General features: G+C 38.9%; 5 protein-coding genes across 8 annotated transcripts; 3 read left to right on the top strand and 2 right to left on the bottom strand.

Annotated features, from left to right (window-relative positions):
* Nucleotides 1-24,402: 24,402 nt before the first annotated feature.
* Nucleotides 24,403-62,146, top strand: fryb (furry homolog b (Drosophila)). 4 transcript variants are annotated; one of them, XM_055226353.1, is made up of 64 exons: nucleotides 24,409-24,587; nucleotides 25,186-25,239; nucleotides 25,317-25,456; nucleotides 25,718-25,808; nucleotides 26,124-26,203; nucleotides 26,427-26,507; nucleotides 28,231-28,399; nucleotides 29,219-29,311; nucleotides 29,628-29,726; nucleotides 31,553-31,654; nucleotides 32,094-32,197; nucleotides 32,292-32,400; nucleotides 33,059-33,145; nucleotides 33,566-33,870; nucleotides 34,257-34,364; nucleotides 34,490-34,616; nucleotides 34,940-35,053; nucleotides 35,172-35,336; nucleotides 36,338-36,424; nucleotides 37,059-37,318; nucleotides 38,340-38,529; nucleotides 39,102-39,226; nucleotides 40,044-40,101; nucleotides 40,234-40,325; nucleotides 40,565-40,737; nucleotides 41,161-41,321; nucleotides 41,397-41,507; nucleotides 41,847-42,001; nucleotides 42,105-42,204; nucleotides 42,525-42,696; nucleotides 43,474-43,724; nucleotides 44,083-44,229; nucleotides 44,305-44,473; nucleotides 44,555-44,645; nucleotides 45,003-45,076; nucleotides 45,709-45,859; nucleotides 46,391-46,494; nucleotides 47,087-47,178; nucleotides 47,258-47,351; nucleotides 47,776-47,995; nucleotides 48,630-48,751; nucleotides 48,996-49,183; nucleotides 49,271-49,365; nucleotides 49,445-49,643; nucleotides 49,974-50,192; nucleotides 50,418-50,616; nucleotides 50,694-50,791; nucleotides 51,285-51,455; nucleotides 51,537-51,677; nucleotides 52,431-52,616; nucleotides 53,533-53,697; nucleotides 54,275-54,349; nucleotides 54,443-54,613; nucleotides 55,696-55,890; nucleotides 56,117-56,254; nucleotides 56,586-56,797; nucleotides 57,188-57,392; nucleotides 57,751-57,900; nucleotides 57,987-58,085; nucleotides 58,188-58,271; nucleotides 58,715-58,732; nucleotides 58,912-59,022; nucleotides 59,548-59,774; nucleotides 60,155-62,146. In XM_055226353.1, the coding sequence occupies exons 1-64, from the start codon at nucleotides 24,468-24,470 to the stop codon at nucleotides 60,411-60,413; spliced, it is 8,952 nt and encodes a 2,983-aa protein (XP_055082328.1). In that variant the 5' UTR covers nucleotides 24,409-24,467; the 3' UTR covers nucleotides 60,414-62,146. The 4 variants fall into 4 exon arrangements, with proteins under 4 accessions (XP_055082330.1, XP_055082328.1, XP_055082327.1 ...); XM_055226355.1 differs by lacking the exon at nucleotides 58,715-58,732 and having other exon boundaries at nucleotides 24,403-24,587; nucleotides 49,445-49,649; nucleotides 54,443-54,622; XM_055226352.1 differs by lacking the exon at nucleotides 58,715-58,732 and having other exon boundaries at nucleotides 48,600-48,751; nucleotides 49,445-49,649; nucleotides 54,443-54,622.
* A 499-nt stretch (nucleotides 62,147-62,645) lies between these two features.
* Nucleotides 62,646-64,127, bottom strand: zar1l (zygote arrest 1-like). Its single transcript, XM_033978655.2, has 4 exons — nucleotides 63,561-64,127; nucleotides 63,264-63,356; nucleotides 63,110-63,184; nucleotides 62,646-63,049 (listed from the first exon to the last, which is right to left on the bottom strand). The coding sequence occupies exons 1-4, from the start codon at nucleotides 64,080-64,082 to the stop codon at nucleotides 62,906-62,908; spliced, it is 834 nt and encodes a 277-aa protein (XP_033834546.1). The 5' UTR covers nucleotides 64,083-64,127; the 3' UTR covers nucleotides 62,646-62,905.
* An 83-nt stretch (nucleotides 64,128-64,210) lies between these two features.
* pds5b (PDS5 cohesin associated factor B) lies at nucleotides 64,211-92,650 on the top strand. Its single transcript, XM_033977963.2, has 35 exons — nucleotides 64,211-64,711; nucleotides 70,688-70,814; nucleotides 71,298-71,501; nucleotides 71,738-71,824; nucleotides 72,846-72,943; nucleotides 73,959-74,085; nucleotides 74,928-75,008; nucleotides 75,687-75,827; nucleotides 77,742-77,857; nucleotides 78,551-78,645; nucleotides 78,919-79,064; nucleotides 79,811-79,962; nucleotides 80,698-80,811; nucleotides 81,087-81,168; nucleotides 81,275-81,323; nucleotides 81,410-81,549; nucleotides 82,053-82,168; nucleotides 82,279-82,384; nucleotides 83,374-83,534; nucleotides 83,840-83,963; nucleotides 84,037-84,195; nucleotides 84,268-84,336; nucleotides 84,599-84,735; nucleotides 84,813-84,936; nucleotides 85,151-85,355; nucleotides 85,421-85,535; nucleotides 85,634-85,766; nucleotides 85,841-85,960; nucleotides 86,072-86,134; nucleotides 86,206-86,348; nucleotides 86,434-86,494; nucleotides 90,282-90,676; nucleotides 91,074-91,154; nucleotides 91,646-91,733; nucleotides 91,961-92,650. The coding sequence occupies exons 2-35, from the start codon at nucleotides 70,707-70,709 to the stop codon at nucleotides 91,991-91,993; spliced, it is 4,173 nt and encodes a 1,390-aa protein (XP_033833854.1). The 5' UTR covers nucleotides 64,211-64,711; nucleotides 70,688-70,706; the 3' UTR covers nucleotides 91,994-92,650.
* A 1,589-nt stretch (nucleotides 92,651-94,239) lies between these two features.
* kl (klotho) lies at nucleotides 94,240-103,147 on the top strand. Its single transcript, XM_033978416.2, has 13 exons — nucleotides 94,240-94,975; nucleotides 95,440-95,870; nucleotides 96,419-96,498; nucleotides 96,660-96,822; nucleotides 96,912-97,017; nucleotides 97,727-97,876; nucleotides 98,333-98,568; nucleotides 98,936-99,131; nucleotides 99,447-99,625; nucleotides 100,615-100,722; nucleotides 100,808-100,913; nucleotides 100,996-101,122; nucleotides 102,749-103,147. The coding sequence occupies exons 1-13, from the start codon at nucleotides 94,256-94,258 to the stop codon at nucleotides 103,081-103,083; spliced, it is 2,937 nt and encodes a 978-aa protein (XP_033834307.1). The 5' UTR covers nucleotides 94,240-94,255; the 3' UTR covers nucleotides 103,084-103,147.
* A 136-nt stretch (nucleotides 103,148-103,283) lies between these two features.
* rfc3 (replication factor C (activator 1) 3) lies at nucleotides 103,284-105,576 on the bottom strand. The gene is made up of 9 exons (XM_033978979.2): nucleotides 105,375-105,576; nucleotides 105,141-105,278; nucleotides 104,997-105,064; nucleotides 104,829-104,926; nucleotides 104,553-104,734; nucleotides 104,344-104,480; nucleotides 104,158-104,256; nucleotides 103,694-103,763; nucleotides 103,284-103,617 (listed from the first exon to the last, which is right to left on the bottom strand). Exons 1-9 carry the CDS (start codon nucleotides 105,459-105,461, stop codon nucleotides 103,426-103,428), a joined length of 1,071 nt encoding a protein of 356 aa, XP_033834870.1. The 5' UTR covers nucleotides 105,462-105,576; the 3' UTR covers nucleotides 103,284-103,425.
* Nucleotides 105,577-120,374: the final 14,798 nt, after the last annotated feature.

Raw genomic sequence — 120,374 nt, 5'->3', positions numbered from 1 at the left:
CTAGTGGTCAGAGAGGGCCATTCTACTCTTAAGTACAAGTCACAGTGATGGGTCATAGATCTACAGTTGGTAATAAACCTCAGGGAAGCATGATACATTGTGTCCAACATTAGAAGACATGAAGAAGAAGCATTCACATACAGAATGTCACCATAATCCAGCAGAGATAAAAAGGTTGCAGTGACAAGACGCCTTTTTACTGCAAAAGAAAAACACTGTTTATTACGGAAGTAAAAACCAAGTTTAAGTCTCAGTTTCTTTGCAAGTTTTTCTATGTGTGGTTTAAAGGTGAGGGAGTCATCAATCCAGACACCAAGGTATTTATATTCATGAACCACCTCTATGACATTTCCTTCAAGGGTGGACACCACTGGAATAGGCTCAGGAACCTTCTTAGAGTTTGAAAACAACATTAGCTTAGTCTTGTCAGCATTAAGAACTAGTTTTAGCTGAATAAGTGAGTGTTGAAGAGCAACAAAAGCTTTCTGTAGGGATTCAATGGCCTGAGCAAGCGATGATCCATAACAGTAAATAACTGTGTCATCAGCATAAAAATGCAAATTTGTGTCAGAGACATTTTGACCCAAATCATTGATGTACAAAATAAACAGAAGGGGACCCAAAACTGAGCCCTGTGGCACCCCCTTGTGGACAGTAACAAACTTAGAACAAACACCTTCATGTTTAATGCATTGGGTTCTGTCATTCAGGTAATTTGAGAACCACGCTACTGCATGCTCCAAGGCTGAATAGTCTGTTTTTTAAGACAGGATGATCAACAGTGTCTTTATTGACCTCTCAAAAGCTTTTGAGAGGTCAATAAAGAGTGATGCACAGTACTGTTTCTTATCCAGTGCCACAATAATATCATTTATTACTTTCATAGTAGCAGTGTTAGTACTGTGTTTTTTTCTGAAGCCTGACTGAAATTTGGAAACTATATTAGAGTATAAGAGTATATAGAGTACAAAAACTCTTTCAACTGGTCACAAACTAGAGATTCCAGAATTTTGGATAAAACACACAGATTTGATACTGGCCTATAATTAGTCAGCACCAATGGATCACCTCCTTTTGATAAAGGCAGAACAAAAGCTGATTTCCAAACTGATGGAATTTCTTTGGTTTTGATTGAGAGATTAAAAAGAATTGAGAGTGGTTCTGCAATAAAATCTGCTGCCAGCTTCAAAAAATAAGGTTCCATCAAGTCATGGCAAACGGAGGTCAGAGGTAGATTTAGACTGGAATTTCAATTGTCTTGTACATTTAAATACTTTATCCTTAACTATTTTTGTTACTGTTTATGTCTATGACCTATAATATATATGACTGGAAGAAAAATAAGCTTGCCTTATTTGAAAACGCACAAATAGAGTGAGTTCACACTTATAGCGGTTTGGTCCTAATTTGAGCCCAGCTTAGCTCTGATTTAGACTCGGTTTGATCCTTTTCTAATGGCCATTGAGCAAACTATACTTAATGCCCAACACTGATGTGTGCAGCTAGTCATTTGCAGTTATATGTTCTCTCTGTACAAATTTTTTCTCCATCACACTTTGAGGTACATGCTGTTCTCTGTCTGGGAACACAAATATTTGACCATTTCCACACATACCACACATAAGGTTGTATCATATCATTGTCATAGTGAAGCTCTGGAACTGTTTTTAGCCTTTGTGGTGGTGATGACACAAGATGGTCTGTGCTGAGTTTGTGGTTTTTGAGGAGAAAAAAAAAAATAAAAAAAATCCTGAAATACATTTTCAAGCGAAAATGAGCACTTCCTGTTTCGCTTTAGCAATGCAGGGTCAAACAACCAGAGTGTGAATATTAGTTAAGAAAGATCTTTAGGACTAATGTATTTTAACATGGTGCACATATGCTTCAAATCATAAATTAAATATGTTTTGGTAAATACTATAGTTTGAGTATGTAGGCCCCATGTAATTTAATAAAATAAAAATCTATAATGTTAAATATATAATCTATAATGCATTTAGGCTGTTTTAAAGGTGCACTGCATTTTTTCTGCCAAACTACCTGCCTATCTTCATGGGGATATTATAGCTTTGCCTGAATGCTCCACTGTGTGATATTAAACACCTAGCATCTAACATTTATTCAGCTTGATTATTGTTGAAAAATATCTTGGAAAACATGCATCCTTTCTGGGCGTGGGGTGACCTCAGATGTGACCTGTAATTTGTGAAATTTTACTAGAAATTTGAAAAAGTACATTTTTGATAGTCAAATGTGTTAGTCTAGTTAATTTCTAGTTAATTTGCATTTTTCTGTTTCATTGTAAAAACCTGCACATAAGGTTTTTTGTTTTTTTTAATGTATTGGTATGGACTGTATAAACATTATGTATTGCACATGGGGACATTTATTGTATTTTACTGCTGTTAATGATCAACTGTTAGTCTTATAATGTAATTGTAATGAAATGTGTGTTTTAATGTGCATTCACCTGCCCCGGGACTGCACAGGGAAAGCAGCAGTAGCTAAATCAGGTACAAATAATCGTTTCTTCTGTAAGATTAATGTATTTGTACATGGTCCTGACAAATAAAGAATAAATAAATAAAGAAAGAAAGACTTTATGCATAATAGGGTATTATGCAGATAAAGTAGACAACTTATCCTTCTTTCGTCAACAAAAGGATCTCTTAGTTTTCCACCGTTCATTGTCGTGTTTATGTGAGCAGCTGTCCACATAAACAGCTCCCCGGCTCATGTACCGTCTCCAGGCCGCTCTCTCGTCACCTCTCCGGGCCACACACACCTGCAGCGCCCGCTCAGCATCCTCTTCAGCAGGTGTCTTTGCTCCGCTCCAAGGTGCTCCCTTAGCGACACGATGATTGACAGTTTTACTGACCAATGGGAGCGTCCGTCTGCCTCCGTTTCCACGAGCTCGGCCTGTGATTGGTCTCCAGGGGCGGGGCCTGTAATCCGGAGCCGCCGGAGCGCTGTCAGCCGCCACGACTCCCAAAGAACAGCGACGAGACGAGCGGATGAAAACAAGACATTTAACACCACATACTCAGACTTCACCTGAGGAAATGGCATTGTAATCATCCAGATCGACGTCAAAGAGGTATGGTGCGTTTGGATTGTCATTACCCGTCGCCCCTTGGGTGTTTTTTGTGCGGCGGTGATACAAAGGCAGCGCGCGGGGTCTTGGTACAACGTGATCGGCTACAGAGCTAACCCCCAGCGCCAAGGGCTGGAGCACTGCTGCGCGGAATATACACGAGAAAACATGGCTCACTCGGATCAAATTCTACGTTTCCTTGGATGCATTAAACAAACCTATGTTGTACTGTTTTCTGGATGCATTTTAGAGCTGGTCTAGCTGTTCATTTGTGCTAACAGCGGCGCGTATTGTTAAAAATCCTGTCTTGGTGGTGGCGTTTGGATGTTCAATGGGCTGCTGCTCTAAGATCCCTCCTTACAAAACAATAAGGAACATTTCACTTGACACAAAACGATTAAAAAAGTAGCTAAGGCATATCAGATTAGTGGCATAATTGTAGACTAATTGGATAACAACAAACCTGGCCTGATCCTATTCTGATTTATTTTTTGTTAAATAGAAAACTCAAGTTAACCCTTGCATATTATGAATGTATCAATCACAGAATAATCATGATAGTAATAGTGATAACAGGGTGTATATGAGAACAGTCTCCGGTCCAAAGAAGCAGCAGTACAGTAGATTGGCTGTGTGACTCAACTATGATGAATATTTTGTGAGGTTGCCTGAGTTGGAGCATGTATCATTTATAACCATGTACAGTTCATCACCACAGTTGGCAGCTTGCCTTTACAGCTACACTAGATTCTGGAGCTTCTAGTAATAATACAAAATTCAGGCTTACATAGGCTGACTTGTGAACACAGTGAACATAACAATTCATAAACATAACATGTTAAAGCTTTGTTAAAATAAAACTTGTATCTATATGACTATTTGTTTAGATGCACCATGAACTGTAGTACATCGAGAAATGATTGTAATATGATAATTGGCCATATAAATCAATACAATATAACTTATTATTTATTGTCTGAATTGCAGTTCCAGACATATACATACATTGTCTTTATAAAAGCTATAACGTTGATTAAACATCTTCCATACCTTTCACTGATAGACCCAACAGCCCCCTCCTTGCCCCTACCGCCGCCTCTCCCCTATTACCCATTCATACAGCCCTCCTTACTCTCCAGCTGTTTACTCTGACCACTCTGTAACCGTGACCCACTTAACTCCTTTGTTCCTGATTTGGAAACACATACTTCTGACATATGTGTCATTGCACTGAGGCACAATTCATTTATAATATACTAAACCCTCTGTTTATTAGCTGGGTCAGCTATTTATTTTGGTTTGAACAAAAACTGTGATAAAAATGACATGCTCAATATCAAAATGCCTCTTCCTCTTTCATTTCAAGTGCTTGTTCTTTTCATTTTAAGTGTGCACCACTCTCTCTATATGCAAATTATTGCTTCAGTAAATGTGATTAAAATGATGATTTTTGAATTTTCTTCCAGAACTGAGGGCCCCTCATTTATTGATGTACTGTGAGGTTGTGAGTCAGCGTGCATCTTAAAAGCAAACCCCAGTAGTCTGTTCTGTGACATTTCAGCAATTCCTTGAGAGTTAAGTGTTTTGGTTGTGTTTGTATTGTTTTTAATGAGTGGCCTCTCATTTTTTTTTCTTTGTTGACATTTGCTTTATAAAATTTGTCTTTCATTACTTTTAGTCTTCAGAGTCCCATTTGACCTGAATTTTTGGACTGAACTTGAGACGGCCACAAAACACATCTTACCGCTGAGGTCGTGTTTCCATAGTGACAACCAGGTACCTAACTCCTCTGTCAGTTACATAAGATACTGTTTCGTTCTACCACCACTGTATAATCTAATCACATTTAGTCTACCTTGCATTGCACACGTATCTCTGTGGACGGTGCATTGGTACACTTTGATTTCATTTGGTACATATAGAAGCATTGGAAGGTGCTAAAGTTAGACATCTGATCTTGTACAACTCAAGAGTCTATCCTTAAATGTGTTTGGACAAGAGACATTTCTTTGACACAAGGTGGCACATTGTTGACAGTCACATATGTGATATTTTAACAGCATTATTACGTGCTTGGCTAACATTGCAGTATTTCTCAAAAGGTCTAAAATTACTCTGAAATAGTGTGTTCAACTGCTGTATGGACTATGGACACAGGTCTGGTCAATGAAAAGATTGAAAGAAGCGTGGCGTGGCATGTTGATTTAGAATGCTCTTTTTGCTGACGTCTTATTGTGGGCAGTGCATATGAAAGCCCTGAGATCTGTATATTTTACTGTTTGCGTGGCAGGCAATGTGTGAGTGAATAGAGAGGCCTGGGGCTGTGTTAGCACTGTCACACCATAATGCATTTATTATGTAACTTATTTTTAAGATATATATATGATTGCCAACTACATTTTATGTTTTATAATCAAGGTCCGTAGCATTTACACTTGTTTAATTTATAGAAGAATCCTGCGCATTACAGACCTTCCAAATTTAGATTTAGTTTTTGAATAATCTTGCATCCCTGATCTATATAGCTCTCTGAACTAATGTTGATATGTGGTACACTCTTTTCTTGTGATACGATTGTGCTATTTTTCCTTATGTATTTGCATGAGGCTTAAAAACAAGCTAGCTAAACCATTATAATAGGTGCATAATGTTTTGTGGTTGCTAAACAGTTCACAAAACATTCACAATGTACTGTCGTTGTTAAGAAATTGTATTCATGAAATAGCACTATGGTGCTCAAACTTTTAGGACCAATACTAAGACTTTGAAACTTAAGTAGTTACTAAGAGATGTGCTGAATATGTTTTCCTCTATGGCCTGAAGGGGGCGACATTGTAGAGCTTTAGTCCTATAGAAGATGACACAACCCAAGGACATCTGCAGTGCTCTGTCATCTCTAATGATCCCTCTTCACAAAACAGAAGCTCCTGCTTGGATGCAAAACTGAATATGCCAGTAAAAAGGTTAATTTAAAAAGTCACAGTCATAATTTAGATGTTTTATCATTCACCATCATGACCTGATGTACACACATGCATCATGACCTGATGTACACACATGCATCATGACCTGATGTACACACATGCATCATGACCTGATGTACACACATGCATCATGACCTGATATACACACATGCATCATGACCTGAAATACACACATGCATCATGACCTGATATACAAACATGCATCATGACCTGATATACATACATATACACCCATGCATCATGACCTGATGTACACACATGCAGCATGACCTGATATACACACATATACACACATGCATCATGACCTAATATACACACGATATACACATATGCATCATGACCTGATGTCCACACATGCATCATGACCTGATATACACACATATACACACATGCATCATGACCTGATACACACACATATACACACATGCATCCTGACCTGATATACATACATACACACACATGCATCATGACCTGATACACACACATATACACACATGCATCCTGACCTGATATACACACATGCATCATGTTTTGATATACACACATGCATTATAACCTGATATACACACATGCAGCATGACCTGATATACACACATGCATCATACACATGTGTCATGACCTGATATACACACATGCATCATACACATGTGTCATGACCTGATATACACACATGCATCATACACATGTGTCATGACCTGATATACACACATGCATCATACACATGTGTCATGACCTGCTATAGACATGTGCTTCATGACCTGATATACAAATGGTCAGATCATACAGGCTGCAATTATTCAGGGGATACAATTTCCTCTGCAAACAAAATATCTTGTTATATGTATTCAGAGTCAGCCCTGTAGTTTCAACCTCTGAAGTGTAATACATTGTATTGTTATATTTGCTTGACACTTCAGTTCTCTCTTTAATGTGAATGCATCCACACGTAAATGTACATTATTAATTATTGTTGAATCTTCAAAGCACCTTGTTGGAATATGACTTTACTGACAGACATCTTATCTTGAAAAAGCTACCACTGGGAAATGTGCACAAAGCCATTGATTGCATTGAAAGTGATTAATTGACATTTTGTTGCTGACCGTTTGAACCAGGATCACACCATACTCCATAATCTATGTGCAAACTAATGCTGACCCCTACGGCAGGTCACTGTGCAGAATTATCTTTACGCAACAAATAAAGTGACAAAGATGCACTGGTGAATGACCAGAAAACTATCATGGGGGTACTCCATCAAAGTCACTAAACACGTCTAGACACAGACTCCTGAAATCCTGAGCTGAAACTATCTCCGCATTAAGCCTGAAGTTGTTCCATGAAAGAAATAAACCTGGGTCTAAATTAAAATGTGCTTTGTATTAGCAATCTTGCCAGTTAGCCTGGTCCCAACCAGGTTTGTATCTGGGTGCTTGTTACTATGGCTACTCAGCGCCAACTCTGTTTAGCAACTTTGATGGAACAGACCTGAGGATTTGACATGCCTGGATTGCCCAAATAAGCCAGGCTTTCACTTAAGCTCGCTTCATGGAATACTCCCATGATCTTAGGATAGAGTAAGTTTGTATTGTCATTGGTAAGGTACAGCTCTAGCCCTGGCCAGGATGGACTGAGATCTGTTGGCCAAAAACACATGCATGGCTTTCACTGGCATTGACTCAGCACAAAAAGTACAATAGTTGAACTTGTAAAATAAACTAGGTCAAGTTGTTAGTGACAGTGTTGTATTTCGATATTGCTACATGATCTGTAGGTAGTGCCAGCCATGGCGTTAAAACTGCATAACATACAGCTACTTGTTGGTTTAATCCTTACACACCATTATAGAATATACAATCTATAGAGAAATTGTTCCTGAATTGCCCCCTTAAACCCCAAGATTTACAAACCAAATGTAAAATTATTTATCGTTAAATGGGGGCAGCTGTTAATTTTTTATGTGATGTTACATTGAACAGTACTGACTTAATCAGATGTGTGAAAAATTCTAATGGTTGAGTGAACTTATGATTTTGAGTTGTGGCCTTACCCCTTTTTGTCTGATCTCAGAAACTAGGCAGGGTTGGGTCTAGTGATGATTTGGACAGGAGACTTCAGGAATAATAGGTGCCAGAGTGGAGCAGGAGTGGCTCTAGTGCATACTATTGTTGTGTTCTTGGGCACACCACTTAACCCACTTTGTTTGGATGTGAGTAGCGACTGGTAGTTGTTGGAGGAGTGATCCTTGCTTCCATGAGCTAACCATCTCTGAGTTGGAATAGAGCACAAAAATTGTAATTGCACAAAAGTTTATAAGACTAATGCATTATTATTAGTTTGGCTAAAATATTCCTTATTATTAGTACTTTGCAGATAAACGGTTGGCCTACAAATGTGTGATAGAAACGGTTTGCTGTGAAGAATCCAAATGCTCTTATTTCATTTTGTAATAAGTATGTGGGGTGGAGATTTTTGATGATTTGATTATTTACCCCGGAACTAGAAGCTTGAGTCGAGGTCTGGTTGCTCATTGCAAGTTTGGACCAATGCCTTTATGGAGGTCTGTACTCAAAGTGCTTCTAGTTTAAGTGTATATGGGGCGCTTGTGTGGGAAGGAATGATGTTTATTTTTCTAGTGTCCTGGGGATCTTTCTGTAGCTGTCAAAATATAAAGAAAGAGGAAGAACAGCCCAGAAAGCAAATATTATTGTCACTAATGTGAACTTGTGACTGACACATTCAGACTCCATGTTGACTCAAGTTGTGTACAGTGACTTGGCTGAGCATTTGCCCACTAACCATTGAGTTGGTGGTTCGAACACAGCTCTTACCTATTGATACTGTCGTTGTTTCCTCAGGAAAGACAAACTTTTCCATGTGTAAAAGCCACTGTTACTAGTGTATGCTGATTTTACTTTGAATGTATAAAAAGAATAATTTAAATATACCTTAGTTCAATAGAGATTGGCAATTCCAGGTGTGAAATTGTCCAAATGATTCTAGTGAAGGTGTACGGAGTATTAAAAACACAGTGGAGCACTTCCTGTATTAGTACATAACATCACAAGGTGGAACAGAGTGTTTTCAGTTTACATTTATATTTACATTCAGATTACAGCATAGATCATAAAAAAGCTTAATATTAGCCTTTTAAATTAAGAATCATGTGAAGTTTGAACAGTGTTAAATGTGGGAAAGCAACTGCCCTTAAATGAATTTAATGGAAGAAAACAACAGGAAATGTTTATGTTCTTAAGTCAAAATATGAAGGCAACTTAAATGTGCTTAAGTGTGTGTTGGGTGTGTTTTCAACTACAAGACTCAAGTCAAGACAACTCCCCTTATCTAACACATAACAATAACATTATAGCAATTATCCCTGTGTGTGGGTTGAAAATTGCACACCGCTTTTCACAATTAGAATGAGTATTTCATTTCTTAGATAAAGTTTTTATTAAATGCACTATGAATTCAATCCCTATAAAAAACACTTTCACTGACACAGTGGCAGTTGTGTACGCGTTTAAGTTGACCCAGTGCTAGAAGTGACTAATCAGGCCAAAACAAACAGGAGGAAACTTGCGGAGCCCGTTTTCTGAGGTGCGTTTCTGAGGGTAACCTCCCCTGCTCCACACGGCCCTCAAAAAGCCGGGCTGTGATTGGGTAGGTGGAGGCGTCAGTTAATTGAAAGGACAAGCACCATGTTGTTTTGGGTTTGAAAGAGCGTGTGTGTGCGCGCTTGGCTTTTGTTGTCCCAGGGGGATGGCACGCCTCATAACTGCCTCCTCCCTGTGCCATGTTAACCCTTCTGCTTCCACCACAAATGAAGAGTAAAAATGTTCATGTGAGCTTTACCTAATAACGCACACTTATGGGATATACAGCAAATACACTAAATGTTGCATTGTTTAATGCAAAAACCTCACACCAAGATCTTTAGGGACCAGTCCTATTTCCTCAAGTGAATAATAGTCTGAATGCTGTTTGTAAATGTAACATATATATTTTTTATTTAAATGATGTATATTACGGACAATATCTGACCCAAACTGCACTGACAGAACCACAGGCTCACAAGACAAAACCCATTAATACAGATAAGTCCTAGTAAACTGCACATTTGCATATAAAATGCAGAAAACCAGTGATTCGTGCCAACATTTCCAGCTACCTCTCTCCATGCTTTTTACTGTCTGCTGTTATAAATCTTCTATAATCCCATGAAACTAAACAGTCGACTAATGAAACCAATGAAAATATTTTCAACTTAGACACAATCGAGTACAACCATCTAAAAACCTACAGCTTCCAGCTGTTTACTCTGTTGGTGTCCCCAGAAGGCCCTGACAGAGCTTGTTATCTGTGCTGAGCCCTCTCCTCCCAAACAGCGTCAGAGGAGCTGTTGTCATGACAATACAGGCATACACAGCACTCACCTGGAGGCAGCTTTCTCCTGAGACAAGCTCTGACACCGTACAGCACCAATGCATCAATGACAAAAACTAAACTGTACGAATTAACTGCATACATCTGAAGAAGGAATGCCTTAAATCAGTCAAGATTTTAGATTTGATCAACATTTGCATAAGAAAATGTTGCTTAGTTTTTAAATGCTTGACACAACTGTGTCAAATGCATTACTAATAGACATCTGATTACTTTTCTGAAGCTTCCTTTAACTGGTTTTTACATTGTTGGTAGCTATTTGCCAATCAAGTCCAACAGCTTTCTCCCGCTTATTCAGCACTTGTTTGACAGTGGCCTAGTTTTTTTTTTTTTTTTTTTTTTAATTGTGCTTGCTTGTGTTTGTCTTAGTTTCCCTTCTGTAAAAAGGGGTGTGTCCGCCCTCGGTAATCCAATACCATTAACACACTGAGGTTACTGTAACTGGCTAAACAGCCTCGACCAGTGTCTGCGAACTGCAATCTCACACCCACATGGCATATGGAGAAGATTGTGTCATACTTCAGACATACAGAGCTGAATGGGATGGAATTTTTTTTTTGGAAAGAGGTTAAAAAGACACAAGAGTGAATAGAGTCTTCAGGGATGTTAGAAAGAGGTAGAGAAAGTACCCTGGAGTGACAAAAAGAAGGAAGAGAAGAAGACGGGGAGGGTGAAGGCTTGGAGGAACCACCCAGAAGTTCCCAAACCACCCAATCAAGCCCCAGCTCTGCAACAGGATCCTCCCCAAGCACCACCTGAGAGCTCCCAGGCACAGCTGCGCCTCAGAGCCACCACAGTGGGACAAAAGACAGGTGGGAGACATCAGAGCACGGGATACTCTGCTCCAAGCCAAGACTTCTGGAGAGAAATATCCCCAAGGACCGAAGAATAAACTGACAAATTGCTATTTTTAAGCAGGAAATAGATATACACAGAAGATCAGCTGACTACAAGGACTTTGCATGGGAAGGTGTTTCTCTCAACATACAAGATGCTCTGTTGAACTGGAATAACAACTTCTTAATCTTGGAGTAAAGTTTGTTTTTCTTTTTGACTTTTGTGATACATGATGTAGAATGATGGCTGTGAGCAGATCTATACTTTGAGTTCTGAGAGTGGGTGAAGCTCCTGTTGACCAGCTGGAGGCATGTCTCTGGAAGATGGACGCAGCAGTGGGAGTTTTGAGGCTGAGAGCGCTACCTCGGACCAGCATCCAGACCAGAACCAAGTCCAGACCCAGGGAGAAGGACTGGATCAGGACTGTCCTAAGAACCCAAAAGAGGATGAGATTGTCCTTCAGCGCATCGCCTCAATGTCCTCCCTTGAGTCATTTGACCCCAGCGATTTCACTGGGAGGTTTACAAAGTTCCAACGTCACAAAAAGAGGGTTCGAATCACTGGAGGTATGACAGCATTGTGCACATTGTTATTTGAGATTCCCGTTCACTTACAACACAATAAAAATGCATTTTAGCTAGAGCAAGTTTTTTTTTTTTTTTCTGATGAAAGTAAACTAAAGAAAGAGTGTATGCATTATGTTATTGTCACTCTTACAAAAGTAAATGAAGGTTCATTATGAACATTTGATGAGTGCTGTAAAACTTTGGGTAGACGGATACTAATTAGAAAATAAACAATGAGTATTAGCTTAGTCACACCAAACATTATTCAAGGGGAACACATTTGAATATCTTACTACACAGAATTAGCCATTAATAACAAGTTATTGGATTTGTAGAATAATTAATAAAATACTCATAAGTAATATTTCTTTTTTTGTGGTTGAGGTAGTGCTTTTTATATGAGATATAAGAGCACACTGTCCTTGGGGTTTTTAAGACGCTGAATACTCCAACCAAAAAAGTGTGATGCAGTATTTTATGTAGCATTATCTAAAGACAACACAAACTATGAAGTGAACCATTTTACAGCCGTCACCTAATTTTCTGGTGGCTCTACCTCTCCTGAGATTTGGAAGTGGTCTTGGATTTCCTGGTACCTGTTTGGGTCGGGGCATGTTCACAGTGAAGGGGTTCGGCTCAATGACAAGTTTCTTTGTTGTGACTTTTCAGACGCTGTGAAAAGTGAGACTAGCTGTGTCTTTGAAAAAAGTGCACTAATCCTCCACCACACTATGAGAAAGAGACATGCCTTTGTAGATCTCAGGTCGTAAGCTCTAAAACCACTTGATCTTAGTTCACATTCATGATCTGGGAGTTTCAGGTCCACACAGTTTCAGAGCAGGGGGAGGTGTGAGAGACTCCATGTTTTCAGCTCATTACACTACAAAAGACATTAATGTTGTATGAACACTCTGTAAACAGTTACAAGGTCAGGTTGTTTTGCTAAATACATAACTTTGAACTTTGGCCTCCTATTGTTTATTTGTAACCTCAAGCTGCTGCTATTTCTTCATGTTCACCTCTGAGCCCTCTATTTTATGATTGCGATTTTAGGCCAATGCCTTGTCGGAGGTCTTTCCCTCTCAGTCATGTTTACAGAAATGTTTCATGGACTTAAAATACAAAGGCACATTGGAGTCTTTACAGACAGGGCAGTGGGCGCACAGTTATTGTGAGATAAAAGGGGAAACCTGAAAGTGAGCGTTACAGGCCCATCTGCTCAAACATGTCTACAATAGGTTTACTTCACCGACCACACTATAAATGAAAATACAACTAAATACCATAAAATCCTCTGTACCCTGTTGACTTGCACAAACTCAGATTGTGAAGCTGGAGGTAGGGGCATTCCTGGGCTGAGACAGTTCAGAGCCGTCGATGTCTGTTTGGTGAAGGCAGCTGTGTGGAGAGCACAGACAAGCCAGTGTGAAGAGTAAACGTCATGTGTGCTGTCTGCTCTCACAGTGCTGAGCCATGACTCCCACACAATATGTTTGCAACTTTGCGCTGGTGATACGTCTTGTACAGTAATATTTAGGGTCTTGATATTGGTCGTTGGCTTAATTGTGCCAAGAATAATTCCATTTAATATAGTATAAAAATGTGACATAATAATTCTCCGGTAAAATCGATCCAACGGTCGATCAACCAAAACTCAAATACACATCACTGAGTAGTTTTGTCTTTGAATTAAAATGGCCCAACACAAACATCGGGCGTTTTATACAGTAGCACTTACAAGAGGTTAACCTGATAGCATAAGTAGCTGTTTTATAAGACAGAAACACCTGAAATTAATAAGTAATTATAGATATGAAAGTACCTCTTATCTCAAAATATTTGTGTTTAATTATTTCAAAACTTGAACCAAATGCTGTCATAAAGTAATGCACACATACCGGTATATGAAAACCACTTCTTGTATAAGTAAAACATTTTGTGGATCACAAACCTGGAATAGCCTGATACCTTGCTATAATACGTTTTGGGATGACAGTGCGTTGGCTGTTCACCTTTGCTTCGTTTCATTGTCTGAAAAAGCTGTTGTAAAGCTATGTATACACTCATAGTTTCTGAATGCATATTACAGATATGCCAAAGGGATTGCAAAAGCTAACACATTAGATAGACCTTTCTCCTTTCACAGTTTCAAATAGGCTACAGCTTAATATTGAAGAATATAGCGGTCCTAGTACAAAACAAACAGCACAATACATGTATTTATTAATTATTAATTAATTATCATAAACATAAAAGGAACTAAATTAATAGTTTAAATATCTGACAATAAATAAGAATTGTACTACAAAAGGTCTTAAAATGATTCTCATAAACATGGCCTGTGCCATTGCCCCACTGTCTTCGCAGAAGTAAACTGAGTGTGTGTATCTGTGTGCACATGCTGCTGGTGCAGGAGGCACATTCTTGCAGCTGGCATGCCCAGGCCCCTGTGCAGTATGTCAGGAATCCCCACAGCACCCCTACATGTGTTTAATGCTCATGTTTTATTGCAAGATTAATGTGTGCCATTCTTTGGCAAATATCCCTTACACAACACATGTTACAGTGTGATTTTCTGTAGACAAGCCCAAACAGCTGCTCTCCCGCAGTCATGTGATTCAAAATAATCCTTTATGTCTATGTACTTTCACGTTTTAACAGACTTTCCCAAACTCGGGGAAAATATTTGTGCTGTATATTATGTTTATGTCATTGTAGTTTTGTGCTAGTCTCAGGCCTGCATTCATTGAGATGTTGAGTCAGCATCATCCCAACTTAGGAGGAGAAAAGCATAAATGGTGTTGTTTGTTTTTGTAATATCTTGAAAATCAGCTGCAGTTATGGAAAATAATTCATAGTCTTGCTTATTTAGGTTGTAATGTGTTGTCAAAGGTTAACCTACAGAGTGAGAAAATCTTACTATCATTTATTTAGCAACATTTCTTTGATAAGCCTATTTGATAAGCAAATTAGACACAGTTCAGTTCAATTTCAATTCAATTCATTTATTTTTGTAACGCCCAAAATCACAACAACAGTTGTCTCGAAGGGCGTTCATGTTTTGGTTGATGGGGGAAACCGGAGTACCCGGAGGAAACCCATCCAGACACGGGGAGAAACATGAAAAACTCCACACAGAAAGGCCTGGCGACCCGGGGATCCAACCAAACCCTCTTGCTGTGAGGCATGAGTGTTGCCACTCAGCCACCGTGCTGCCTACACACAAAAACAAAACAACAGGAAAAAAAGGACAATGCATTTTTTTATGTGGATATAATTTTTTGTATTTATTTTAAGCAACACTTTTAAATTACTATTTAAGTTTGAAAAAAGGAATGTCCTTGAGGCTAGAACAAATCTGCCATAAATAAAATCATATTAGCAAATAAAATGCATTAAAGTCATATCACTCCTGATGTGTCTCCGATATATCGTCTGCATATTTTCCTGTTTACAGCCTAATGCCAAATAGGGTCAACACAGCTCTCCCTGACATTTCACATAGAGCTGTGTAAAAGCAGACACACAGATGATGAATGGCTATCTTTAAAAAAAAGTCTGAGAAGGCTTATACGGTCCGGAAGTGTTCTCCAAATGGACTTGATGAATGAGTTTGATAAATGCATGCTTAAGTGGATGCAGTAGGATTTGGAGACAGGAATAGGCTGGCAGTGCTTCCTTGTTTTACGTCTGCTCCCTGGAGATGGGGCAGTAATTGTCTGTTAATTTAAACCAGGCCACAGTGTGCTGGGTGACTCTCCTCCAAGCACTGGTATTTTGTGTAATACTTTTATCTTATGCAATGTCCCCTCCCTGCTCCTGTTTCCCTCTGCTGTCATTGTTGGTGCACACACCCACTTCCGCCCTCTGTCCTGGGAATTACATATTGAACCTAATTATGCTCCCGCTGCACTTACTTAACCAGAGCCAGTGTGGCTGAAACTCAGAGTTTAGGCTAAACTTAGACTTAGTCAGCTGCAAATATGTCATTGTTTACACAGTTGGATGTTTTTTTTTCCCCCTTTTTTGAGTATTAAATGTAAATTATCATCAAATTTATAGAACAAACACTAAAATCTTTAATCCCTTCACCTTTCTTTAAAACATGCTGTGGATAAGCAACAGTACAACCATTAAAGGTGCACTTTTCAACCTGCTTGATTTCATGGAGATGTCACTGCTTTACCTGGAATGTTCCACCTTATGGCATTAAACATATCTACTTCTCTGGAAATAAGCAGATGGCGCCACCAGGCCAAGTTACAGGTTAGATTTTGGGTTCTAGGTAGATTTTTTGTGTGTGCCTATTTTAAATGTTTTAAATTATCATATGTTTTTAATGCCATAATGAGTCTTTAATTATTTAGTTGGTACTCTATACTCCTCAAGGTATAGGCAAATGTTGAATATTTAATGTTAAATTTACTTCCACATAAGTTGTTTAATAAAAACTAGTTTTTGTCTGTTTTTATTAGCTCCCAGTAGTCCCTGAGCATTAGTTCTTTAGTTTCAGAAAGTTACATTTTGTATGAATAATGTCTCAATGGTCAGTATTATTCAAACAGCAGCCTGTGACCTGTGAACCATGTGCCAAACTGTGCACTCTTAAGTCAGGTCATGATTATTTTTCCACTCCACAACATCCCAGGAATAGACTTGGAAAATCCAGAAAGAGCTGCAGCTGCTCTTATAAAATTATCAAAATATACTAAAAGCATAGTTTCTAAAAGCACACTATCCCCAGAATAAAACGCTTTTCTCATTGCTCAGGACAGACAGGAAGTAGTGTCAGCAAACATTATCCAGGAGGTGGTGGGTGTCTTTCATTTCATTCTGAAGTGGTGCATTTGTGGTCATTCATAAACTCCATTGAGAGCCTTTTTGGTGTATTACGTGCTTGGGCAGATGCGATTAGCCCGAGACCATCACTGGCCATTTGCCGCTGTGACCTCTCTGTTATTGCTGTGCTGAGCTTTCATTGGTTAAGTTGAAGCACAACATGCTAACATGCATTTAGCCTGAAACAAAACAATCATAAAAACATCAACCACACATATAGATTTTAATACATTAGAGTTGCGTATTTTTCTGCTGATGGCTCAGTTGGATCCCGGCATCTTTCCTGTTCATCCTGTTATTGTCCACCTTCCTGTGCAGCGCTGCTCTGTTTTCCTCCCCCCTCCCTCTCCTTCTTTCTCTCTCCTCTCTCCTCCCGTTTCTTTAAGCTGATTGGCTGTGTGCATCTACCAACATCTGTGTATCACTGTCCTGAGAGAGCAAAACACAGAGGGGATGGGTGCTAGCCTCGTGTTAGCTGCACACAGCCACAGCACAGTTCAGATTGTTTAGTTTTCCTCTTTTAACTCGAGCACACAAACAGGCACAGCTCAGTGTTAACGTTAGCATTAGCAGTTTCTCTGTGTCCCGTGTCCCGGTCTGCAGCACCTCATCCTGCTGTCCGGTCCTCCCTACGCTGTCTGTCACCGTGGCGACACAGCCTCCGCAGCCATGGCGACCAGCCAGCAGGATTCAGGCTTCTTTGACATCAGCATCAAGTCCCTGCTCAAGTCTTTAGGAGGCAGTGAGTACATGATGTGACAAATGTATTTCAGAGGGAGCTTTGCCCAACCAGGTGTTTGTCATTTATTTTTGCTTGGACTTTGATTTGTAGTTGCTTTGGATGTTGCACTTTTGTTTACTTTCTTCATTCCATGCTATACTCAAGTCAGATAGTGTTTTATTTTGGTTTAGAATTAAAATAACAGTAAATATGGTCTTTGTAGTCCTTAGCTTAGATGTTTGCTGTTTTTATCATAACTGTACATCAAGCTTGATAGACAATATTTATAAAATTGTATTATAAGATTTAAAGGCAGATGGATTAAAAAGTATAACCTTGTCCGCTCAAACACCAGCATCATCTGCAGTGTCAATATTGGGGGAAGATTATATAATGGAAGACAAGAGGTCGCGAGATGCGCTCAGGGTGAGTTCAGGGCAAATCCAACAACTCAGCACTTTTCTGTACTAATTATAAACCAAACTCACTAGTTTGCATTTAATTCTCACTGAACATATTCTCACATTGTCCTTAGTGAATTATTACATTGCACTTAACCAGTTTATGTGTTGTTGACAGAAATCACTAAATCAATAGCTCGGATCAATGTAGGCAGGATATGAAACATTCTCCTTGAAAAAGTGGGAGGCAGCTCGCTCATCGCAGCATCTCAGTAGCCCGCCAAACACTGGACATACTGTACTCTCTACCAGTCAGCAGCGGACTGTTGGCTTCTCTACTGCGCTAATGCTATAGCTCATTTAGACAGCCATGTGCTATACATTGCTTGTTTATAATCTTTATAGTTTAATAATAAGACAGCAGGGACACAACTATATCATTATCAAGAAGAATATGCTTTTAATTTGTTCTGTGTGTTGATGTTGAGGGAAAAATGAATTAGGCCTGCTATTTTGACCTAAATATTTCAAACACTGAGGCTCCATACATGGTATTATTAACAGGGAGGGTATACCATATGATACATATATGATTAAGAATATTATGCCTATATTTGGTAAGTTTTGTGCTAAAACATACACTTATTTTGCCCATTGCATAATTGGCATATTTCTATTAATTTGAGCCCAGCAATTAATCAGATAATTATTATTTAAATTTGTTGTTATGGTAGGATTGTAAAGAATTATTGATCAGTGTATATGTTTTAGTCTTTTATAGCAAACTGATTCCTTTTTTAGAGCAGTAATCATGTTGACATAAGACCTGCTTGTGGCATGCTCTGGTGAAGGTTCCGGAGAGTAGGGGGGTCGGAGCATCAGAGTCAATTGTTCCGATTGTGCGCCGTGACCCTTTTACGCAGATGCACAGAACAGCAGTAGTGATAAAGGCACGTGTGTGTGTGTGTGGATATGTAGGTGAGGATGTGTGTGTGTGAGGAGGTTTGTGTTAGGAGGTTTGTGTGTGTGCGCGTTTGTGTGCTTGTGTGTATGAGGAGGATTTCTCATCGAGGTTCAGTCAGAGCTCATAGTCGCTGATGTGTTATGTGAAGCTCCAAGGTCATCGCTTTAATGGACGGCTTAGGAGCCCACAGCCTCGCTTCGTTCAGAACTGCATCATGTTCATAATCATCATAATAATTGTATCAAAATAGACTGCACTTTTATCAAATTAACACACTATAGTAATGAATTTTCTGAGATCTCAAGTATATTTTTTATAACTGGCTGGGACAATTACAGCCAGTGCTTTCATGAGATTCTTTGAAGATGTGCTGTTACTTGATATTTTCTGTAAAGCATTTTCAATATACTTAAGCAGCATTTTTGAGAAATCGCATCAACAAGACATTTTTTTTTTTTAACTGAATGCTCCTATAGGCTTTGTTGGACAGAACAATATACAGCATAAAATGGGGTTGGTGAATAGAGACAAGCATTCAGCAAATCCAACTGCGCTGATGCTGGTACAGAGCCTATCCGTGCTTTCAGCTTCCTTTTGTATGCATCATTTTATTCAAAATTGTTAATCACTATGAAAACTGTGCTAATTTTTCATAATTCTGAAAACCATGGATGGTAAAATTTGAATTGTTGCAATTATTGTAGCAGCAGCATTTCTTTGAGAATATAATATTGTATGTAAACAAATACTCTTTAGATCTCTATGCACTCCAGTCTCTAATGTAATATTAACAACTATATTTAATCTGTATACAAGCACACAGTTCTCACTTACTGACCTAGGCGCTTGATGTAAAATGCAACGCCACAGAAATGCATGAGCAGTGCCAAAGTGCATAAATCAGGCTCAGAAACAGTGAGTCAGCAGCAGCCTGGTCCAACTTGAGCAGGTCAAGCTCTGTTAGCGCTTGTTGGTGGCATTCACTCATTGTGTTTGTGTTAACTTCAGGGCTTTTTATTATTACATGCTGCTCCTCTATCAACGTAAACCTATTCTTCTGGGCTTTTGTAAAAGATGCAGTTTGTGATTCCTGACCTTTAATGTGAGCAAGACATTTAGGATGTTTAGGTGTGGTCTGGCGTCTTATCGTAGTGAACTGGTGATTCATGTGATCAGTATGTCAGTGTGTCAGACAATGCGATGCACCAAACTGGATCCGTGTCTGCTTGGAAACTTATGTACAGGAGTACTCTTATATACAGTAAACACGTAGGTAGGGTTACGCAATATTGACAAAAATAAATTATTCAGTATTTCTGGATTAACTTGATATCGATATTTCGCTGAAGTTGTGACAGTCCATCAAAAATGGTTAAAATGGGCCTGTAACGAGGTGGTTTACAGGTATTGCACAAACTGTGAATGGATACGAAAATGAATCACAAAAGTTCAGAAAGTTCAGGTTTTTTTCTCCTCACATTTTGCATACTTTTTGCAGCTTTTACATAGACAGTATATCCTCAGTTTCATAACTGTGTGAATATCCAAAACAGCAATTGTGATATTATGTATCTCCCATTTCTAACCAATGGACAAGCGATGATGAGGCCCTGGAAATATTGCAGAATGACACTCAATAATAATGCCTTACGCTTGTAATGCGCTTTACAGGCTTGTCAAAGCCTCTCAAAGCGCTACACTATAGTCATTATTCATTCACTTTCACACGTGGTGATGGTAAGCTACTATTGTAGCCACAGCTGCCCTAGGGCAGACTGACGGCTGAAGGCTAGCGATCTGCACCATCAGCCCCTGCGACCACCACTAATCATTCACGCACACACCACTTTCATACTAGGCAATGTGGGTGAAATGTCTTGCCTAAGGACACAACGACAGAACCAGGTCTGAGTGGGACCTGGTCCGACCTTCGGGTTGAGGGACCAAAGCTCTAACCACTGACCACTAACCACAATAAGGTTGATCAATGTTACTTACATTAAAATACTACTACTACTACTAATACTACTATTACTACTACTACTACTACTAATACTAATGCTAATACTAATGCTAATACTAATACTAATACTAATACTAATACTACTAATACTAATAATAATGATAATAATGATGATAACAGGTCTATAGCTTCATGCTAAATATTAAATTAAAAATTGCCGACTTTTCATACATATCGACATACATTCGACATATTTCATATTTTAAATCTCTAGGACTTGACAGACTACATTAAGAACTATTGATATCAAGCAGGCCTCTTCTGGGTTGTTCAATAAAAGTCCTATTTCTAGCATAATGATGATTCTATTGAAGATAGTAATAGCTTATCATTTCCCTGAACCAGACCATGTCAGATGTCAATGTACTCAATATTCAGTTATTGCCCCTTGCCCTACAGTCCCACGTTTGTCATCTGAGTACCTCAAAGGCAAAATAATCCTGTTAAAGGTTATGTAATGAATTTCGAGGTGGCTCCTATCGACCAGCGATGCCATTGTCTCTGCTGATTCATCAGTGCAAATGCTGAATCATGAAACCTGAACATGCGCCCTGATCAGTGCTCTGTAATGAAGGAGTATAGTTTTACACTGTATCATTTTCATCTTGAGTATTACTCAGAAATACATTCATTCCCATTACACTACTATTCACATGTCACAAGAGCTGAAGCAGATCATATACGTTTAGGCAGCTATATTTTGAGTACACTCACGTCGTACCATAGACATTACCTCGTTCTTTTGTTATGTTGTAGTTATGGGGGCGTACATAAGTTTCAATACTAGTGTGCAGACTATGGCAGTGATTATATTGATTTCTATGGCTTTAGGATTGAATATTGATTTTGCATTTGAAGACTACTTAAGTTAATTCACCAAATAGTCAAGAGAAATGGAAAGCTTTGAAATTACCTCTATGAAACTAAGGCTAAAAATGACAAAAAAGCATATTATTAAATTGTGTACATGTGTTTTTATCACTAGTTTAAAATATTTAATAAGTACTCCTAAAATATGAAACTGTCTCCCTCATGATAAATGTACACACACACATCTGCTGGTTCTTCCAGTTGTATCCGATTTTGGAGCAAATTTGGTAAGTTGCTAAAATGAATATAAAACCTGAATTAATTTGATAAACCACAGTTAATTAGTTAATGACTCACTTATTTTGACAGGAATACCATGCACTTGTGTCAAATAAAAGCCAGTTCTTTTCTCCAGGTATAGCATACAGTGCCTACTTACATTCGGACACTACAGTCCTGTGTGCAGGCTTTGCTGAGGCCTCATGTCTACCTGCCTCCCCCAAACAAAGGTACCTCTATGAATCCGCTGGTGTTATTTGCATATGTGTACACTTGAGGGTCAGGAGTAGGAGTGGTGGTGGGTATGTTAGGGACTGACCGACAGCGCGCTATATATAGTTTGCCCCCCCCACCCCGCTCGGCTCTCTCGGGGCAGTGTTGAAATTCCAGCCCCAACTCCTCTAGTCAGATCTCCACAAGCAGCAAGCAGACTTAACATTAATGACTACTGACAACGGCACACAATCAAGAAGAAGACACATCAACGAAACGCATATATCGTTTCTGCAACTTCCTACTGTCTGGTGTCTACTATTCTCAAGGTCACGCTATAAAGGAAAGTTTGAACCAGTCTAAGCTACAACCTGATAGTTGGGTTATGGTGTCATGTATCTCTTCAACATGGGGCCCTCTGCACTTTGCGACCAATCTTTTCTGGAACAAGACTTTGGAATAAGCTGCTTGACTTTTTAAACTTTCACTTTCAGGCCTTCAATGGCTGCCTCTGTGGATACAACATGACGTCTCGGCTAATTTGGATTCAATGTTGGATCTAGCTAAGGCTCTACAATGGGAGTACACACTTTTAGTTTTGGTTGAGCCTGTCTTTTAGCATTTATTTTGGGATTTGCCTGGCTAACTATCATGACGGATGTTGATGAAGATTTTATTTTGATACTCATTTGAGAATTCAACCAGCTCATTTAATATAATTTCACTGGCTTAAATTGTCTGGCTTAAATTGCACCATGGAGGTCCCAACAAAGTGGAGCAGAGCTAGCGTCATCAGCTTCATCAAAGGCCTTGGTAAGCATAGAGGGCAGTATATTGTTCACGTGCACTCATGCTTGCATCACGTTAGTGACTCAGTTACATACAAACAGGCCTTGAAAGGTGTCAGCAATTAGTCCTGTTTCCTCTCACCTCATCAGGGAAACAAGCAGAGAAGGGTCACATGATCAACAGAGGTCAACCAGCCCCTGTGCGCCTGATTGAGCTGTTTAGTAGATCTATGATTGACTGTTATTATTATACTGCAGGCAGTAAAATACTGTAACACGCAAATATTTTGTTATGTTGAATGGTTATTGAAAACATATACTAATATGACCCATAAACAGGGTAAAATTTTAAGCTTGATCTACAAATGAAAATGGTTGAAGATTCCAAGCCTTTTCCTTTGTGTCATAATAAAGACATTTGAATATTGTGACAACACTACTGCATAGAATATGTACCTTAAATCAAGACCCACTTGTTTCTGTTTTTTTTTTTTTTAATAATGCATTAGAATCTTCTATGGCCTCTACTACTAGACTATTACCACTGCTACTAGTTTTACCACTAGCACTGCCACTTCTTAAATTCTCTATTCCCTAGCAGCAAAAATGTGATAATAGTGTAACTGGCTAAAGCAGCAAACTCTGCTTGAGCAAACATATATTTTAGAACAATAAAAGTATCTGTGTGTATCTATTACCTCCCTATACAGTATTCATATAATCAATTCAGTGGAAATACAATGATGCTTTGAGTAATGTTCTTCTATTTTAGATTTATGTCAATATTGTGTGAAATGACTGACAGGAGCAGCCCCTCCCCCACTGTATATCTGTCAGTTTGTTTGTCTGTCTCACTAATGTAACCTTTTAGACTGTACAATATTGCTCCAGATGCCATTACGTCTTATGAGAGCTATCAGCACTCTTTATCAATATGATGTAAGCCCCAAAGAGAGATGATAAGGTGCTCTTGACCAGTTGGTGTTTGTGAATCTGGAAAATGTATTCAGTCAAATGTGCCACTCTCTTTATATAGCACTAAATTTAGTCATGGCTCCAGACACTTGGCTTCACTCCAGGGTTTATTTACTATACCACAAATGCATAAAAGTGTTACAGCTCTTTACAGAGAGAAAAATGGTCCTAATTAAATGCTTTGCATACATTTTAGGATGGTGCATGATTATTATATAGTTCAAATGTGCGCACTTTGTTTTAAAAAACAAAGTGCGCACATTTTGGGGAGCTTGGTTCTGCTCACTTGTCTGCTTTTTTCCTGGTAATCCGAAGGATTATACAGTACTTCAACAAAAATGCAGTGTCTTTTGCAATCATACTGTAGGTACACTAGGTGGATTAATATAAAGTGTAGTGTATAAATAGTTTAGTTTAAAATAATTAAATATGTTTTCTCTGTCTCTGTCCATAGCCTCTCCAAGTGGGTCTGAAGCCGCCTGTCCCCGCCCGTTAGTGGAACAGTGGAGAGAAAGGGTCCTGTCGTCATGGCGCCGGTAAATGTGGACCCGGAGAGTAAACCGGGCGAGTTCGTCCTCAAGAGTCTCTTTGCAAACTTCACCTTGCTGTCAGAGCGCAAGATCAGGATCATTATGGCTGAACCGCTGGTGAGCTTTCTTTTTGGTGGATTACTGTTCTGACTGGGTACAATTACATGACCAGAAAAAAACAGATAACTACAATAATCAGATCAGCGCAATAATTAGATCTGGCATTTGACGTTTGTTTACATGCCCAAGAGAAATGATAATCAATGCTTTGTGAGATGAATAATGAATAGATGTTTAGTCTAAGTGTTGTATTTGGAAGACAAAGTACAGTTCATTTGAGTCTCTAACAGTTTCCTTTTGTTTTTGTCTTCACATTTGTCTAACACAGTTAGAAAGAACTCACTTACTCACATCAGATCAGATCTGTTTACATGTCATTTCAATCATGTAAACATTGTCTCCAGATATTCTCAGATATTCTGTGTTGTAACTTTATTGTTTGTGACCATTTAACATTCATTAAGCATGCTTACTTATTTGATGCTCTTTATGTTGTGTTACATAAAATCATTTTGGAGAGCCATTGACTGTTAGGGGATACAAGTGGATCCCACAGCCAAACCAATTATAAACCTCTGTATCTTGTAACATTGAGTCCTTTGTTATAGTGCTATAGGGCTAACAAGTGTACCTATTTTGTATCATTATCTTTCAGGAGAAGCCATTAAACAAGTCTTTACAGAGAGGAGAGGACCCTCAATTTGATCAGGTCTGCACTTGACACTGTTATACCAGAGTTAGACCAGGGTTAATGTCCCATTCAATCTTAATCTGTGTTTTGTGCAGTTGATGAGCAGCATGAGCTCTTTAGCAGAGTACTGCCTGCCTTCCATCCTCAGGACCCTGTTTGACTGGTACAAGAGGCAGAACGGGCTGGAGGATGAGTCTCATGAGTACAGACCACGGGCCAACACCAAGTCCAAAAAGTAAGAGACAAACCGAGAAAGAAAAGTATAACAGTTTAATTGTATACTGTCAAGGCCAAGTGTAGGCCTTAAAAGCATTCAAATTTGGTTGTAAATTTAATGGTTTTATAAAATGCAGCATCATCTTTATTTAACACTTTGTTAGAATAGGTCAGAAATTTGGAGCTAAACATTGTATACTTTACCTGTGAATGTGAGAACATATTTTTTTGTTAACCATATATTTTAAGTGAGAGTTTTGATAATTATTGTCTGTTGCAGCGATGAGCAACAAAAGGACTATTTACTGGAGCGGAGAGATCTGGCAATAGACTTTATCTTCTCTCTTGTTCTAATAGAGGTTTTAAAGCAGGTGAGTTAATAACTTTGTAAAAACGTTACTATAATCTAATGTACCATTTCTTCAATACATTCTTTCTGTTTATCTTAACAATGGGGTTGATTTCACATTTCTGTTATTGCTCGTGCACTATGCAGAGAGCCAAGTTATGCTTTTTAATATGCTAATGTATTGGTCTGGCCTAAATATGAAATGTGATTATTATTGCAGCAGTGGGCGTTTGTGTATACCGCTCAATGCGGCAAAGCTTCTTCCATATCTACTCTATTGTCATCACATCTTTCATTTGATTTTAAAATAACCAATGACCTTGTGCTTTTATTCAAGATCCCCCTTCACCCATTGTTAGATGGACTAATTCAGGAAGTAATCAACCTGGCCTTTAAGCACTTCAAATATAAAGAAGGGTAAGCTCCACTAACTGTATATATATTTTTATTCTTCTTCAGTACCAAAAGACAAAGTTTAAATCTTTCAACTGGACAAATCATTGTTTTACTCCTACAACGATTTGTCCAGTTGACAGATTTAAACTTCATCTTTTGCTATGGATCAGACCTGGACGACTCAGGGATTACACATACATCTTCTTCAGTAGTAGTTTACACAACATCTTTGTGCTTATTTTAGGTATTTGGGACCCAACACTGGTAACATGCACATTGTGGCAGACCTCTATGCTGAAGTGGTTGGAGTTGTAGCCCAATCCAGGTAATTGAACCAGCTGTTCAACAAAATGGATTTTCTGTGTTCATGTGGTGTTTGGTTAGGAAAACAAGTTACTTATTGTACCCATTTTGTACTGATGGTTGATAGAAAACTGCATTTGAGGCCTATTTATTATTCATTGCTTTTTGACCATATTTATCTGGAAAATGTTCTGTAGCACCAGTGTTTCAGTGGTAAGTATGCTCTACCAAAACAAAGGTCAGCAGTTTGATCTGTTGCTGTGTCCTCGAGCAACCACACTTTAGTCAGTCTACCCTAGGACAACTATATAATGCATTTTTATTCTTCTTAAATACTCTCCTATAAACTATTGTTTATGTCTTTCCCTGCTACAGTTTACCTTATTTAAGCTTGCTTGTTGTAGCTTTTTTGTTACATAGTTGTGGAAATCCAGGCCACTTCTGCAGCTGTGAAAACTTGAATATGCAGTAGCTACCTGTCCTCCTTTTGACCCCATTCACACTAGTATTACACATGGCGTCCATATGTCTTCAGGACACTGAGGAGTGCCTGCCTGTGGGCCACAGCTGAGTCTATGTGTTAGAAATGTATGTGGTTAATGGCATGTTTAGTGATGGACCTCTAACTCTGGGTAATATAATGTGAGAAAAAGACTTTTCAGAAGATTATTATTATTAAAGAGGTGTGGGTTCACAGAGCAGAAAGTCAAAGAACAGTTTTTATAACAAGTCAGTAGTCCAAATCTAGACAATGCCTTTGAATTTGGCGAGATCTATTGATCCAATTTTGTTAAGTGAAACAGGTCATTTAATCTAAACCTAAGCCACCAAGATCTAGCGGTCAAATACAGGCATGTTATAGGTAATACTCATTTCTTCAATATGCTTTATTCTAAGAGGGATTACACCAGCTCATGCTTTATATTGTTTATATGCAAGCATTTATCAGTATTCAACAACATTATCGACAAATGCTTAAACTTTAGTTGTTTCAATCACCAAAAATTAAACTAATCAAATTACTTATTATTAAACAAATAGTGAGAAACATTATAGTGAAAATACCATACTAGTTAATGACCAACTTCAATTTGCAAACTTCCAAATTATTTTCTTGTTTTAAATTGCTTTAAAAAAAAAAAAAAAAAAGACCTTATCAATTTCAAATCTAGTGATTAAGAATCAAGTTGGAGTACATTTGTACTGATCCTAAGGCAAAATAAATTGAGACGGTTTCATTTATTGTCAATGAATTATCATATATTACTAATATTATTTTGTAATTATATGGCACAGACGCAGTAGCTTAAAAAGTGTTCCCATACTTTATTCTTGCCACTATTTTTCATACATGCAGCCTGTCTAGTGCCTACAGTGTTTATTCGCTTCGTATTGAAACACTCAGCACCAGACGTGATCTCGTGATGACTCCTCCACTCACTTATCAGCAGTGCCAGCCCATGTGAAGCACGCCAAGCACCATAGACACCAGTGCATTGGCCCCAGAACAAGCAGGCACATACACATTCCCAGTACATCACCCCTCCACATGCCTTTCTAAATATAGACTGGGCAGTCGAGTCGTGTTGGTAAAATCTGTCCACATGGAGGCTATCTGCTGTAGACACAAACGCCCAAATCTTAAACATTACTCACTGTTTTTTCCTTTTTTTAATTACGGAGCCCTTAAGACTTTGCTCTGAAAAATGTTACATCTAATAATATTTAATGGCTTGTTTTGGCAGGTTCCCAGCTGTGAGAAAGAAGTTTATTTCTGAGCTTAAAGAGCTAAAGCAAAAGGAGCAGAGTTCGTACGTGATACAGTCCACCATCAGTCTGATCATGGGGCTCAAGTTTTTCCGAATCAAAATGTACCCAGTGGAAGACTTCGAGGCATCCTTTCAATTTATGCAGGTAGAGTTACTGTACATTCCTTTATGGGACATTGAGAGCTCATATTTCAAAATGATCAAACCCACTGTGCAAATACACAAGTCAAACAATTAGGTAAATATTATGACAAAAAGCTCTGTATTTTGAGGTGGAGTTATGGATTTTTGGCCAATTTACCTTCTACAGTTGTTCAAGTAGAATTTGTTTCCAGCCCCCCTTACATTGTTAATAGTTATTTATATAACCAATTTACTAGAAGAAATGTGAACAACTTATTTATAGAAATATTATGTATAAAGCATCGGCTATTATAATTTGGGGAAAATATTCAAAATTCGCCCAAAATTGTGGCTCTTCATATCGCTAGAGCTTATCGACCATCTGGATTGTAAACAACTGGTATTTGCACCAACTATGGAAAATACCCATATTGATCCATATCCCCCATAGACTTTGTGTGTAAACCAGACGCCATGGTCTGAATGCAGCATAAGACTTCCAGTAATTGTGGCGTAATACAGTACTAATGTGTGAGTGATGAAAAATGTCTTTAGAGTATAGTTTTGCCCTTGTACCAATGTCCCTTCCTACTTATACAATACAATACTGTGTGGTAGCACTTAGCCACATCTCCTTTCACTACTGAGAAGTTCCAGTGAAGTAATCAGAGGTTAAGTGCTCTGTTTATTGGTTTTGTGATGATGATTGCGCTCCTGTTTCCCATTTCTACTCCTGATAATGATTCAGGGCTTTACATCAGTAGCGTTTAGGAAGTATATATGCCAAAACAGCCTTCTGTTAGAGCCACTGATCAGCTCTGGGATCTGCTTCTTTCCTCAGGAATGTGCACAGTATTTCTTGGACGTGAAGGACAAAGACATCAAACACTCGTTATCGGGACTGTTTGTGGAGATACTTGTCCCTGTAGCTGCTGTAAGTGTATAAAACATTTTACTGGATTCCAATTAATATACCAGTGGTTGGATACAGTGTATATTGTGTCATCAGCATTGAGAGAATAATGTCACTATAGAAAATTTAAAAATACCAATGAAATGGTGGACTTCTTGAAAACAATGCAATAACTCCATATTATACTGTAGTATTATAAGTCGTATTATATTGGTTGTAGTTGTAGTTGTAAACTGACTAAGGATGCATCATGGAGGCCAGCTGCATTAAAAAAATAACAACACACAAATGAGATCAACTATTGCTGTGACTCACCCTTATCTGTTTTTGTTTCCAGACTGTGAAGAACGAGGTGAATGTACCATGTCTGAGGAACTTTGTGGAGAGTCTCTATGACATCACACTGGACCTATCCTCCCGAAAGAAACACTCACTGGTCAGTTCACATCCCTGTACTCTGCGTCAGTAGCCACCGCCATTCATCCTGCTGCCCCCATTAACAGCCATATGTTAAGGCTCCGCTGGACATGATAGGCTCTAAACACTGACAGATGGGTAATATTTTACAGCAGCAGGGCGTTACAGAGTGGAATCAGAAAATTTGATACAATATGGAAATTAAAACAATGGTCACTCAAATAGATTGTAATGAAATGTTTAACTGAGGCAGTGCATACATTTGAATCTCATTAAATAGCAGTGATATGCTTTCACAAGACAGGATTATGTAATATTTAGTTGTATGCTTCAATAAACCACATAAAATACACTTGATGACTCTTTAATTGTTATGGAAGCTACCTAAATTCTGGTAGAAGGTTAACAAAGTTTAATCTTACAGAAAATTAAAAATAAATAATTGTACACTACTACCTTGCACATACCTCATTTAAGTATAATGTAACAGCATGTAATGACAATCTAATAAACATTTAATCTGTCCCCTTTAACTCTGACTCCTAATCCAAACTACCATCTGATTACAGGTTATTAATAGGTTGTTATGTAGTAATGTGTAGTGTTAAAAAAAAAAGTGTGATCAGATAATTAAATGGGACAATTTTACTTTAGTGAGACTGTTTGTGGCAGAGTAAACATCATTAAATTATGACTCATTTTACTGTATAAAAATAATTTTAGCTTGTGATTGCACAACTAGACAGCTGTAGTAGACATCTGTAGTTTTTATGTTACGATTTGTCTATTTAGAAACAGCAACATCATCTACTAGCTTCTTAATGCTAAAATCATTGCACAAGCCACCTATTAATAGCTCTAGTCATAAATCCCTATACCTAATGCCCCTAAACATTCCAGGCTTCTATACGTGTTCAAAGGTGTCTTTGTTGTGGGCAGTCACCTTGTGTCTTGAAATATGCCTGTCATGAACCTGGAAAATTCTCTGAATTCTTAAACAAGTTGAGAATGTTTGGCATCTCTAAAACGTGACCACACCTCCACTCACAGATTTGACACTTGCCTCAGATACAAACAACAACATGTGAGACTAGAAGGAGCTCAAGTAATGTTTGGTATGATTGCGATGAGTTGAATTTCCGTAATTGTTATTCCTCTGAGCCAGACAATGAAATGAAAGACATCAAGAGACGGGTATCAAGCTCTCACCTTGATAAGGTACAACAAACAAATGCGTTCTCCAGGTTTGACAAAGGTCTAATTCTAGGTTGTACCCACAGCCACATGGTCAGACAAAGCATGATCTCAATGCTGTGTGAATGTGCCACACTAGAGGCCATAGAAACAGTGAGCTGATGACATGTTAACTTCATAAACAAATGGGACACCCAAGTTCAAGTGTGGGAACCCTATTTGGCATCTTTAACAGACACCTTTGGACATACAGGCCTTTTGTAGAGGAAGTAGAAGTACAGTTCTCTTTTTGGTATATTAAGTAAGCTTCTTTGGTTTTTGTAATACACCAGATATGTTGCCTTTTATTTGTCAATACGTAGAAAATTAAATTAAAAGCGCTTATTGCAAGCAACAAATATGTTATGTTAGGCAGGATACTAGAACATTCAGGAATCTGGGTTCAATATTATGAATAAATCACCATGATTATATTTCCATTATGTGTCACATATCTCTAAAAGGTGATGTTTTGTTGCTGAGGTAAAATGACAGGGGGGCGAATCAGCTTAAAATCCAAAGATAATTACATTAGACATACAAACACATGCATATTGTAGCAGCATCTATCTTATAAATGTTTTGCTATGTGTCCCTCTGTGTCTTGTTCAGGCGCTGTACCCTCTGGTGACCTGTTTGCTGTGTGTCAGTCAGAAGAATTTCTTCCTCTGCCGCTGGCACATTTTCCTCAACAACTGCCTTTCAAACCTCAAAGTGAGTTTTCCTGAGAAAGTATGTTTGTATTAATGATTGTTTCATTAGTCTGTTTAGTATGCTCACATTTGCAACTGTTCAGATCATAAATAAACAAACCTGCTGACACTTTTACTATGACTGAACAATTTGGGGAAAATGTTGAATTGTGATTTGGATTAGATTTTGTATGTATTCTTTAAAATTTGATTGAGCACACAGTAACTGCATCCTCCTATTTTGGATTACGTAAATTGAAGTATCAGCAGAATACGGTGTGAACAGGAATGCAGTGCAAATTCAGATTGAGATTTAAGGTTGTGACAATGGACTATGAATTGCATGACAAGCAGCATTTATTTTTGGTTGAGAACATTCTCTGACCCATGTTGATGTCTGCGTGAGGGATAGAGCAGGCACACATTTAATACAGTTATTAAAAATATGTTTCATTTGACAGAATAAAGACCCAAAGATGGCACGTGTGGCTCTTGAATCACTCTACCGCCTCTTATGGGTTTACATGATACGTATTAAATGTGAGAGCAACACTGCAACACAAAGGTAAGAGGCATGATGACTTCACAAATGCATTGCATAAAAAATACATAACCTATATTTAATATTTTTTACATATATTATATATTTATTTTTTTAGTCGTCTGACGTCCATTACCTCCACGTTGTTTCCTAAAGGCAGCCGCAGTGTTGTTCCCCGAGACATGCCTCTAAATATTTTTGTCAAAATCATCCAGTTCATTGCACAGGTTTGTACTAAAATAAAATCATATGAAATCTTATAATATCTACTCAAATGGCTTGCTATTATTATGATTTCTAATTTACTGAAATTGCACAATATAGATAACGTAAAAATTATAACAATCCTCCATCATACATTATTTATGAGTATCATAAAATTTACAAGGATAATAAAAGTCATTATGTATGATATAAATAGTATAAAAGTACTACTTAATGAAGAAGAATTGATAACCACGGTCCAGGTCCCAACTCTAAATAGACCACAATCCATAGGGGCATACCTAGCAACCATAATCTTAACAAGGGCTAAAACTTGTATAAATTAAACAGTAGTTTATAATTTGACAAATATAAATAAATAATGACTTATTTTGTTAAAACAATGATTATTACCCGAAAAATACCTTCCATATGTATAAATTGCCACAGCGTTTTGGATGTCAGGTGATGACTTAGGTAGGGGTATTCTGTTTAACAGCTCACAGATACTTAATGTACTTTCCAACTTTTTGTTTGCTAAATTTCTTTTGAAATTTCTACTTAACTGATATGAAATTATGATAAATATTTAGCATAGCATCATAATTAGAAAAAAGATATGAATAAGTCAAATGCACTTTAAATAATTGATCAGTTCACTGATCCTGTTTTCCAAATCAGGAGAGGCTGGACTTTGCCATGAAGGAGATCATTTTTGACCTGCTGAGTGTTGGGAAACCAGCCAAAGCCTTCAGTCTGAACCCTGAGGTAAAAATAACATAGTATCAATAACACACACGCGCGCGCACATGCACATAGACACATATCAGACAGTTCAATGCCGCATCCTCTGAGACTACAAAGGGGAGCATTCCTCATTTTATTTGTATTTGTCTGTCAGTGAGTCATATGGAGAACAGTATACGCTTTGTTTCAACTTTGACATACATCACACAGGACCACTGTAGGTAGAGTATGGTAATTAGAGAGTCATGTATCTGGATTGCTTAATACTTAATCATTTTGAAGGCTAGCGTAACTTTTTACTTACATTATTCTCTAGTGTGAAATGTACTTGTACTATGTATCCTATTCTGAATGCAATACTGTTAATGTGTAATAGGCTGGCATAAAATAAGTTGAGTTATAGTATTTGATTAATCCATATGAGTATGTTGTGTATTCCAGCGCATGAACATTGGTCTGAGAGCGTTCCTGGTGATTGCAGACGCTCTGCAGCAGAAAGATGGAGAGCCCCCAATGCCGAACACCGGAGCCACGCTGCCATCAGGAAACTCTCTGAAGAAAAAGAAGACATATCTTAGTAAAACTCTGACAGAGGAAGAGGCCAAACTCATTGGGATGTCTTTGTACTACTCACAAGTCCGAAAAGCTCTGGACAACATCCTCAGACACCTGGACAAGGAGGTGGGCCGCTGCATGATGCTGACCAGTGCACAGATGCTCAACAAGGAACCAGAGGACATGATCACGTAAGGAACTTTTCAACTGAAAAAGACACTATGTAACTTGCTTTGGCATGTTTCAAAAGTATGGCATTAGATTTAGGGAGTTGAGACAGCCAGTAGTAATACATGCTTTTGATACTGGATTATGGTGTTTTTGAGCAGAAAAACTGTCTTATTGGAATTAATGCGAGATAGATAATTTTAAACCATACAGTGGAACATTCCAGGCAAATCAATAACGTTTGGGGACAAGCTGAAAACTCTCCATCATAAAAAGTTACCATAAAGTCAATTTAGAAAGCAATATCAACAGTCTTAAATAAAAGGGGAATGGAAATAGTTATAATACCAATCTTTGTAACTTGGTCCTTCTATTTTTGCATGTCTTCATTGTACCTTTCCTTTTACAGTGGTGAGAGGAAGCCTAAAATCGACCTGTTCAGGACATGTGTGGCAGCTATTCCCCGAATCCTCCCTGATGGGATGTCCAAACCCGAGCTCATTGACCTCCTTTCAAGGTAATATTGTTTAGTAAAATACTCCAATCTAATATTGAGATGTAAAATTGAAAAGTTAGTAATTGCCTAAAACTGCTGTATCTACAGTATGCAAGTATGTTAATCTATATTGTCTTTTTCTTTAGGCTCACAGTGCACATGGACGATGAGCTTCGTCTAATTTCCCAGAATTCGTTGCAGAGTTTGTTACTTGACTTTTCAGACTGGAGGGAGGATGTCCTGTTTGGTTACACACATTTCCTTCTGCGAGAGGTATCATCAAAATCTCCATAAATCTAATGTGCTGTACAGGCTGTAATATTTGATGACATAATTACTTTATTTGTTAGCAAAAGGATTTTAAGGGATGAAATGGGGTTCTCAAAATAAAGTCCATAGACCTGTCACGTAATATAACAAAGCCAGAACTTATTTCATTTTTCAATTCAATTTGTCTGGTCAGTACCTAGTCAAATTATGGGTAAAATGCACGTCAGGTTTATGTGTGAACAGGGCCAGGTGTGCATGTGTGAATGGGGTAATTAAGCAGATAACTTTTTGGGTGACCCCATATCTCCCTCCTTTTGCCTCTCCAGGTGCAGGATACACACCAGGGTCTACAGGATGCCTCAGTGAAGCTCCTCCTTCAGCTCCTCACTCAATGGAGACTGGCCCTACAACTACAGGGGAAGATGAGAGGCGGAGTAGAGGTCTGTATACAGTCACAATGCATCAACTTTCAATTTCTACTTCATCAGAATGCATTGGTTCATATGTATCACAGTTGTTATAACTTGATACATGCCACCTCTCTCCCTTCTCCTCCAGGCCAGCCCTCGGGTGCCTGACAGATATCCACATTGCTCAGTGCTTCATGCTGTGGAGGGCCTAGCTCTGCTACTTCTCTGCTCCTGTCAAATCAGCACAAGGAAACTGGCTGTGGGAGTTTTAAGAGAAATACGCTGCCTCTTTACTGCCCTGGGACACGCTGAGGTACCGTTATCCCTCTGTAAATATTAAATTCAAATTCAATGTATTTTATTTCCATTAAATTAAATTAGTTAACTAGTGTATGAAATCTATGCTCTAGCTTTAGGATAAAAATTGAGTAAGTAGTAGTATGTGGATGAAAGAAGTTGTACACAAATCATAACAGCTGCTTCACATTTACTCTATTAGTTTTCATTTAACCCTTAATTAAGTCCCATTAAAAGACATTTTCAAGGGAGGCCTGGCCAAAAGGCACAGACGAGATAATGTATCTTTAAAAATACTACATGAATAATCACGGTAAGAAAACATTTTGAGTTAGCAACAATATAATATATTTTTTATGTTTTAATCATTCAGAACAGTGTCAAATTAGCCATAGATGCCATAGATCAATTCAATTTTATTTTTCACAATGATCAGTATAAGGCACACACATACACACACATAGCATATACACATACCCAAGCGCTTCACTTACTGCATACAGAAGTATATACTGTACACATATTTCTGTTCACATACTGTATGTATGCAAGTACACAGAAGACACTGTGAAAAACATGGACACACTAAGAAGCTGTATAATCTTATGAAATGGGGTCTATCACCCTGTGCAAGACAGCTTTTTGATGGCTAGGCATAAAAAGAAATAGAAACAGACAGAAAAAATATATATGTTAATAAAAGCATATGAAAGAGAATGAAAATTATTATTATTATTATTATTATTATTATTATTATTATTATTATTATTATTATTATTATTATTATTATTATTATTATTATTATTATTATTGTTATTATTATGAATAAGATAGTATTGTATAGTAGTATAATAAAATGAACTCAACCAGCTAAGCATAAGTTGAAGCATACATGGGGGACAGAGACATCAGAGCTCATGGTGCAAATGTCCTCTGAGTGTAGTTGTTATTATAGATGCCACATACACATGGCACACTTTTATAAATAGCTGACAGTCTAAATGTGTCTGGCTCCAGGATGACGACAAGCCCATGATCGAGATCATGGACCAGCTGAGCCCAACCGTAATGGACAGCATAGTTCATGTGGCTGTGTCAGACTCAGTAAGTGTCAAGTTTAATGTTATACTGTATTTTTAATGGGTGTGGAGTGAATGAATAATGCAATGTATTATTCATCGAATTATTGTCGATAATAAAAAGAAAATCTTATATCTTATATATATATATATATATATATATATATATATATATATATATATATATATATATATTACACACACAATAAGATACTGCGCAATCTTTCAGTTATATATATTCCACACTTTGGAGTTTATTTTGCTCTCCATTCACCATCTATTTTCAGATTGTTTGTACAAATATTATCTTTTTTTTTTTGTTATTGGAATAATTATATTGTTGATTCTCACAATGACCCAGTAGATACTATTGTTATATCCTTGGGCAAGACACTTCACCCACCTTACCTTCTCCAGTTACAACCAATGATGTGACAGGAAGGTGATCTTGCATAAAACATGATAACCCTGTAAGCCAATATGTCAGTGTGTATATTGAGTCAATACAATCCTGGATATGTATTTCACTTTTTGAATAGAAATACTCAGGCATTCACTTAAATTACACTGTTTGGTATAATCTAAGTTGTAGTTAGACTGGGTTGCACTTATCTCTCCCCTGTACTGTGGACATTGACTGTCTGACTCTCCTGATGTAGTCCACGCTGCCCCTGAGTCATCATGTGGACCTTCAGTGGCTGGTGGAGTGGGGAGCACGCCTCGTCAGCAGCTCCTACGATGTGAAGAGTCCCAGTCATGTCTGGATCTTTGCACAGTGTGTGAAGGACCCATGGGTGCTCTGTCTGCACATATTCTTAAGACAGGAGCATCTACCTAAACACTGTCCCATCGCTCTGGGTTACGCCTGGCCTTATGCTTTCACAAGACTACAACTGCTACTGCCTCTCGTTGACCCCAAGTAAGAAAATATCTCTTTTTGTTATATGCACCTTAAATGCAATGATCAGTCACAAAAATAACAGACTATTAGAGGTGTGTTGCACTTTGTATTCCAACAATTACTCCATACCATAATAGTTAAACCATCTTGACCCACCATTGATAAATACTGACCACTGCAGACCAGGCACACCTCTCTAATTTTTTAAATCAATGTTACTCTTGACAACCAATTTGTTTTAGTCTTAGTCTTTTACTAAGATCTATAGTTTTTAAATTATGATGCTTATACTGTAGTACTTAATTAACATTTTGCAACATGTACAAAGACTTGTTCCTTATGAGTTTTGTTGAGTCTGGCCCTTTTTAACAGAAAGCAATACATAATTTTGTCTAATCAACCTCATAACATTATTTCTGTACGAAATGTTTATGTGATGTAATGAATGATGTACATACACTGCCTGGTCAAAAAAAAAGTTGCCACCTGGATTAAACTAAGCAAATAGGTATGAACCTATAGGTACGTGTGAGGTCTAGGTTCAGCAACAGTATGTGCTCAAAGAATGAGGTCAGCTGACTACCTGAATGTACTGACTGACCATGTTATTCCAATAGATTTTTCTTTCCCTGATGGCACAGGCATATTCCAATATAACAATGCCAGGATTCATTGGGCTCAAATTGTGAAGGAGTGGTTCAGGGATCATGAGCATGAGTCCAGACCTTAACCCCATTGAGAATCTTTGGGATGTGCTGGAGAAGGCTTTGCAGAACGGTCAGACTCTACCAATGCAATATCTTCGTGAAAAATGTATTCAACACTGGATGGAAATAAATTTTGTGACATTGCAGAAGCTTATCGAAACAATACCACAGCGAATGCGTGCCATAATCAAAGCTAAAGGCGGTCTAACGAAATATCAGTGTGTTGACCTTTTTTTTTGGGTGGTGACTTTTTTTTGGCCAGGCAGTGTACTTTTAGATAAGAAAACATATTTCAGACAATGCTTATAGTGTGTATACTTTATTTCCAACAGCAGCCCTGTAAATGCCAAAAAGACGAGCACCGCAGGCTCCAATGACAGCTATATTTCTCTGTGGAGAAACTACCTGATCATGTGCCTGGGTGTGGCCAAGCCTAGCATCATGTCTCCTGGTCACCTGCGGGCCTCCACACCTGAGATCACCGCCACCACCCCCGATGGCAGTGTTACCTACGACAACAAGGTCTGTGTGCCTCCTGCTCTGTGAAGTACGGAAAATTATATTGGATAGGAAATACACTAGGTTGCATTGTTCTTGTTGAGTGATTTATTGACAACTGGAATGTGGTGTAAAAAGATAATTGTTTTTTTTTAGATTTTTTTTTTTAACAATATGCATTTTAAATTAATTATAGATTTCTTTTAAACATAAAGTATTATCATTGGATTTGAAGTTGAATGACTTTTCCCAAGCAGTGATTATTAATAACTGTACTGCACTAAAATACATTTGACATTTGAAATCAAGTAAATCGCAAGTCTCAACTACTATTGTTGAATGGCACATCTGTTTTCGCAAATTAACTTATCAATTATGGTCCATGAATGCAGTATATTGTCAATTAATCTATTGTACATTTTTCAAAGAGAATGAACAAATGTTTGTGTTTTAGATGGTAAAGTCTAGCCATTCTCTCAGAAGGCCCATATTTTCAATAATTCAGTAAAGACAAAAATGTATTTGATGATGCAGCACAAATGGTCCATAGGTTCTATATACCCATTGTCACTATATAAATTGCTGTTTTGTCTCAGGTCATAGGCACTCCTTCTGTGGCCTGGCTTTTGAAGCAGCTCGTCCCTTTGATGCGAGCCGAGAGTTTGGAAATCACCGAGTCTTTGGTGCTTGGATTTGGGTGCACAAATGCCCTGGTATTTAGGTATGATCACTATACCATAGAGTCATTACAGACATCAGTTATCTGTTGGAATACATATATTGTTTAAATTGCTACCAGAGTTCAACTATAATCAGTTTGGAATTGAGATATATATTTACAGAAAGGATATATTGTTTTCATTGCATGAGATGAGCAGTTGAGAATAAAGTTAATACAATTACTTAATGACTGAATTCTTCTCATCATACTAATATGTATCAGTGCATGGAGACCCTAAGTGTGGTATCAATAGTCACCATTCATTAATACTCTGTCTGTTTAGTGAGACAATTTAAGCAAAATAAGGTAAAAGATAATTTATTTTGGACTACAATAGAGCTTTGACCAGGTGCTAGATTTTCACTATGTTTCTTACATAAGAACATCCAAAGGTACAGTCCAGTGTGCGTCTTCTCTTTCCCCATCTGTCGTTGCATTCTCGTCATAACTGAGATTAGCAGCATACCTTTGTGGTATTGTGAGAAGGAAAAAAAGCATGGCAGATCAAGAAAGTGAATTCTTGGAAGGACAAAGATGTATCACATTTTTCACAAAGACAGAGGCACCATTGTAAAAGAGGGCTATGTCCTTTTATCAAGAACCAGCTAATTTCAGCCTGAAATGCTTTCCAAGAAGGGTTCATTGTTATTAAAAGGATTAAGGTCATGAAATGTGACTTGCATTATTACATGTGTGACTTACAATGACTTTTAAATGCTTTAGTTAACAATGTATTTTCATTAGCTCCTCTTAACACCTATGCTTGATTCTTGATTTTAGTGGTTTACAAATTGATTTTTACTTTATCAATTTGTAGGGAGTTGGTTGAAGAACTCCATCCACTGATGAAGGAGGCACTTGAGCGAAGGCCTGAGGTAAAAACAAAGATGTATGGTTGAAATACTGAGCATCTGTGCAACATCTGTGCTTGAGATCGAATCTGTTTTTTTCTATTTACTGAGTGTTTTTAATTATACTGTTATTTGATTGTTATTTGACTGTTGCAGAACAAGAAGCGCAGAGAGAGGAGAGATCTTCTGAGGCTACAGCTGCTGAGAATCTTTGAGCTTTTGGCTAATGCGGGAGTTATTAGTGACAGGTACATATGAGATTTACTTTTTACCTAATCATGTCCTACAATCCTTTCCATAGCAATAATTTGTTACTTGACTAAACCCATTTACTGGTCAAATTTATTGGCCAAATGTATTCAAATGATGTTTAATCTGTGTTCAATTTTGTCTTGAATCCAAAATGCATCCATAAAGCGGATGATCACTGGTTATCTAAACATTTGTACATGTAATAACTTAATACATAAATCTTAATATTTTGCAGCACAAATGGGGCTTTGGAGCGTGACTCTTTGGCTCTGGGTGCCTTGTTCCTGGAGTATGTGGACCTGACACGGATGCTTTTGGAAGCAGAGAATGAGAAGGAGCTGGAGGTGCTCAAAGACATCAGGGCTCACTTCAGTGGGATGGTGGCCAACCTCATTCAGTGTGTCCCTGGTAAATAAATGGACATACTTACATATAATGTAATAACTAACTGCCCGGCTTGGTATAATGCTTCCAAAATGCTGTCAGATTTTCATTATGGCTGCTAACACATTTAGTCCTACTAGCCACTTTGGCCAGTTGAATTTTATATAGTCCTTATAACCTTGACTTGTTTTCCTATAATGTAAGAGCATAACATTTTTAGACAGTTTGATTTCCCTGTCCAAACACAGAATACAATTTAACATAACTAATATATAGTGAGAACATTTTATTTAAATGTATAAAAATAGTAGTAGTACTAAAATTTGAAAAAGATTTTTCATAATGGCAAAAAGTATAATCATTTAAAGCATGACTAGCAGTATAAATATTTGTTATTCTTCTATTACACAATTACAAAGCTTTGTTAAATGTACTTTTCATTTGCAGTGCACCACAGACGTTTCCTCTTCCCTCAACAGTCTCTAAGGCATCACCTGTTTATACTATTCAGTCAGTGGGCTGGACCCTTCAGTGTTATGTTTACACCTTTAGACCGATACAGTGACCGAAATCATCAAATCACACGCTATCAATACTGTGCCCTCAAGGTAAAAAACTGGAGCAAAACTAGGTAATATTTCCAATTTATATACAATATATCATTCTAAATGTTTCTTTTTCAGGCGATGTCAGCTGTTTTGTGTTGTGGACCAGTGTTTGACAATGTGGGTCTCTCTACTGATGGCTATCTGTACAAATGGCTCGACAACATCTTGGCCTGTCACGATCTACGGGTATGTCAACCTACAGCAATGGTTCATCTCATCCTATTTTATTTCTTTTTAGTTATGTCAGAAAACAGCTAAAAATGAAAAAAGCTATTCTAGAATTAAAAATTATGACACACCAGATACAATTCAGAAAAGTGATTCATATATATTCAGGGTAAAGACATTACCAAGAGTACATTTTTATTATATCATTAATACTGTGTTTTGGTTTAAGCAGTAGTAGAAGTAGTAATTGTTGTAGTACTATTAGTACTCAGATCATATTACATGTGATTTTATTTGCGGTATACTGACAGCCTTGGTACTGCTTTGAGACTAATCACAAATGTATTATTGCTGTAGGTGCATCGTCTCGGGTGTGAGGTGGTGATCCTTCTACTGGAGCTGAACCCAGATCAGAGTAATCTGTTTAACTGGGCTGTGGACCGCTGCTTCACTGGCTCCTATCAACTGGCTTCTGGTTGCTTCAAGGCCATTGCTACAGTCTGCGGCAACAGGTCAGGAACTCACCTTTATATATACATTATCCATATATGTGCTCTTAATGGTCAGATACAATGAAGCCAATTGCTAATAACTAACTAACTATTTGTGTTTTAGGAATTACCCATGTGACCTTGTTACTCTGCTCAATCTGGTGTTGTTCAAAGCTTCAGACACGAGCAGAGAAATATATGAAATCTCAATGCAGCTCATGCAGGTGCAGAATCACTTTCTTCAAAAACATGAGCATAAACAAGGCATTGTATCAAAAAGCATTAAGGGTTTTTAGTGGGTTTATCAAAAATAGTTCTTTGCAATCAAAGCCATCATATTTTATATTAAAAAAATGTATAGTCTAAAAATGTACCTTAATATATTTTAATGCCACAAACATACATCTAAGTAAACATTAGATGTATGTTTGTGGCATTAAAATATATTAAAGTGGCATTAAAACTGACTTGCTAGCTAGCTTGATAGCTGATGTTTGACCAAAAAATGAGGACTTTAGGTAACACTGTTTTGATTCTTGTTCAGGTGTTGGAGTCAAAGTTGTGTGCTTACTCCAAGAGGATGGTGGAACAGAAACCTGGGAATATTTTGTACGGCACCCACGGCCCTCTGCCTCCTTTGTACAGTGTCAATCTGTCTCAGCTCTCCATCCAACTGGCCAGCATGTACCCGGAGCTCACTCTGCCCCTATTCTCAGGCAAGCACCGCAATATCTTTGTAAATTAACCACATAAACTTGAACTCATAATTACTTATTTACCGTAATTTATTTTTTACATCGTTATACCCTTGTGTGAACACTTTCTGAAACGATCCTTTGTGTTTCTGTCCTGAGCCCACAGTCAACACAGTCACATATACATCCCTCCACCCACTCAAAAACACACACGTACTTTGAGTTATACAAACACATACTAAAAATGATGGACATTAGAGTACAGATAAGCCATGCTTCTGTTCTGACCAATAACTCAAGCGGGGGAGAGAGAGTCTAACAGTGAGCTTAGCAGAGGGTGTGACTGTTGACAAATTAAGATATACCACTGGCAGCTGTAATAGTATGTGACCTATGCATTACTGCTATGTAGACAATTATAGATTATGAAAACAAGTCTATAATGACTTGACGCTAACAGAGGGGCCAAGAGGGTAGAGGGTAGCTGTAAATGTCCTTTTGATGGACATTTACAGCTGTAGCAGCATCACATCTGGTTGTGGTATATGTTGTAATGTTTTTATCATATTTATATTTAAAAACAAATAATAAGTTATATAGACAAGAGAACTAATATTACATAATAGTAAGTAACCAAATGGCAAGACAAAGTATTAATGAAACATAAAAGTAAAACTAACTTAAAGAACACCTATTGTCCTAAAAATATGTTCCGTATAATGGTAGTCTGTAACATTTGTAAAACCTTGCATTAATGACATTAATGCATTAATGACTTGCATATCTCCTTTGCTGCAGAGGTGAGCCAGCGTTTCTCAACCACACATCCTAATGGCAGACAGATCATGCTGTCCTACCTGCTGCCCTGGCTCAGTAACATTGAGCTGGTGGACACTGGTCTCTTACCCCCGCCCTCCAGTCCCTGCACCCCTGATGATGAGTCCCGCGGACAGAACATGGGAGCCTCCCCCAGTCTGAGGGGCAACGGCTGGGGATCCCTGCAGGCAACATCTTTGGTGCTCAACAACCTTATGTTCATGACAGCTAAGGTACAGATTTACCATGTTATCTTATCTTAAATAGTATTTCATTGATGCCTCTACAGTATAACAAGTGCACATAACCAAATTAATAATTGTCACTGAAGTCAAATCTTATCTTTATATTATTTTATTCTGTGCATTTGCCAAATAAGTTGTTGTAAGCCCAGTGAAGGTCTTATTTTATTTATTTTGCCCCTGCTATTAGACAACAACTAGCTCCTCATAATCAGAGCAATGGCAGCAAAAAGTAAAGAACTTTGAACAGCAGAATGGAGTCAGTCTCTCTTTGCAGTCTATATGATGTTCTTGGTTTGAATATATGAATATATGTTAAATAAACTCAATGTAATTCTTTACATTTCAGTACGGAGACGAGGTCCCAGGTCCCGAAATTGAAAATGCCTGGAATGCGTTGGTCTCTAACGAAAGATGGAGCAACAACTTGAGAATAACATTACAGTTTCTCATCAGCCTGTGTGGAGTCAGCAGCGACACTACGCTATTGCCTTATGTAAGTTTTTCTGTACACATACCCAATAATGAATATGGCTCACTGAAATTCTGATGCAAATTTTCAATATTTTAGATAAAGAAGGTGGTGATTTACCTCTGTCGCAACAACACCATCCAAACAATGGAGGAGCTAATATTTGAACTTCAACAAACTGAGCCAGTCAACCCAGTGGTATTACATTGTGACAACCCTCCCTTTTATCGCTTCGCTGCTAGTAACAAAGCCTCTATGTCACAGACAGGTGAGACAGGCGTAATTACTTAAAAACCTTGAATTATTTTTTTGTAGAACATGACAGATAATAATTTATCCTTTGTCATAGGAACCACCTCAAGTAGTAACACAGTTGTGGCTGGTCCTGAAAATCTCCCAGACACAGATGAGACCAAACTAGCCAGAGAGAGTGATGACCGGTAAGAAATTTGAATTTGATCTGTTCCTTGATTATTGGTACACTCTAAAAAGCTACCAATCAAAAGATAGATAGATTATCAACATGATCTAAAGCATTACAAATTAGCAAGGTATAAACATATTTCAGATCAAAAGGCAGTTTACAATTGTGTAAGTACAATGCCTGGATAAAATGTTCTGTATCTGGATCTGGCATTAAACCTATGCAAGACCATCCTATCGGGACAACTCAATGGGAAATACTATGTTGTTCCCTAAAGGAAAACTAGAAATCTTTTTTTTTTTTTTTTTGTAGTTTTACTTAATTTTATTATTTCTCTTAAGTATTCAACTGAATTTTGCAATTTCTATCACAGCAGGGCAAGGGCACACAACAGACTGGAGTCCCGCTACAGTAACAGCTCAGGCGGCTCATATGAAGACGAAAAGAGTGAGTCCATTTTGTTTTTTCTCATGAGAAAATGTCCCAGACAGAGAAGCCCAGAGGGGTTCAGAGGTGCAGAGCAATGTACACAGCTCCAGGACATGGATTCTCACTGTCTGTCATACTTGAGACTTTTGTCACTGAACAGTAATGGATGTACAAATAGTTTGCGTTTGACAAATGACTTGGTTAAAGTTAAGTGGTCTATTATATAAGATAAACACTAATGTTTAAACAAAACCAGTAGTTTTAATTAAAATAACAAAACTTGTCTGCTGTTTATTGTAAAGTGTATTGTAAAATAAAAATTACCACTTTTTCATATCCAGTTACATTCCTCACAATGTTGACCGGTTTGAAAAACACTACTCTTGATGCACGTGAGGTAGACATGCGTGATGTATGTGTTATGAGACCAAGGTCAAAAGGATATTGTTAACACCATCCTTAAAGGGCAAATAACTCACAAAGTACCCAGTCATTGTTAAGTACTACTTCAACAATAGTAAATACCATCGAGAAGAGGCCCAGCTGTCACACACTGCTGCAGGTCCCCTCTGTTTTTATGTGTTAGTGAAATATTTATAATCTTAAGGAAAATATAGTAAATCACATGAATATGTGTTTTGTTTTCATAGCTGACCCTCTTCCCCCGTACGCTGGTTGGCTGCTGAGTGTTTTGGAAACCAACCGTCCACAGCCATTACCGATGCCGGTGAATGGGGGATGCTGGGCTCCTCTGGTTGACTACCTCCCAGAAACCATCACACCAAGAGGGCCTCTGCACAGGTACTGCCTATGCATCAGAACAAAGTTCTCTTCTGTCAGTTTAGCTGGAAATTCTGGGCATTATCTTATGCATTATCAGACAGGTATTTGCACACAACTGTCACACTTTCCACAGATGAAGTGATAAAAATCAAAACAACTATGTACAAAATGACTTTATGCAATATGTTTTGTACTTAACATCTGCAAATTCATTTGTAAAAATTTGAACATTTTGACTGGAGTCAGTTTGTGATGTAGGAGGTGTGAACAGGCTGTGCATTGCATAAGCACAAGAGTAAAAAAATAAAGCATGTTAGGTAATAAACTGCCAATGAAAGTAAATATTCCAACAGCAGAAAAAGACCTTAAAATATGGTATCCTGTCACCCTTAGTCAGTGTGGACAAAAAATTATTGAACCTAGAAATGTAATTGAATATAATTACCAATTAAATTAATTAAGTTCAAGCAATGGTCCATTAAACGAAGGATTGGTATCCGCCTTACGAACAAGCTGTTCTAACGATAAACTTTATTGTCCCTTTTTCAGGTGTAACATTGCAGTGATCTTCATGACTGAGATGGTGGTGGACCACAGTGTGAGGGAAGACTGGGCCCTGCACTTGCCTCTGTTACTTCATGCCTTGTTTTTGGGTATGTACCACATCAAAATATGTATATATCATAACCCGAACAAAATATTTTTCAATTCAATTCAATTCATTTATTTTTGTAACGCCCAAAATCACAACAACAGTTGTCTCGAAGGGCGTATTTTACCTCATTTGCAGTAATGATCGTATCCAAGCTACATGTAAACATTTACTAACTTTGAGGTGTGAAAGTATTTTCTGTGATGTCTACCAATCATTTAGCATGACGGGATAAATGCTTCTTTTTATGGAAAGACAATATCTCAGAGCCACAACTTTTTGAAATACCTCGTGTCACATTCATTTAACATCATTGTATATGAAATTATATAAAAACAAATGCCATACCATCTACCATACCTGACAATCTTCATTAGTGTTATTCTGATGATGTCTTTACCATGAAGTATTCAGTTGTTCTACAAATACTGCAGGAATAATTGATGGCCAAGTGCATGAAATCAAAAGCTAGCCCATTATTAAAAAATTGACACACATTACAGGGTATGTGGATGTGCTTTACCTTGCTAGTTTGTTAGAATGTAAAAATAAGCTAAATAAAAATTTACTAAATATGTGCATATATGTGGCAGGTCTGGACCACTACAGGCCTGAAGTGTATGAACACAGCAAACGACTCCTCCTCCATCTGCTCATTGCCCTCTCCTGTAACAACAACTTCCAGGTCAGTAGTTTTTTAGATATGTTTTGCTAATCTTTTGAGAGTAGCAACAGTTTAAATAGCATCTGTTCTGTATCCCCAGGTTATAGCTTCTGTATTGATGCTGACCAGAGAAATTAGCGACAACAAGACACTCACCATCAAGTCCAGCTACCACTCTGAGTACCAGCAATCAAGTAAGTCATGAAAGTAACAAAAACATGAATGACAAGTGTGATGGCCTTGTATTTAGAGTCATGGAAATTTTTTGCATGTCATAGATTTTAGTGATGCATTATATGAGATGGTTTCTGTTTTAAAAGCCTAAAATAGCTACTTGTCAATATGTGGCGTAGGGATTAGATCATAGCGCACACTCAGATCACTATGAGTCATACGTTCAAGTCCTGACATTGACAGTGTCTCGTCTCACTCTTTGCCTCATTTTCTCTACTGTCCTACCCATTAAAATCAACAGGAAAATATCTATAAACAATGTACTGATGTGCAGGCAACCGACAGGCTGCTATTAAATGCTACTGTTACGGCTATCATTTCTTATCCTACAACAGATTTGTCTTATGTAAGTTCTGCTGTATATTAAATACCCCATTGTTTTAGATACTCCAGACTTCCTGAGAGAGTGGCAAGCCTCTCCGGTGGCTGACTCTGGCCTCAGCTCCACCTCAAACTCATCGGTGGCCAGTCTGGGTGGAGGCAGCACCGCTGGCAGTGTGGGAAATCTGCCCATTGTCACTCCTGATGACCTGGAGGATCTCGAGGACACCCCCAGCGAAAATGATGAGAAGACACACAAGCTTATCGAATTTCTCTCCACAAGGTAAGTGCATCACAAAAACTGTTAATTATGTCTCACTGGCAATTGTTGGGTGATTTGCTATTTATTCATTGGATTAAAGCCACCACACCATAAAACGCTCTAACTGTTTTGACTTTAAGATCAGGCTAATGTTTAATAATATATACTTTTTAAGATTATAACCAGACATTTTTTTGAAAATACATTAACCAGCCTTTGTTTAGATGCAAGCATTTCATTGGCCAAGCTTTTTCAATAACGGAAATAGATACAATAGAGATGGGGATAAATGTCATCAAGTAACTGTGGGTTAAGCCGTAAGTCTATATATATATAAAAAAAAATTGCATTAGTGACTGTATTACTTTTTAGTATAATTTTACTATCTTATCATTTATCTCAAAATGCATTGCAGTATGAGAACAAATCCCTAGTCTACCCTCACTCAAGCCTCTGTTGTGTTTATTCATGCATTTAAAGTGATGCATATTAATGTTATGTCTTTGTAAAGCCGTAAGTTTGTGTTAACCCGTGTGTTTAGAGCGTTATATAGCATATGTGTGGTGGACCTTACATATTGCTGTTGTGTTAATGTGTCTGTGGTGACATGGTGGTGGGTATACAGTGCCTGGAGTACTGTGTTGTCCTTACTCAGAGCATTCGGGCCACTGTGGGCGCATGAGGACATCACACCTAAGAACCCAAACTGTAAGAGCTCCGAGCAGCTCTCCAATTTCCTCCGGCACGTCATCTCTGTCTTCAAGGAGTCTAAGTCAGGTGCGAGAGCTTAGTACTTCTTTTAAACCTACTCATTGCCTGCCCATCCATCATTACTAAATATGTTTTTATGCCAATTTGAGCAGACCAACAACTCTCCCTTGTATAATAGATAACCTTATGTCATGTCAAAACTCCCATTTTCCATTTGAAATATACATTTGCCAAAAGTGGATCACATTAAAGTAAGTGACGTAAAAACATGCTATGTCTATGTATAAAAGGTATCTTATTATTTCCACAGACTTCCACTTGGAGCAGCAGCTGAGTGACGTAGCCTTACAGACAGCTCTGTGCAGCTCCTCTCGTCACTACGCTGGACGCTCTTTCCAAATTTTCCGAGCTCTCAAACAGCCCATCAACAACCATGCAGTGTCTGACCTGGTGTCCCGCCTTGTTGAGGTGGTGGGGGAGCATGGGGATGAGGTGCAAGTAAGGGGAAAAAATCTATTTAATCTATTTAAGTCAAATCATGACTTAAATGAGATTTGAATGTAATTTATGTAAATATTCTCGCAGGGCTATGTGATGGAGGTGTTGCTGACTCTGGAAGCAGTGGTGGTGAATCTGGCAGAGTGTTTGAAGAACAGCGACCTAATGGCAGCACTAACCAGGTATTTAAATAAATATGAACAGTTTGTGTGAAAGGCAGTGTATAAAAAATAGATATTAATGACTTTATCTTCCTTGCAGGACGTCTTCTCCTGACTTCTTACTGAGTGACAAACTGATGAACAGAAAGAGCACAGGACAGCTGAACTTTCCAGGACCAGGATTCGCAGGTTTAGCGTCACAACGACACCAGCGCTCCTACTCTGTCCCCAAAAAGTTTGGAGAATACGGAAACCTCTCTAGTGACCCCCCTCGCAGTGCCACTTTAGACCGGATACAGGCAAGAGTAAATATTCAAGCATTTTATTCATTTTTAGACATGAACAGAGGGGTTGCAGTGGACAAACCAGATGCATTTTTTAACTTTAGATTTCACTTTACCTCACCATAGACTCACCATAGACCAAGGGATAATAATTGGTTACCCCTTAATAATTCTGCATTGCTAAAAATAAATAAAAATGAAAAAAAAAATTATTGGGAACTCATCTTGTAAAGTGGAGGAACAGAGCTGCATACAAGCAAAGACATAAGAAATAACCAAACAAACTTAGTCGCTAATAGCACTTCATTACAATCTTCAGCATAATATTTTCTTTTTAACATATAGGCTTGCAACAATGGCCTGGCTCGAGGAGGAAGGCCCCCAGGCTCCTGTTCATCATCGACCAATCGGATTGATCCGAGTGTTTTATCGGACCCCGCTCACGTCTCACACCCTTCGTCGATACTGGCCACGGTCTTCTGGGTCGCAGTGTCTCTTATGGAGTCAGACTTTGAATTTGAATATCAGATGTCGCTCCGGCTGGTTCATAAACTGCTCTCAAAGGTAATGGAAATACAAAATTATACCCCCTATCTGCCTCACGTGTGTGTCTGTGTGGGTGCATATATATATATATTTATTATTATTATTATTATTATTATTATTATTATTATTATCATAGCCTGACTAGTTAACAGAGGTGCACTATTTACAAGCAAAAATAAGCTTATACTGTTTATATACAATGTCCATGTCCATTTCTCATACAGTCGTAACTCTTCTTCACAGGTTCCCTTAGACCGAATAGAAAACCGTGAGCGTCTGGAGAAGCTGCAGGCTCAGTTGGGATGGAGTGGTTTCCCCGGGATACAGCAGCTCTTACTCAAGGGCTTTACGTCACAGGTGACCTCTGACCTCACCCTGCAGCTTTTCTGCCAGCTCACCCCTGTATCCAGAGTGGCCGTGGTCGACAGCTCTACGTCTATAGGTCTGCAGCCTACACATGCTAATTTTCAATTGTATCCAGGGCTCAAATTTACTTTCTTTCTTTTCTTTTTAATGTAGGTTTTCCTCTGAATGTGTTGTGTCTTCTGCCACACCTGGTCCAGCACTTTTCACATCCAACTCAGTTTTGTAAAGAGAGCGCTGAAAGGATTGCACAGGTGCAAAATAGTTCTTACATTTTCTTGTTCTAGGACACGTGTCAAACTCAAGGCACATGGGCCAAATGTGGCCCTCCACATAATTTTATGTGGCCCTCAACAGGGTAAATTAAAAGGTATGATGGACTTAAAATGTCATTTTTACCAGGAGATACACAGTTGCACAGCCATATTTTTACATCTAGGCAAATGCATATGCAATATTTGTAACTTGAATAAGTATTGAATACAGAAACATTTAATTAACAAGTTAAAAAAGTAGTTAGATTTATTTTACATCTGGCCCTTTGAGAGCAGCCATTTTGCCGATGTGGCCCTTGGTGAAAGTGTGTTTGACACGCCTGTTCTAGGATGTTAACCAAACATGTAGTTCAAGATATTACTTATACCAAAACTTTATGCCTGTGTCAGGTTAGGCAACAAAATATTGTTAGAATTTGGAATGTACCAAAAAACAGCACTCTACTATTTGCTTTTTTTCTCTTTCTTTTAGGTCTGTTTAGTAGAGAAGAACACTAAATTGTCCCATCTGGCTCATGTGATGACCTTGTACAAAACTCGCTCATACACACGGGATCCCTTCTCCTGGGTCAGTGTGGTTTGTCGCTACCTCCACGAAGCTTTTTCAGACATTACTTTGAACATGGTCACTTATATGGCTGAGGTGAGCATCCCCAAATATCCATAACTTATTTTATTACTAAGAAATTTGTTCTATTATTAAGTGTTTTTCCACAATTTTCAGTTGCTGGACAAAGGCTTACCCAGCATGCAGCAGTCTCTCTTACAAATAATTTATTGCCTCTTGAGTCACATGGATCTGACTGCAATACAAGTAAAACAGTTCAATGCAGATGTTATGAAGACTATTGAGAAGTTTGTACAGGTAATTATCTTCCACATGTTCATATAATAGCCATAGTATTAAAACGTGCCTTTCTTATAATTAACCTAGATTAACCAATCTTTCCAAATTCCTTAGAATTGGTTGCCGTGGTTCTATAATTTTTATTAATTAATTTATTTTAAATTATTTAGTTGTATTACTAAGCATATACTAATTACTTATGGCCGTTTTTACTCAGCACTACTTTGGTCAAGAAAAGAGTGTTCACTCTGAGAGCGGTACGCTTGGGCCAGTGTGAACCCAACAGTTGTATTCTGATTTGCATTAAACAAGTGGAGCCACTCCGAGACCATCTGTTTTAAACATTCTCGCAGAGGTGTCATTCGCACTCTGGAGCAGGGCAAGTGTGTTTTTTATCCGGCTTGGAATTGGATAAAAAAGCACGTGGGTCACAAATATTTGTATGACTGGGCCCTGCAGAGCTGCTATTCGTCACATTCGTCATGTAGTAACTTAATAGTAAAACAATACGCGCGTGCGTGTTCATGGCACTCTGTTACTTGAAGCACAATGTCATGGAGCTAAGTTTGGTGATCTGCTGATGGCCTCTCATGTGGCTCATGGTGAGTGTTTGGCATGAATGATGCACAGTGCATGTGAACAAGACCAACCTGAAAATCAAGTAAACCCAACTATAACAACTGGGGTCAGTCCACAGAGTCCAAAGAGTGCATTGTGTGTGAAAACAGCTCAAGACTCTTAGTAATGTTGTTCTGTTTTCTAACTCCACAGACAGTCCATTGGAAAGATGCCTTAAACATCTTGAAGCTGGTAGTATCCCGCTCTGCCAGTTTGGTCCATCCTGTTTACAGACACTCAGATGGTGACCTCTCAAACCTGGAGGTCAGCCGTGTGTGGGATGGTTCGGCTAAAGCTCTTCCAGGGAAAACACTGGACTTTACATTTGACATCTCTGAGGTAAGGAGCTTAAATATATTGCATAGGTACAAAGGCTGAGGGCAGGTGTGAAGAAATGGACCTAGAGAGAGGTAGTATTGTTTTGGTAGAACTTTAAGTGATGAGGTTCTCTGTGATCATTATTTGTATAGATATTAGGAAAGAGTGAATAGCATTCACAGACATTGTCTGTGTAGTAACATCAGGTGCAGGTGCGGACCAAGGGGTGCAGACTCGGGGCAGGTTTATTTACAGTTTGTGCAAAAGCAGTTGTCAATAGTTCATTTAACACACACAAAGAGCAGGTAGCGGGAGGCGAACTGGGGAAGCGTCGTGTAGAGCAGGAACGGGGAAAGCCAGGACCGGAACGGGAACGGGACCAGGGCAGATCGAGCAGGGGTAGTCCAAGAGCGGGAACGGAGACAGCCAGGACCGGAGCGAAGACTGGACCGGGAACGAGACCAGGGAAGCAAGCCGGAGACCAAAACAAGACAGGAGGCGAAGACAAGGGGTGTACTGTACCTGAGCTAGAGCGCAGAGTCAGTAGCAGGAACGAGCGAGAGCAGGAATCTTTGAAGTAGCAAAATCCAATGAGTGTCGAACAAGCAGGCACCAAAATACAAAAACTAAGCTGGAGCATTCACGTTTGACACGCGGACGATCTGGCACCGAGTGTCTTCTGCCGAGCTCTCATATACTCGGTGGCAGGTGGAGGTAATTGCGCTGATGCGCTCCAGGTCCGCGCGGGAGGAGTTAGGAACTCCGCCCAGCTCCATGTTCAAACAGGTAGGGGAGGGGGAGAGCACACAGGGAGACAGATAATGCAGGCATCATGACAGTCTGTCAAGATTTTTGTTTTCTTATTAAATCTATTGCACATTCATTTTAATACAGTATTGTTTTGAAATGTATTGTATAAATGAAATTTCCTTTGTAGACGCCAGTGATTGGCCGGCGGTTCGATGAGCTCCAGGGATCCGGGGGCAGAGAGGGGAAAGCCAGAGCAATGGCAGTGACTCGCAGCACCTCCTCCACCTCGTCCGGATCAAACTCCAACACCATCCTGGTCCCTGTCAGCTGGAGGCGCCCGCAATCCTCACAGGTAAAATCCCTTCACAGGACATCTTAATGGGGCTGTCACGAGTTAGCCTGAAAGGGAGTCAGTCCTGAGACAGAGGAGCAGGTGCTGAAACTATACTGTCATGTTACTGACTGTCTGATCTGCCACAGTCACTGTAATACAGGTGAAGGTGTCTTGGGCAAAAACTGTGGTTATCAAAGGGAGGAAAGGGATTAAAATTGGGTTATTTGAAGGCCTATAATCACGTTGAGGTATAAAGATAAGATTACCTTAATTTGTCCCACATAGATAACATGCAATCAAAATAATTCCTTACATGCTAGAGGTTTGTTTCCAAAATTATTTGTATTTTGTTTAATTTGTATAATTTGTAAGTATAAATTTGAGTTTGTTGTTTAATTGCTAATGAGGCTGCTTAATTTTAAAAGACAAATGGAATTCCTATGACAGAGATTGTTCAGCCAGTACAAGTGAAGCAATGTGTGAATGCGTTTTCACATATTTTAAATAGTTGTTGTCAAAGATAGATGGGCTCATGAGTGTCACATATGCTTGAATTACTGGCAATATATATCTTTTGATTGTCTCCATCTCCTAGAAACGAACCAGAGAGAAGCTGGTAAATGTCTTGTCACTCTGTGGACAGGAAGTTGGACTTACCAAGAACCCATCTGTAAGCTACCTGCCACATTTTATATAAATATTTTTGACAATTTTAACCAACAAATACAGCATTTACCCATTTTGCTTTTGCTTGTTTCTCCAGGTGATCTTCTCGTCGTGTGGAGATCTGGACATGATGGAGATGAGAGAGAGTGGGGTGTCCTCAGAGGAGGGGGGCACACGGGAAGACACTCTGGACGACACCGCGAGCGAGCAACAGTTCAGGGTCTTCAGAGACTTCGACTTCCTCGATGTGGAGCTGGAGGATGGAGAGGTGAGATATGTGTTCATGATGGTTTTTAGATTTGTGAAAAAAATCATGGGAAAAAGTAGTTTTGTTAATTTACTGGGTCCAAATTCAACAAGTACAGTGATTTCCAACTGGTGGGTTGTGACGTGGATCATGGGCAAGTTGTAAATAATGATTGATTGCCTTGTTGAACCCCTCCTACCATTTGGACATTGCTAATGCTAGTATATAAAGTAAATGGTATCATAACTATAGAACTATATCATTATATCATATGTTAGTCAAGTTATTATTCAAGCTGAATCTTATAGTATATTTACACTGTACAGTTGTTAAATTTTAGCTCTTAGATGACAATTATAATGTTTAAACTGCAGTTTGCCTGTCCCTGCCCTTTTGCCTCTGTAACCCTGTGTCTCTCTCTCTCCCCCTTGCTGCCTCAGGAGCTGCAGGTATGCCCCCTCACACTGAACACGCTCACTAGCCTCCATCAGCTCTGTGGTGTTGCTGGCTTCTTGTTCTTTTGTATAGTTATTTTAATTAAATTATTTATTCATTTATAGAAACTTGGATGTTTGTTACACTTTATTCGCTCTTACGGCTTGGCTTCAGAACTACAAAGATTTCTGACAATTTTGGTATTTGTCATAAATGCGAAGTATATTTTCAGGGTATAATGTTCATTTTCACAATAAAATAAATACTTTTCTAGCATATTTTCATTCCTTAAATAACATTTGTGCATCTTGTGCTTGTCAGTAAATACTTAGAAACCACTTATCATCTAAGCAGGGCATTCCCAAGGTCTTAAAGGTTTTAATAAACATTCAAATTTGTAAAAATCAAAGGTTCAACACTAATATACCCCAAACAGTATCAAGTCATCAAACTCATGTGACTTTTACCTTTTTTTCTTTTAATCAACACAAATTTGGGTTGGAATTTGGCAATTAATTATATCCACTGTAGCATGATTGATGATTTCTTCTCCTCTCAATAACCCTGGACGTGCCCTGACAGAGCAGTTTAACATAGACATATTTTATGTCCTTCTGTATAATATTTCCCATTGTCTGTCATTGTGCTTGTTTGTACCTTCTCCGCAGGGTGAGAATTTGGATAACTTTAACTGGGGTGTACGGCGGAGGTCTCTTGACAGCACTGAGCTCGGAGACCTGCTGGAGGAGAGTCAACATTCAGGCAGCACCCCCAGTTTAGGCCATGAAGACCCCCACGATACGGACGAATCCTCTGAAGAAGAGGAGTCCTCCACCAGCCAGAGCCTCTCTCACTCTCAACTCGTGAGTGCTTTAAGTGTTCGATCAATACCAGTTTGACACACGCAGCTCACACATCGGTTAGTGGAGGTCCTTATTTCAAGATAAATTGCTCTCGTCCAATCAATAATTTTTATCAGACAATTTTCATGAGTACAGTACAGTATACTGTTAAAAATAAAGAGGTTTTAGTGAATAATTATAGGGGTAAATCTATATTACTGATATTTGTTTTGGGTTTTTTTTGCAGACAAATCCATCTCCATCAGAAGAGACCAACCACACTGACTCTTTGTCCACATCCTACGATACATCTGCTGACCCCCAGTCCCTCAATGTCACCACACCTGGACAGGGAGGGCTGCATGACATCCACTCTGCACTGCATGTAAGAGATAATGGCTATGTACCAGCATTACTTATAATATATGTTGAGACAGTTGTCTAGTAGCACAAGACTTATTTAATGAAATAGTTCATTTTATTTATTATTTTAAGTAGTATTGGTTTTGTAGTATTGGCAAAATGTTTAGATTTGTTTAAAAAAAAAAAAGAAAAAAGTTCTTTACCCTTATTTTATTTTTCTTCCCTCTCTGAATGGAATCTTAGTTGCTGTTTTTTTTTTTTTTGGCTTGCATGAATAATTATTGCCCAGTTTTTCTTCCATACTGCAGATTTCTATTTGGTATTTTCGCCATTGACTTGATCCCTGCTTTTAGGGGAGAGGTTGTGATGATGAGGACACCCAGGCTCAGGACGATGAGCTGTCCCTCAGTGCCCATGAGGTTCCCCCAGGCTCAGACTGCGGAGAGAGCTTCACACTGGACCTGCCGGGTCAAGCCCAGGACCAGCTCCCCAGACTGGGACAGCGCTTCAATCGCGACTACTGCCAACCACCTCTGGACTTTCTAGACCCAAACTGTCTGCCCAGGTAAAGAACTGCCATTTGTTTTATTATTACTGTGATTTCATACCATATTTTTATCTATTTATGTCTAATCTGTTGCAAAGTACTAGACAGTTGATGTCATTTTTACTTTAACAATAATGGCAATCAGGTAATTGCTAAGAATTTAGGGATCCATATGACATACCTGACATAAATTGCGTATGTACAATATTTACATACAAGTTGGAGAAAGAAATAATGTTAGTATTAGATTTACATATTACATTATCATTTTCAAAACTTTTTCGTGGGGTAACATGACAATATTCAATCTGGTTCATGTATTTTATTATTGTAACCACACCTACTTAAGTACCAAAGCACCCCTATGTTATTTTCAATGTCCTGACTGTAGTTTGTCTCTCTGTGCAGTCTTCGTGATGATGTGGACGACCTGGAGGATCTGGGCTTCCCTCCTCCTCCGTCTCCATTCTTCTCTGCGATCCTGGCAGCATTCCAGCCCACCGTGTGTGACGACGCCGAGGAGGCCTGGCGCTGCCACATTAACCAGCTCGTCACAGACTCAGATGGGTCCTGTGCTGTCTACACTTTTCAAGTCTTCTCATCTCTCTTTAAGGTTAGACCAAGAAAAGAAACTGCTAAATCTCTAATGTATACAGGATAGTTATGGGAATGTTTTTAATTTTAAACTAAACTTTAAGTAAAAAATTTGTAAGAAGAACTAATTTAAAATACAATATTTCAGAGTACAATTTGTGCTATAAGAAGCAACATCATCTTATAAAATGCCAGTGGTAATGTTTAATTTCCTAAAGAAATGTTTGTAGCCCATACGTAATAGATGATTGCATTTGCACTGCACAGTAACTACTGTGAGAAATTATTTTCATTTACATGCTGCATAGGAAAAGCTGTAGAAAATGCTTTGATGCAAAAACGGTTTAAACTATTTCTAATTATTTTCTTGTTAACAGAACATCCAAGGGAAATTCTGCACCTTGACAACGGATGTAGCGACATATCTGGGCGAGGGGCTCAGAGGTATCGGGTCCAAGTTCCTCAGGTCATCCCAAATGCTCACCACCTGCTCCGACTGCCCCACCATCTACATTGATGCAGACACTGTAATTAAAGCTATGATATTCAAGAGCATACAATAAAATACTCAGCAATAATTAAAATGACGCTAATAGACAATTTTTATTTCTAGATAATGTCTTATGGTCTTCTTGAAAAGATAAAGTTTAGTGCACTGGAGCTACAGGAGTATTTGGATACATACAACACCAAAGAGGAATGTGCAGTTTCGGTAAAGCTATGCTTATATTCATAGCCATTATTATAAATATACAATTTAAAACAATGCCTCTCATATTTGTCAAAATATTTAATAATTGTGTTTCATTTTCAGTGGTTGAGGAACTGTAGGGACACATTTCCCAGGTGCCCTGGGGACAGTGTAGTCACCTGTCAGCCTGGAGACTCAGAGGAGAAGGTGTGGGCAAAAACATCCCAAAGTGAATAAAGGATTGGCTTTTTAATGAATGGTTGTATGAGGTACCTGGGTGTAAAGACTTTGAATAACTATAACTACTGGATTGGCAAAAAATTTCTTTCTTTTGGACATGCTTAAGACAATGTGAACTTACTATCAAATCAAATAGCTTGTACCAGTGAGTTCAGAACCATACAACCATCTTTAAAATCCAAAATGCTTATTGGTGCTGATTGTTCTCACTTTTTCTAACATTTTAGAGTTGCATGCTTTTGAAAGGGCACATTATCTTTAAAAAAATTCCTGGTAAAATCCTCCTGAATGTACATAACTGGGTTTACGCTCATTCCTTGGGTTGACTGAACTGACTGGTTGCATGTTTTTGATTGATGCTGTGTCTTCCTCTCACCTCACTCTGATGCCCTAACACGCTCTCGCTCTAGCAAATGGAGTCTCTTGCAGTAAGTCTCTTCTACTAGATTCTTTCAATAATAAACTACCTAAAATAAAACAAGTTCCAAACTTGTTTTAATACTTTTGCATGCAATGTGCTTTGTTAAATAATGTGATCTATTTATATGTTTGTAATATATTTTGTGTTGCCATATGTAAATAGAAAGACGATTTCCTTCTCTTTTAGCAACTGGAACTCTGTCAGAGACTGTACAAGCTGCACTTTCAGTTGTTGCTACTGTTTCAGTCGTACTGTTCACTCATCGGTCAAGTGCACGCCATCAGCACTGTGCCCGAGGTCAGTAAAATAATTCATTAAATAATAAAAAATATAATTAAATAACACTTTGAAATATTGTAGTTTCATTAAAAAAGGAAATGTTCAAAGAAGACATTCTGCTCATTTCTGATCAATATTGATCTAAAACGCTTTAAGAATTAAAATGGACTATTGACTTACTGTTTAAAACTGCAAAACTGAAAGGCCCTTCACCCTCAGCAACACCCTTTGAAATATTTCTGCAACCTCTGTGTATCACCATTAGTCTTTTATATATACAATTGCAAGTACAGAACTGTGAGTGGGGATAGGTGGTAGGTGAAAACTTTTTTTCAGAGAAATCTAACCTCAAATGTAAGATAATAAAAATATGGGATTAATCAAATATTCAGAAATCATTAAAAAAACGGAGAGTTATTATAACATGGTTAAATGTTCATACAAATCAATTTTGCATAATATGTCTCCTTTAAAGTGTGTGTTATGTCCAAAAACAAAATGTGATTAGTGTTTACACCAACCTCCCTCCTTTTTTTTTGGCAGCTGTTGAACATGTCTCGGGAGCTGACTGAGCTGAGGGGCAGCCTACAGGCGGCAGAGGCAGCTGTGGCCAGCGACCTGGAGCACAAACTCCTGTCTCACGCTCATAGTAGCTCCACCGCCATGGTCGTGCCCAACTTCCCCACATCTGAGGCCGCTGTGCAGGCCATCCTCGAGTGCCTTAAGAACCATGAGTTTACTAAAGCCGTCCGCTACATTCAAGAGTGCAGGTGGGTAACACAAGATTGACAAAAAGGGAGGAGAAATAATTATGTATGAAATGTCCTTTAATATATCAGATCAAACTAATAAAACTTAGGCACTCAATTATTTTATTTTTATTGAACGTTAGAATTATGAAGAATTTTTCAGTATAGCATTTTGGACATATTTTCCGTTTTTAAAAGGAACACAATATTTACTCATTGGAACAAAGTTAACAAATATTACAAATACAAAATATTGGATTCAATTATTATATTTCATACATTAACTAAATATACTGTATATTATTCTTTGATGCTTCTTTATTTAGTGATTATATAATTCTGGCAATTGAATATAATAATAAATCATTAAAGTTAAATGTAATTCATCCTTTGTTTTGCAGGAGGCAGTGGCCTAACGGTGTGTTTGGGGGCAGCTCAGAGAGTGAGGTGCAGACCCTCCTGAACGTGTATTTCCGACACCAGACCCTGGGACAGACGGGGACCATTGCTCTGGTCGGGTCTCGTCAGGACCTGAGCCTGATCTGCTCCAAACTCCTGGAGCTGAACGGAGAGATCCGTGACATGATCAGCCGCGCCCAGGGGTACCGTGTGGTCACAACCTACCTCCCCGACTCCAGCGCCTCAGCGACCAGCCTCTGACAGGACTTCAGGAGCCCCCCCTTCCCGCCAGATCCTCCCTTATACACCCTCTCATCCCATCCCAGGATGCTTCCATACATCTCTATCCATTCAGACCAGGCAGCAGTTCAGCTTGGTCATACAGGAGGATCCCCACATCTGAATACATGGCCCCTTCCCCTTCGTACTTGTCTCCTGTCCCGTCTTCAGGATACCAGACTGACACAATCCTCCCAAAGGGATCGATTTTAGACCCACACTCCTCACGTCCTTCTTCATCTGCATCTTCTGTTGCTTCTGACACTTTTCTGCTCGACTTTCCTGGACCTCCAAATTTATACACAAGTCCTCACCACTGCACCACCACCCAAGAACTTTATTTCACTTTACCTCGAGAAATGGGCAAAACCCGCCCAAACAAGAGGCATCAATTCAGAGGACACTCCTCTCACAGCTCGTTGCTTTTCAATTTAAACCCAGGTAGATATTTTGTATCTCCACAACCATCTTTACCAACTGTCGCTTCGGAACCAACCCTTATCACAAATTCGAATCACTATCCCCCTCTACAGGGATCACATCTACCGCACTTTCCTCACTCCCCATACAAGCACGCCTCTGCTATACATGAAACCGTATTAACTCAGTGTCCCACTCGATCATCATCTCTCCTTTCCCCTCCTCCCCCTTCTCCCCCCTGCCCCTCTGCACCTCTGGGGGACATAGCCGCATGGGGTTGTTGTTGCTCTTCCTTCGGTGATGTGCCCATACCCTTGTCCCGTTACCTGGAGAAAGTGGGCAATGCTGCATTGCCTCTACTAAAAGCAGGGGGGCTCCTGAAAACAAAACCTTCGGATGTACAGACATGAAAAAAAGATTTTAGACTTTTTAAACTTGAAACAGACCTTGTAACTTTTGCAGTACTGTTGCTATGGATATGAAAAAGGAATAATATATTAGCTTAAATTATCACATGAACATTGTACAGCTAATAACTGTAAACACTTAGCAACTGCACAAGAACGGCTTTTTTTTGTGATGTTGAACTTGCACCCACTGTTCCAAGAAGAATTAACTTTTACCAACGACAACAAGGATGGCAAGGAGACACAATTTATGGTAAAGAAACTACCTGTGGAGACAGGTCGATTTTTGAGATTGCACTAAATGGACTTTTGCTATATGAATTAATGTTAAAAGTGAATTTCATACTGATTTTGTTGGTAATATAAAAGAAAAAAGATGAAAGCAGGAAGTATCCCGTCTCACCTGCTACTGTTTGAATAGGACCTTGATTAGAGGAATTTGTGCAATGCATGACCCAGCTGAACACTTTCTACTGAATAAGATCTGCTCCCAGTATAACTCTGACTGAAAGACTGGTTTGAGAAAAGCTGTACGGACTATTGGAGTGATTTCTAAATGCTGTTTGTACTATATCATGTATTGGTAAACTGCTGTCTTCAACTACTGTAACAGATCATATTGTGTGCGGTCCTCTGTTGTAGCATTATCATTAGTGACACTGTACATTTCTCACTGTAACACATAGTTCATGTTTCCACTGTCATGTAGCATATATGTGTGTGGTGTGTAGATCCACATTAAGGGAAATGCTGACATTCAGCAGACATTGAGTTCAGAACAGTCTACTGAAGCCCCACACTGAACACTGCAGTCAGCTGTTTCTGTAACCACCATCTAGCAATTTAATGTCCTTTTGCTGTATTAGATATTATTTATATCCAAACAGGCACCATTTGCCCATTTGAGTTTTCTAACTGAAACTGCCATGCATGCATCTTCAGTGTACTGTATGGAGTGTTTGGACTATTTATTACAAGACGGTTTTATCTGAAAGATATTGTCTGTATGCTGGTACTGAAGGGAGCTGTAAGCTCCAGTGAGTTGTGTGTGGGAGAACGTGTTTGCATGCCAAAATCAGAAATTGCACATTTTAAAGCTTTTTAGATGAAGACTGTAGTTGATTTTTTTCACCTTGTAAATACTTTTACAGCCTTTGTGAAGTTCTTTTTGAGTTGATGCTCTGTACACGTCTGTGTCCAAGTAAAGACATATCAAGACTAAATGTGAATGCTGCTTGTATTCATAGTAGAAACTTCTGCCATTGTTTTGACAGTGATAGTCAGATTCCTCAATCATTACAAATGAAGGAAAACCTCAACATAATGATAAAAAAACAAAAAAAACTCAAACCCTAGTGTGCACTCTTGAAATTCAGCAACAATATTTGGGATGCAGAAGTTATTTTATTTTTTTTTAAATACAAAAATACTTTTAACAAGCTATTTTGGGGGGGAAAAGCTGCACAACAAAGTTGCATCCAATAAAAAACAGGCAGATTCAGATACTCGCTGGTTGGGGAATAGTTGAATAACTTTAGTCCATTAGTAGAGGCAACTTCCATATGCTATGAGTGCTGACAGGAGGGTGCATCCTCTGCCAGATTTAAAGTGCCTTTCAGTGTTCAGGGGTAGGAGTGTTCAATCAGTTCAGACGATGTATTTGAAGCTGTAGGTGGCATCGCAGGAGAGCCTCATGCCTTTACAACGACAGCACAGGTCCTGGCGATGAGGCCTCTTCATGTTGATGTGCCTCTGCTTTCTTTCACATATGCAGGAAGTCTGAGCACAGCCCTACAGATACACAAGGATATAGATCAAAAACAGTGCTGTGCAAGTCTGGTGTGAGTTTACCTTGCAGAGGATCGACTCCACTCTGTAGGGGTTGAACCCCACCTGGCACTTCCGGCAGAGTTGCTTGAAATACACCTAATGATGAAACCAATTAGTTTTTGCCAATTGAGGCAATCTGCTTTAAATTGTTCTGGCCTTCACAAGGGGACCTTACCTTACTGGTTCCAGAGATGCACCACACATAAGCACTCTCCCACCGGACATTGCACTTTTTACAGTGGAAAAAGCCATATTTCTGCTCCAGAAACTGAAAAAAGTATGGTTTTGTAAATAGATCCGGTTGAAATGGTACTCTTGCCAGTGTTCACATGGTGTTGGGGATCAGCAACAAGAAAACCTTAATTGGTCCCAATTCATGGCTTTCCTCTAACGGTCTTAGTTCTTACACATTGAACAAGTCAGAAGACAAGAGGCCATTGTTCCAATAGTCTCCTTGTTAGTACAGACGTACCTGCAAGCTGGGGCCTTTGGAGGCCAAGTGAAGCCTCATGTCCGGCTCGCTGTGGTCCTCGGTCACGCTGCCCTCGAGCTCAGTCGTGTCCAGCTCACGGTCTCCTCCCCCATTGAGCTGTTTGAGGAAGAGCCGGCGGTCAAACATCGGGGAGTAGATGGACATGGGCCGCAAAAAGCGCAGGTGAGGACTCCCGTCAGCAAGTAAAACATCAGGGCTCCTGAATGGCCTGGGGGACAGTGGGCCCTCTGTGTCCTCACAGAACAGGGTCTTGGGACCAAGCGAGCACTGGATGAGTTTGTGCACTTTAGCGTTCACCTGGACGCCACAGTCTTTGGTGTTGGCATTTTTGTGCTGTGGGTGGACGGGGGGACTGGCTTGGGACAGGAGAGCTTTGCAGAGTTCCAGGTAGTTGAGGCCATGAGGAGTAATGAGGCGGCCCTCTCTTTTGCCCCATGCACTGCTAGGGCTCGGGACTCCGCAGAAGCCGAAGGGCGGAAACGTAGATATGAACCCCTCCATCCTCCAGCCATGAAAGCACACTTAGACCACCCTGTGTTTATCAGGGCACCAGGCCACAGGGCTGCAGCTGATTGCGTGATTGAAAACAGGAGGGTCTCAAAACGCGGTGTTAGAACGCCCCCTACAGTACGACAGAGGCGGGGACATTTCAGCAACGACATTTTAAAGAGCTTTATAAAACATACGAACTGTGACCAGACAGTTTACCTCCTGCCTTAAAGGAATATATGGCAAACATATACACACACGCTAAAAACATACAGCCTAAGATTATGAAAATAGACAGCCAACTTACATTATTTCATTCAACAAACAGCCATTAGTCTGTTTTGTCTTTAGAACTGACATAGGCCTAAGATTGATTTGATTCAATCATTTTCCCGACTCTTCTCCCATGTGGCTGACTCTTCTCATCTCGTGTGTGACGGTGATTACAGGCCTGTTGTCCGGACAGAGGGACCCTGTAGGGGTCGCTGTTCCCCCGCAGATAGAGCCTGTAGGGGTCGCTGTTCCCTCACAGATGAACGCTGCTCCTGTGGGGTCTGGAGCCGCTCATATTGGCGCCATTTTGGAGCAGGAGGGGGAAGAGCTGCAGAAGAGACACGACTGATCACAGTTCACCGTTACAGGCAAGACAATGCATTTATAAACCTGTATTTTCTATTGAGCACAGTAAGGCTTGGCACAGAGGCAGGAGAGCAGGTGTAGTGTGGGATGTTTTGTTCATGTTCTCGGGGCTGAGTGGAGGAGCACAGCCCGCCGCCTCTGTCCCGCAGCCGTCAGGGCTCACAGCGCTGCTTCTCCCGGTACAGCGGCTAAAAGATGCTAGCTGTTTTTAAACCTGCATCTCAGGTTTTGACATCTATAAAATATTTGCTATTTATTCATCCACATGTGATTTTGAACGCGCCTCTGACGGGTCAAATCATTTGAGTGTGCTGCTGCTGTGTGTGTCCGCCCTCTGTCACTGATGGCTGCGGCTAGGCTACATGCTAGCGTTAGCTTCAGTTAGCATATATCTAGCACAATGCATTGAGGACTCGCTAGCTTGGAGGCTACCAGCGGCTAATTTGCGTAGCTTCGCTACTGCCAGCCCTATGTTGCCAACAACAGTACAGTAATAATGCTGTATGAAGTGTGGTCCTTCACATGCCGCTAGCTCAGCACGGACACAATTAAAGAAACGTTGACTGCCGATTGTTAATGATTGTTTATAAAATGTTGAGTAAAACTTGAATGTTGCTTTTGCTGGTGTTTGTGGACTCCATTATTCTGAAGTGGAGTCTAATGGACTGAGCCGCAGTGTTTTTTCTTTTGGCGGCGCGGTGCGAGGCTCAATGAATGATCATTTTAATGGATCATCGCTTTATCGATGGATTATTCAAACTACTTTTTATAAATCCTACTGGTTATCAAGATTAGATTGTACCGCTGCGTGTATAAATACATCATACAGCAAAAGATTGTTGATGATTGTTGATGACTGAAGAATAATGTAAAGATTGATGTTATGTAAGAAAAGTGACTTTCAGCCTCTGAGCTGATCTGCTTCGTGTTTGCTTGTAGTAATAGGCAAAGATTTAATACTTTTAGAATTGCTCCGTTATAACCGGTAGGTTAATCCATTTAGTAACTCATTTTAGTAAGTCAAGTACTCCTTTTAGTTTTTGTTAATGTTAAGTCATATGCAGAATCAAGGGGATTCTTGTATAAATGAACACTTTGTTCCTTCTGTGTTTTGTGAACAGTATATTATATGGAATGTTGGTTATCTCTGTGCTTATGTTCTTTTTACTGTAGGTTGTATGGCCTTCATGTACCTGGTTGGCTTTATCTTAAACACTTTTGAATGTTGTAGGTCTATAGGTTGTCGCTTTGGTTTCTGTTTGTGTTTACATGAGGTCAACCCAGCTGCTGCTCTCCTCTGTGTTTACTGGGGCTCTGCTGTCCCTATGTTCAATTAAGGAGGACAGACTGTGTCACTGTGTCAGAGTTCAGTGTTGAGCAAAGCTTATGAGACTGGATGAACATTATTCTTTCAATTTTTCACAAAAGAACAACAGTAGACTTAAAATACTTTATCTCAATATGCTTTTATGTCTGACTATGGCATAAATGAAGATCAAAACTTGTATTTGCTTAACTCCTCATGATTCATCTTGCAAGTTTTGGCAGTGTAACTACACATTTATTCATCTCTTGCATTTAGTATCTAATTCCTGTATATAATTAACCATTGTGTTGCGATCTCAGTAGTGCATTAGAAGGAAACATTTATTAATTTCAGATTTTGATGATTGTGTTTTCAAAAGCTAAGAGTCATTAAGTGAATTATAACTTTTACATACAAGATCTGTTATACATTTTGTGAGGCCACATTACTGCACATATTACATTAGAAAAGAGCAAGGAAACCTACATTTCTGTGTTAGACTTTATAATGATTCTTCTACTCCCTATATGACAGTTGAAACTTGTTGTTCTTGTGTGATCGTTTACTGCTGTCAAGTTGAATTATTCCCAGGTTGATGGTGCTCTACTGAGAAACCCTATGTCCTTAATCCTGATTGGTCAGTTGTTGCTTTTCTTACTATTAGTTTATGTTTTGTTTAGTGATCCAGCAAGAAAACGTGAATAAATGGAATTAATAAAATAAATAAATGGTAAATTATCACATTTATACAGCACTTTTCAAAGTGCTTTAATCCAACGAACCACTTACCTATTCACACACATTCATACAGTAGTGTACACAAACACTGGGGCCAAAGCATAGTAAGTGTCTTGCAAAAGGACACAACACTATGCACCTGTGTGACTGGCATTCAAACCAACCTGTGGGATTGATATTTTATTTTTAAACACATCTTCAGCACACCTATAATAGTGCACAATGTAAATGTGCACTATTTAAGCAACAGAGAGAGAGAGGAACAGGGAAAGGACCTGAGTAGGAGAGATTGTTTGGCAGCAGCTGTGCGATGTAAAACCAGGTCAGATTGGAGCTGTTGTTGGCGTCAGTCCTGGTTCCACTGATGTGTGGCTCCTGTCTGTTGTAAACCAATGAAACTACCACACTGAAAACCGTGAGTGAAAGCATTGCAATGTCTACCAACAAGTGTGTTCATAAATCTACTAACCTAAACTTTTGATAATTGGCAAATCCTCATTAGAAAAAACAACACTGACCGACACTAGAAGCTCTTGCTGATAACATGAAGAAAAAAAAATTATAACTTTTTATGCCCTTTGTTCTGTTCCATGTGTACTTGGGAGTGTTTAGTGTTTAGTGCTATTGGAGCCAGCTCTCAGCCAATTTGAGTCAATAAAGTGTGCTCTATAGAAAAACTGAACTCCGATGTGATGTCCGTCTTCCTTTGTCAACGTAAATTGGTTTAAAATCATGGAATAATTCAGGGTTAAAGTCCAAATGAGGGATGATACTCTCAGAAAATTCAGCACTAAAAAGCAAGCCAATTAAACACAAGCTTTGTGTATTATGATAGTGGCCACATTTTTGCAGTTTACAGGCTTTATTTGTATTAGGAATATCATTATTATTCAAAGTTGGCAACTCGTGGTAGTTTTACACAGAAAAGTAAACTACTCTACCAGTGATTGCCCTCTTTGAAACTTCAGTGAACAATGGAAAATGTACACAAAATTGGACTTACATAGGGTAAACAGAATGTCTATTGGGATGACTCTCTGTAATTGTTGACTTTACTGCTTATAAGACCTACCTCGTCATTGCTGAGCCCAGATGGTGCAGTGAAAATATTAAAATGAGCTTCACTCCAAACAACTTAATCTTGTCCTGAAACATCATCCACAAATGAAAGTGTCTTCTCCTGCATTTAGTGCCGCAACCTTTACTGATGAGATGGCTTTAGGTTTTTGAAAGCAATATATTGAGTACTCACACTCGAAATTATTATTCGTAATGTATTGCTTTCAAAAGAACAGTTCGTCATCATTAAGCTTGAATAAGATATGCACTGCCGCGTCTGATGCTGGTATAGGGACTGGATTTGGTACCGGCTCAGGATATTTAAGGTTAGGCCAATCAATTTTAGAGTTGGACTATTCACTGCTGGCTACTATGGATGGTGAATGTCTCATAATGTTTGCACAGTATACAATGCTGTTATACTTTTTCTTACAGAGATACTTGCTAGTATCGGTAATCTGCAGATCTGGTAGAAAGAATAGATCTTGATATCAGGACTGATATCTATCAAGTGCACTGGTGCATAATGCACATAGGAGGCAGAAAGTTGTTAAAGCAAACGCTAAAGGAGACAGCTATGTCCAAAACAGGAGTCAATATCTTAAAGGGAGTGTGACTTAATGTATCTTTTGAATGCAGTAATTCAATGCATGTGAACAGAAGCAGTCCAAGTCTTTAATTTGAGTATGTTTTATTGATTGTGCTCCTTGTGTTTTTAGCTTGTCTTCATGATCATCTCAGAAGCTTGTTTTGGTTAAACCATGATGAGCTCTTTGTTGTGACTTCCACTTCACACCAAAGAAACCTAACTCAAAGCCGGGCTGAGCTGAGGCTGAACCTACTGTTCAGATGGATGAACCCCCATAAACACTTTAGAAAAAGACTTGCCTCTATACACAACACCTGATCTGAACTAATGAACTATTACTACTACTACTACCATTCAAGAATTAGGGATGCAACAATTCTCAATAGCCAATATAATAAAAATAATCGCTGTACATTTGAAAGCCAGAGCACATTCAGCATCATCTGAGTGCAGTCATCTTTGCTGTGAGGCCATAATGAAACAGGATAAAAACAGGATATTTAAAAGACTGTTTGTAAATGTTCCAAACCTGTGAGGCTTTGAAAAGATCTGTCTGTTTTTATCTGTGCTTTAGTAATAGGTTTCGACATTTTCGGTTAAATTTATTTTCCATTTCTGATATTATTTCCAAAAAAACCAAGATCTGGTAAGAATATTATGGCTCGGTATTGCCAAGAAACTCGCGATACAATGCACACCCCAATATATGCATATCCTGTAAAAAGTCTTTAAAGTTTGCGGAATTCATTTTAACCCCTTACCATTCCGGGTTATTTTGGTGAAATTGCCTTTGTTCTGACCTCTCCAAATTTAAATGATAACCATTATTGAATCCTGAGTAGTATATACACAAGTTTGGGGTCTTTGTAAAGGTAACACCCTATAGTTTTACCCACAGGTGTCAGAATCACTGAAAGTATGTCTGATAAGCATTTATACACTTTGGAACACAGAACGAATAAGACCAACTTTGTGGACCAACTTTGTGGGAATATGTTGATGTTTGACAGAACCAGAACCCTTAAAGCTAAATAAAGTCCAAATCGACATTTCTGACTTCTCTGTAAAAATGGCTTTCCTGTCAGCACTGTGGTGATTGTAGTTGAAAGTACTTTGCATATTTAGAAAGATGAGTGCCGTAGATTGTTTGTGTGGGTGACGAAATATATGTACATTGCTATAAAGTTGTAAAGTAAAGGCGACGGCGCGCCGTCGGAACGTTGAGGGGTTTATTAAACAAAATGCATTGTAATTTCCATTGGCTTAAGCGAGTTATTCACAAAGCAATTGTGTTTTGATACTTAACTTGGTAACTCGCTTTAACTTAGGTTAAATGTTCTCCATTTGTTGGTATGTAGTTTAATGTAGGAAAGTACTGAAAATCAGATACTATCCGAAACCTAGGAACTAAACTGCATACTCATTTGGACAAGTAGTGATACTAAAGTCCCATAGGACAGAAAAAAGTCACAGGACAGAATAGCTTTCCTGAGTAGCTTTAGAATACCCTTGAGCTGTATCGGAACAAGTATAAGACCACATAGACTAGCACATGGACCACTATATAGAACCTACCAGGACAACTGTGTGATTACACAGATATAAGACAACAGGGTAATATAAAAGGAAGTGCTATTATTAAATGTTGAAAATGACATTGTCTAAAGAAGACTTTTTAATTACTGTGGTGTCAGAATTAGTATTGAGTATAGAGTATATTCCTTAGTGTTGAAATAGAGTTTTACATTTTTGCATCGTGACAACATTACTCTGTGATGAACTTCTTGACAATATCAGCAGTGATACAAAGTGCTGCTGAATAATTTTTTTTAAGCAGAGTCATAAAGAAAATGTCACAATTGCTATTTTAACTCTTATAGACACCAAGGCTGAGCAAATGGAGAAAAGCCAAGTCCTGATAATGAGTGTAATGAGCTGCTGCTCTGAATTCACAATTTGCTTATGAATAAATGAAACATTGTGGCGCACATCAGCTCTGCAAACTTTCATTCAGTATCCCCATATTTACTTGAATCTTTGATTTCAGGGAACCATGTCTGTCATGCCGTGTGTGTATGAATATGTTGGGATTGTAATGACAGTGGGTGTGTGTCTAAAATTAGCTTAGTTTAAGAAGGCTCTTGTTTACAAAGTTAAATTGGATGTAAATCACTGTGGTATGTTAACATATTGATAATGTCTCTGCTGTTGTGACTTCGATAAAATAGCAGTGTACTGTAAAATCTATTGAGTGAGAGTAAAGTGTGGTTGTGTGTGTTTCCTCAGGCAGTGAAGAGCTGAGAGGATGGCTCACTCTAAAGCTCGAGCCACAGACGGGAAGGTGACCTACCCTCCGGGGGTCAAGGAGATCTCTGACAAAATCTCCAAAGAAGAGATGGTCCGCCGACTCAAGGTGCGTAAAAATGTAAAGGAGAGAAAAATGCCAACTTTTTGTTTTTTACTGAAGCACACCAAAACCTTTTTAGTGTTTTTAAATGCAGTAATTTGTTGTGTTGGGTTAATTTCCCAGTGAGAGGCAAAAGTGTATTATGTAGTGATGCTGTTTTTAGTACTTTAAAAAAAAGCTTGAAGTCCAATTTGCTACTGGGCGATCTAAAGAAAAAAAAAGTGTACCCTACATAAGGCCTAAAGTCTCTGGGATAGGCATCATATTTATCACCCCCAAAGAAGAAGAAGAAAAAAGGACATTCATTTTGAAAGCTATATTTGTTTTTGATAACATTACTTTTTATGTGATTGATCAATATGAAGAAGCAACAATTGTGGATTATGTTTAATCACTCAGCTCTACCTGAAAGTGAGAAATGGCTGAATGTATAAATTCTCCATGAGTTCCCCTGTTCACCTGTAACTGCACCCCCTGTCTCGTCTGTAGATGGTGGTGAAGACCTTCATGGACATGGACCAGGACTCGGAGGAGGAGAAGGAGCTGTACCTGAACCTGGCTCTGCACTTGGCCTCAGACTTCTTTCTCAAACACCCTGACAAAGACGTGCGTCTGCTGGTGGCCTGCTGTTTGGCAGATATCTTCAGGATCTACGCCCCTGAGGCTCCGTACACCTCTCCTGATAAGCTCAAGGTAAACAACACTGTAATGAAGCTCAGAGGAGGGACCAGCAGATAAGACCTGCTGCAAAAACATTGTTGAATCGTTCCAGATCATTTAAACACTATTTTTGATGTACTATTTTTATGTGTGTCTGTGTTCAATACCCAGTTGTTCAAATGAATATCTAGCTTGAAAATAAGTTTAAGCAAGTATGAATACTGAAAAACATCCCATTAACAGGTCTGTAAATGGTCACTTTTTTCCAGGATATTTTCATGTTCATCACGAGACAGTTGAAGGGACTGGAGGACACAAAGAGTGCCCAGTTCAACAGATACTTCTATCTGCTTGAGGTGATGTCCATTGCAAGCAATATTTTTTTGATTTATTTACCAATTATCTGTGAAGGAATGTCAATGTGTACCAAAAGGCTTGAGTTATACATTATATAATGTACACGGTGAAGAAGATAAGATGATGGTTCCAACCTGACAGAATTAGGATTTCTAAGTATCTAATTTCAAAGTGATTTAATTTTTAAAATTCACTTTAATTGGTAGCTTAAGGATTTCTTGCATGTGAAACAAGCTCTGAAGCCTACTGCAGAAGCTCTATGAGAATCTGAGATTAAATATTTAGTGTTTCATCATATTTCACATTCATTGCCTAACTTAATATTTCCCAATTCGATGAATAAAATATGCTCATGATATGCAGTATTCATTGAAGGGCCTGACCAGTGAGGGCCATTTACTCATAAAATTAAGTTTTAAATTTCTCCCCTGCAACTCTCTCTACTCTTCTACCATTCATGTTAATCTATTTAAGATGGCAAGATTAAGATTACATTTTCTGTGTGAATCTGGACTTCAGTTATTGGTGGTATATGTTGGAGCCTAGGCCCTTGAACTTGCTATACTATGATAAGTCTGCACATTAAAAGCATGAATTTACCTTTATCCATCTTAATTAAAGGTGCATTATGTAACTTTTCTTGTTGGGGTTCTGGCACCTGCTTTTTGTCAAGTAAATCTTATATGCTTTGCCAGTAATGTTCCACAGTAGGGCATTAAAGCAGTCTATCTGGTGTTGATTACATAAAATATACCTTGAAAAACGGGCATCATTAATGTGAGCATGCTTTTTTCTCCACTTATGTGACCTTGCCTGTAACTTGGCATGGTGTCACCTACCATACCATAATGTCATACTGTGGAACATTCAAGGTAAATAAAGTGCATCTCTATTGTGACAAGAAAGTGGCAGACTCTCTACCTGAAAAGTTACTTAGTACACCTTTAAATATAGACCTGTATTACACACATACAGCCTGACAGCATAGTTTTCACTGAATCCTTCTTACTTCCTACACAGAACATCGCCTGGGTGAAGTCCTACAACATCTGTTTTGAGCTGGAGGACAGTAACGAGATCTTCACTCAGCTTTACCGAACACTCTTTCAGGTCATCAAGTGAGTCCACGTTTGAGTCCTACATGTGTCTCCAGTTCACAGCTGTTTCTTAGCCTTCCTCTTGGGCATATGGGTGTTTTACCGCAGTAATAACAAGAGCTGGTGCCTGGAGCTCAGTCCAGTTGTTTGTTTGATTGCCCCTCTCTTCTGTTTTTCCACAACCTTGAGGCCTGGATCCTGACTGCAGTGCAAATTTGGCTTTTTGCCCACAGAGAGCTAGTGAAAAATATTCTTTTTGTATGCAATATAAAGACCATTTAATAACTCTTTGCAACCAGGACAAAAATAAAATGTCACTATTTTGTGTTTGAATAAAAGACAAGATAATTAGAGCCAGGCTTTGTTGCGATTGGCCACCAGCCACAGAACAAATGTAGGTTAGAAGTTTTACCTCCTGCTGTCAAACAAGTGCACCCACGCCACATGTTCATGGACACTGTGGAGGCGGTGGGAACTGCTAGTAAACTACACTGTTTCTGTGCTGTGAAAACAATTATGGTTATACATTTTAAAATGTTTTAACAGCAATGTACTACATGCTGGTGATGCATGACATAGTGGTCATGTGTTGATACAGTTGGCCATATTAGACAACAGTAATTAATCATTATCTCATGATAACATGTGAAAAGTTTTTATTTGTCCCAAAAAAAAAAAAAAAATTCAACTGCTCCATCCAGGAACATACAAGTACTATGCCTATGGTAAACAAGTGTCAAAACAGTTTAATAGGTAAGGATAGTTTTTATTTTATTTTTATGGATAGAAGTGGGTTATTTTTGTTTTTATTTACTCTAAGTTTGTACTGCAACTTCATTGTTTCACCAACATTAATACTCCTTTAGTCTAAATATTTAACCCATTTTATTCACGTTTAGTCCTTTCACATTAACAATCCTCCCCTCCTCTCTTGCACCAAACAGATGTCATTGTGTTGTGTCATATGTTCTGTTAAAATCTACAACGAAGGTGTGATATTCAGTATAGAATCCTGACCTCAGCCTTGTCTCCATAGTAACGGACACAACCAGAAGGTGCACATGCACATGGTGGACCTGATGAGCTCCATCATCTGTGAAGGAGACACTGTGTCACAGGAGCTGCTCGACACTGTGCTTGTCAACCTGGTCCCAGCCCACAAGGTACATATGAGACCAATGTTGTATACAATTTTGGTTTTGCTACAGTAATATAGTACAGGACTATGTGGAAGTAGCACCAATAGCATTTTTACATAACAAGTTACATTTTGATTATTATGCTCTCTTCATTATTCTCATGTCCAAATAAACCAGAGACCAAAGACTCTTCCAAAACCATATCTTCAAAAAAGCCCTAAAACTCATCTCTTCGAAACGTCCTTTGAAATAACTTTATCTCCTGTCTATGTTTGTCTCCTTGTAAAGCATCTCGAAAAGCGCTATACAAGTGCTATCATTATTATTATTGTTGTTGTTGATTGATATATAATGTAGCAGTGAGATAAGCATTTGCCCAGTAGCCAGAGGGTCAGTAGTTCAAATTTTGCATGCTGTTGTTGTACCTTTGGGCAAGCCTACCACATTGCCAACTTCACTCACAAATTATATGCACATGGTTACAACATCATCATGATCTTTTGCCCTTTGCACAATTTCAAACTATGTATTTTTTATTGTATTAATTTATAATGTATATGTAAACTGGTTTCTGGCTGTACAAGTTAAGTGAAAGATGAAACACAACCTGAAGGCTGCACTGGCCACCAGCATTGTTTTGGTAATGGACTGTTTAGGATATTTTTTTTTTTTTGTCTGTAGACTATGGAAATGCCATTTTCTATACTTTCAATTCAGTGAGACCCCTGCATGCGAATGTGGGTATTGCAGTAAGAACAAAAAATGCACCAGTGTACCCAATGAATACATTTAACTGAGCACAAATTTGTTGTTACTTGGAAAACATATTTGATGATTTGCTGAATCAATTTTTCTCCTTTTCCTAGAATCTGAATAAACAAGCCTACGACCTTGCCAAGGCTCTGCTAAAGAGGACAGCCCAGGCGATCGAACCATACATCACAAATGTAAGCTCACGGTTTCTATCCAACACAATATGAGGGGATTTTGAATTGCATAATCTACACTTAAGCAGCTCATTAAGTCACAATTTCACTATCCCATAAGAAACTCTGAGTCTAAGCAAAATCATACTGAATTACAGAAAAGCATATATTCCAATTTTGTAGTGGAGTAATTCCCTTCACTACTGTCAACAAAAGTAAGTGGCTAGTGATATACATGCTAAAATTGTATTTTAATATACAAATGTATTTTACAATGTGGAAACTTACTGTATGCATGCCATTTTTACTATTTTTAGAAGTAGATTCTCTCTGTAAAATAACCTTGCATGACAGAATATGAATGTAGATTCTGTAACCATAGTTGAACATCTGTCTTGCTGGTACTAAAATAGGATAATTACATGAAATTTAGAGGTTCTACAGGCTAGTATAAGTTTATTCAAATATGTTTAATGTGTATGTTATACTGTTTCATGACAAGCAATAACATTTTAAATATTTAACTTGTAAAATTGAATTATATTGTGACCTAAATAATTGTGATGATTTTTTTGGATTAATCAATAATAACTTTATCATCAAGAGATCTGTCCTCTGCTCCGAGTGAACCCGAACTTGTATAATAAGATAAAGCTGAGCTTAACACTGTCTGCTCTGTCTCTCTCATCTCCTCTGCAGTTTTTTAACCAGGTGCTGATGCTGGGGAAGACATCCGTGAGCGATTTGTCTGAACACGTTTTCGACCTCATTTTGGAGTTATACAACATCGACAGTCATCTGCTGCTGTCAGTGCTGCCACAACTTGAGTTTAAACTCAAGGTATTACAAAAAGCTCATTATATGATTCCTGTTGCTGAATCGGATATTTGTGCAGCATTTTGTGAATCATTCTTACCATAAATAAATAGTGCATCCTGAAAGGCATTTAAATATATTTGGGAAAAAGTGTTTTAGGGTAGTAGTAGTTTTCTGATGGATGTTGGAAGTTGTTATCAAAGGTTATCATTTGGCCTGATTTTTTTTGTGTGTAAATTTTCGAAGTTTTTAATTGTAGGAATAATTTACTGCTGCAGATAAGGCCTATATAATAATGTCCCAAAAGCTGAGTCAAAAGTATGAGTATCCCAGTGTTGATTAATTTGTTAAACTTGACATCATGAATCAAACCAGCTAGTAGTGCAATCTAAATAATTTTCTCCTAAAAGGTCCACTTGCATATGGCAAATATTCCAAATTCTTGGAATAGATGGATCACGCTGAGTATGTACTGTTTGAATATACTATGCTTAGTCACCAAACCCTATTATGCACAAGTGTAGCATTAAACTCCACTGCCTGCCTCCACATTAGTCATAATAAACAACTTAATGACTGTTTGTTTTGCCTCATCTTATTGCACTTTACAAGACAAATGGCACTATTAAAATGTAACCTTATTATCTGTGGTGGCAGCAGAAATGACACAGGCTCTACTTTCCTTCTCACATTATCTGATTTTTTTTCACCACTTCAGATCAAAACACTCTAAGCATTTTTGTCAATAAAAACAGATAGACTACCACTGGAGGTGGGTTGATTCATATGAGAAAGATGGAGCAGTCAGCATAATGTTGCCTCTGCAGTATCTCTGATGGATAATACTCATTAACTGTTAGTCCAGTCTCATCAAAAATAATAGCTATGATAAAATCTCCCCTAGTGCTCCATGGCTCTGTTTTTCCTCTGGGCCATTTTTTACATTTTTTTTATTTTTTTTTATCTCAATTTCTCCTCCCCTTCAATGCTCAGGAGAGGACAAGCGAAGTGCAGAAATCTTTTATGCCTTGTTCATTGTATCCACTGCGTTGAACTGATTTTTCTATTAAGCTATTATGCACCAAGTTAAACCAGTGTGAAAGGGTCACTTCTTATCTGGGTTTGTTCCCAGCGGAGGAATACTTCACCACCACTTGAGAGCAATCCTCTCTAAATATGACTAGATATTAATATACAGTACACAGATTGCACCATTGTTGCCATAGGCCAGGTCTAAAATTGTTTTATAAAGCTTTCCATTGTAACACAAATACAGATGCTGCTGTTGGTACATTTACCAACATTTACTAAACGATAGACAATTCATTTAGAACTTAATTATTGGTTGTTTTGAATAGATGGGAAGATGATGGCATCAACTTAAAGTATAATTTTGAAATAAAAGGGTAGATGTTTCATATATTCTCCCAGCCTTTTTAGGGGTGCAAAAAGTTGCCTCTATTTTAGCTGACTTTCCTGTTTATGCACAATTGGTGGATGTATAGCACTAAAAAGCTTTTAACCTTGGTTCTAATAGTTGTTTTGATATGGTCTATAAAAGCATTTGTGAGTCACATTCTAGCAGACTCCTCCCTTCTATTACTCAAGTTTTAGGCAAAGCTATTATTCTGAAATGTCCAATGAGTGTTTTCTTTCCTCTGTTTTACCTAAGGCTGTATACTGACAGATGCTTTTTTAAATAATTTTATTTTCCCCTTTGGCTAGTAAAACAGCATTTATTAGTTTTCAAATACCATATTTGGTTAATAATGAATTTAATTACACCAAGAAAGAAACTCTGTTTTTATCAATACAGCATAGGTTAAGGTAAGTAAGTACAGCTGATATGTTGAAACAAAGCCCTGTTAATGACAAAATGCTTGAACATTACAGGGAAAGCTTATTGTGTTATCATAATAATTTTATTATTTTCTGCAGAGTAATGACAATGATGAGCGGCTGCAGGTGGTGAAGCTTTTGGCCAAAATGTTCGGAGCCAAAGACTCAGAGCTGGCGGCGCAGAACAAACCTCTATGGCAATGCTACCTGGGGAGGTGAGTCCTGCTGCTCAAAACATCAACCTATCAAAACAATATTTCACCGATCAGAGTGCTATGGAGCCATTACTTCCATTTATGTAATCTAACCTAAATGAATACAAATAAGTACACTTTCAAAATAACAGTATTTGTTTCTTTCTAAGTGTATTTCTTATTTATGGCTTTTAACAATTGGCACGTTTTTAGGTACCATAATATAGTAAAAGAAAAATTAAATTCTGTCAACTGTACAAAACTTTATAGATACAAGGCAGTGCCCACCAGCAATCTGACCAGTACTGAAGAAGCGGTTTGGATGAGCAGCCAAACATCTTCACAATAAAACTTTTGTCCAGTTGGAAGAATTTATTTTTTCTTTTGCCATAGCTCATACCTGGACGACTGAGGGATTACGCAGACTACCACAATAAATCAACAAAAGGAACAATATACTACTCACTGCGAGCAGATTCATTCATAAGATGATATAAAATTGTTTTTGGAACATTTTGGTGTCAGAAATTGGCCTTGGTTTTCATTCTGCCTCATTTGGCTGCTTCTAGCACAAAATGTCTCTTTGTGCACAATATTTGTGCCAAACTATGGCACATAGTTTCTGCTGAAGGAAAGGTGTTATTGTGATGTGTGACAATAGCCTCTAAACCTGTACATTTGAACAAGCAGCATTTTTTTTTTTTCTTTCTTAAGGTTTAATGATATCCATGTTCCCATTCGACTGGAGTGTGTAAAGTTCGCTAGTCACTGTCTAATGAACCACCCAGACCTGGCAAAAGACCTCACGGGTAAGACACCTCAACATAGGCCGGGAATGTCAGAGGTGGATAGAGCAACAAAAATGTAATGGTGACGTGTTGTGTGAACTCTAATAGTAGGATATTGATATGGGTAAAGATAAAAATATTACATATATATTTTACCATCAGGATGCTTGAAATACTTAAATTTACGTGTTGACTAAAATCACTAAATGTAAAAGATTGTGGGCAACTCATTATTCCTCATCTGGTTCATATGTGCTGCTCCTCACCACATCTAGTATCCTCTTTCTTTCCCAGAATTCCTCAAGGTCAGGTCACATGATCCAGAGGAGGCCATCCGCCATGATGTCATCGTCTCTATAGTAACCGCAGCCAAGAAGGACCTGTCTCTGGTCAATGATGCACTGCTCAACTTTGTTAAAGAGAGGACTCTGGACAAGCGGGTGAGTGCTTCTATCAGGCCCTTGAAAAATGAATTGATGTGTTTCATTTTAGGATAATAGAAAAAAATGTATAAATTGGCTTGTTTCACACCATAATCACTGTTAATTCATAGGTTTCAACTTCAGTGTATAAGTGTCATTTCAAGGACATTTCACCATTCCACTGAGCAAATATTTAGCTAATTGCTATGGCAATGTCACTTTGAAACCTATAGACTGAGATTCTCAGAGTGTTTTCTTCCCTGGCTGCCTCTTGCATGTTTAAAAATGTTTTCTTTGCCTGCATGCCCTTGCAGAGCCTTCAGAAGTGCCAGTTTTAAATGATGACTTAATAAAAGATTTTGCCTTATTTCCAGTTGTACACCTCTAAAGTTTGTATTTAGTGTTTTATAGTGTATGAATGTGAATGTTAATGGAGTTTTGTGCAAAGTGACTAAGATTGTAAGATTGTATGGTTGAAAATTGTATTTAAGGCCTGATCATTGTTTAATGTAAATTTTATTGTTGTTGTATTTTTGATCCCTGTGACCCTGACCCGTGGGACTACGGATGGAAATTAGCCGTATGGCTACAATCCAGCATGTTTACATTTGTGCTTTTGTCATGTATGTTCATTAACATGCACTGTCCCAATCAAATAAACAAAAAATAATAATAAAAATGTGCATAAATGGTTGAATACAGATCTTGATACTTGCAGTTTACAGGCGCTCACATCCTCTGTCTATGTCTCTGTCTCCACTCAGTGGCGTGTTCGTAAAGAGGCCATGATGGGGCTGGCGTCAGTCTACAGGAAGTACTCTCTGAATGGAGAGGGAGGGCGCGAGGCATCCAAGCAGATCTCTTGGATCAAAGACAAACTGCTGCACATCTACTACCAGAACAGCATCGACGACAGGTGTGCCCCTGTACAAATAACACTTCAGAATTAGTTTGTTTTGAATATTTTATCTGGCAGTTATGTATGATGCTATAAAGGTTTGTTTTTTTTGTTTTTTTAAAGGTTGTTACAAATAAATGTAAAACCCTTAGTTTTATTAAAATCTTATATTATATTTTTGTGTAACTGTTATTACCAAGCTCATTGTGCATACAAGAATAATCTACTACATTGTTGCGTATTGTCATGCTCTGAGTAAGTGACAGAGGAATAATTACCCTTTAAAAGCAGATAAAAACGATACTGCATGCATGCATCTTTTTTTAAATTTTTTTAAATTCCTGATTTAAAATATTGTGTGATATGATTTCTTTGCATATTTTCCACCTCTGTAATAAATTATCCTATAAAATAGAAATGTGTATGTGGGTTAAAGGCACCATGTTCTTGTCTGATGTGTCTTGTCTTGTCTGGGGCGCATTATCTTACATCTTCTCCCATTCACTGTTGTTTAGAATTCACCGTTTGACACACATCAGTCCAGGACATTTGGAACTGTCCTTCAGTGGATATAAATACTTAAAGTAATTTTATGACTAGAATCACAATTTCAATAAAATGAATTGGTTCTTTTAAATCCACCATGCCCACCAGTTTTTCAATTTTCTTTCCACTGTTTAATGAAGCTCATATTTATTATGATTTTATGACCAATTTCAATCATAAAACTGATGGTAAATCTTCTCCTTGTAGGTTATTGGTGGAGCGAGTCTTTGCTCAGTACATGGTTCCTCACAACCTGGAGACAACGGAGAGGATGAAGTGTCTCTATTACCTTTATGCCACTTTGGACACTAATGCAGTAAAGTACGTTTTAGCAGCTGAAATAAGGGTTTTACAGAACATAATGGCTTTCCAGAATTATTTATTGTTGAGTTATGTAGTATGCAAGCAGTAGTACTAATTTACATAACATTAACATGTACAGAGGAGGGATGGTGAATACCGGTATATAGGTAGAATGATAGTTAGGTTACCTTCAGCAAAATTTAAGAGATTCATGCATTCAGTGAAGGATATGAAATGTATTGAAATGTTAAAGAGGTTATCATTTTGTTGAATGAATGCTTCCATTTTTGCAGGGCTTTGAACGAGATGTGGAAATGCCAGAATATGCTAAGGCACCATGTAAAAGATCTGCTCGACCTGATCAAAAAGCCCAAGGTAAATGAATTTCACAAAAATCTGCACAAGTGATCATCTTTATGCGTTTAGAGTGTTCTTTTGTGTGTGTGTAAAATATGTAATTGCTGCATGTTAATCATCTCAGTCTGAAGCATCAAACAAGGCGGTATTTGCCAAAGTCATGGTCATCACAAGTAAGTTAAATACCCACCTGTATTGTAACATTAACATTAAAAACTTGGCACACCTATTAAATGTCTCTTGCAATTTGTGTCCATAGGGAACTTGCCAGACCCAGGTAAAGCCCAGGACTTTGTGAAGAAGTTGGCCCAAGTTTTGGATGATGATGAGAGGATCAGAGACCAGCTGGAGACCCTGGTCAGTCCATCCTGCTCTTGCAAACAGGCAGAAATATGTGTGGTGAGTAACGTACTGTCCTGTTATGAAATGAGTTCACACAAAAAATCATATTTAATTATGACTTACTATGTAACCTTTCTGGTGGAGGCTCTGCAGTATGCCATTAAACGTATCCATCTTTCATTTCACCTTGAAAATGATGCATGCTTACTGTGAGCAGGGCTGCCTCTCCATAGGTAGACAAGGTTAATGTAATCTAGAATATTCAAAGTCACCGGTGATTTGCTTTCCAAAGAAGTTACATAGTTTGCTTGAATATGTAAACATTTTATTACAGTATTCAAGAATATTAACTGTTTTTAACTTTTAAGTTTGAAAGCGTAGTATATTTATTTATAAAAAAAATGTAATGGTGAGTAAATTGACAGCATTTTGAATGGTGCCTAATCTACATTGGTTATGTAAATTGGCTCTTAATACATTATAAGATCATTCTATAAACTTGGATCATAGAGTGATTGAGTGATGCTCCTGTTCTGAATATATATTTTGGTAATTTTCAGAGAGACATCACCAAAAAGCTCGGCAGCCCCAAACAACCAAGCAACCCATTCTTGGAGATGGTCAAGTTCCTGTTGGAGCGAATCGCTCCAGTTCACATTGACACAGAATCCATCAGGTATTTAGCCACAAACTATTACACCATTAAAATTAGATTTTTGTTTTTTGTTTAAAAAAAAACCAACAACAACAAATTAATAACTAATTTGGGTCTTTTGTTCTATTCAGTGCTTTGATTAAACAGGTGAACAAGTCTATAGAAGGCACAGCAGATGATGAGGAGGAGGGTGTTCCTACTGAAGAGGCTATCAGAGCGGGACTAGAATTGCTCAAGGTGAAATGATGCCCTACTTGTATAAAGGAAAAATGCTTGACACTTGACAATTCATTCCTAAATTTCATCTTGGTTCATTAAGGGTACATTCGCACTTGCACACACACCACATGATTGAACCAGGTCTACATAACGTTTAAACTGACCTCAATCCAGGACCACACGAAGTGTGAACGCACCCTTATCTTAATTGTTCTGCTTCTGAACTCAACTTGGATTAGCACTTGTTTTCTTTAAGCATAAAAAGACATTTCTATCATTTTACAGCCTTTTGTACAGCTTTACAGACAAGGGCTGCAAAGCGTGCTATAAAAACACTTGTCTTCCATAATGGGCTTATGTTGGTGCTCCAGAGGCCTTTTATTGTAAATAACCATCTGTAGCTCTGTCAGCTGTGATTAAATACAGTGTGAAACTGAGAAGGCAAATGACACAAAGAACAACAGAATGTGATTGTGCATTTGAGCAGAATGCCTCCCTGTGGTTTTCCCCTTAGTTTGATTTGTACAGGTTTATAGAGAATGTAATGACATATTTGAAGCATAAACACGTCAAATGGCTTGTAGACTTGTATACAAGTTTACAACTGTGACCATTTCTCCCTTGACAATAATAAGGAAATGCATATAATTTATCATAATTGGGCTTAATACAAAAGATTAAACAACGTAAGTAAAAGGATAGAAAAATCAAATAAGTTGCAATCCATGAGTCTTATTTTAATGTGTTGATGTATTGGATTGTAATAACACAATTGTAACAAACACTTAATGAGGTGCACTTCAGACACAGCTTACTAAAGATAATACTTAACTACAATCTGCATAAACTACAATATAAACACAAATCAACTATGGGTGGTAAAACAAAAATCAGGTACATGATTAAACAAAAACACTGTACATAATAAAACTATAAATAAAAATTGGATGGACTTTTTTATCCTAAGTCCCTTTCATTAAACCAGCTTGTCTTGTTTCTTGAATCAGGTGCTGTCTTTCACTCACCCGGTTTCGTTCCACTCTGCGGAGACATTCGAGTCTCTTTTGGGATGTCTGAAAATGGACGATGAGAAAGTGGCTGAGGCTGCGCTGCAAATCTTCAAAAACACAGGCAGCAAGATGGAGGAAAGCTTCCCCCACATCAAATCGTAAGTTTGATATAAGTTATTTAGATAATTATCCTTTCACAAAATAATTTTGTAGTTTGTACTTTTTTTATTCCTCTTGTAATGGTTGTAAAAAGTAGCTTCTTAAAATGTTATTTAACCATATTTCAGTCTTAACCACTGATGCAAAAAGATAGAGGGAAAGACATAGACATAGAGAGATAAAAATACAAAACGCAGTGTGATTAAGATGGTAAATTAAAATCTGTTCAGTGTTCATTAAAATGTCTTCAATATTGTATTGCCCATTAAGCACACAATGATTACTTTCCCTTTGTGCCCCCTAGTGTTTTGTTGCCTGTACTGCAGTCCAAGGCAAAGAGAGGCCCCCCACGTCAGGCCAAATATGCCATCCACTGCATCAACGCTATGTTCACCAATAGAGACACACATTTTGCACAGATCTTTGAGGTAAGCAGAATACGACACAATAGTGTTTGCCGTATGCCATAAATGTAATATTAATATTTTAGTTCCTCTTCAGCCCCTACACAAAGGCTTGGATCCTGCTAATCTAGAGCAGCTTATAACACCGCTCACCACTCTGGGACACCTGGCACAGCTCGCTCCGGAGCAGTTTGCTGCACCACTCAAATCTTTAGTCGCAAATTTCATCGTGAAGGATCTGCTCATGAATGACAGGGTACATACATCCTCTCATTACAGATGTATAACATTAGAAAGAATTTGATAATATGAATTTTTTTCTTTGTAGATCCCAGGCAAAAAGACGACTAAACTCTGGGTACCTGATGATGAAGTGTCCCCTGAGACTCAAGCAAAGGTTAATTTAATGTATTATCCAAAAAGTCATGATTAGTCATCAGCAGCATTCCATTTGAAGAATATTATCAAACTTACTGCATATGTGTATATTATATTATATAAATATATTATATATTTTATTTACACGTGTGTGTGTGTGTATGTATGTGTGTGTATATATATATATATATATATATATATATATATATACACACACACACACATATTTTTATACTTTTTTTATTAACAGTGAGACTAAATATATTGTATTTTGCGTGCAGATCCAGGGCATAAAGCTAATGGTGCGGTGGTTACTGGGAGTGAAGAACAACCAGAGTAAATCTGGAAACTCCACTTTGAGGATGCTCACTGCCATTCTGCACAGCGACGGAGACCTGACCGAGCAGGGCAGGATGGGGTACGCAACTTGGCCTTTGAATACTTTTATGCAAGTGAGTCACTAATACTAACACTTCTGTTTTCATCATCCTGCAGTAAACCGGACATGTCCCGGCTGAGACTCGCCGCAGCCTGTGCTCTGCTAAAACTGGCCCAGGAGCCGTGTTACCATGAGATCATCACTCTGGAGCAGTACCAGCTCTGTGCACTTGTCATTAATGTAAGGATACTACAACTACTGTGGTACTATTTTATTTATTACTACTTCTTACTACTAATTACTAGTACCTTTTCTACTTCCATTATTCATTCTTTTCACTACTTACACTATTTCTAAGTTATTCTATTATTGCTACAATTTACCACTGCTGTTACTGTTACTACAAATTATTTTTCTGCTTAAGGATTTTTCCTCCCTTTTGGTCCACATTTAGGACGAGTGTTACCAGGTACGACAGTGTTTTGCCCAGAAGCTCCACCGGGGGCTCTGTCGCCTGCGCCTACCCCTTGAGTACATGGCCATTTTCGCCTTATGTGCCAAGGACCCTGTGAAGGAGAGAAGGGCCCACGCTCGCCAATGTCTGGTCAAAAATGTCAACATCCGCCGGGAGTATCTTAAACAACATGCTGCTATTAGTGGTAAGGAAAAAAGGCTCAAAATGACTGTAATTTCACTTGGATTCAAATCTTTTATTTGTTTATAGACAAGTTGTTTTCCCTGCTACCCGAATATGTTGTGCCCTATACCATCCACCTTTTGGCTCATGACCCAGATTATGTCAAAGTGTCAGACATTGAGCAGCTAAAAGAAATTAAAGAGTAAGTAATGTCAAAGAGCATTAAACATGTGTCACCCTATTGGTCAGAAGACAACACTGCTAACATGCTGATCTGTGAAATTTGTTTTTTTGGTTTAGGGCTCTGTGGTTTGTCCTTGAGATCATAATGGCTAAAAATGAGAACAACAGTCACGCCTTCATCAGGAAAATGGTAGAAAACATAAAACAGACGAAAGATGCACAGTCGCCTACAGATGCCAAAACCAATGAGGTACAGGAAATATAGATGTATTTATTAATTATTTACAATATATTGTAATAACCTTAGTTTATTCTGTGCTGTAGAAACTGTACACTGTGTGTGATGTAGCAATGAACATTGTTATGTCCAAGAGCACCACATACAGTCTGGAGTCCCCAAAAGATCCTGTGCTCCCCTCACGCTTCTTCACCAAACCAGACAAGGTTTGTATCTCTGAAGGAGAAAATTACAGTTTTGTTCATTACAGGAAAATCTATTCGTAGATGCTTCGTTGTTATGTTTAATAATAACAAGCGGTTGCTTTTGTTTTTCAGAATTTCAGCAACACAAAAAATTACCTTCCTCCAGAGATGAAGTCCTTTTTTACACCTGGAAAGGTAAATTGTAACAAAGGTTTTATAAGATTTTTTTTCCCATATAATCAAAAATACATTTTGTTGTCATCTAGCCCAAGTCAGCCAATGTTTTGGGAGCTGTGAACAAGCCTTTAGCGTCGGCTGGAAAACAGCTGAGTAAAGCGTCTCGAACAGACACCGGCAGTAACGATGATTCCTCGTCAAACCCAGCATCCCCGAACCGTGGCAAGGCCAGGTAAGAGATGTGACTGTTTGTGAGAAAGTCAGATATGCTGCATATTTTACAGTAACTAGACACACTGAAAACAATATCTTTACAGGCATGACAGCACGGAAAATGACCACAGTGAAAATGAAGATTACGGCCTTAACAGTGACAAGGTAATGATTTATTTGGCAGACCCATTTATGCCCAAGCTTCAACTTACTGGCTGATGTCTTGAGATGTTGGCATCATGAGGAAAGAACATTATGTATAAATACTGAACCATCTATTTTGTGAAGTGCAACAGTCCCTCTTGCAGCAAAACAGCCCCACAACATGTTGCTGCCACCCCCGACTTTCACAGTTGGGTTAACCCTAACCCGTTTAGTCTGATTTCATGGCAGACAGTTAGAAAAAAGCGTCTTGCGTCTTGTGTCTTTTTATGTAGTGTTCAAAACAGAAGTCCTCCTAGTAGGCACCCCATCCACACTCTCCAAATCTAACAGCTTCTCAATCAACATCAACAACTCAACTATCCATCTTTCCCCTCAGGTCAACAGTCTGGGTGTCATCCTCGACAGTACACTTTCCTTTCACTCACACATCAATAATGTCACCCGGTCTGCATATTTCCACTTACGCAATAGCTCTCGTCTTGGCCCTTCCCTTCCCTCCTCTAGTCCACAGCACTGTTCCCTCTAAGCTGCGCGCGTGCGCAATTGCGCACTGCTGACACGGTCTCCGCGCACAGAAAATCGAACCGGAGTTGAAAATAAAATAAACACACAACAATTCATTCTGCGCTATTTTCAGTGTGAGTCAGTGAGTGTGACCGGTGACGAGCTGCTCCAGCCAATTATGTTATTCACATACGTATTTGCGCAGTTTATCAACGTCATTGACAGGCGTCCTCATGCGCCGCTACCAGAGTTTTAGCCGATGTGGCCGACGTGGGCCGTGTCCCAATTCGCCCACCTGGCCTTAGAATCACCATTGGAAGGGCGATTCGAAGGGCAGTTACGTAATTTCCGGTGCGACAAGGGCTGTCCCATTTCAACCCACCCTACTGAATGCGGCCGAAAACCTGCCCTTCCCTTTGCACCGTTTCCTTGGAGATCGGACGTAACCGAAGCGTGCATCCGTGCACACTTCACGCACTTCTATATCCCATCATGCACCGCGGCTACGCAAAAAAGAGAAGAAAATGGAGTCCACTGCGCAATACACGTTCAAATGTTCGTACTGGTTTACCTCATCTACAACAGTGTGACATGAAACTTTTAAATCTGAATAAAGATAAGTACAGGCCGTGTGTTTGATGATTAAAAAGGAGGAGAGTTACATGGAATAAAGGAATGTGCAGTTATTGCTAGACAATAAGAGACATTATTATCATGAGAAATTATTATTGCAATAAGAATAATGTAAGAATGTTCGTTTCTATTGTAAGCGTCAAAAACCAAGAGACTGAAACGTAAAGTCAGAAGAGTTTAATGATCCACACAGGTAATGTGAACAATGAAGCAACGGACTCTTAGGAAAGGACAGAAGAGAGTCCTGAGATGTGCACAAAATCTTCATGTGTTAACGTGTCATTTACCTTCGTGTTAGTAAATCAAGACACTAGCTTGATGTAGCGCTGCACTGCTAGAAAATACCTTATAATAATCAAATGAAAAGAACTGGCACGACATAGAAGGGAAACAGTGCCCTCTACTGTTATTAAAGTGGTGTAGCCACTGGCCAAAATACCGAACCATTAAACTGCAATATCCCACTATATGTACAAATAATCAGTGTTCTCTGGTTTATAGACTATGAATGTAAAAATTATATTGTTACCTCTGTCTCTGTTATTACGTTTTCACAAGGTATATTTTGTTAAAGTTATGAAGTAGCTACAATTGAGTAAAAAAATCACCTCAAACGTTATATTTGCCTATTGATATTCAATCTAAACAGAAAGAAACGGCTGTGACGACGACATCTTGACTTTTCTTCTATTAAATAATAAATCATTAAAAATAACGCACGTAATGTGCGTATCGTACGCTCAAAGACAGCGGTGGAAGTGCGGTCCGTGGTGCAGACCTGTCCCATTTCAGCAAGATGGCGGCTACACTGAGGAGGGCAGATTCTCGACCGGAACCTTCAAACTACGCTTTGAAGAGTACTTCGAAGGGACCCTTCAAAGGGTGCATTTGGCGAATTGGGACACGGCCGTGGACTGAAAACTCGCTAATTATTCTAAGTGTTTAACCCCTTAACGTTCCGACGGCCCGCCCTCGGGTAAGATTCGCGCGTACGGACGCGTAATTTCGTAATTTCACGCACCGTTTTGCAGCAGTTTTTCATTTTAAACATGACGAAACGGACAAAACAGGAAGTACGCGACCGAGGACACTGTGGATGTTTGTACAAGTTAAACTAAGGACACAATGACAGAACTAAGGACACAATGACAGAAGTCGGTCCGAGCGGGACTCGATCCTCCAACCTCTGTCACAGAATGACTGTCACATGTACAGTGTATTTTTAGTTTCCAGTGTGTGTTTGTTTACATTTTGAAGTGTGTGTGTTTGTTCACTGTTTGTAGTGTGTGGTTTGTAAATATATATTTATTTTGACCCATACCACTTGTTTTGAATATATTCTATATACAAATACACATTATATATTGTCTTTTGATATGGTATGTAAATGTACAGTAATAGAGCAGCTGGGTGTGCAGATAGATTCCTCTCAGTGTGTATTGGTCATTGAATACTGTCACTAGTTTATGAGTTGTAAAAATCAAATGATCGTGTCATATACTGAACAAGAGTTACTGGACTGTCTCCCAGAGCACAGTAGGACAATCTCACTCAGTGCACAGCAAAAGCTTCACACAATGGCTTATACTCATAATACAAGTCAGAGCTTTACCATAAAAATGTTAACTGTAAACTCCAATGCTGAAAACACATGTATCTTAGTTTGGTTGGAAGCTCATGTTTTGACATAGTTAAAATAAAATATAATTCCAATAGCATTAACATACTACACAGGTCATGAGCAAGAGTTTTGCCATTTTCATTGTATAAGTGGCTAAAGCACTTAATTAAACGTCTTATAACAGAAATGTAAATGCGGTAATTTTATTTTTTTAATAAACCATTTAACTTGGATGGATGCGATGCAACATGACCACAGTGCGCACGTCTGATGTTGCTCACAGTGGTCCATGGGACCGCTCAGGGAGTTTGTGTTTGCGCTCAGACTCATGAAAAATTAGAGGGAACATTGGTCCACAGACTTGTAACTTCCCACATTGATTACTGTAACTCTCTTCTCTTTGGTCTCCCCAATAAATCCCTCCAGAAACTGCAGCTCCTTCAGAACTCTGCAGCCCGGGTCATAACACGGACCCCCACTATCCACCACATCACCCCCATCCTACAACAACTCCACTGGCTCCCCATAAAACAGAGAATTAACTTCAAAATATTAATTGCCACCTTCAAAGCAATACACAACCTAGCCCCTTCATACATATCTGACCTCCTCCACATTACTGCGCCTGCCCGCATTCTCCACTGCTTCTCCTCTCTCCAGCTCACTGTACCCTCTGCCTTTGGAACTCTCTCCCTCCTGATCTCCACAACTTAGACTCTCTTCCACTCTTCAAATCCAGACTCAAAACTCACCTGTTCAGACTGTCCTTTCTCTTGTCACACATCTTTAATCAATCAGTTTTTTGTTATGCTTTATTGTATTTGTATGTTTTTATCTCATTTTTATCTTGTTCAGTGTCCTTGGGTGTTTTCAAAGGCGCTTATAAATAAAATGCATCATTATTATTATTATTATTATTATTATTATTATTATTATTATTGTATGTAAACTTCTGGTTTCAACTGAAGTTAAAATTCTTGCAATGCTGTATTATCCACTGACCAACATCACTGTCCATTTTCTCCAAAGGACATGGAGAAGCCACGCGGCCGTAAACGTGGCATGACTTCCAGTGACGACACAGACGGCAAACCAAAACGTGGCCGAAAAAAAGCAGTAACCTCAACAACCGAGCCCGAAGACCTGTGGGATGATGACACCAGACCAGAGGACGAACAGAACAGCCCTCCCAAAAAACGCAGAGGACGGCCCCCCAAGTCCGCTTTGGCCAATCAGGACTCTCCGCCAAAAGGGAAGAGGGGTAGGAAGAAGGCAGCTCCTCCACCTGAGGAAGAGGAGGATGAAGAAGAGGAAGAGGAGAGAGACGAGGAGATGGAGGAAGAAGAAGAGGAGGAGGAGCGCAGCAGCGATGTAGAAGTGAAGAGCAGAGGGCGCACCACAAGAGGCCCCAGACGGTCACAGGGGTAAGGAAAATGTACTGTGATTTTTATTTTAGTTTTTTGTGTGATTTATGATGTTACAATTTCAGATGGAGACGGGTTTTCAGGATCAATGAGATTTTTTATTACAAAAAAAACATTGATCATTGGTGGTGGTTGATCCAGCATATTATGCTTGTGACCGGCCACCATAGCCCATTATAGCACTACTGCTAGTCCAAAGAAGTTTTATCTCATTATTGCATCCAAGTACCGGTAGATGGATGTTGAGCTTTGTTTTTGAGTCATGTGAATTGGCCAAGTAATTTCTACCATATTCCATCATTCTTTGATTGAATACTCACTGCATACAGCTACCATAATTAATGTCATTGTAAGGCGGGTATTTGCTGTATCTGATGTGCCTGTCTATGATTTACAGGTCAGATTCAGCAGAGTCCACTCCACAGAAGAGAAGAGGACGCCCACCAAAGGCAGCACAGCCAGCAGCAAAGAAGCCAGCGTAAGTTACAGTGCTTTTATGTATGTTTAATGCAGTTTAGAGGCATGCATTTTGAAGGGAAAAAAGGGCTTTTCTATCAACAATCAATAGTATTATCTGTTAGAGACAGATGATTTTATATTAGGGTTCCTAGCAAATAAAATTAGGTGATGTCTTTTTTTAATTTATTTGATGGTGTACAGTAATCAACATTACTGTAAATGTAGCAGAATTGATCAAAAGGCTATTTTTCATCCGTTGTCACTGGACAGATATTAAACTTTATAGATATTAGATATTCAATTTTTTTTGTTAATTGTTTACCTAAAACAACACGGTTAGACAGCATAATAGAGTAAGAGCAGGGCAATACATTAATACCTAGTTAACTACAGGGTACAGGAGCAGTACCGCACAGTTGCATAAGGTCAAACTTTTTTCTTTTTTTTTTTTATAAATTAACTGAAATATTGACTAACTATCCTGATTAAATGTGTGTGTCTTTGTGGCAGGCGTGGTCGAAAAGCAGCAGCTAAAGATGACTCTGAGGAAGAGGAAGAGGATGATGATGAAGAGCAGGAAGATGAGCCAACACCAAAGGTAGAATGTTACATTATGTTGCTCAATATTACGTACATCTGGATAACAACATACAACAAATAATCATAAAATACAGCATTTATTTAATTTAACCTCAGTTTTGTCCTTGTAGATTTCAGATACTAAGACAAAATCTCAGTGAGACAATCCTGGTTAAAATAAAGGTTTTACATTTATCTGACATGTATATGGCATAAGTAAAATCTGACAGTCACTTTTCCCTACAGGGTCGCAAGAAGGCAGTGGGCCGGAGAAGATGAATCTCCGTCAGCACCAGCACAGGAAGAGCTTCTTGAGGTCACTCTTGTAGGAAAAGACGATACGAACATTACAAACTTTTTAAACTTTTTCATACATTGACGCTCCAACTGTTACACAACTTCACACTCTAGCATTCGCCATCAGTATCATCCTGCGCTGTGGGTTGTTGCATTGTGTTGCATTGTGCTGCCATTCGCCACATTAAATAGAAAATCTTAATGGAAAAACAAAAAAAAGTCATTTGTAAATAGTCTCTTATGTCTGTTTCCTGTTCTGTTGTTGTTGTTCGTTGCTGACTGGGGAGATGCTGTCAAGCCTTATTTGCCTATTTTGATTCAAGTGCTCCATTTGAAAGCAATATGTCAAATTCCCCCTTCTGTGTTCTATTTTAAGAGATTAATCTTTTTGTGATGTTAATTGTGCATTTTACACTTAAAAAGCCCTTGCATTTGTTTACAGCTCTGTATATTAAAGCCTTTTTTACCATGTATGAAATGTCCAAATGTAGAGTTGAAAATCGTAGCGTGCCTGTCATTTTTTAGGTTAGCCTGACGTCATGCGCAGCTGTGGTTGTCGTAGTGTGTCACTGCTGTTAAACTTGGCTTCACATCCACCCAGTCAGGCCTCTGTTGTATCAATATAATTCTCTATAAAAACGTATGCGTTTCTCCTTATTTCCTTCAGGTGAGTTTGAACCGAGGGCCAGTACTGCCCCTTGTTAAGAGTGCAAAGACATTGAAATATAAACTAATTATAATAAGAGTTATAAAATTATTGGAGATATTCATACTTTTTAAAAGGAGTTATTGTAGTTATGGTTTAGTTCAGAGGGGTATTGCTGAAAAAAAATAATATTTTTTTTTGAGTAATTATGCACTGGCAATTAGCGTCTAATGTTTTTAACCTCCATAAAAGGGTATCAACATTCCTCCTCTGCTTGTGCCCATTATTGTAGTGTAGCAGTTCATTTTGAATGTGAAGTTTGAGTGCAGCTCAGTGGAAAAACGCCCACTCCACACGTTTAGGCACTGCTTATGAGCCATAACCGCTACAAACCACTGTTGTTTACATGCAGGTAGTGTTAATGAACTTTAACTTTTTTCAGTTTTAGTTGTATTGAGACTAGTATTTATGCAGTATTGAAGCAGTGTATATTCTGGATCCCAGGTAAACTCCACACAGAAATATCTGGCCATCAAACCAATGGCCTTGGAAATGTAGTCCAGTTTCCCCAGTACATCTTTAGATATTTATATATTCAAGAGAGGACCTGATGTTTCTAAGCAACAGGTCTCAGCCGGAGAACAGGAAGTGAAGATGACAGAACGTACAGAGCTGTTTGCATAAGTTTACCACCCTGAGAAGAGGTGACTACTGCCCACCTGTTGACAATGTGTATTTTTCTCCTGCAGTGATAAGATTATGTGACAGAAAACAATAGAGCAGTTAGTAAAATTGTATTATAGGAGCGTCCTGCACCTGAGGATTGTGCATAAGTAATGACACATACCGGTTAGTGAGTCAATGAGTTGATGACTTCAAAAATATATATCACAATTTCCATCTAGACATTTTATTATTTATTTTGTTAAATTAAATTTTAAATGGATTATCTTAAAATATTTTGTTCAACATAAAATAAATAAAAGTAAAAAGGTCATTTCTTTCGGGTATCCCAGGTTTACCCAACATTGTATGTGGCCCCCATATGTCTGTGCATGGGCTATGTTTGGGCAGTTTGTGTGAGTCCCAGTTGGGTTTGTGGGACACTGAGCGGAGCAGTGTAGTCCAGTGTGAGAAGGACCATGGGTGGAAAATGTATATGACCCCACTAGCCAGTTATATCAGATTTGGTTTGGGCCTCATTTAAGTGAAATTACACTATATTAAGATGTTAACTAACACAAAAGACTGCAAAGTTGGTTTTATTAATATTGCATGCTCGGGTTTGCATGTTCCAGGTTCCCAATTACCTCACAATTTAAAATAATGACTGAATGTAGTTGATGCCTTACTTTCCCCTCACAGTGTTTATAAATTGTGTTACTCCTCTGTGCTGTCCCTGTGGCACTGTCCCCTGGGAGCGATTGATCTGTGTCGGGACCTCAGCCTGGAGACCACGGTGCGTCAGGTGCTCTGTGTCTAATCATTAACCATCTGAGGAGGTCCTCAGCTGGCTCCCCTCACCAGTGGTCACAATATGGACAGACCGCTGGACAAACGGCTCCTCACTCAGACCTGAAACCTTAGAACACATCACAATGGGTGCACTTTGGCTTATGTGCGTAGTAGCCAGTGTTTGCACCAGGGTCAGTGCCAAACCCAGCTCTGGTCTGAAGACATGGGGTCGCTTTAGTAAGCTGCCGTACCCGGGGGACAAGGCCTTTCTTTACGACACCTTCCCTGAGGGGTTCGTGTGGGCAGTTGGCACGGCGGCGTACCAAGTGGAGGGCGCGTTTGAGAAGGACGGGAAGGGGCTCTCCATTTGGGACACTTTTACGCGCGGTGGTAACAGGCTGGCGACAGGCGACGTGGGCAGTGACAGTTACCACAACGTACAAGCAGACATCCGGGCTATACGACAGCTGGGGGTCACCCACTACCGTTTTTCACTTTCCTGGGCGCGCATATTCCCCAACGGGACACGGGGCAGCCACAACGAAATGGGCACCAACTATTACCGCACTCTGATAAAGAAATTAAAGGAGATCCGCGTGCAGCCCGTGGTGACGCTCTACCACTGGGATCTGCCTGAGCACTTGCAGCACACTCTGGGAGGATGGACCAACCCGCACATAGTGGAACTTTTTAAAGATTACGCAGATTTCTGTTTCCACACGTTTGGGGATGATGTGAGGTATTGGATCACTATTGACAACCCGTTTGTGGTGGCCCAGCACGGGTACGGGACCGGGGTGGTGGCTCCCGGGATCAAGAACGATCCGGACCTGCCGTTCAGAGTGGGGCACATCCTGCTGAAGGTGAGAACATATGCACTCCTAAATAATAATGATCAGTATTCCTAAATTAAGTTTTCCCAGAATCTAATTATCATACTAGACCTGGACAAACAAAATCTTGTTTTTACTTTTTATGGAACAGTCTGCATGGAGAAAGTCAATCACTATACTCTAAGGACCCTGATCAACTTGGGTGACAAATAGATTTGTTGGGTATTTGGTAGCCTACAGTTATTTAGCCTCATTCATTCAGTGTGTGGTATACAGGTATCAGCAGAACCTTTGATGGTGAGATGCTTCTTTATCTACATATCTGTATGTTATCTTTGTTATCTTTTTTTTAAATGTGGTGTCAATTTAATTTGTATTATTGTCTTTCTTTTTAGTCTGTGCTGGTTTAGAACACATAGCCCTTGAAGTTAGTGTGAAAAGCTTGATAATGACTCAAACTCCTTATCCTCATCTTCTCCTGCCTCTTGTCTCAGGCCCATGCTACTGTCTGGCACCTGTACCACAGTCACTACCGGCACCGTCAGAAGGGCCGTGTGTCCATGGCGTTGGCATCTCATTGGATCAAACCCAGCCGGACACGCCGAGAGAGCCTGAGGGAGTGCCAGTGCTCCCTGGACCATGTCCTGGGCTGGTTTGCTCGCCCTTTGTTCACAGACGGAGACTATCCCCCCTGTATGAAGGAGCGGCTGGGGTCCAAACTGCCCTCTTTCACACCTGAGGAGAGGGATTTCGTCAAAGGAACGGCTGACTTTTTTGCCCTTTCTCATGGAGCTGCATTGAGTTTCCAGCTCATCAACGACAGTCTCAAATTTGGACAGCAAGAAGATCTGGACCTAAGGATGCTGCTGTACTGGGTCAATGCAGAGTATGACAGGCCACCCATATTTGTGGTGCAGAGTGGTTGGTATGTTGGGTTGTATATCTTAGAACCAGAAACTTGTGGTTTGATCCCAGCTCCTTCCATTGCATACTGTCATTGACACATGGAACATGTGACAAATTATTTATTTCAACTCATCACTCACTTGCTTCTTGCTGCCCTGTAGAGTTTCACCCCATCTAAGGCCCATAGTTACTTTTGGAATAAGCTTCAATAACATTATATATAAGCAAATTAAAATAAGCATTTTAATTTAGTTTAAGTAGAAACAAAATTTTAAACATGGGGTGGGCATTATCTTGTTGATAGTCAAACAATATTTTCAATTGCGTTCAAGCCTAACACTAAATGTACATGGGAATGAACTGATTGTGTGTTGACCTTCTGTAGAATGATAAAATATAAACATTACATAAATAAACATTACAATGAGAATAAGTATGTAACTTAACCAACAGGATATTGTTAATCATTGCTGCTTTTTGATATTGTTATGCGAGTAGAAAGTGGTACCCGTTCATCTTTATGTGTTTGCGTTGATTTTGAAATGCCTCTGTCGCTTCTCTACACAGGTATGTTCTCGGCAACACCAAGACTGAAGACCCCAAACACATGTACTACCTCAAAAGGTTTATAGCCGAAGCACTGAAATGTTAGTAATACTTGTATGTACTGTATTTTATTTAGAAATATATCATTTCTATTCTTTTTTTTATATTTATGTTTTTGCTTGTTGTACATTTCCAAATAGGTTTTCATTAATTATTCATATCAGAATACTGATACATGTTTTTGTGCATCTTTCTATTGCAGCTATAGTCATTGATGGCGTGAATGTGATTGGATACACAGCGTGGTCCCTTATTGATGGTTTTGAGTGGTATCGGGAGTATGGGATCAGACGGGGGCTTTATTACGTTGACTTCAACACTCCTGACATGAAGAGAGAGCCAAAGACATCTGCTACTTTCTATAGGTTTTTAACTACTACAATTGTGAAATATTATTAAACTCCTTTATTTTATTTTTTTCCAACCTTTATTTATTTCTTTATTTTTCTTTTAGGACAGTCATCCTCAGAAATGGTTTTCCTGAACTTCCAGAGAACAGACCAGCTCAAGGAGTCTTCCCGTGTGACTTTGCCTGGGGAGTCTCTGCCAACTCCATCCAGGTATGTGGTGCTCAGAGCAATCAGTATGGGCAATCAGTGTGCCTCAGTGGTAGAGCTACAGCACATACGCACCTGTCTACCTTAGATTGAGTTGAAGTCTCTTTCAAATCTCTTAAATATTAGGAGAATACAGCTATAAAAACATTAATATACAGTTTTATTATGCTTTTGATGTGAAAACTGAAGCAAGTGTTTAACTGCTAAACAGTGAGATAAAAAATCAATACCACTTTATAATAACTACACCTTGTTTAGTTTTAATAAACCATGAACATAGACTTTTATTTATAATGAACTAATAGTTACTTAAGGGGTAGTGGTATTATTCAAGTAGTTAGTTCTTAATAATAATATAGCCATATTTTATACCTTACCACTTATTTAAACCTGGAGATATTCTATAGACCTGGTTTACATGTGATACTCGAGAAGCCAAATCTTTCCTTGCAAGTTAAAGAAAACAGCCCTTGTCATTACTGTATTTGTATGAGCTACCTTTACTAATGGTACAGTGTTTAGGTGAAAGTCCAGTTTTGCCTCAGTCCTCACCATTAAAGCTCTTTAATCATAAACTTGCTAACCTCATATTGTCTCCCACCCAAGACCAGCTCGTTCTATTGATTTGTCCCATTTGAACTATTCTGCATATTTACATGCTGTAGTGGAACTGAATAAGGCCTGGCCTGCTCCTCTCTCTCTGTAAGCGCAGGTGGAGACAGTGCCCAGTCAGTTTGCAGACCCAAGTGTTTATCTTTGGAATATCTCGAACAACGGAGAGCTCATCAAAATGGAGGGTCTCATTGCACCGCCTCTCAGAAGAGCTGTACACTGTGCTGACTATGCTACCATCAGACAACAGGTAAAACAATCCTGCTAACGTAAATATGGAAATAAATGTGTAATCTAGACCTCCTATGAAATGCATGTAATTCATTGCCAAAATTCTTCCTCCCCACAGGTAAATCCAGTTAATATACAGCCCAATTTCACAACAGTCCCAAAATTGAAACAGATAACACAACATTAAAAAACACAAAAATATAAAACTTCTCCTCTTAAGGAGATTAATAGGATAACAATTACCCTTACTATGTACAAAACTCTACCATTGTGTCCACATGCAAGACACCCATTGTTTTCTCTAGTCACTGCAATGGAGTTGGTTGAGTCAGGAAGAGCATACAGCATTAAACTTCACTGCAGCAGGAGTGCAAGTGATGACAATAAGTTAACAATGAAAAATACTACACGCTTGCTTCAATAAGTATTATGATAATGTAACCACAAAATGTACCCTCTTTAATCTGTATTTTAGGTGGAGGAGATTCGTCAGATCGGTGTGAACCACTTCCACTTCTCCCTGAACTGGTCGGCCCTGGTTCCTTCAGGGGATGTGTCCCATCCAAACGACACTCTGCTGGGGTACTACCGTTGCTTCACCCGCCAGCTGCTGCAGGCCAACGTCACCCCTGTGGTCACCCTGTGGCACCACACCAGGCAGAGAAGCAGCCTGCCTGCCCCGCTCAATAGTGCTAACAAGTGGCTCAACATGTCAGTGCATACAACACTAATCCATTTATTTCATTTTGTAGAAGTAGTAGGTCTTCGTACTGGACAACAAAACAAATTTACAGCTAAAACGAAATACATTTTTTGATTGATGAAAGATGTTAATTGGAGAATTGTGCATTACAGGAGATTTGTTATTTATGATCAGATTTGTTTGTGTATAATTTAAAATACAAGGGCGTGTTAATTACAAATGAACAATTAAAAGAGCAACTTGTAATTAATTCAGAAAATAAAAACAAAAATCCTTCGCTGTTGCTTGAGTCTGCACTGATGTAGTATGTAGATGCTATATTTCACTGAAAATCTCTATAAACTTTTCAGTGAACTGTACACATTTGGATTTTAGGAAGACCCCTGAGGCATTTGCGGACTATGCCAGGCTCTGTTACAGAGAGCTGGGGGCCCATGTAAAGATGTGGATCACTTTGAATGAGCCCAACGATGAGATGGTGAGCTACCAAGAGGGCCATCAGATGCTCCGAGCACATGCTTTGGCCTGGCGCGCCTATGACCGCGAGTTTAGACAACTGCAAAAAGGACAGGTGAGGAGCTTGACATTATTATACATAAAACCAATCAATATAGTGAGGTCTAATGTAGTGAGTGTATATTACAGTTTCAAATACTATATGATTATAGTTGAATTAAACCAGGCAGCCAATATAAAACTAGTATTTGGAGTCAAATGAACCAAAACCATCGAGAAATTAAACCCAACACAATTTCATTTACAGCTGTAATTGGACATTTATTGGACATTTATTACAAACTTCTTCTCATATGGCCAGTGTAGTATATGTTTACCAATATATTAGCATGTGATTCAAATAATTGTGCTTTTCATGTCTTATTCTCAGGTGTCTTTGGCTCTTCACATGGACTGGGTGGAGCCCGCCTTCCTGTTCAGTCGTGAGGATGTTGAACCGGCTAAAAGAGTGTTGGACTTCCGCGTGGGCTGGTTCACAGAGCCGATCTTTGGCAGCGGAGACTATCCTATGGGGATGAGGAGCTGGCTGCGTCAGCTCAATTCAGTCAGGTACAAACTCTAAATGTACTGTACAGTTACTGTTTAAACCACAGACAACAACACTGAGAAATATTTATATTGTGTGTCTCTCACATTAGAAACAGGGAATATAAAAATGCTTTATTGATGGTTCATTAACTATTTCATTCTTAGACCGTATGGTAGAGCTATGAAAGGTTTCTGGTGCGTCCGAGACTTTGCCTTATTTATTTATTATTTATTAGTTTATTTCACAGGGACCATGTGCATTAATAAGCATTATCCTAAATGGCTATTTTTCATCTGCTGGACAGATGTCAAAAGTCAAGTCAAAGCTTTAAGTCAATATTAGAATACACAGATATATACAGATGTACAGTAAAAGACATTGTAAAAACATTTTCAAAAACACTTAAAAGGTAGACATGGAATTACATCTTCATGATTCAGAGAGTATTAAAAGCACATTACTGAGAATGATGACAGGTTTGATTATTTAAAAGCCACTTCCTCAGGTGTATTTTAATGTAGTGTATTATTTACGTGTTGTATGTGACCATTTCACTGATGATCGCCTTGTGGTGAACCTTCCACTAGAACAGTTAGCTTTAACCTTTAAAACTGTCAGTACAGGTTAGCTATCCATACTATCCAGGGATACATCACAGATGTATTTGGATTACATATTACAAGATAAAACAATCCAACTACTTGTTTGTAATGGAATAAATACAGTTTATATTACTTACAGACAATAAAAAGAACAATCTGAGTCACTCTAACTACATTAAAAAGTCCTTTATTATAAAAATGGGACTTGCCTACATGTTTCAGCTGCAGGGCATACATGAATAAAAAGATGCCAGATGCTTTTAAATAGACAGGCAACCACATGACTGGTTGATCCTGTAAAGCACCTGACCTGGTCAACTGAAGCATTCTGATTTACAATATAACCGTTTATAGTATATTTGCAGAGAGTACATGTTAACAGTGTGTAATATTGTGCTTTTCCTAAGCCTTCCTGTGTTTAATGAAAGGGATAGACAGCTGGTCAACGGCACGTATGACTTCTTTGCTATCAGCCACTTCAGTACCAAACTTGTAACTCATGCCAAAGAAGACTCGTAAGATTTTATTTCTTATCAAAGTACTATCTGCTATTTAGTAATCATGATAGTTAAAATGCTTTTTTCTTAAATGCTGCTGTAGGTACACTTATTCTGCCATGCTAGAAGTCCAACATATGATAGACACCACTTGGATCATGTCCCCAAGGCCAGTGGTGCCATGGGGGCTCAGAAAAGCACTCAACTGGGTAAGAAACTTTTACTTACTATTTATTTATTAACTTTTATTACAATAAAATGATGCAAAATACTTGACATGCTGTTCTATAGGTAAAGGAGCACTACAGTCATGTCCCTGTGTATGTAATGGCCAATGGTGTCCAGGAAGACCCAGCTCATTTCAAAGACAGTTTGCGAGTCTACTACTTGTACAACTATATCAACGAAGCACTGAAAGGTAACAACACAATAATATATTAACCTTAAATTAATATTTGCCTTTTTGTCTTTTGGTCCCCAGTTTTGATAGTGTGATTTATATGAGGGGCTTAATGATTAGACAGGAATTCAGGTCAGGTAAATTATTTTTGAAAAATAGGCCCTTTTGATGTTTTTAGTTCATCAGGAGGTTTAGATAAAGTCCCTATTTCTGCTGTTTGTGTTTCTGGAACTCAGAACATCAGCATGCAAAACATTTTGATAATGTCACATCTAACACTCTCATCAAAAAGCACCAAGCCAATTATTGCTATCTGTTACGGATTTGAGCTTCAATTTTAATTTGATTAACTACCCATTTAAGACAAAGGTGAAGGAGAGACAGGTCCTCCTGGACAGAGAACTTGTCTGGAAACAAAAGTTTAATTTGGAAATTGAGTTCAATAATACAACTCAGGCCAAAGATCAGGCCCATCAGGAGATGCAGCAGGAGTGGCAGGAGGTACTCATAGAGAGAGGAAATATCTGGAAATGACAGTTGGACAACCTGCAGATTGAGTTTGATGAAGCAGATCAGGAGAGATGTGCAAACCAAACAAAACCACTGAAGCCAATGAGGAGATGAAACAGGAGTGGGAGGAACGTGGATGCTCCCTTGAGAGAAAAAAAGGTCTGGAATAGAAAGTTGGAAGACCTGCAAAAGGAGTTTGATGAGGCTCTCTGCGGGCTAGAGAGGAACATTTGTTAAAGACCAGTTCTTCTGAGTCCAGTGGAAAAAATAGCAGAGGCTCAGGTTGAGGTGGCCAAAACTGAAAACAAAACACCAGATGATATATAGAAGCTTCCCTGACCAGTGCGGACGAGCCATCACAACCAGATGTTAAACCTGAGAATCAAATGATCCAAAATATAATAGAGGCTGGAGCTGAGTTGCTTCAGACTGACTAGGACAATTTCTCACCAACCCGGCAGATGAGTTAGTCTAAGCCAATGAAGAGACCATTGAAACAAGAGCACAGGCAGAGGTGCCTCAAACTGATCCAGCATCACCGGATGATACAGAGGTTCCCCTGACCAGTGTGGTCGCGCCACTCCAGAACAGAAACCCAAGAATTAAAGGGGTCAAAAGAATCCTAAAATTAAAATTAGTTGTGGATTCTGAGAGTTCCTCCATCCCAGCAGAGGGAAGAGAGGAAAAATATAACCAGAAAAGTCTAAAGGAAAAGAGCAGAACTACAGACAACCAGAGCCCAAACCAAAACCTGAGAAGAAAAAGGCCATGATGTAAACCTTTATGTAAAAAAGCTAATCTATACACTTAAAACACGACAGATTGAACTGTATATTTGTACCATTTACAATTATCTAAGTACATATCTATAGCAATATAAAAATGTTTAATTCCACAGTTGCTACTCCAAAGCAGAGACACACACACACAGAAACACACATTTGCATGGGCCTGGTCATCTGAATCCTTAGAAACTTTGATCAACTGAAAGTCATCTTTTCTGATTATGATGTGCTGTTGACACATACATAGATGGTGCAAATTTTGGATTTCAGAAAATGTATATGCAAGTTTTTACTTACTTATACAAGTCCATACTATATGAAATGTCTTGATGTGTTTTTGTCTTGCCAGCATACACACTGGACGGTGTAAACTTGAAAGGTTACTTTGCCTATGCCCTGAGTGACCAAAGGGACCCTGGATTTGGATTATATGGCAACATACAGGAAGAGGTTATCATCAAAGCATCTCTGTCCAATTACCGAAACATTATCCAACACAACGGCTTCCCCATACAAGGAACGGATCCCCAGCAGTGCCCTGGGGTGCCTCAGTCCTGTGTGAGCTGCCAGGTCCTATCAAAGAGGCCAGTTTTAGGCTTCCTCACTCTGGTGGGGTCAGGGATGTTGATTACACTTGGTCTTATCATTTACTACACTGCTAAGAGACACAAAGAAACCTACTAACCTAAATATGATGCGTCGTGTTAACTAGTCCTGGTCAAAGCACTTATTAATGCAGCTATTTACTGTCTGCTTTTGTTGTATTATGATTTTGTTGAAATAATTAAGTAATAGTAATTTATTGTGGAAAAATTTTATATATATATATATATATATATATATATATATATATATATAAATAATAAGAACCTACAAACAAAAGTCCAAGCATGCATTTTTTTATTAAACGGGCATCTGCATATGTCTGAAATGAATTATGGAAGCTATCACAATCCCAAATTTGCTAGTGCTGTAGAGGTTTAAAGCCAACAGTCATCCTTTTTTGGCAAAGTACAACAAGTATTTTTAAAACATCATGGCATCCAGTCCATCCTCCATAAATTTCTTGTAGATGGCCATAAACTTGGCGACAAAAGCCTCCAGATGAAAGATGGCTTTGCTTCCCAGCTGCAGCCTGTGTTCGTAGTGCGCTGCCATATGAGCCACTTCAGTCTTCAAATGGCCATCACAGTTGCTGAGCAGTTCATTTACAAGACCCTGAGAGTGGAAAATTGTCAAATGAATATAGAATTGGGAACAAATACAATAAAAGGTGAATACAAAAAAAAAGTACCTTCATAATCATATCAGGTGGGATGCAGTGAGTCAAGAGCTCATATAATCTGGCACGCACCTCCAGCAATCTAAAAGAAGAGCAAGTAAAAGGCAGGAGAACAACTACAATTTTAATAGTTTTAGTGCTATAAATATTGGGGAGAGCAACCATTAACTCAATGTGTGTTTCACAAGTGCCCTCTTTAGAAATGGATAATATTTTCAAGTAGCAACAATAGATGTCAAGGATAAGATTGGGAGAAAATTATTTTTAAAATGCTTCAAACAGAGCAGATTAAAATCAAAATGGAACAAACTTATATTTAAATATATTACAAGTTTAGCACATTTCAGGTACATTGCCAAAACATCCATTGTCGCCATCAAGAGATTTATTGCTGTTAATATCACCCGCTACTGGTTCACTTTGCATTCTAACTTCTGTTACTGTAATCCACATACGGTCGTAATCATGCGTTTTACCTTTGAGGACTTTGCTGGCTCACAATTGCATTGGCAGTCTCCCTCAGATAAACCTCCCAGTCAGTCTCTGGAACATCCTGGTCTGCTGAGAATGGATACCTAAACACAGAATAATAAATGTCATAATGTAGACTGTCCAGCACATAAAGTACTATAACAGGTATGAATTAGCAGATCCATTCTTACTGTTGCACTCTACAGGCTTCACACATTAAAATAGCTTTGCGCAGATTACGACCAGACTTTTCAGATATTTGCTTTGCCAATTCAGGAGGAAGTAGAAGCCCCTCTTTTTTGCACACAGCAGCCAAAACACTACACACCTAGAAAACATGAAAACAGTGAATGACAAACAATAGTTTTAACTAACAATGTTAAAAAGATACGTTTCTCACCTCTTCTGTACTCGGAAGAGGCACTCTGACAGCCAGACATCGACTTCTGATTGGGCCGATGACTTTAGAGGTGGAATTACAGCAGAGGATAAGGCGGCAGGTGGACATGTACTTCTCCATGGTGCGACGCAAAGCATGCTGGGCATCTTTGGTGAGCCTGTCCACTTCAGTTAGTAGGACCACTAAGATTTGAATAGACAAACACATTTAGGCAAAGAAGCAATGGCATTATATACATAATTATATACATATTTACCCTTATGGAAAGACAAATACCTTTGAAGTCTCTCTGAGTGTTTGACTGGATTTGCTGGGACTGAGCTACTGTTTTTATCAGCTCCTGAATCACAACACGGTCCTGATTTCCTGCATCACTAAAGACAACACAACAAATAGCTTCATATCCATATGTATTTCTATAAGTTAATAAAAGTTGACATTTACCTGGGATTAACTTCCAAGTGATAATTGCTTGCTATCGTATTGATTTCAATTTTCTTCTTTGATGGAGCCTACACACACAAAAAGCACCATTAACAGTGAACATAAACAACAGTTCTGCTTCATAATGTGCTCATTTTGTCTCACCACAATACTTTGATGCTCGATTCGCAGTTTCTCCACTCCAGCTCCATACAGCTCCCTCAACAAACACATTATACGGGTTTTCTTTCCAGATCCCGAGGGGCCATACACTAACAAATGTGGGAAGTCGCCACATTGGACCTAAGAGTACACAAATATCACCTGTAGATCCATTATGTGTACACAGGTCTTTCATAAGCAGAAAGCTATGCTAAACGTGGTGCTAACAGTTCTTACCAGGTTTTTCAGCTGCGCAGCTTGCTCTCTGTGATAGTCCAGTTTGGCGAGGGAGTTGGGTCTGTATTTATCCACCCACAAACTCATTTTTTTTCTCTTAGATTAATCAACAAATGCACTTAATTGTGGATGTTGTTGACAGAAGCGCCTCAGCAGCTCTCCCGCGAAATCTCAAACAGGAAGCGCGCGCTGCTCCTCCTTCACGACCTACGGACACTCCACCAGGACAAAAGTGTCACCGCGCGATCGCTTTTTTACTTTTGGTGCTCAAATTTCACAAGCGGATGCTCTTCGTAAACGATGAGCTGACGGCACAAAAGGTCAAGGTCTTTTACCTATATTTCAAGATATATTATGTTAAGATGTAAGATGTGATCTGTTGTAGCTAAAGCTAGATCTGTTATATAATATGCTATTTCTTTGTATTAGTGTGTGTGCAGTTTTTACAGATGTTAAGGATTTTGCAAACTTTAGACTGGTTCATAACATCTGCACAAAAAGACTAGTAAAAGCATTTTACATTATACGCTGAGCCTGGACATAAGAATAAAAAAATAAATAAGTAAATATATATATATATATATATATATATATATATATATATATATATATATATATATATATATATATATATATATATATATATATATAAACACTAAATAATATTGCTCTCCTCATTTATTTCACTTGATTTGTCTTTTACTGAAACAATATTGAAATTTCTCAATTTCAATACTAAGGAATAGGCTCAATACTCTACATAAATACCACAATGATAATTAAGAATGGTCTTTTTAAAAACAACATACAGCACAAAATAATAGTACTTATAATGTTACTATGTGGTCTTATACTTGTTCTGATGAAGTTCAAGGTCATCCTAAAATTTTGATTCAGTACTTGCTCAAATGAGTATTTACTTTGAATCAATAGCAGTTATAGTATTTGTGTTTTGACACTTTTTACAGTTTACATTGTTCACCCTTATCCTCCTCTTTATCATTTCACCTGGAGCCTCACTGTGGTAACTGTATTTCTGTGACAGGAATGTTGAGTACGAGGAGCGTGTCTCTGCAGGTTGGCGTAGCTTGCATTGAACTGCAGGTCTGAGGTAAATTGATGTGCATCTGTCATCGCTGTAACATACTGTAGCATGGTGTAAAATGGCGGGGGGGGGGGGGTTGTTCTAGTAACCATAGAGTAACCATATAAAAAGTTATAGGACTAAATCAGGGTAAATCAAGCACAATGCAGGTCTACAAAAAAAAACTAATCCAGTGCAGATTTGAACTAGAACTTGGACCAAAGCAATAACTGAACTGAACCTAAACTTTGACCAACTGTAAACCATGTCAAAATCAGGACCAAATCAAGATTGAAACAGTATTTAAGTAGAACAAAATTAGTCCTACCACTGTTTGAAAGCAGCTGCTTAAAGGTTAATAATCCACTTTGCTTCTACATCCTTCAGTCAATAAAATATATTTAGTAGCAATTTGTGGTGATATTATCCCCATCACAAGAATTTTAAATCACACTGGTGTTTCCTAATGGCATGTACCCGAAGAAATAAAAAGTAGTTTAAACATACATATTTTTTTGCTTGTATATGACACTCCAGGAGCAGGCCTCAACAAGCAGGATCATCTCAAGGTTAAGGTGCAAATAGCAGGTCTTTGCTCTTGACCAATGACAACATGAAATTCAGTGTTTGCCAGCAAACTCTTGGAATTCCTCAGTCCTCTGAGAGCTGTTTAAAAGTCTTATTTATCTTAAGTCTCAGTCAGTTTTTGCAGTTGCTCAAAATAGCCTAATTTGAGAGATTTAGTGAAGTAAATGATTCAAGCATTACCTCATGTGTTTGATGGAATGCGCTTCCCAGGTGAAATTCTTTAGCTTCAGGCCAAATTATACAGCAATAATGTAAAAGAGTCAAGAGACGCATTTTTCAAATCCTAAGTCAAGTCTATACAGCTAAATGCACAAACCGTTTTTAAAGCCAGTTTTCACACTATTGCTTTGCACTTGTTGTCCATGTGCTTTGGTCATAAAACAACACACTGCACACGGTTATACAAACACCTGCCTGTGTCTCGCTGAGGTAATGTAGGAGGGCAGAGCATTCCTCTGCACTTCTCTCCTCCCCTCCTTACTTTGCGCGTTCATATCTCTTCAAGGTAAACTCGGTGGATTTGTGACACAAGCTGCACATCAATGAAATACTTCCCCTGGATCAAAGGACACAACCACCTCCAAGTGATGTGTTTTGGATGACAGCATGGGTATGTACCTGTAAACTATATTTTGTAGTATAGATATCTGCATAACACTATTTATAACTGATTATATTTTAATGTCTGTTATGTTGACAGTGGGTACATTGTAAAGCACATATTCTAAAAATATGATTTTAGCTCTGTAAAAGGATTGACTGAAATGTTTAAACTAATCCATTATGATGATAATGGTGAGTTATTTGATTTTTGACTGTGTCCATCCCTGATCCAGATATAAAGACCTAAAGAAAGAATTAATGTTTAAAAATACTATATAAAATTTACATATAAAACAAAATATCATTACATTTAAAGATTTCTGATGATCAGCCTTGGTTTGACTGGAGTTACAAAGCAATAAACATGTTAGGCAAGTGAAAAAATACTCACCAGGAAAAAAGTTTGTGTTTTAAATAAAATACATTTGTCAGACAAAATCCTTTGAGCTGCAGGGAGATGACAACTTCTTTGGTTGCAATAATTTCCTGCAGCTGAGACATTTTTTTCCATTGTCCTACTTGGACAATTACTTATACAGTTTCATTACTACTACTGCAGTTAACCTTTACACTTCAGTACAGTATGTATGTGTTAGCAGTTATTAAGCTTGGTAGCTTAGCTCAGACTTAAAATCCACTGCCTGTAGACATGAGGTAAGGACAAGGATTGTGTTTTTGTGATGAAATGGACCAATAAACTTGTCTAGGCACTGCTATCTCCATCTGTATTGACTGTACACTACCGCTCTGTTTATGGATACCAATATGAATCATCTCACATACCTCATAGAGATAATGGAATGTAGTTTTATGTGGTTTTCCCTTTTTAGATTTACATAATTTGAATACTTGGTGGATAGCTAATGAGATTTATTTAAAGAAATACCTTATGGTTCCCTTAGGGCAATTTCGTATTTGACCCATCCGTCAATGCCACTGGGGCAACCAGTCAGGGGCAGGGGACCCTTTTCCAGTATTTAACTCCAGTATTTAAATTGAGCTTGATATGAACTTCATAGCTGTAGGAATAATCTATTGTGCATGCTCAAACCAAATAAAAAAAAATATTTGTCACCACTTTGTAAATAATAATTTTCTTTTTCTTTTTACAGCTCAACTTTGAGAGACAACTTTTAAACATTCACATCTGGCTCTTGAATAAACATGATAAACTAATTGCTGTCCTATAGCAGCTTAACCCCCTCTGACAGATCATCAGGCTCAGTTAATAGGGCCTATAGAGCAAATTGCCATCAAAATCTTGTCAGATACAGACGACTAGTGATGCATGACAGCCCAGTGGCAGCTCTGCTTATCGAGCAGCGGTTTAACAAACCCGAGTACCCCGAGGCGGTCACTCTCCCTCCAGTAAAACTACAAGGTCAAGTTCTGGCTCTTACCCAAGCCTCTAATAACTGCAACATCATGTCTGAGCCTGTCCCTTTGCTAAAACGTGTCCCCGATTCACTGGACAACAATACTCACAGTGGGATAGAGCAGGACACAGAGAGCCCTTCTTCTTGGGAATTAAATAGCATGGACAAAATGCGAAATTTGGAGGATCCCTTTGTAACTAATGCAGAGCCATCACCAACTGAAGACAATGAAGACTCTCTATTAAAAGAGCGCTATGTAGCTACTAAGTTTAATTTTCCAATTTCACTTATAGACAGTGACAAATCCTCCCATAATGATCTTGATGTCAAAGATGAAGACGGCATAACGTCACCAGATTCAATGCCTGAGGACTACCCACATGATCTGCTAAGGATAGTAAAACACAAACCAAGCGCTATTGTGTTTTCTGATTTTGATCACAGCCCTGAAAATCAAGCCATCTTCCCCAATGAGAGCTCTAAAGTCAGTGGAGGATCATCTTCCTCGTCCACTACAGAAGGGAGTGAAGAGGAGGAGGATGATGATGATTTTCCTGAAGCTTCACAATATAAGGAATTCCTGGTCAGTCGTCGCCGTAGAAACTTGAGCAGGAACAGGAAGTGCTTGAGGAAGAGACAGGATGCCCAGCCTAGTAGCACTTGTGGTTGGCAAAAGACCACTACCACCGGCAGCAGCAACGCAAGCAGCAAGGGCCGAATTCAGTCTACAGGTGGAGACAAGGAAATACAGCAGGACAATGGCAAAGAGGTAAGAGAAACAAGACTGATATACATTGCTAGCTCAAAAGTCATTTATTTAAGTTGCTGTCAGTATGTATTCATTATAGTGTCTGTCTATTTGATTTGATGTAATATAAGCAGACTCCACCAGATGGCAGCATATGAATGTCATGGTAGAGTAGATCCACATTTTTATCTGCTGCAGTTTTTTATCTTCTACTCTTCTAAATACACCAGCCAGGGTCAACAGTTTTGAAGTATCACTCTATAACTTGGTAAAATGCATTTCTCCGGTTAAAGAATGACTGTACAAAAGGATCTTGTATATTGTGCACTGTCATCTTGAATAACTGAACATTTTGAGAGATTAGACGAGATTGTTACAAAGTATTTTTAGTTTACATTTTTGCCTTAGCTTTAGTCACAGTTTTCACATTGAAAGTGATAGCACAAATGTCAGATAGATCAGGCTCTAAGTGGATGCCAGCCTACCCACAACATTCTCATATAGGATTAATTTATACATTAAATTATATTAATGAGTGAAAATAATGTGCGTGATTGTGGTAATAGTTCTAGACTATTGTTTTGGTTGAATTTCTGATGACTTGATTGAATAATTGATGATTTTGTGCGTATGTGAGTCTTTGAAATTGAAAAAGAAAGTTCCACATTTGTGTCTAGTTGCGAGTGGGAATGGTCACTCACATTTTGTCAGGTTTCGTAAATTCCTTCCATTTTCCTGGGGCCGGTCCATCTACAGACTGCCCAGTGCCAGGTCATTATTATAATCCTGCACCTGTCGTACTGCACCCCTGTCCTGTTGGCACCATCCCAGTCTAACCTCTGCCTCTCTCTGTGCCCCTTTGCCTCTTATAAACACTTGTTCTCCCTGTGCAGCTTTTGTCCTGCTGTTGCTCTCAGACTCTTTCTCAAACTTATTGGCTGTTCACATTCAAATACATGTAAAGTCAGAAAGGACCCTTTGTGACTGCGCATTCTTGAGATATTTATGCCCAGGTCATTTAGTCACAGTGCATTACTGAGGAATAACTTTCACTTGGAATAATTTGAGTAATTTGTGAAGGTATATATAACTAAATTAAATGTATGCATGAATTTACTGTGTAATCTGTGTATCAAATGTAGGCCTATATTAAAGTTGCACTATATAACTTTTCTGGCACCTGCTTGTCTCCATCATGGAGATGTTATTGCTTTGCCTGAGATGTTCCACAGTATGGCATTAAACTCATTTATCTTGCATTTATTCAATTACAGGTGTTGTTAAACCAAATGCCTTTTTGCTCTGTGAGGGGTCACCTCTCCACAGACCTGATCTGTAAATTGGCACCTTTAAGGGAGGTTATTGAGGCAGTTAGATAATAGATTATACAACTAAAAGATCAGCTAACTTTTTCACACACCAAGTTAGTGGCTGTGTGACTCCTCAGACAAGTCAGTGTAAATATTAAAAGCACTTGTTGGAGTGTGTGTTAAAGGTAGAAAGGAAAAGGCTTTGAGGCTTCTTCTCTTGTGAGAACAGTGAGAGGGAAAAGGCTGATTAACATTTCATGGCCTTTGAGATCACTCTTACATTAACTACATGACTCTGTTCTATTATATAGTTATTCATAGTTATATTTACTATAGTTGCATTGTTAAAACCCATGTAAGTCTCAACTTCCTAAGTAGTAGTGATAATATATATTATTATGTATAATAATATTATATAGTATAATATTTATCCCTGTTTTAGGCCTATTCTTCTAGTATTGTACTGGTAGTCCTAGTATAAACCCGGGTTAGATTCTTCTTTTTGTTTAGCCTGTTTTTTATCAGTTACATGTCAAGTCAATAGTGTATGTGTTATACTCCATATTCCATTTAGGTCTAAAATAGTTTAACACATTTCTCTCTCCCCTTAGTTGAAACCTGTCCTGCAAATTGAGAGTTAAAAATAGCTCAGAGTACACAGCCCCTCAGTGTCCATGAGTGAGATGTGGGGGCTGCAGCTACACAGGAAATGACTGAACTGCCAGGCCGTTAATGTAGATATTTTCTAGACTAGGTTTGGGCACAGGCAGTGTTTGCGAGTGGGTGGGTACTGGGTAAAGGGGGTTGAGGGGGAGAGGGGGTGCATGTATGTGAGTGCTGTTTGGTCTTGAAGCTCCTCAAAAGGCCCTATGTTTTGCTATCAGCCTCTGGTGCTCTGGGATTGACCGAAACAAAGCAGTTTGTTCATTTCCTGAAGCCGCCAAACAAGTGTGTCTCAGTTATAGTTCTGTTCTGAGGAGAGGGACAATTCAGCTAAAGGCTAAAGCATGTTACAGCATATTTATTACATAACTATCTTAACAAAGTGGTCTTTCATCCCTTGTATTAATTTAAATGTTTCAGTTATTTGTCCAGTGCCCGCCAAACATGTTTCTCATCATTGGAGAAGAGCGTAAAGCAGATAACCTCTGGATTGGTTATATAGCTACATTAATCCAGGTGCTTGCAGTTATTTTGGTAAGCCACAGCTGCCCAGTCTCCTGGCTGCCGATCTGCGCTTACAGCCCCCCTCCAACTATCACCTATCACTCACCCATTCTATTATTTTATTGATTTTTTTAATTAAAAATCATTCTGTCCATTTAGTCCAACATTTAGTGGAGCAGTTGGAAGAATGAGTAACTTTTTGTTAAATCACCCATATGTTTTTATTTAGGCAGCTAAAGGACCTGATTGACTAAAATCAATTAGAGGCATTACTCATACTCATTAACTTTGCATCAATAGAGATTTCATATATAACAGTATTTATATCTGTCTCCACAACTTTGTCATTCAAAGTTTGTGCCGGCTAAAGTCATTTTACCAATAGTACGTCTGTGCTCTACAATAATGTCTTTGAGAAGGTGTCACCTCCTCCACACTCCACAGCTTTAAACTCTAAAACAAAGTGCTCATGTGTGAAAGCCGCCCAGTGTCCAACCCTGGTAATCAGAACTGCTTAATGCAAATAAAATGCTTTTTGTGGGACCAAAGAAAGGTGTCTGTTCAAGTGTAGTCCTCAAGTTTACTTTAGACTAACCCATGTTTTTTGTCTTGTTTTAGGGGGCTGATGATGACTCTATGGCAGTCATGATGAAGAAGTTGGATCAGATCAACAACAGGATCCAAGATGCTAGCTCCTCCCTCTCAGACTCCCTCGAACCAGACGGGGAACCACTAAACACTCAGGTATACTTTATTAAGGGTCAGTAAGATGCACTATACTTAACCTACTCCCCTAACCTCAAAGCCTAACTTTAACCTAAATGAACCCATGTATTTATGTGCAAAATCTGACTCAACTTGCACACACCTTACACTCTCTGATGAGATGAAGTTTTTGCACCTTGTTTTGGATTATATGAGGTATTATATGTGCTTCAGTTTTCTGTATTTTATTTTTAATGTTAAAGTATACTGTAAGAATAAGTGGTAAGGTCATACCATGAGCTCAGAGCATACCACACAAAAGTCAAAAGCCTTAGACTTGCAGACGTTCCTCTGTTTAAAAGGCAACGCATTAATTACAAATAATAGCCTAAGACTGGCTGCTGTCCAGTCCTGCTGTTTTTCTGCCAGTAAAACCTCTTTACATTTGGCAACAACATCAATCTCCCATACACAGTAAGTGCTCAGCTCATTGCAGTTTATGGGGATTTTTATCTAATATGTACTAGTGGTTAATTTTCACCATATTAATACTGTTTTGGTTGTGTACAGTAACAAATATTAATAAAATAGCAAATACATTTTACTTCTAAATCAGTAATATGTATTTTGGCAACAATAGCATGGCAACATCGCTTTTAAAGATATCTTGAGTCTAATAGATTCATACCCAAATGCACTTGCTGCATGCTTATCTGGTTCAATAAATGTTTGTGTGTGCGTGTGTGTTGAAATATGTTACGCCATTAAATTGTGAAATCAAAAATTGTTAGTTTACATTACATTACATTACAGTATGCTCTGCTTTTCTTTAAATTGACCAATTTTAACAACTTTCATGTATATAAAGTTGGCTATTCCACATGTTTAAAGGTTTAAGTTTTGGAAACACCTTTAGCTTTTTACTCTGCTGTACATTCCCGCTGGCTCATTATGCTTACCACGTGTAAATCTACTAACCTCAAATAGCTCTTAAACCAACAAAAGTGAGCCAAAGGAATCCCCATAAAATAAAATATTCTCTTAAAAGAGGCAGGATTTAATCAAACTCATTTTAAAGTCTGTAGAGTCGACCAAACCTCACACATTTCTACCAGGTTGGATCACTGGGTTACATAATGTGGTTGTACAAGATGTTAATTTATTCAAAGGCTATGAAGTGAGATATATTGCATGTTATAATATTGAAACAAATTTATGACTCAATAACCCTAAAGGTTTTCTAATTGTATAATATAAAAAAAAAAAACCAATAAATACATAGAAGAAATCAGGCATTTTTGTAGTTACTTGTATTCACCTCTCTATAGCTAAAATCTAACCGAATAGAACAGAAAAATAATCCATGATAAATATTGCCCACCAAAATATATTCATTCCAGCTATCATTTACTGAAGTGAACAAAGCTGAATAGTAATTATTGGGACAGGCAAAGACACAAGCAGTTGCCAGAACCCTCACCTGGAAAGTTACACGGCACCTTTAAGAATTTGCCAATAAATAAAGAAAAAACTTACAAAAGCAAAAGTTAATGCTGCCCTAATGATAGCTGTAGATCACTTCTAAATATAATATGAGCGACATTGTGCATAGTCTTTACTTGAATATTATGATCAATAAAACTAAAGATGATTCGTGCAGCTGTTCGCCCTGCTGTGAAAAAGGAGAATGGACCCATTTATACTGAAAAATGTCAAATATTTATGGGGTAGTAAAAATGTAGTGACCTCAGCCCAGCTCAGAAATGCATAACCTTTTTATGTCTCCGAGGCGACACTGGGTGCTGCAAGTGTCTTCATCCATTTTTAACAAAGGCTGTGTCCGATCCGAAGAATGCTTTGAATGCTTTGAATGTGAGAAACTGAAGTGATTACAGCTCTATGAAAGATGTTCACGCACAGATATCATCCCACATGGCACAATATGGTTTAAGATTAATTAGATATTGGATTAATCAGATGAATAATTGACTATTAAAAGAATAGTTTGTAATAATTGCTTTCTGGACGATACAGACTCTAAAGCACATGCCAAAAGACATTTTTATAACCAAGACAGCAACATTATTATTGGAAATGCCAAAAAAAGGATTAAATAATCTATGATTTTCATCAATAATACCTTTGGATTTATTGGAAATTTGCTGTATTGTATTACAGAGATCCTTTGTGGTTCAGTGAAATTATTATTAACCCCTGAATTTGTGCTATAACACCATCCATCCATCCATTTTCTTCCGCTTATCTGGTGCCGGGTCGTGGGGGCAGCAGTCTAAGCAGGGACTCCCAGACTTCCCTCACCCCAGACACGTCCTCCAGCTTCCCGGTGGGAGCCCAAGGTGTTCCCAGGCCAGCCGAGAGACATAGTCCCTCCAGCTTGTCCTGGGTCTTCCCCAGGGTCTCCTCCTGGTGGGACATGCCCAGAACACCTCCCTAGGGAGGCGTCCAGGAGGCATCCCGAGCAGATACTTGAGCCACCTCAACTGGCTCCTCTTGACGTGTAGGAGCAGTGGCTCTACTCCGAGCTCCTCCCGTGTGACCGATCTCATCACCCTATCCCTAAGGGAGCACCCGGCCACCCTGCAGAGCAAACCCATTTTGGTCATTATCCAGAGCTTATGACCATAGGTGAGGGTTGGAACGTAGATTGACCAGTAAATCGAGAGCTTTGCCTTCCCTCATTCCCGTCCCTCATTCGTGAACAAGACCCCGAGATACTTGAACTTCTCCACTTGAGGCAGAGACTCCTTGCGCACCCGAAGAGGGCAAGCCCCCTTTTCCCGGTCGGGAACCATGGCCTCGGATTTGGAGGAGCTGATTCTCATCCCAGCCGCTTCACACTCGGCCGCAAACCGCCCCAGTGCCTGCTGTAGGTCCTGGCTTGATGAAGCCATCAGGACAACATCATCTGCAATTAGCAGAGATGAGATCCTGTGCTTCCCAAACCAGACTCCCTCCGGCCCCTTACTGCACCTAGAAATTACGTCCATAACTATAATGAACAGAACCGGTGACAAAGGGCAGCCCTGGAGACAAAGGTTAGCCCTGGAGAGTCTAACATGCACCAGGAACAGGTCTGACTTACTGCCGGCAATGCGAAGTGTTTTAACACACTGATATCAAACCAGTGTAGATAGTGGATAGTCAGCAGCTGATTCATTATACTTGCAGGCCTATTCAGGTTACACTTAAGACAAATATGGCTACAACTTGGCTTAGAGCTTACAAGCTAGTAAATTAATTTATGTTTTGGCTTCTGTGTTGGATCTCTGCCCAGGACAGCGTTACTTGGTTAGCCAGGAGCTTAGTATTATAGCTTATTGTCCATTCAAAAAGGATTCTTTCTGTGATGGAGTATTTTAGACAATACCCCTGAAAGGGTTTACATGGTCTGTTGAAAATCTTGCTTTGGGAATGAACCCCATAAAATCTCTCAAAATTTGTCGGGCGGTGGAAGGAATACTTTGAGGATCTCCTCAATCCCACTGTCACGTCTTCTGAGGAGGAAGCAGAAACTGGGGTCCCAGAGGCGAACTCGTCCATCACCCTGGCTGAAGTCACTGAGGTGGTTGGCAAGCTCCTCGGTGGTAAGGCTCCGGGGGTGGACGAGATTCGTCCTGAGTACCTCAAGTCTCTGGATGTTGTGGGGCTGTCTTGGCTGACACGTCTCTGCAACATCGCGTGGCGGTCAGGGACAGTACCTGTGGAATGGCAGACCGGGGTGGTGGTCCCTCTGTATAAGAAGGGGGACCGGAGGGTGTGTTCCAATTACAGGGGAATCACACTCCTCAGCCTTCCCGGTAAGGTCTATTCCAGGGTACTGGAGAGGAGAATCTGACCGATAGTCGAACCTCGGATTCAGGAGGAGCAGTGTGGTTTTTGTCCTGGTCGTGGAACACTGGACCAGCTCTATACTCTCCATCGGGTCCTCGAGGGCTCATGGGAGTATGCCCAACCAGTCCACATGTGTTTTGTGGATCTGGAGAAGGCATTCGACCGTGTCCCTCGTGGTGTCCTTTGGGGGGTGCTCTGGGAGTATGGGGTCCGGGGCTCTTTGCTAAGGGCTGTCCGGTCCCTGTATGACCGGAGCAGGAGCTGTGTCCGCATTGCCGGCAGTAAGTCAGACCTGTTCCCGGTGCATGTTGGACTCCGCCAGGGCTGCCCTTTGTCACCGGTTCTGTTCATTATATTTATGGACAGAATTTCTAGGCGCAGCCAGGGGCCGGAGGGGGCCTGGTTTGGGAACCACAGGATTTCATCTCTGCTGTTTGCAGATGATGTTGTCCTGATGGCTTCTTCGAGCCAGGACCTGCAGCAGGCACTGGGGCGGTTTGCAGCCAAGTGTGAAGCAGCTGGGATGTGAATCAGCTCCTCCAAATCCGAGGCCATGGTTCTCGACCGGAAAAAGGTGGTTTGCTCTCTCCGGGTGGGTGGTGAGTCTCTGCCCCAAGTGGAGGAGTTCAAGTATCTCGGGGTCTTGTTCACGAGTGAGGGAAGGATGGAGCGGGAGATTGACAGGCGGATCGGTGCAGCGTCTGCAGTGATGCGGTCACTGTATCGGTCCGTTGTGGTAAAGAAGGAGCTGAGCCGGAAGGCGAAGCTCTCGATTTACCGGTCAATCTACGTTCCTACCCTCACCTATGGTCATGAGCTCTGGGTAATGACCGAAAGGACAAGATCGCGGATACAAGCGGCTGAAATGGGCTTCCTCCGCAGAGTGGCCGGGCGCACCCTTAGGGATAGGGTGAGGAGCTCGGTCACACGGGAGGAGCTCGGAGTAGAGCCGCTGCTCCTACACGTTGAGAGGAACCAGCTGAGGTGGCTCGGGCATCTGCTCAGGATGCCTCCTGGACGCCTCCCTAGGGAGGTGTTCTGGGCATGTCCCACCGGGAGGAGGCCCCGGGGAAGACCCAGGACACGCTGGAGGGACTATGTCTCTCGGCTGGCCTGGGAACGCCTTGGGGTCCCACCGGAGGAGCTGGAGGACGTGTCCGGGGTGAGGGAAGTCTGGGAATCCCTGCTTAGACTGCTGCCCCCGCGACCCGGCCCCGGATAAAGCGGAAGAAGATGGATGGATGGAATTTAGAAGACTTATAAGAATTATAAAACGAACACTAAAATTAGACAAAGTTGAATTTGGATTTTATTTCTGGGACATAATGTTCTTGATACTTTTTATAGTTACAAAATGTAGCATGACCAAATTGGAAATGGGAAAAAGTCTCCAAGGCCAAAGCACGAAGTTTGAAGACAAACAAGCTTTGTGTGTGGAGTCAAAGGAAAAATGTCTGTCATTTGATCTACTTTGTATACAATGCATTGTGGGATTGGAAGATGTTAACCAAACTCTCACTAAAACACTTAAGTATATTTGATCCATTCTCACCTGGATCTAGATATATTATTATAAATTCTCCCTCCCCACAACTCTAATCCTTAAGCGGTTTCACTATTGGCAGTGGCTGACAGTGGAGTCAAGATTGCTATCTCCATGGAGATAAGCTGTTGACAGGATATTTTAAATAATAAAACAAGTCAGTATTAATCAATTAAAGATAATGTCATATTGTGGAACATTTCAGGCAAAGCAATAACATACAGACAAACAGGGGCAGACCAGCCTAGAAGTTACATAGAACAGCTTTAAAACACTTATATTAACATAAGTGTTACTGTTTTCTTCAATTTTCTGTTGACTTCAATTCTCCTCACTTGGAGTTGCCCACACATTTTTGGACACACTGGTCTTTTACATCTCTCCCTGCTGACATGTGTACAATACTGATCTCATGAAGTCATGCAGCGGCGGGCTTTCCTATGTTGTCATGCACCGAGATACTGGACATGCTGTGATAAAGAGGGTTTTTTTTTAATAGGAGAAGAGTGACGGTATATACTCTGAGTCACAAAACACAGTGATACAGCTGAGAGACGAACATGTGTAAGATAACACATTAAGAACAAACAGCATCTGATATTATCTTTTGCTACATTAGCTTAAAGCCAATAAACTGTTCTTGCATTACCAATTTGAGTAGGCAAGGCAAGTTTATTTATACAGCACAATTCGTACACAAAGTAATTCAAAGTGTTTACAGAATAAGAAAGACATTAAAATCACACAAATCAAAACATAAATAATCACAAATAATCATCATAAAATTAACATTAAAAGAGAAGAGTGCAGAATAAAAACCTTTCAGTAATAGGTACAGCTAAATGGAACTGTTTTGAGCCTGGATTTAAACATTGTCAAAGTAGAGGCCTGTCTCACATCTTCAGCAAGACTGTTCCAGGTTTTAGCTCATTTGGTAATCTAAGTAATTAATCTAAGTAATCTAACCTACTGGAGACAAATGCATGGATAAGTCTCTCTAGTATGATTACATTCAATTTCTATATTAATAATATCTCACAGTTTTCACAATGGCTTCAGTATGTCCCCTTTTTTTTTTCTTCAATTTTGTAGGAATTGTGTAGACAGATATTAAATCTGATTCAATTAGACTCAATAAGGAAAAAAGAATAGTGTGTTGGTCTGAATTATTTTCTCACTGTCAAATTGTAGTGTATATATATATATATATATATATATATATATATATATATATATATATATATATATATATATATATATATATATATATATATATATATATATATATATTTATTTATTTATTTATTTATTTATTTATTTATTTTTTTTTTTTTTTTCTGCAAAATTAAAATTATGGTTTTACTTTTTTTTACAGTTGAGTAATCATAAAATTATTAATAAATAGGAATTAGAAAGGGTCTGAAGTCGCTATTATAAATCTCTCCCTCTTGTCTGTCTCCCCTCTCAGGATGTTCCCATGTTCAGCAGGATGCCTGGTTGTTCCCTGAGTCTGGACCAGGGCAGAGCGTCAGACAAACCTGAGCTACAGAGGCGTCGCTCTCGCCCTCTCACCCGCAGCAGACCACTCACCCGTTCCTCCCTCTCTTCCCCCATGCACCTGCACGCTCGACAGGCCAGGGTGAGTACTGCAGTAACAACTGTATTAATAGCTGGATATAATACTCAATTACAGATGTTGAATCTATTGTAAACAAAAGGTACACAGACAATGTTTTATAGTATATGGTAAAATGGTCACATTTCGGATCAGTGGATCTGAACTACTGTCGCAAACTCTGACAAACTATTATTTCTAAATTCAGTTTACTTCTGATCCCATGGTAAGTTGCAGTTTGTTTTAATGAAATTGCTATGCATACATTTCCAGCTAGACTACATTTCTGGCTTTTTGTATTCCTCAATTAGCTAAATGATAACTAAGGTACATGTCAATTTGCATCTTCCACCATAAAGTATAAACTATATTCTCAAAGATTGACAACATGTCCACTGATAGACCTAGA

This window comes from Periophthalmus magnuspinnatus, chromosome 14 (assembly GCF_009829125.3).
Source record: "Periophthalmus magnuspinnatus isolate fPerMag1 chromosome 14, fPerMag1.2.pri, whole genome shotgun sequence".
NCBI classification, from domain to species: Eukaryota; Metazoa; Chordata; class Actinopteri; order Gobiiformes; family Gobiidae; genus Periophthalmus; species Periophthalmus magnuspinnatus.
Note: the sequence above shows the minus strand (reverse complement) of the source record. Positions and strands in the feature narration are given on the sequence as shown.

Excerpts from the sequence above, each read along its gene's own strand:
- fryb (XM_055226352.1), top strand. The coding sequence starts at position 24,468 with ATGGCGCCGGTAAATGTGGACCCGGAGAGTAAACCGGGCGAGTTCGTC. Across the intron at positions 40,102-40,233 it reads CACTTGAGCGAAGGCCTGAG|AACAAGAAGCGCAGAGAGAG; the intron begins GTAAAAACAAAG and ends TGACTGTTGCAG. Across the intron at positions 50,792-51,284 it reads GCGCTGAAAGGATTGCACAG|GTCTGTTTAGTAGAGAAGAA; the intron begins GTGCAAAATAGT and ends TCTTTCTTTTAG.
- zar1l (XM_033978655.2), bottom strand. The coding sequence starts at position 64,082 with ATGGAGGGGTTCATATCTACGTTTCCGCCCTTCGGCTTCTGCGGAGTC. Across the intron at positions 63,185-63,263 it reads GCATCTCTGGAACCAGTAAG|GTGTATTTCAAGCAACTCTG; the intron begins GTAAGGTCCCCT and ends TTTCATCATTAG. Across the intron at positions 63,050-63,109 it reads TGGAGTCGATCCTCTGCAAG|GGCTGTGCTCAGACTTCCTG; the intron begins GTAAACTCACAC and ends GTGTATCTGTAG.
- pds5b (XM_033977963.2), top strand. The coding sequence starts at position 70,707 with ATGGCTCACTCTAAAGCTCGAGCCACAGACGGGAAGGTGACCTACCCT. Across the intron at positions 71,502-71,737 it reads CCTCTCCTGATAAGCTCAAG|GATATTTTCATGTTCATCAC; the intron begins GTAAACAACACT and ends ACTTTTTTCCAG. Across the intron at positions 74,086-74,927 it reads ACCTGGTCCCAGCCCACAAG|AATCTGAATAAACAAGCCTA; the intron begins GTACATATGAGA and ends TCCTTTTCCTAG.
- kl (XM_033978416.2), top strand. The coding sequence starts at position 94,256 with ATGGGTGCACTTTGGCTTATGTGCGTAGTAGCCAGTGTTTGCACCAGG. Across the intron at positions 97,877-98,332 it reads ATGCTACCATCAGACAACAG|GTGGAGGAGATTCGTCAGAT; the intron begins GTAAAACAATCC and ends TCTGTATTTTAG. Across the intron at positions 100,723-100,807 it reads ACTCATGCCAAAGAAGACTC|GTACACTTATTCTGCCATGC; the intron begins GTAAGATTTTAT and ends ATGCTGCTGTAG.
- rfc3 (XM_033978979.2), bottom strand. The coding sequence starts at position 105,461 with ATGAGTTTGTGGGTGGATAAATACAGACCCAACTCCCTCGCCAAACTG. Across the intron at positions 104,927-104,996 it reads CACTTGGAAGTTAATCCCAG|TGATGCAGGAAATCAGGACC; the intron begins GTAAATGTCAAC and ends TGTTGTCTTTAG. Across the intron at positions 104,257-104,343 it reads GAAGCCTGTAGAGTGCAACA|GTATCCATTCTCAGCAGACC; the intron begins GTAAGAATGGAT and ends TTCTGTGTTTAG.